Genomic DNA, 144,179 nt, shown 5'->3' with positions numbered 1-144,179 from the left:
TGTAAAAATAAATAAATAAATATGATGTCATGACATATGATGGACAAACAATACATGACAAATTAGCACACATACAATACCTAGATTACTTAACTAAGTATCCTTAACCTTAGCTAACTTTAACAAATTTGAACTCTAGATTGCCCACTATTTCCCAAGAGAATGCCAAAGTCTAATTTTGACATTTCTTTTGCTTTTCTTAATTTGTGACAATTCAAATTAAGCATATTCCTCAAATTTTGGCACAATTTTCTCCTTCAAGGAGTAATCATCGAGATCAAGTTCTAAATTTTTGCCCTTACTCCTTAAGAACATACCAAAATCCCAACTTGGTAGTGCTTTATGATTTTCCCAATTGTGCCGATTTAATTTAAAATTGAACTTTCAAATTATGGCACATTTTACTCTTCCGAAGAGTAAATGAAACTCCACTTCATTTTCAAAGGTTGATAATAATCTTGAAAATGCTCTCCGAGTGTCAACTTCATCAAAGTTGGGTTAACTACCCTCCCAATTTGAGTTGACACTCTCTAACCCATCTAAGGGGTAGAGAAAATGCTCCTAGGAACCCAAAATCTATTGCCGCTCTTTGGATGCTCTAGGTACTCACTAGGGATAACTTCTCTAGATGTTAGCTAGAGCCCTAGAGCCAATCATTTGATGATTGTATTTTGGACTTATTGTATCATATTCTATATAAATAAAGGCATTTGGATTTTGGTTATTATACTTACTTGTATTGGTGCCAAATAAACTAAGTATAATAACGTCCTTGAGTAGACGGTTCTCACCTATATCAATCGGTTAGTTGAACCGATAGTGAGATGATATAGGGAACACTACTCTTAATCATTCCTAGTCGAATATTAATATTTAGGGACAATGTTAATGCAATAAGACTAGCATGTAGGTCAACTCGATGACTTGATCTCACAAGTCATGGATATAGAGATATCAAGTTGACACATGAGTATGCATTGGAGAATATATACTGAATGACCCGCCATGAGAAAGTATCATGGATCGTTATATGAGTGTCATATACTTTCTCATGTGGCTATTAGTATGACTACTAGTCCTTAAACCTGAAGTCACCATGGATCTCTACATAAGGAGTTATGTACTTTGGTTTCGTCAAACGTCACCCGTAACTGGGTGGACTATAAAGGCGATTACTGGGTATGTAACAAATTATGCAGAGGGATGTGAGTGATGTAGATGGGATCTATTCCTCCTATATGACGGGAGCGACATCGATATTCTTGATAGAGTGAGACCACGAAGTGCATGGCCATGCCCAAATGAGTCAATATAGGATATTGAGCTCATTTGATTGAGTGAGTCTACTTGGAGTTCAAGATTTAGATTGATTAGAGGATGACACGGTCTATGCCTCACATTGATCAATCTAGATGTCTAGGATAGAAGGACACTTGTCATATATTGTGAGGAGTCACAATTAGTAGTCACAAGGTGATGTTGGATCTCAACATTCTTGTAACTTGGGTAGTAATGATGTGTTGCTAGATACCGCTCATTACTTATGCTCCTAAATGAGTTTAGGGGCATTGCCAACGTTACAAGAACCTATAGGGTCATACACTAAGGGCAATTAGATGGAGATTAGGTTCATTTGATGAACCTAAATGATTAGGTTCATATGATGAACCAAATTGGATTAAGAGTAATCCAAAGTAGGTTAATTGAGTTGGACTCAAGTTGGTTCATGTGTTAAGTGAGTCTAATTTGGACTTAGACTCATTTAATTAATTTAATTCAATGAATAGAGATTCATTAAATTAAAATTGGCTTGAACCAATGGTTAGATTAGATCAACCAAGGGATAGAAGTGGTCAAGTTTGACTTGACTTAAGTAGGAAGATGAAGAGTCAAGTTTTTTACTTGACTTTGACTTGACCAATGCCACATCATCAAGGCCTCTTCATTTGGTCAAGTTTGACTTGACCAAATGCCACCTCATGGGAGTTACCAAGAGTTTTGACTCTTGATATTCCATGGGGGTTACAAGGCTTAATGTGGCCGACCACTTTTAGTGTGGATGAATGTTTTATTTTCATTCAAGGCTAATTGATTTCATCTTCTTCCTCTTGCTCACAATTCTTCTCTCCCTCTCCTCCTTCTTGCCGAGACCTTGCTTGAGTGCTAGTACACTCTAAGGTTTCTTCTCCATCTCTTGCTTGTGTGGATACACATAGAGAAGTGTCTACTTTGACACTTTCGAGATCCGGCGAACCGAGGACAAGCGGGATTGCGAGGGCACGCTTCAAAGGTAAAAGCTCTCAACACATAGATCTAGGAGTAGATCTAAAGTTTTGAAACTCGTACTTGTATTTCATTCGTTTTTTTTCCTTGCACGGATCTACAGCTTTGGGTGATTCGGGGTTTCCGCGACGCGAAAAGTGATTTTCGCGGCCCGAAAAACCCAACAGTGGTATCAGAGCCACGTGCAAGGCTTGTACGAGTTTAATTTTTTGGTTTTATGAAAACTAAACCTTCTGTGATTTTCTGTAAAATTTGGTTTTTTATGTTTTTATGGGTAATTTTTCCGTAGAAGCGAAGCACAAGTATCTCGGCACTTGTAGGCTTCGGCTACCGGGAAGTTTTTCCTTAAACGGTTTCGTTTTGCCCCAAATCCGTTTGGGACAGCGGGCTTGGGTGCCATTAGATCGCAAAAGAGCAACTCACGATGGTTAGATCGTGGGTAGGGGTACTGCCCCTAACCCCGCAAGGGGATTTGCTCCGCGATTGCACCCGAAATCGCTAAAAACGAACCTGCCGGGAAGATTTTTCCGAAACGGCAATGTCTCGACCCAAATCGTTTTGGGACAGCGAGTTTAGGCACTGTTGGATCGCAAAGGAACCCTCGCGATGGTTAGATCGCGGGTAGGGGCGCTGCCCCTGGTCCTGCAAGGGGATTCGTTCCACGATTGCGCCCGAAACCGTTAAACGGGACCGCCGGGAAATTTTACTCGTAAAAATTGTAAAAAATTAAATTTAAAATTATAGAAAATTATGAAAATATATAATTTTGAATTATATATTAATTTTGTGATAGTCATGGCCCAAAAACCTAATATGATTGGATTGTGTTGTAATTCATAATACGGCTTGCGTGCCGTTATGTGTTTGCGCGTGTTGTATGTTTTTATTTTTCCACGACCTGCGCGTCGTGCCTTTCTCATATATTCTGTTTGTAAATTAGATTTAGACTCGAATGTAACTCGAGTTTCAAATTGTAATGTACAAATTGGAGCGGTGGAGGGTCCACACGAGACGGAGTTCCGAGGCGGGCACGAGCAACACAAGGTGGTCAAAGGGAGGAGCTTGGAGAAGCTGTTGACCCTAGGTTGATCATTCGATCTTCTCATTGGCTTGAGAAGATCATAGTGGGGCCATGACTAAATCACAAATAGATTAATTAGTTAATTGCTTATGTATATGATGCATGTTTAATAAGTAATTAATTAATTAGTGCCTTACGATTAGATTAGATCTAAGTCGTGCACATGATGCTCCCTTGCGATTAGATTAGATCTAAGTCGTGCACAAGATGCATCCTTTTCGATTAGATTAGATCTCGATCGAACCAACTCTAAATGCCTAACCGTGCCGTGATACCTATCACTACCTCGATCACATGTATTGTTGAATCTGCCAAAGCAGAGCAATACATATTATCTTGGTAGGGTATGGAGGGACAATCTTGGTCTCGCCTATCAACGCATGGGTAAATACAAACTCAATTAGATTGAGTATTCCTAGTTAACTCGGTTGGATCGAGTATAACTATAGACATTCTTCCAATGGTTGGAAAGGTAGGACAAAATCACGTTTATATTAACTCTCGGGCGTATTAGCCAAAGCTAACTCGAGTTTTAATATAAATGCGGATTTTATCCTATAAACAAGAGTTGCATAGAGATGTAATTGGTAATCGTTACCTACCGATCATACTAAATCTTGGGCGTATTAGCCAAAGCTAACTCAAGGGTTAGTATGATGTGGATCTTGTTCCACATGAATTATAGAATTTAGTGGGAGCATCATTTAGTTAAAGGCCTAATTAAATGATTAAGAATATGATATTTATTTCTGCTTTTATTCTGTTGTAGATAACCATGACGTCAAATACGAACACCTTCTCCCTGCGATCTGTCCTTGAGAAGGACAAGCTCAACGGAGCAAACTTCCTGGACTGGTACAGGAATCTGAGAATAGTTCTCACTCAGCAACGTAAACTGTACATTCTGGAGCAGCCCATTCCGGAGACTCCTCCTGCCATCAAGATGACGCATTAGATGTGTCATGTCTAATGCTCGCGACCATGAACTCTGAGCTTCAGAAGCAACACGAGTTAATGGGCGCTTACGATATGGTTGAACATCTTCGTCAACTGTATCAAGGTCAAGCGAGGCATGAGAGATTTGAGATCTCAAGGGCACTGTTTCAGTGCAAGATGTCAGACGGGGCTCCAGTAGGCCCATATGTACTCAAAATGATTGGGTACATAGAGAACCTACAAAGGTTAGGGTTCCCTCTTGGCCAAGAGCTGGCCACTGACCTGATCTTGCAATCCTTGCAGGATAGCTACAGTCAATTCGTTCTAAACTACAATATGAACGAGATTGACAAGCCACTGCCCGAGCTGCTCAGCATGTTAAGAACTGCTGAGCTAAACCTTAAGAAGGCTAAGCCCAACACTGTTCTGATGATTCAGAAACATAAGGGCAAGGGCAAGCCCAAAGGCAAGAGAAAGTCCCAAGCCAAGGGCAAAGGCAAGGCACTGAAGCCTAAGCTTCCACTGCGGTCAGACCGGGCACTGGAAGAGGAACTGCAAGGTATACTTGGAGGATCTTAAGAAGAAGCGAAGTGAGACTTCCACTTCAGGTATATATGTTATAGAAGTCAATCTATCTATTTCTACATCATGAGTATTAGATACTGGATGTGCTTCTCACATTTGTACTGATGTGCAGGCGCTGAGAAATAGCAGGGCATTGACAAAGGGCGAGGTGGGCCTACGAGTAGGCAATGGAGCACGGGTTGCTGCTGTTGCTGTAGGGACTTACTTTTTATCTCTGCCCTCTGGGCTTGTACAAGAGTTAGACGATTGTTGTTATGTGCCTGCATTAACTAAGAACATTATTTCAGTTTCTTATTTGGACAAGAAAAGTTTCTCGTTTACTATAAAGAACAAATGTTGTTCCGTTTATTTAAACGATATGTTCTATTGTAGTGCACCTCTGTTAAACGGACTCTATATTCTAGACCTTGAGAGCCCTATCTATAACGTAAATACCAAGAGGTTCAAGTCAAATGACATGAACCAAACTTACCTTTGGCACTGTCGCTTAGGTCATATAAATGACAAGCGCTTATCCCAACTCCATAAGGATGGTTTGTTGGACTCATTTGATTTTGAATCATATGAGATATGCGAGTCATGCCTACGAGGCAAGATGACCAAGACTTCCTTTAGTGGGCACAGCGAGAGAGCAACTGATTTGTTAGGACTCATACATAGTGATGTATGTGGCCCTTTCAATGTTGCTGCTAGAGGCGGTTATAGGTACTTCATCACATTTACTGATGATTTCAGTAGATATGGTTATGTGTACTTGATGACACATAAGTCTGAATCCTTTGAAAAGTTCAAAGAATTCAAGAATGAAGTACAGAACCAGCTTGGCAAGAGTATTAAGATACTTCGATCAGATCGAGGTGGAGAATACCTTAGCCATGAGTTTCGTGACTACCTAGCTGAGTGTGAGATTCTATCTCAACTCACTCCTCCTGGAACACCACAGTGGAATGGTGTATTCGAAAGGAGGAATCGTACCCTATTAGATATGGCACGATCTATGATGAGTCACACTGATCTTCCGACATACCTTTGGGGCTATGCTCTAGACACGGCAGCTTTTATACTCAACCGAGTTCCATCCAAGGCCGTGATAAAGACACCATATAGGATATGGACTGGGAGAGATGCCCAGGTGTCTTTCATGAGGATTTGGGGTTGTGAGGCTTACGTTCGACGTCAAGTCTCAGACAAGTTAGGACCCAAATCCGACAAGTGCTACTTTATTGGATATCCCAAGGAAACTAAGGGATATTACTTCTACATTCCCAGTCAGCACAAGGTAGTTGTGGCAAAGACTGAGGTCTTTCTAGAAAGGGACTTTGTTTCTAGAAAGACTAGTGGGAGCGCGTTCGATCTTGAAGAAGTTCAAGATGCGAACAATAGCACTGATGCCTCGATGGAAATTGAACTGGAACCACAAAGTGTTGTGGATGATGTTGTTTCACAAGGAGTTGAAGAACAACAACCAGTTCAAGTAGACATACCTCTTCGCAGGTCTGATAGGGTACGTCGTCAGCCTAAGAGATATTTATTTCTCTTGTCTGACCATGATGACGTTATGCTCATAGAGGATGAGCCTACCACCTATCAGGAAGCTGTGATGAGACTAGATTCCGAGAAATGGCTAGAGGCCATGAGATCCGAAATGGAATCCATGTACACCAACCAAGTATGAACTTTGGTTGATCCACCTGAAGGCGTAAAACCCATTGGGTGTAAGTGGGTCTTTAAGAGAAAGACTGACATGGATGGACTTATCTATAAGGGTCGCTTGGTAGCTAAAGGTTTCAAGCATATTCATGGTATTGACTATGATGAAACCTTTTCTCCAGTAGCGATGTTTAAGTCCATTCGGATTATGCTTGCTATTGCAGCATACCATGACTATGAGATATGGCAGATGGATGTCAAAACCGCGTTTCTGAATGGAAACCTGCTCGAGGATGTGTACATGACACAACCTGAGGGTTTTGTAGATCCACAGCATACTAGCAGAGTATGCAAGCTGCATAGGTCCATTTATGGACTAAAGCAAGCTTCTCGGAGCTGGAATCTTCGATTCGATGATGCAATCAAACAGTTTGGTTTCATCAAGAACGAAGATGAACCTTGTGTCTACAAGAAGGTTGTAGGGAACATAGTTGTCTTCCTCATATTGTATGTGGATGACATACTACTCATTGGGAAGGACATCTCTATGCTTCAGTCTGTCAAGACTTGGCTAGGGAGTTGCTTCTCAATGAAGGACTTAGGTGAGGCATCCCGCATTCTAGGGATACAGATCTATAGAGATAGATCTAAGAGATTACTTGGCCTAAGTCAGAGTACATACATTGACAAGGTACTCCTTCGGTTTGCCATGCAGAACTCCAAGAAGGGATTTCTACCGATGTCACATGGCGTGAGTCTTTCGAAGACTCAAGGTCCCTCTTCTAGAGAGGAGAGAGACCACATGGATCAGATCCCTTATGCCTCATCCATAGGATCGATCATGTACGCCATGCTATGTACCCGACCTGATGTCTCGTATGCTTTGAGCATGACGAGCAGATACCAGCCAGATCCAGGTGAAAGTCACTGGATAGCGGTCAAGAATATTCTTAAGTACTTAAGAAGGACTAAAGAATATTTCTTGATATATGGAGGCAGTGATGAGCTAGCTGTAAAGGGTTACAGTGATGCTAGCTTCCAGACTGATCAGGATGACTATAGATCACAGTCGGGGTTCGTATTTTGCATTAATAGTGGTGCTATCAGCTAGAAGAGTTCGAAGCAGGATACAGTAGCTGATTCTACAACAGAAGCCGAGTACATTGCTGCATCAGAGGCAGCAAAGGAGGCAGTTTGGATCCACAAGTTCATCACTGAACTTGGGGTGGTTCCTAGCATTGCTGACCCCATTGAGCTCTATTGTGACAACAATGGAGCTATAGCACAGGCGAAGGAACCTCGCTCACACCAGCGGAACAAACACATACTATGGCGCTTCCATCTCATTCGAGAGATCATCGAGAGAGGAGATGTGAAGATTTGTAGAGTACCTACAGATGCTAACATCGCAGATCCCTTGACCAAGGCTTTGACACAGAATAAGCATGATGGTCACACTAGGTTATTTGGGCTTAGAGCCTACACTGATTGGCACTAGTGCTAGTGGAAGATTGTTAGCTAGAGCCCTAGAGCCAATCATTTGATGATTGTATTTTGGACTTATTGTATCATATTCTATATAAATAAAGGCATTTGGATTTTGGTTATTATACTTACTTGTATTGGTGCCAAATAAACTAAGTATAATAACGTCCTTGAGTAGACGGTTCTCACCTATATCAATCGGTTAGTTGAACCGATAGTGAGATGATATAGGGAACACTACTCTTAATCATTTCTAGTCGAGTATTAACATTCAGAGACAATGTTAATGCAATAAGACTAGCATGTAGGTCAACTCGATGACTTGATCTCACAAGTCATGGATATAGAGATATCAAGTTGACACATGGGTATGCATTGGAGAATATATACTGAATGACCCGCCATGAGAAAGTATCATGGATCGTTATATGAGTGTCATATACTTTCTCATGTGGCTATTAGTATGACTACTAGTCCTTAGACCTGAAGTTACCATGGATCCCTACATAAGGAGTTATGTACTTTGGTTTCGTCAAACGTCACCCGTAACTGGGTGGACTATAAAGGCGATTACTGGGTATGTAACAAATTATGCAGAGGGATGTGAGTGATGTAGATGAGATCTATCCCTCCTATATGACGGGAGCGACATCAATATTCTTGATAGAGTGAGACCACGAAGTGCATGGCCATGCCCAAATGAGTCAATATAGGATATTGAACTCATTTGATTGAGTGAGTCTACTTGGAGTTCAAGATTTAGATTGATTAGAGGATGGCACGGTCTATGCCTCACATTGATCAATCTAAATGTCTAGGATAGAAGGACACTTGTCATATATTGTGAGGAGTCACAATTAGTAGTCACAAGGTGATGTTGGATCTCAACATTCTTGTAACTTGGGTAGTAATGATGTGTTGCTAGATACCGCTCATTACTTATGCTCCTAAATGGGTTTAGGAGCATTGCCAACGTTACAAGAACCTATAGGGTCATACACTAAGGGCAATTAGATGGAGACTAGGTTCATTTGATGAACCTAAATGATTAGGTTCATATGATGAACCAAATTGGATTAAGAGTAATCCAAAGTAGGTTAATTGAGTTGGACTCAAGTTGGTTCATGTGTTAAGTGAGTCTAATTTGGACTTAGACTCATTTAATTAATTTAATTCAATGAATAGAGATTCATTAAATTAAAATTGGCTTGAACCAATGGTTAGATTAGATCAACCAAGGGATAGAAGTGGTTAAGTTTGACTTGACTTAAGTAGGAAGATGAAGAGTCAAGTTTTTTACTTGACTTTGACTTGACCAATGCCACATCATCAAGGCCTCTTCATTTGGTCAAGTTTGACTTGACCAAATGCCACCTCATGAGAGTTACCAAGAGTTGTGACTCTTGATATTCCATGGGGGTTACAAGGCTTAATGTGGCCGACCACTTTTAGTGTGGATGAATGTTTTATTTTCATTCAAGGCTAATTGATTTCATCTTCTTCCTCTTGCTCACAATTCTTCTCTCCCTCTCCTCCTTCTTGCCGAGACCTTGCTTGAGTGCTAGTACACTCTAAGGTTTCTTCTCCATCTCTTGCTTGTGTGGATACACATAGAGAAGTGTCTACTTTGACACTTTCGAGATCCGGCGAACCGAGGACAAGCGGGATTGCGAGGGCACGCTTCAAAGGTAAAAGCTCTCAACACATAGATATAGGAGTAGATCTAAAGTTTGAAACTCGTACTTGTATTTCATTCATTTTTTTTCCTTGCACGGATCTACGGCTTTGGGTGATTCGGGGTTTTCGCGACGCGAAAAGCGGTTTTCGCGGCCCGAAAAACCCAACACTAGACACATTCCTAGTGACCTTGTTTGGCTTCTTAGAAGCCTTGGTCATCTTTTTTAGGTCAACTCTAGGGATTTCTTCCCTTGTGACCTTCTTAGTGACTTTCTTAGACTTCTTAGAAGTCTTAGTCACATTTGTTGCAAAAATACTCTTAGGGATAACTTTCCTTGTATTTTTGACTTGACCACTAGGCCTAGGGTTAGTTTCATAGCTATATGGAACTCTATGGTAAGAAGGCACATCCTTTTTGATTTTAGGTTTGTATCCCAAACCTCTATTACCTTGGATGACCCTTGTTGTCCTAAACCTAGATTTTTCTCATTTTGCCCTTTTAGGATATTTTCCATCCTTTTTAGGGTCTTTTCTAATTTATCAAGTCTTGACCTCAAGACTTGATTTGCTCTCATTAAATCCTTAGTTTTTAGTTTTTCATTTAATCCTTGAGCATTTTTATTTTTAGGCTTGTAACTAAAATCTTTAGAATTTTTGTCTAAATTTTTATCTACCTTCCTAAACTTAGGTGTGGTAGTTTTAGCATGAAGAGCTATATGTTTTTCCTTAATACTATCATGCTTTCTATTTTTATGGTAAATAGCATTAAAATGATAAAAATTAGAATTATCATGCTTTTTACCATTATTTAAGGGGATATGCTCAATAAATGATACCTTTCGTTTTACCTTGGAGGCTCCCCCTTGATCCATGCTTCCTCCTTTAGCTTTGACCGCTTTCTTCCCCTTAGGACATTGGCTCCGGTAATGTCCTTTTTGATTTCAAGAGTAGCACACAATGTGCTCCTTGCTCTTCTTTATTGTGGGGGTGGTCTCCTTGGGCTTCACCTTGCCCTTTAGTGTCACTTAGCCCTTCTTCTTGGCCAATTTGGGGCACTTGCTCTTGTAGTGCCCATGTTCCCTACACTCAAAACATATAATATGATTTTTATTCTTAATTGAAACATTTATACCTTCATGTGTAGGGATGACATCTTCTCCTTTTGATCCGGATGTAGAGGCTTCTTCTTGATCTGGCAATAATGATCCACGCTCCCCCTCAATCCTAGAGGTGGAGGCTTCTTCCTCTTCATCCTCGGATGTTGAACATCTCTCAACTTCCGAATCATCATGCACATGAAATAAGGAGTAAACTTCTTTGGCTTTACCTTCGTGCTCTATTAAGGATGGACTTTCTTCTTCTTCCTCCGGTGTTGAGCACCTCTCAACCTCGGAGTCCTCTTCTTCTTCTCTTTGGTCTTGATTCAATGAATCACCCTCATTTGATTTTTCTTGGATTGGTACAGTGGAGGGTTCTTCATGAAGTTTTGCCAATTTGCTCCATAGCTCTTTGACATCTTCAAATTCTCCAATTTTCTTTGACATCTTTAAATTCTCCAATTTTCTCTAAAATATTGCTCGGCAATAGATTGACCAAAAGCCTGGTCACTTTGTCATTAGCCTCACACCTTTGGATTTGTTCTTGGCTCCACTTGCTCCTCTTGAGAATTTTGCCCTTTGAATTCTTTGGAGCTTCGAAGCCTTCCATTAGAGCAAACCATTGCTCTATCTCCATTATAAGAAAATTTTCAATTCTTGATTTTCAAGAATCGAAACTCATGGATACATATAGTTGAGGCACTCTTGTGTCGAATCCGAGTCCATCTCAGAATTCCATCTTGAAGTTGAGCCTTTTTGATGAAGTCTTCGACTTGTAGAATTGCTCCAACCTCTTCATCCTCTAGCTTTTTGCCCCTTCCGGCGATGATTCCGGTGAAGAGCGACCTCGCTCTGATACCACTTGTTGGGATCGAAAATGGAGCTAGAGGGGGGGTGAATAGTTCGGTGCGATCTCGTGCTCGTTGTTGTTTGTTTCTTCAAAGATATGCAGCGGAAAATACAAAGAAACAAACACACAATGCTAACTCTAGGATTTACTTGGTATCCACCTCAACAAGAGGTGACTAATCCAAGGATTCACACACTCACGCACCCTCCACTATGAAAACACTCCTTTACGGTAACTACCAAAGGTGGAGAAGCCTTACAACACTCTCAATACAAGAAGTAAGGAAAGGGAAAACAAAATACAAGCAAAAGCTTACAAGATATGCACTGAAAACCCTAATCCTAACTTCTTGTTGTAGCCCGCCTCTTGATCTTGGATCACCAGCAAACCTTGCTCTAAGAACCCCTCAAGAACTGGCGGTAGAGTGGAGAAGAAACTGTGGAGAGCTGCTGTGTCACTGGAGAAGAATCAAGGAAGAACTCTCGAAGACGAACGCATGCCAACAGCTAAAAACGACGCCAACGGTCGAATCCCAATCGATTGTTGGTGCAACCTTAGGTCAAGGTTGACCTGGTTGACCCGACTCGAGTTGACTTGACTCGAGTTGTATTTTGATGTTTGACTTGGGAAGATTGTCGGTGCAACCTTAGGTCAAGGTTGACCTAGTTGTGTTGCATGTTGATGTTTGACACTCGTGAGAGAGTTCTATTCTTGATATGGGACAAGAATAGATGTTTGGGAGATTATTGGTGCAACCGTAGGTCAAGGTTGACCTGGTTGACCTGATTCGGGAAAAAGTCCAAGTATGGAGACTTGGCAACGGAAAAGTCCAAGCAGGGAGCTTAGAACGGAAGATCTTGCACTTATACTAAAAGTCCAAGCGGGGAGATCTGCCGCGAAAAATAAGTCCGAAGTCTTGAACATGTCCATCAAAAGTCCGCAAGGAGCTTAGTGAAAAGTCCATAGGCTTATCATCTGAGGAGCTTGGCACGGGAAAAGTCCAAGTATGGAGACTTGGCACGGAAAAGTCCAAGTATGAAGACTTGGCACGGAGAAGTCCCAGTGAGTGAAGACAGGGAAAGTCCTAACGGGATGTTAGGCGGTTGGGAAGTCCCGTGAGTGAAGCCAAGCAAGGAAAGTGAAGCTAAGCAGGTAAAAGTCCCAGTGAGTGAAGCCGGGCAGATTGGAAATCCCGGTGAGTGAAGCCGTGAAAATCCTAGTGAGTGAAGCTAGGTGAATGAGAAAGTCCTAACGGGATGTTAGGCGGTGTGAAATCTGGTGAGTGAAGCCGGTGAAAGTCCCGTGAGTGAAGCCGGGCAAGGAAAATCCAGATGGATCAAGGGTGATCGGACATCCGGTGTTGAGAAGTCCAAGTGAGTGAAGCTTGGCATATGGAGTCGGAGAGGGCTCGGTAGCTCGTTCTCCGAACTAGGTTAGAGAGGGCACTCTAAACCGAGGAGTTGGATCGGTCTGCAGACCGATCAGAACTTCCCTCGATCGGTCCGGTGACCGATCGGGCGTGCCATCGGCACTAATCTGATCGGTCCGAGACCGATCGAGGCAACGCAACCTTGCGAGAAGAAACCGTGGATCGGTCGCCGACCGATCCATCTGATGTCCCGGCGGACCGATCGGGAAGAGATCGATGGCGAGAGGAGCGAAGACCGATCGGTCATGGACCGATCAGGTTCTTCCGATCGGTCCGCAGACGATCAGTGGCTGATCGACCACTGATCGGTCCGGGACCGATCAGTGACAAATGAAGCTTCACGCGCTTAGGCTGATCGGTCGCAGATCGATCGGTGTCCTAGCCGTTGCGATGCAACGGCTAGTCTCTTCACTTCGCGGTTATAAAGGGCCGAGGGCTTCTACAGGGCTTCTTCTTTTTCTTCCTCAAGCTTTTGCTTCTTCTTCCTGCCGAGCTTTGTTGAGCTCGTTGGGTGCTAAAGCTTCGTGTGAGCTTCTTCCCGTTCTTGGTTTTCTAGCTAGGCTTGGATCCGAGAAGCTGCTTCCTGCTGACTTCAAGAAGGCAAGCAAGTGTTGTTTACATTTCTGTTCTTGTTTTCTTGTTCCTATTTGTACTTCTATTGCTGTTGCAAAGATTGTGGTGAGGTTTCTCCACCCACAAGGAGTATCTATTAGCCGGGTTTCCGGGGACTCATCCACCGACGGATTGACCGGACTCGTCCACCTTACGGACACGCCGAGGAGTAGGAGCCCTAATCTCCGAACCTCGTTACATCCATCGAGTTTGAGGTTTGATTTCTTTCTTTGTCGCTTCTATTGTTTTATTTCCGCTGCGCTAACTCGACATTGTAGAAAGAATCGAACGAATTGGGGTCGGCTATTCACACCCCCCTCTCTAGCCGTACAAAGGATCCTAACAAGTGGTATCAGAGCGAGGTCGCTCTTCATCGGATTCACACCCGTGGGAGCACAAGCGCTAGAGATGGATCAATTCGGAGAAGACATCACCATTCCACCCTTCTACAACGACAACTTCGCATATTGGAAGGTAAGGATGATGTATTTTCTTAGGACTAATATGTTGAACTGGTTTTGTGTACAAGAAGGGTTTACTCCTCCAATGGATAAAGAAGGAGAGCCTCTAGAGAAGAACAAGTGGACAAAGGAACAAGTCCATCAATCAACGATCAACAATGAGGTAACTAAAACAATTGAATTTTCATTACCTACTAATATTTTGCGTAAGATAGGTGAATACAACAATGCCAAGGAGTTGTGGGATAACTTGGCCAAGTACCATGAGGAGAGTTCCACTTCAAGCCATGAAGAGGAGCCTAGTGAGCCAAGTAGCTCACATCATGGAGGGAGCGAATTGGGAGTTGAGGGCTACTCAACATCCAAGGAAGAAGAGGAGGAGAGTTCCTCTTGCTCAAGTTCGGAGCAAGAAGAAGAAGTTTCCACCTCCGGAAGGGTTGAAGAAGAAAGCTCATCTCCATCCACAACCCTAGGTAACTCAAACACTGTGATTTCAAGCAAATTACACATAATGTGTTTTGAGTGTAGGAAACATGGACATTACAAGAGTAAGTGTCCAAAGAGGGTAAGAAAGACTCCACCGGCGCCAAAGGTCAAGGAAGCCGGAGTCCCGAAACGCAAGGGCAAGGAGCACATCGTGTGCTTCCAATGCAAGCAAAGGGGACACTATAGGAGCCATTGTCCGAGGGGGAGGCAACCTCACAAGGGCAAGAGACCGGGCACATCGATAGGGGGAGCTAAGGCAAACCCTAAGGTAACCTCTAAGGTTCATTTTTGCAACTCTAATAAAATGCATGCTAGGAATTTTATTGCACTTGTCGATAATAACAAGCATGATAACCTTAGGAATCAATACATGTGCTTAGGTGCAAAACATGTGAGCCTAGATAAGGATAACACTAGGAAAGCCAACCCTAGAATTACCTCATCTAAGGTTAAGGAGAACCTAGGTAGGAATCCCAAATCAACTAGACACATGCCTAGGAATGCCTCAAAGAAAAATGACAAATCAAAAATTGAGGTATTAGAGAAGGAGAATCAAGTCTTGAGGTCAAGACTTGATACTTTGGAAAAGGCTCTTAAGAACTTGGAGAAGTCATCTCTAGGGTTTAAGGGTCAAAAACCAAAGCCCAAGGACAAGAAAGGTTTGGGTCACAAACCTAAGTCCCAAATGGTCAAGGCCACCTATCATAATGTTCCATTCGATTATGGAACAAAACCTAGGGCTAGGAAGACCACCACCAAGGTCACAAGGGGAGTCACCCCTAGAGTTGATCTTGATGAGACCCAAATGACCAAGGCTTTAAAGCCTAAGAGGGTCATTAGGAGGGTTGCTAGGGAAGTCATCCCTAGTGAATTTTTAGTGAACCCAATGAGCTCAAATAGGTATTGGGTTCCTAGGAGCATCTTCTCTACCCCATAAATGGGTTAGAGAGTGTCAACTCCAATAAGAAGGGTAGTTAACCCAACTTTGAGGAAATTGACACTCAAGGAGCATTTTCAAGGTTTTGAGAACTTTTGAAAATGAAATGGAATTATCATTTACTCCTTGAAGAGCTAAATGTGCCTAATGGTGGAAATATCATTTTTAATCTTAAGTGGCACAATTTGAGGAAAACCTAGAGAAATACCATAATTGGGATTTTGGTTTTCTCTTAGGGATATATGGGCAATCTAGGGTTAGATTTTAAGTTAGCTAAGGCTAAGGATACTTAGATAGGGAATTTAGGTATTTTATTTGTGCTAACTTGCCATGATTGGTTACCATATGCCATGCCATGACATCATATTTATTTTATTATCATTTGAAATGTCATGATAATGCTTAGGCTAGTTGTTATGTCATGTTTATTTAAGTTTCAAACTTTATGCCATGACATCATGACATTGGCACATGTTTTCATTTATGATACCATTTTATGCCATGTCATCATCTCTTGCATTAATAATCAATTGAATTGATTTAAGGATGAAAAATACATTTTGATATTGAGATCAAATTTGTGTTTAGAAAATGCATGAGAACTTAGCCTAAGTTGACCTTAACCCATATCTCACATCAAATTGACTTGAATGTGGTTTGATACACCTTAGATGTGTGTGAGATATTAGGATCATGAATTAGGATCAAGGTGCATAGTTCTTGTACCTAGATGAGCCTAATTCAAGAAATGGAGGATCATAGGGAAAGCTTGTGTACAAGTCATGTACATCTAGCCCTAAGATTATGGTCCTAAATTCAAATGGTTTTAAAAGCATTTTAAAATTGATTTGAAAACCTTGATGAAGCTTTCCTAGTGATAGCATTCATCATTGAACTTTGTGATACAAAGTTGAGTTAAAACTTGAACTATTTCAAAGTTTTTGAACTTTGTATCAAGATTTGAAAATGGAAACTATTTTCATAGAAAATTATTTTTCCATGGTAGTGTATGATATGAGGAATGTATCCTCAAAATTTCACAATTTTTCGAATTTTCTGGAATTTATTAGGGTTTCGAATTTCGGAGAGGAAAATCGAAATCCTGTGATTGTTCGGATCGGTCATTGGACCGATCCGAGGTCTGATCGGTCACCGGACCGATCCAGTCTGGATCGGTCCGTGACCGATCCGGAGGTCTGATAAGCGTGCAATGTGAAATTCATCGCATGTCCGAAATTTCTGAAAGTTGGTTTTAGATTTCTAAAGGTTTGAAACTCTCAAGACATTGTTGGTGCAATGGTCGAGGGGGAGTTGGCCTTAGGGAGTTTTAACTATTAGTCAAGGGAGTTGACTTTTAGGGGAGTTTTACTCCTTGAGGATTAGTGATATGGGATTATCACTAAGTGGATTGAGCTTAGTATCAAGGGAAAATAAGAGTTTCAATGAAAGGTATGGGACTTTCATTAGGAAGAAACTCTTGACCTTGATACCCTCCTTATTCTTTTGATGTGTGTCAAAAAGGGGAGAGTGTTCATTGGAGAATTATTGGAGAACCCAAGTTAGGTTATCGGTTTAACCTAAGCTAGGGAAGATTGTCAAGGAATGTTCGAGGAAGAACATTGGAATACTTTTTGATGTGTGTCAAAAAGGGGGAGAATTATTAGAGAACCCAAGTTAGGTTATCAGGTTAACCTAAGGGGAGAATGTCTAGAGAATGTTCAAGGAAAGAACATTGGACATTGGAAGATGGTTGGAAAACCTAAGTTAGGTTATCGGGTTAACCTAACTTGATTATGGTTTTGTCAAACATCAAAAAGGGGGAGATTGTTGGTGCAACCTTAGGTCAAGGTTGACCTGGTTGACCCGACTCGAGTTGACTTGACTCGAGTTGTATTTTGATGTTTGACTTGGGAAGATTGTCGGTGCAACCTTAGGTCAAGGTTGACCTAGTTGTGTTGCATGTTGATGTTTGACACTCGTGAGAGAGTTCTATTCTTGATATGGGACAAGAATAGATGTTTGGGAGATTATTGGTGCAACCGTAGGTCAAGGTTGACCTGGTTGACCTGATTCGGGAAAAAGTCCAAGTATGGAGACTTGGCAACGGAAAAGTCCAAGTATGGAGACTTGGCACTGGAAAAGTCCAAGCAGGGAGCTTGGCACGCGAAAAGTCCAAGTATGGAGACTTGGCACTGGAAAAGTCCAAGCAGGGAGCTTGGCACGGGAAAAGTCCAAGTATGGAGACTTGGCACTGGAAAAGTCCAAGCAGGGAGCTTGGCACGGGAAAAGTCCAAGTATGGAGACTTGGCACGGGAAAAGTCCAAGTATGAAGACTTGGCACGGAGAAGTCCTGGTGAGTGAAGCCAGGCAGTGGAAAGTCCTAACTGGGATGTTAGGCAGTTGGGAAGTCCTGGTGAGTGAAGCCAGGCAAGGGAAAGTCCTGGTGAGTGAAGCCAGGCAAGGGAAAGTCCTGGTGAGTGAAGCCAGGCAGATTGGAAATCCTGGTGAGTGAAGCCAGGTGAAAATCCTAGTGAGTGAAGCTAGGTGAATGAGAAAGTCCTAACTGGGATGTTAGGCAGTGTGAAATCCTGGTGAGTGAAGCCAGGTGGAAAGTCCTGGTGAGTGAAGCCGGGCAAGGGAAAATCCAGATGGATCAAGGGTGATCGGACATCTGGTGTTGAGAAGTCCAAGTGAGTGAAGCTTGGCATATGGAGTCGGAGAGGGCTCGGTAGCTCGTTCTCCGAACTAGGTTAGAGAGGGCACTCTAAACCGAGGAGTTGGATCGGTCCGTGGCCGATCCGGATATCTGTTTGCCACGATCGGCGGTGACCGATCGAATTAGATCGATGGCTCATCGACAGAATCTGATCGGCGAGACCGATCAGAGGCAACGCAACCTGCGAGAAGAAACCGTGGATCGGTCTGGCGACCGATCCATTGATGTCGGTCGGCGGACCGATCGTGAAGAGATCGATGGCGAGAGGAGAAGACCGATCGGTCATGGACCGATCGAGGTTCTGATCGGTCCGCACCGATCGGGCTTCGATCGCGACACTGATCGGCCGGGACCGATCGGTGACAAATGTAAGCTTCACGCTTAGGCCGATCGGTCGCAGATCGATGTCTAGTTGCGATGCAACGGCTAGTCTCTTCATTTCTTCTTCGCAGGTATAAAGGGGCTGAGGGCTTCTACAGGGCTTCTTCTTCTTCTTTCTGGAAGTACTCTTCCGCCTGAAGCTTTTGCTTCTTCTTCCTGCCGAGCTTTGTTGAGCTCGTTGGGTGCTAAAGCTTCGCGTGAGCTTCTTCCTGTTGCTGGTTTTCTAGCTAGGCTTGGATCCGAGAAGCTGCTGCTTCACCAGGGTTCCTGCTGACTTCAAGAAGGCAAGCAAGTGTTGTTTACATTTCTGTTCTTGTTTTCTTGTTCCTATTTGTACTCCTATTGCTGTTGCAAAGATTGTGGTGAGGTTTCTCCACCCACAAGGAGTATCTATTAGCCGGGTTTCCGGGGACTCATCCACCGACGGATTGACCGGACTCGTCCACCTTACGGACACGCCGAGGAGTAGGAGCCCTAATCTCCGAACCTCGTTACATCCATCGAGTTTGAGGTTTGATTTCTTTCTTTGTCGCTTCTATTGTTTTATTTCCGCTGCGCTAACTCGACATTGTAGAAAGAATCGAACGAATTGGGGTCGGCTATTCACACCCCCCTCTCTAGCCGTACAAAGGATCCTAACAAAAACGACGCCAACGGTCGAATCCCAATCGATTGGATTGCTCCCAATCGATTGGGGATGCTTTGGATCGATCGGTCGATCGATCCAAAGTGCCTCTGTGCTCCTGGGAATTGCCTGGATCGATTGCCCAATCGATCCAGCACGTCTCGCGTGTTTTCCAGCATTGTCGCGCACATTCCTAGCCTCTTAATCGATTGCCCAATCGATTGGAGGTTTCAATCAATCAACGGATCGATTCAGAAGCTCACTGTTCGCTCAAAAACTCTCCCAATCGATTGACCAATCGATTGGGGAAGTTTCAATCGATTAACCAATCGATTCAACCCATTTCTGCATGAATTCGCGTCACCCAATCGATTGAACCCCCCAATCGATTGGCCAATCGATTAAAAAGTAGAAAATTGAATAGAGCTTGAAATTAGCTTCGTTTCGCATCTGAGATCACCTCATTCTGATATCCGAGTCAAAAGTTATGGCCTTCGGAAGCTCACTATGTTCGAACTTCCTAGTTTCATGTCAACTCCCTATTGGACTTACGACCGCTAAGAGTTCGGTCAACTTTTGACCCATCTAGACTTTCTCCTTGTGCCAAGTGTTCGGTCAACCTTGACCCACTTGGACTTATCATCTCATGCCAAGTGTCCGGTCCTCCATGACCCACTTGGACTTCCTTCTACCAGATGTCCGGTCACCCTTGACCCATCTGGATTCCCTCGTGCCTGGCTTCACTCACTAGGTCTTTCCATTGCCCGACTTCACTCACCGAGACTTTCCCTTGCCTGGCTTCACTCACCAGGACTTTCACTTGCCTGGCTTCACTCACTAGGACTTTCCCAACTGCCCGACTTTACTCATCGGGACTTTCACCTTGCTTCACTCACTAGGACTTCTCAACTGCCCGGCTTCACTCACCGGGACTTCCCACACGGACGATTGCACCTGCAATCTCCACAACCTGTCAGTCTCCATGTATTGTCTCAATGTATTGTCAAACATCGAAACCCAAACATCAAGACTCAAGCTTGAGCCAACTCAAGCTTAGTCAACCAGGTCAACCTTGACCTAGGGAATATTGCACCAACACTAACTCCAAAAATAGGTATTATAGTACATTATTTCTACAATTTAGTTGAGGTTAACGCAAACAAAAGATTCAACAAGTTTGAACCTTTCATCTTTGTCGTACAAGCTGGTCAGATATTCTATCTTGAGTACCTAACAAAGAGAAGAAGACCTAATGAATGGTTAGCAGTGTGTCGGATAAAGCCTCGATCAACCATAGAAATGTCGAATACCATAACTGCCCAAAATAATGATGCATATCAAAATAAAGAAATCGAAATATACTCAGTTAATTCAGAAATATAATCTACATCACAATAACTTATAGATGTTAATACCACTTACGAGGAAATAGATGATGGAAAGATATCGAGTAGTGAGGAAGTGATGTACTAATGGAGTCTAGCGATGAGAACTTACAAAATATTAATTAAGTTGATTCAAAATGATATCAGGTGAGTAAAAATTATTAAGAATGTCATGGTATATTGTGATTTTATACTATAATTTTACATATATAGTCATGCAAAATGTATATACAAATGTGTATATCTTATACTGTGATTTTGTATATATAAACATACAGCCAGCACAGAGACCACGTGTTGGCCAGACTGTTTTATGAGTTGTTGGTGACTGGTAAGCAATTTAGTAATTATTTTAGTACTTTAGCTTTTTTTTTAAAAATTATCAAACATATCTAATATATGATATTTTTCATGTAGTTTTGTCCCAGATGGTCATTAGGTAGTATCGTATATATCTAAAAAGTTTAAAAAATAATTGTCCCCTGTTGGTACTGCACGGTAGCTTGTAGACCAAGATATGAAGAATTTTTATTACGGTGAATTTTTTTATAAGTATTTTGAATAGAAATATATTTGTAGTTAACATGATATTAATTGTTAAAATATATTGTTGCAGAAGAGATATGTTTGGGAGGAGGGCTAGGAGGAAATGTTCAAAAAAATTTGGAATGCCTACTACTCTAAACTGTACAGGGACATGTTGTACAAGTGGAGGCAGAGGAGCACTAGTCCCTAATGTAGTTTGACAGTCTTGGAGAGTCATTTGGGTTGCCCAGTATTGGCAGGATAATTTAGTGATTGCATGCATCAATCACAATTTAGAGCCTGCCGGGCCGAACACTAGATCCACAAAGCATATTACTGAATCCCGTTTGATTGTGGAGTATGCCTCTGACTTGGTATGTTTAAAATTAAGTTATATAAATATTTTTTACATAGGTTTTGTTATTAGTTTTAATGTATTTGTATTTTCTGTACATAGACTGCTAAATTACAGAGATTTTCCACTTGTTGGAGATATTTAACAAAACTCATAAGAAAAAAGATGAGTTACTTGTCGATTGGTGTTCCTTAGCAATTAACGTAAGAATATTAAATTTCATGAATATATTTGTAAACTTTATGTGGAGGTTACTAAAATCATTATTTTAACACAGGAAGCAATATCTACTACAGTTGCTGAGGCATCTCTGCCTAGGATAGAGGGAGAGGGGTGACAACCTCTTTCCACTGATGCAGTTAATGTCATTATTATAATGTCTTGGTGAAAGGAAGAAGACATCCCTTTACGGGTTTCACTCTTAGGCCAAATTTATGTATGAGCGAATGAGGGCTCCAAGGATCAGGGGTCGTCCTACCTCCTCCTCCTCATCTAGTGAGGTACGAGAATTGCATGAGGAAAATGAGAACTTGTAGACTTGACTATCATTATTGGAGAAGACGATGGTCGGGAGGGATGTAGAGATATAAGAGATGCGAGAGAGACAGACTCAGACTGAGACGATAGTTCGTTATATGCAAGCATTTGTAGCGACGTCTTCTCCTGATTCATAGATGTTTGGCCTGCATCGTTTGGAGTCCCAGGACACCAGGATCCCAACCATTCCCCTGTAGAGTAGATTATTTTAAGGTATACACCACTTATCTTAACTTTTAATTTCAGTCAAAAATAATTTTTTTTAAAATAATTAAATGCATTTCTCATTGTATTATACATTTTCATGATTATTTTCAGATTTAACATATTTTATCCTAGGGACGTAGGTATGCATTTTAAAAATTATTCGCTAGCTAAACTACTTATCAATTTAAGATAAGTAGTTATATCTTTTGTAATTTTATATCACATTTTCTATTTACAGCTAATCTCAATAAAACTTTATATAAGCTCCAGAGATGATTTTGTTCCTTATTTTGATTAGGATGTATTGTATTGAATTACTTTATATTAGATAAACTTTATTTTGTATTAGATTCAGACTTGTGTTTGGATGTACTTATGTATCTATTGTTCATGTTAGTTCAACTAGATTATTGTGTTGTTTGTGAAGTGTTGTGAGTTTGTTATGTTGTAATTGGTGATGTGTAGTGAGTTTGTTGTGAGTTTATTATGAAAACCATCACTTGTGATGGTTGGATTGATATAAATTTATGTGTAAACAAGAAAAATGAAAATGATATTAGTAAATTGTAGCATAAAAAGCGACAAAAAATTAAATTTATGTTGCTATTAGCAACGGTTTTTTAAAATATCCGTCGCTAATAGCAACGGAAAATTAAATTTATGTCACAATTAGTTGAACATAGATATCTCCTATGATACTACTAATCAACCATTAGTGAATGATATATTAATTATCTGTCGCTAATAGCGACAGATATATTAATTATCCATTACTAATAGCGACGAATATTTAATATCTTAACAGAGATTTCACTCTGTTTGGCTAGTAACGACGGAATTTAAAATATCTGTCGCTATAAATTGCGACGAATATTAAAATATCTATCACTATAGTGTCAACGATTGATATATACGCGATGATACGCTTTCTGTCATTATTTCATTGTAATATATTCTTAGCGACGGAATAACGATAAATATAGTCCGTCACTATTTGATACATTTGTTATTGTTGTTATGTCGACTACAGTTACATGATGAAGGGTCACTGATCTATTTGAGATTCACTATAAGAAAATGGCTTATTTGTTATTGTTGTTTTGCAGACTACATTAATATGATGAAGGGTCACTGATCGATTTGAGATTCACTATAAGAAAATGGCCGATTAGCGACTAATTAAAATTATATATATATGTCATCTCGTGGGACATGAACTGAAAATTATATGTTCAGCTATATATGAAAATATATATGTTCGATCTTTTAAATGTGATGGTGATGGTATTTTAATTTGTTGTTATGTCTCATTCTCATGACTGATCCAAGGTTGTACTACTTGCTTTGTATGCCATGCATGCTTTTATCTGCGAGCTTCAGATTTGAGAAGCACGGTCAGTACCGGCCACTAAAGAAAATTATATTCATTAAAACTTAACAATTTACCATCAAAAAAGTATTTAATTTGTTAAATAAATTTTGTTGCTGTTGGAGCAAATAATATAAAATCGTTGACACCGTAGGGCGGTTTCAGATTCTCTAAACGGCCCGTTAAAAATTGATCTTAAAATTAACTACTCATATAAATATCAACTGTGCCAACTAATGGGGCATAGATTTTATTACTAATAGAAGGCAAACTAGTTGGGTAAAATTTAAATGAACGACCCTAATTAATTATCAAAATAATTAAAAACGTATTTCTTTTTTTTTAAAAAAAAAATATATTACTAATTTTTTTTTTATGTATATGATGAACACTGGAAATCTAGATCGCTTCGCTACGGAAGAGAGACTATTTAATGATTAATTCTTAGAATCTCACTAATTTGTGTTTCTGTGCTTTATTCATTGTTATTATCACTAATTCTTTATCTTACTATTTTATTAAAAATATCCTCTCTTTATTAATTATTTTTGGTGAAGCCTAAAATGAATTTACGTTAATATCCTTTTTTTCTATTTATATTAAAAATAATTCCAAAATTTATTAGTAATTCTACATGAATCGGCTGTGGCATATTATTATAAATTTTTTTTATCATTAATTTTTTCTGATTATTTTATATAAAAAAAATATAATTCTCTTTAGTACCACATCTTAGAATTGACAACACTATGATCAAAGAAGCTTCTATAAATATTTTAGGCCGACAATATTAAAATTATATTTTTTTCTTAGTTTTTTTTTACTAAGATAAGTATAATATTAAATTAAATTAATATTTTTCATAGGGAAGCCGTAAAAGGACACTAACTCTATTAATACCTCCACTTTAGTATTTTAATGTTAAAAGACTTTAATTAATCTATTTTAGTATTTTAATGTTAAACTGTTTTAATTAATATAATTTCATTATAAATGGTCAATATGATTTCAATGTATTATATTACACACGTATGTACACGATCACTAGTATACATAAAATATAAGCCTTATTTATATTTTAAATTATAAGAAATACGGAGTGTTGCATGGCATCAACAAGATCCTTTTTATCTCTCTTTTTTTTCATCGTTATGGTCTCTTTCATGTGTCATAGCTAGAAAGTCATACTTCTGTCCCTTCGGGGCGGTGCGATGGTTAAGGTATGGGGTGTTGCCACATGAGATCTCGGGGTCGAAACTCGGCGTGACCGAGCATAACCTCCCCATGTCTTGGCTATTTGCACTAATGGCTAGTAGTCATCCGTGATTTACCTCCTCCGTGTTGGCCTAGGGACGGGTTGATGGGGGCGCTGGGACGAACAAATAACCTTTTGTCACATAGAAAGTCATACTTGTTTTCTTTATTTTAAACATACATATTCATTTTTATCATAAAAATATTAATTTCAAATAATTATATATTTATATATATATCAAGTAATTAAATAATATTATTAAATGCTAGTATAATTTATTTTATAAAAATCTTAATATGAAAATAAAGTTAAAATTATGTACCCTAAATTACGTAGGGAGAATATTTATATCACCCGAAGAACAAATGAGATAATTGATGATATACAGAGATGCATAGATATATTTATGATTTTTCTTAAAGAATCAATAAGATAGAGATAGACTGATACAACTGTATCGATAGATAGAAAAGATGAAATAAATGAATTTATACGTTATGATATAAAAAAAATAAGAAGAAGAAATAGGGGAAGAGAGGAAGCATCAATTAATATTGAGACGGTGAGAAGAAATGATGCATATAGTTAAAATTAAGTTATGCGTTTATTATGATTTGAAAATCCTAATAAGTTAAAATGATTAATTTTATTATGATTTGAAAATCCTAATAAGTTAAAATGATTAATAAATTTTAATATTATTTTCTGTATAATAAGAAAAAAAAGGATGTAACTTAATTTTGAGCTTTCATTAAATTAATTGAGAGTTAGATTATTGAAAGATCAAGATTTTTAATTAAATAGTAAAAAAAAATTAAGAGAATTTAATTTTAAATTTCATCAAATGTTAATTATTAAAAGGTCCGATTAGCTAGTAGGTATACCTAACAATTCTTAAATTGTGATGAATGATCAAGAATTAATTTTTATTAATTCTTGTATAAATTATTTATATGAATTATTAATATAACATTAAACTCTGTTGTAGTAGACTTTTCTCACCATAGCGTCGTTATCAAATTAATTACTAAAATATATGAAAAAAATTAGAAAATTGAACTGGTACAAACTTATGGAATCATATCTTTGGGTGGCAGTTCGAGAATTGCAAACTTTTAGGCGTGTTTAAAATAATCTAGTAAAGTTTTGGGTTATTTTGAAATGTTCCATAATTATAATATAGGCACTGCCACGAGGCTCGACGGCGCAACCAACGGTTCCCATCGTCGGAAGAAACCCCGAAAAAAAAAACTAGGGTTGATCGCACCTTCCCAAGAATAGCGCCGGCGGCGAGCCGATCGAAGCAGTATTCGGAGAATGGGAGGGAAGAAGGGTGCAGCTGACGGGTTGGGCCGAGCTCTGATCAAGAACCACAACCAGATGGTACGGGATTCGAAGGAGAAGGGCCGCGCCCTACACCTCCAGCAGCGGCGGGTTCTCGAATCCGTCACGGACGTCAGCGACATCGATGCTGTCCTAGAGAAAGCCGCGGAGGCCGATCGCGTATATTCCTTCGATAATCCCTCCGCAAATGTCCTAATTAATATGTGCGTCTTCCTTCTCCTGATGGTCTAATATTTATTATTTAATGAATTAGTTTTGCTTGTTTCTTCTGCAGGTACAAGAGCTTAATAAATGTCATTTTTTATTTATTTATCTGGGAGGATCAGGATCGTTCTGTCTACATTTCGCTTATCCTTCTGATAGTCTAATTTCCCTGTGACTCTTTGCTGATGATTTTTATATGGTCTGGAACAGAGACTCTAGCATGAACATGGATGAAATGATGGAAGAGGAGAGAGGAAATCTGAGGAAACAGGAGGAAGCTTTGTATGCTAGCAGTCTCCGGATTCCTCGCAGGTGCAATTACATGCTTTTTTGTTTTAACTTTGCATTTTCTCTACAGTGAAGTGTGTCTAATCCACATGTTAAATGCTTCACTGGATTCAGGCCACCTTGGAATGCTCGGATGTCTGTGGAGGAGCTTGATGCTAATGAAACAAAGGCTTTTCTAGAATGGCGGAGAAATCTCGCAAGGTAATTTTTTTCATAGGCACAGCACAATATTCTCTTGGTTGTTTCTTTCCTTTTTAGCTAAGATGCATCTCTTGACTATTGTTGGAATTTGATAGCACATTTTGCTCATATATGCTTTCCACCACATTGAATTTTGTGCTGTGTATCAGCAGAGCTTGGGTTGTTTTGTAAATTGCCACCAGTATCACAAAGTACAAACCACAGTTTCCTTTTTAGAAAGGACTGTAGTCATAAATATTTTTTCGCACTTGAAATCATACATCATAGCCTGGCTTACCAACCTAGACCACCATTCATTGTATGCCAAGATTGATAGTGGTTGGATTGGGCCAACCTTTTGCATGAAATTCTACCATCGTAGTTATTTTCTTTTGGAACCTTGTACTTTGTTTTTCTTGGTTTCAGAATCTCACATTTGCATGTTATTTTGTAGACTTGAGGAGAATGAGAAACTTTTACTCACTCCTTTTGAGAAAAATCTGGACATTTGGAGACAACTTTGGAGAGTTCTTGAAAGAAGTGACCTGGTAAGTGATTTTTCCTCTCTGAATTTAGATTTAACAACTATTTTTTTCCCCTTAGTGGCAGTACTCGATGCAACTTCTTGTTGCAATCTCTATCTATTTGAAATCTTTTGAATTTATTGAAAAGATAAATAGCTTTCTTATGCATTGCAAATTTGCAATATAATTTACATAATATCCACTCTGTTGGAATATGTCTACATTTTATTCAGGAAGTAAATGACCTTAACTACAAGAAAGTTATTGACCTTAGATGCTGAAATTGGTCTCTTTGTAGGCGAACATTTTTACAGTATAGTTCTGGCTGACTAACCATCTTATTTGTATCTAACCTTTTTCTTTGTGATACTTGCATGTGAAAGTTTGTAGCTTGTGTGTCGGTTTAAAAAGTTTGATTCATATGTCGAGTTAATCACATGAATAATGTATTGTTGTTTGAAAATAATCAACTATGTAAGATTGGTTAGGTTTTAATGTATTTCAACTCTTCAATCATGGTAAGCGTATTGGTTGATCTGTATATTTCCTGTAAAAATTCTGTTTATTCAGTTACATTATCAGCTTTGCAGAATTATTTCCAATCAGGTGTGATTATCTTTCATGAAATATCTGATGGAAACTAATACTACTGAATCCAACTTTTTAGATTGTGATGGTGGTTGATGCTCGGGATCCACTATTTTATCGATGCCCGGACCTTGAGGTTTGTTTTATTCTTTTTAGAGCAATGTTTCTTTTTTTGTTGGTAAACTTTATACGTCTGTGGCTATGTCTTGCAAAGTTCTGCACTGCAAGTATTGTTTAGTTTCTCAGTTCAGTGATCATGCCTACAGATTTTAATCTCAATATTATTGGGAAATTCATGATGTCACTTTCTGAATCTCCTGTAATATTATTTAAACACAAATGAATTGTGGAATAAACATCACATAATTGGCAGTCTCTAATCTTGGGAACCAGGACATATCTGGTTATTTGCTTAAGATTTTAGCAATTCACTGGAGGCGCAGGATGTATTTTACTAAAAGAAACTAAAGCCAGGTTGCCCATCCATTGAAAAGGATACGGTTACAATCATGCTTCCATTGATTAGTAAACATGCTTTTGAGGTCCGATGGAGCTCAAAATCATGTACATGTGCAGGAAACTAGTTCTGTCAGTACAACTTCACTCTCAACTCCCAAAGAATCCCAATGTTATGGTAACTGCCAGTCTAGTGTGTGTATGTGTTTTTCTCCTCTCCAAGGCAATGCTATGCATTGATGCAAGAGTATACAATACGTCTAGTCATGAATTAATTCCTCATCTATACGAAGAGCTGATTTCTGTTTTTTTTTTCAATTTGTTTACGCAGATTTGACTTGTATACTTTTCAATTCCAGAAAAAATTTAATTCAATGGCTAGGAATATATCAATTTAAACAAATTCCTAAACCTGATTTCAAGTGGCAGTTGGTATTGGTTGGTATGACGGAAGGCTTCTTTTTGACCATTGACATATACAATATGCATGAGCTTGGATAAATGGCATTTTAATGGGCATAATAACACAATTTAAGTGGTATTGGCTGAGATATGCTGGTCTCTCCGTTTGTTTTGACTGAAGTCGGTCAAGACGGTTGGATTTCTTCATCTTTCGATCCTGCATATAGACCATAGGGGCTAAAGAAATATCAAAAGAGAGAGGAGGAAAAGATGGGAAACACCACTCAAGCACCAATAACAACAAAAAGGAGGGGAGAGTGCAAAGTTGAAGACATCGACATGTACCAATATCTTTTAGCTGTGCCTATTTCAGTTCTAGTTGTGTTAGTCCAAGTTCAACTCCTAGTGGTTAATCGAGAATTTATAGACATGGAGAAACTAGTTCTATCACTAGATGTCTTGTGAGCATTATTTATTCTAGGCATAGAAAAATTATAAGGCTTGATCTCATTATAATGCTACAGGGATCAATTCTCTATCCTATGCATGCTACTTATTTTGCAATTAATAAGGAAAATTTGTTGAGATGCTTGTAATATATTTTTTTTTGTAATTTTTTATTTAAAATTATAATTTAATTGACTCTAATTATTAGAGGCAAAGCAACATAGAAGGGCATGATAGATGGAATCCAACAAATTATGGATTCTACTAGCATCCTTGTTATGGTGGGATATATGAAATTACATGACAGTCTACAAGTGGCTTTTATGATGACATTAAAAGGAGTAGTTGACAACCAAATGAGAGACCACACATTGCAAACAATATGTACATATAGGAATAGAGAGATTTTGTCGAGTAAATAACTTGACCTTGGATTATATTACCAAAGAGACTCATGGACCACCTTGCTGTGAATCTCATGCAGCTTCTAATATGAAATAACGGTTATGGAGTGAATTGCCATCCCCACAGCCATCATTCTTTGTCGCCATATGCATGACTTTGAATGAAATTGTGCAACGAGCTTGTGTCCCTTTTGGATAATGCATGAGTTTGCTTGATCTTCTTGTTGTCCGACCATCCTTCTGCCTTAGCAGTTTGCAAAGCTTTTCTTGCGATCATTTCAATTGGATATGACCATTAGATTTTTACAAGAAATTGTTTAATCGATCCGATTCTAGCCATTATTTTTCTTATTATTTCACTTAATTTAAGGTGATTCAGGCTTCTCGACCAATTTCTGACTGTCTCATGGAGGTAGTCTAATTCCTTGGAAAAAATTTAGTTTGGACCAGACAGATATTGGAAATGGTAGTTAGACATAACCAAGATCATATTACAATGGTAGTGGTATTTGTCTGATATCCTCAAAATTAATTATATTGCATCATAGAATAGCAAGATTATTGCCTTTTCACTTGATGGGACTGATCCAATGTTGTTACAGCCTTCAAATATATGCTTTAAACTGATTGATCTATGCACTTGTCCTGCCACTTTGTGGTTATAGTAATAGAATTTATTGCAAATGACCAGCAATATGCAAGAGAATTGGATGAGCTCAAAAAAACACTTCTACTTGTCAATAAAGCAGATCTTCTACCAATCAGTGTGAGGTGGGTTTTTCTTGGCCTTGTTATCCTTTGTACATAAGAGTATCAATCTGAAGTATATGCTCTTTGTTTTACTTGAATCCTGCAGACGTCACTGGGCAGAGTACTTTCATCAGCATGATATTCTTTTCGTATTTTGGTCTGCTAAAGCTGCTTCTGCTGCTATGGAAGGCAAACCATTTCTTGATCAATTTAAAGAAGAGATAACGCCAGAACAACCCATCCAAGAAGACTTGGATACAAAAATATATGGCAGGGAAGAGATTTTGGTTCGTTTGCAGTCTGAAGCAGAAGTTATCACAGCACGGAAGTCTAGGAATAATGATAATAGAGGTGGAAAACATTTAGAAACTAGCAATGTGAATTCAATTGCCAAGCAAGTAGTTGTGGGTTTTGTTGGTTATCCTAATGTTGGCAAAAGCTCTACAATAAATGCTTTAGTTGGACAAAAGAGGACTGGTGTAACCTCTACCCCTGGTAAGACGAAGCATTTCCAAACAATTGTCATCTCTGATGAGCTTATACTTTGTGACTGCCCTGGTCTGGTGTTTCCTTCGTTTTCCAGCTCAAGGTATGAAATGATTGCATCTGGAGTTCTGCCCATTGATCGGATGACTGAGCATAGGGAGGCAGTGCAAGTTGTGGCTGATAGAGTTCCCCGGAAAGTCATTGAGAACACATACAACATCACCTTGCCAAGGCCAAAGTCTTATGAACGACAATCAAGACCACCGTTGTCTTCTGAGTTGCTTAGGGCATATTGCTCATCTCGTGGTTATGTTAGCTCAAGTGGGCTGCCAGATGAGACTAAAGCCGCACGAATAATCTTGAAAGATTATGTGGATGGGAGGCTTTCTCATTATGAAAGGCCACCTCGAGATAAAGATGCAGAAGTGAATGAAGCAGATGACATTGTCAATTCAAATTTTTCATCAGATGATGAACCAAATGCTTGTGATCCAGATGGCAACTGTACAAATGTTGAAGCTGGTGCCCAAGAACATTCTCTGAGCAATCTTCTGGATGATCTCAAATCATTTGAGTTGGCTGGTGCATTAGCATCAAAAAATGCCCCGGTAGCAAAGAAGAAAGCCGCAACCTCTTCCCATAAGCGTCAAAAGAAGCCTCAGAGGAAAAAAGATCGCTCCTGGAGGGTGGGAAATGATGATGGAGATGGGATGCCGGTTGTTAGAGCGTTCCAAAAGTCTGCCGTTAACTGGGCAAGCATTGCGGCACCCAATAGATAATAAGCATGTTTGATTTTTCTCGATGTAGGAAAACTGCAGGACAATCGGCAGGTATAACCTATGCATCCGGATGCCTTACTAGTTGTAATCTGTATTTACTCTGGTTGAAATTTATGTTTATTTTATGTTTTGTGTTCTTCAAATGATTGCTCCTGGGGGTGAACCTTGCTTTGCAAAAGGTATACATGATTTATTTGACTTTAGCCTAGTTGTCTTGGATGTTTATAGTTAATAATGCGCTTCTCTTTAGCATTCCATAGGTTGAAAGTTTTCTCGTCTTAAAAATGCACTTATTTTTAACATTAGCTGTTCAATCATTGTTCTCATTAAAGTACATCTAGAAACCTAATTATGTTCTACAAACTAGACATTGATTGTGTTTTCATTTTGAGGGGCAAAAAAAAGACTGAGTGAGATCTTTCTTTTTTCTAGACACTCGGATGATTATGATTGGTCATTAGTAAAGAGGGAAGGAAGACCTTTCTGTGTGGGGAGTATCTAAAATGTTAATGAGTGATTATGATGGTCATTAAGAGAGTGCCAAGTTTGATGAGGCGGTGGGGAGATGGTAGTTGAGATATATCCACCACTCTTGTGCAGAACAAATAAGTAATTGCACAATTAAAAAAATGATAATAGTTAGTATCATTAATTATTTGTAGAGTGATCAATTTAGTTCTATGAAATTTTTTTATCGATCATCAGGATAAATCGGGAAGCACATACGGTGGTTAACTCAGAAGTTTAACATCTTCTGGTTACGTCCTTCATTTGGAGGAAAATTTTTTACAAATACGTCGTAATTGGGATTCGAATCGTGGGTATCTGAGTGACAATCTGAATATCCTACCATGACACCATAACCCCGGGGACATAAGTGATTGCACTAATGATAAGACAATTAGAGATTTTAATGAAATTGATTAGTAAAATATTCAAGACTCTTGTGCAGAACAAATAAGTGAGCTGAATTTTGGAGTGTTTAAATTTGTTTGATAAGGTGACTGGGTTAAATTGAGCTGAGCTTAAAATTAACCAAGCCTTTGAAATGATTGCTCAAGTTTGATTTGATTTTTTTTTTATGAGTACGAGTTTGTTTGGAAAAAAATGATTAACTAGATCAGATAACGTTGAATCTGTTAGTATCCTAAGATAGTTTTGATGTGATCAACCAAGTCAGGTTAAGTCTTGTTGATTTTTAACCTTGTATTTAAGTGTGCAGAAACTTAGGAGCACAAGAAATTGAGCAAAAGAGGCAGCTAGCGAGAAGGACGACACGAGAGAGAGAGAGACGACAGGCTCAGTACGTCCGAGTGACACGGTGCTGCGGAAAAGTACGCTGGCAGACGAGGAGGCACGCGACGCTTTCGAGGGACGAGAAGCCGAAGTGGAAGTTTGCTCAAGAAGGCCGGAAGTTGGGTTCGGGTGAGCCCTATTTTGGATGGTCGAGATCACCTAAGCGAATAGAAGACCCAGACCAAGAGGAGCGAAAACGGAGCGGAAGACCGAGACTGAAAAATCAACAAAAACATATTTTTTGGTCCAGAGTGCCCCGAGCTGGTCCAAGGCACTTGGACTTGTCTGGGGAGCCCGGAACCCTTCCGGGCGCCCGGAGCAGAAATTTATACTGAACGCGATGTGATGCGTTTCGTTACGACGGGGATAAAAGTTTACCCCCTCTCAAGTGTCTGGAACCCTTCCAGGCGTTCCAACCAGAGCTATAAATACAGCCTTGGTTCCAAAAGCTTAGATAGAACACTAGAGAATACTTGTAAATGATTTCTTTTGTCTATCTTCGTATTTTGAGTACTTCAATTGCTGTAAGAGGCTTCTCCACCCGAAGGAGACATTAATGCGCTTTCCACTTTCTTGGATTAATAACCTCCCCGATTGTAACTAAGTAATTCGTTGTGCCTCTTCCTTTTTAATCAGTCTTTTATATTTTATGCAAGTGTTAATTTTGTTAAAACTATAAAGTTCGAGAAAGGTTTTATGTTTTTTTTACAGGGCTATTCACCCCCCTTTCACCGGCCGCCAAGGGTCCTAACAGAACCTGGGGTGATTGGTCTGGCCACACGGAAGTTTTCCACCGGCGCTAAGGTAAATTGTAAAGCACTCATAGCGAGCAGTCCAGAAGTCAAGCACCCATTAGTTGCGAGTCTTATTTGTTTATTTTATTTTATTTATTTAGCATGTTGATAAATGTTTTATTAATGAATATGATTTATGAATATTGCTCACGAACGTTATTCACGAATATTATTTACAAACGTTATTTATGAATATTAACGAGCTGAACATATATACATTCAAGTTTGTTTGCTTAGTTTAATAAGTTATTCAAATTTATTTATTTAATTGATCTTATATATATTAAATGAACATAAATAAGCTTTTACCAAATTGATACCAAAGTTGTTTATAACCATTTGGTTCATTTACCATCTTAATCTTTTCTAACATATATGTATATAATTATATGGCTCAAATGGATTAGAGAAGCATATGGTGATTATTTTCCTATGGTCAATGATTTGATCATGATTAATGTATTTATTTAGTTCTGGTGCATCCATTATAGCATTTGCAATATGAGGTTTATAGTATATTATTTATGTTATAAATCTCTCAGAATAAATTCTTCTCTCACTATATAGGTGGGGTTTCTAATTTTTTTTTTTTATAAATCTGTCCTAAAATCTTGAAACTAGATTTATAAAGAAATAGCAGAGAAAGAATTATAAAAAAAGTGAGATTTTTAAAATGGGTCAGATTTATAATAGTAGGGAGAGGTTATTTTTTGACCTTTTGATATAATAATGATGTAGCGTAGCATAAACTTCGTTAAGAGGTTTATGACTGTGAGTGCCCTTATATATAAAACAATAATTTTAAAGCTCAACTTAATTATATCATTAGCGTTAAGTTAAGCTTTTGTGGATTTACAAGCGTCGAAAGGAGAGTAGCGACAACGTTCTCTCTCCTAGTGGCAACGTTCACTCTCCAGGCATACAAACGACTACTAAATCCATGTCATCCACTGCAAAAAATCATGTAAATAACGATGGAACCCCGACCGAATACAATTCAGTCAGTAATTATCGACTGATTTTAATTCAGTCGATATTTTTTCGACTGAATTTATTTCAATCAGCAATTCCCGACTAAAATGGTAATTTAGTCGGCAAATCGACCCTTTGGCTTAACGGGTTTAGGAGTTTAGGGGTTGACGGATTTGGGTTAATAGATTACCGACGAAATTTCAAATTCCGTCAGTAACTACCGACAGAATTTGAATGTCGTCGGTAACTACCAACGAAATCTTAATTCCGTCGAAAAAATGCCTTTGGGTTTATAGGTTTAGGGGTTCACGGGTTTGGGCGGAGTTATAGTTTACCGACGAAACATGAATTTCGTCGGTAAGTACTGACGGAATATGAATTTCGTCGGTAAACGCGATTAGAAATTAGGGCACGCGATCTCCCTCTCCTCTCCCCGTGAACTTTCTCGACGATCTCCTCTCCGCGTCCATCAGCAACCTCGTGTCCTCTTTCGTTCTCGGTGATCGGCAACCGACGACTCAAGTATACTCCTCTCCTCCTCCCTCGTCTCTTCTATGTCACGCGCACGCCGACCGCCGTAGGGCTTGCTCGCGGCCGGTCGACCATCGCAGGGGCCTGCTCGCGGTCGGCCGGCTGCCCCAAGTGCTTGCTTGCTACAGGCCGGTCACCGCAGGCGCCTGCTCATGGCCTACTCACGGCTGGTCGCAGGAGTGTGCTCGTAGCTGGCTAGTCGCCTTAAGGGTTTGCTCGCGGTCGGTCGGCGGCCCCAGGCGCTTGCTCGCAGTCGACTGACGACCCTATGTTCCTGCTCGCGGCTGGCCGCAGGGGGTTGCTCGCAGTTGGCCGCAGGGGGTTGCTCCAGGCATGCTCGCAGCTTGCCGCAGGGGGTTGCTCACGACTGGCCGTAAGGGGTTGCTCCTGGCTGGCCATAGGGGCCTGCTAACGTCCTATGCCAGCTATCATAGGAGTTAGCTCGTGGCCACGACCGACCACTGCAAGGGTTGCTCGCAGCCAATTGTAGGCGCTTGCTCAGTTGTAGAGTTCCTTAATTGTTTTATTGCATATTTATGACTAATATCTATTTGTTTGAACCTATTTAAACTCATGCAGAGGATCTCAAATATCTTAGACAAACAAAACTTAGATGTGATGTTCAGGTGGATTTGATAATTTGCATGGCCATTGTTCTATACATTAGATTTGTTATACTTGCATTATCTTTTGTTTATTAGAGTTAGTTTCATTATATGTATTATTATTTTATTTAATGATGCTCTAAGTAACAACATGTGTTTATTAGAAAGTCTAAGTTTATAATGATTCCCTAAGTAATACCATTATATTCTAAGTTTATAATGATACCATGATATTCTAAGTTTATCATTCATTTGCTTTAGTGTAGAGGAGATTTTCGGTAATATGATATGAAGATCGTGAGATGAAATTGAGCTCATAATGCTTTATTTAAGCTTATTTCAAGTGATACAAGTTTAATAATATTTCAAATTATATTCTTATTAGGTAACAATATATATGAACAAAGCTTGGATGTATAATCGATTAGAAAACAGATTTATCAGAGATGATTTTATTACTGAAGTTGAACATTTTGTTAACTTTGCTAAAAGTCATCCAGAATGTATGAATGGTGCCGAGTTACGGTGTCCGTGCATTCATAAAAAATATCAAAATAGAGCTTTCCGTGATGAGGATAATATAAAAATGCATATATATGTAGAAATGATTTTGTGCCAAATTACTATAATTGGTACTATCACGGAGAGCCTTATTTGTATGAACCAATTGAGCCTTCTGGTGGTTCGTCTTCTGGGACTACTGTTACCGCTCCTGAAGCATCAAATAATATTGATATTTCAATGCAATTAATGGTTCATGATGTGATGAATGCAGTTGATTATTCCAATATAGATGAAATACCAACACCTAAATATCAACAACTATATGAAATGTTAAAGGCTAGTGAAAGAGAAGTGTGGGAAGACATTCCTTCTGGTCATTCTCAACTATCAGCTACTGCAAGGTCATTGAATATGAAAGCAGAACATCATTTTTCTGAAAGATGTTACGATGACATCTGTCAATTGATGTCGAAGTTGCTCCCTGCTAATAACATAATAATAGCTTCTATGAAACAAAGAAATTGATTAGAGGTTTAGGCTTGCCTGTAGAGAAGATTGATTGTTATATAAACAACTGCATGATATTTTGAAATGAAGACAATGATATGAATGAATGTAAAATCTGTACCCACCTTTGTTTTAAGCATCGTATTCGCATACAGGGGAAAAAGAGGAAAAATATTGCTTGGAAAGTGATGTATTATTTTCCGTTAACTGCTAGACTTCAACGCTTGTATGCATCTGCAGCTACATCTTGCCACACAATGTGGCATCATGAGCATGAGCATGAGCACAAAGGAGGTATAATGTGTCATTCTTATGATTCTCCTGCATGGAAACATCTTGATACTGTGTTTCCCTCCTTTGCAACGGAACCACGTAATGTGAGATTGAGACTTTCTACAAATGGATTTCAACTATTTGGTCAGTCGAGACAATAATATTTATCATGGCCAGTTATATTAACACCATACAACTTACCGCCATGGATGTGTATGAAAGATGAATTTATGTTCCTTACCATGCTTATTCCTGGTCCAACCAATCCCAAAGATAAGATAGATGTTTTCTTGCAACCTCTAATTATCAAGCTGAATGAATTATGAAATGTAGGGTCGGTGACTTATGATGTTGCAAGTAAAACTAATTTTACATTGCATGCTACCTTATTAGGGATGATCAATGATTTTGTAGCATACTCAATATTGTCGGGATAGAGCATGGTTGATAAATTAGCACACTCACATTGTATGACAGAGTCTGATACATTTTCATTACCTTGCAGTGGGAAGGTATCTTGGTTAGATAATTACCATAAATTTTTACCAGTTGATCACCATTTTAGGCGAAATAAGAAAAATTTTCTAAAGAATGTTGTAGTCAGAAAACCTCCCCCAACAGCCTATGCTTCAGGTGAAGAAATTATTGAACAAATAGATAGTTATGAATTTCTCCTAGTATCTCAGCCTAATTCTGATGAGATAAATAAATATCTTGTTAGTATGTGCAAGTGTGGTTGGAAGAAAAGGAACATTTTCTGGGAGCTGTCTTATTGGAAGTATCTACTCATTCGACATAATATAGATGCGATGCATGTTGAGAAAATTTCTTTGATAATATCTTCAACACTGTGATGAATGTACTTAGAAGAACTAAGGACTTTGCAAAATCACGTGAGAAATTAAAAGAACTAGTCAATAGACCAGAGTTGTATCAGAATGAAACAACCAATAAGTTTCCAAAAGCTTATTATACATTAGACAAAGATGGTAAACAAGCTTTATGTAGTTGGTTAAAAGAAATCAAATTCCCAAATGGATATGCTTCGAATATGGCTCGATATGTTGATATAAACAATTTAAAGATGTTTGGAATGAAGAGTCATGACTGCTATGTGTTCATGCAAAGACTTATTCCAATAGCTTTTCATAATTTACTTCCCAATAATGTTTGACAAGTACTTACAAAGTTGAGTCTTTTTTTTAGAGATTTGACAGCGAGGTGTACTATGACGGTTGATATGCTTCGGCTAGAAACTGACATTCCTCTCATACTTTGTAAGCTGGAGTGTATATGTCCACCTAGTTTTTTTGATTTAATGGAACATTTACCAGTACATTTACCATATGAGGTACAAATAGCTGGTTCTGTGCAGTATAGATGAATGTATCCATTTGAACGATTTTTAAGAAAATTAACGAATAATGTTCGTAATAAAGCAAGAGTTGAAAGATCAATATGTAATGTTTATCTGGTTGAGGAAGCATCTTCCTTCTGCTCTTATTATTTGCTGATAATGTTAAAATCAGACATCGCAAATGTCCTAGAAATTCCTATGATACTCAGAATATTGACCCATCGATGCTTTCTATTTTTAAATATTTTGGTAAACCAATGGATATATTTGTTTCTAGATGGTTAACTCAATAAGAATATAATGCTGTAAAAACATACATACTCTTAAACTGTGATGAGGTCAAACCATATATAAAGTAAGTTAACTTCTCTAATCAAATTTTTATTTCATTGTATTTGTTTGCTTGATATCCTAATTGTCTTAAAATTACCTTCTTTCACAGCTTGTATGAACAATAATTATATCTACAAAATCCATCAATGAGTGCAAGTGAGGTTGCTGAAAAGTTAGAGACCAAATTTGCATTATGGTTTCAAATATATGTAAGTTAGAGAAATTTTCATAATTCTTCATTAAATTAAGTTCGGTCATAATTTATATCATAACTATTTTGATAGGTGAAAGACTGCAGAATATCAAATGTGCAAGATGATAGAATGTTGAATCTTACATCAGGACCCCTTCGCTAAATAATTGTCTATTCTGGTTACTATGTTAATGGTCTCAAATTCCATATGACACAACGAGATTTATAGAGATTAACTTATAATTCTGGTGTTTGCGTTAAAGGATCTATCGACACCAATAACACTAAATTTGATTACTATGGTAGATTTGAGAAAATTATAGAACTTGAATATCCTGCATTACCTATAAAAAGGTGTGTGTTGTTCAAATATTCATGGTATGATCCGACTCCAAGAACAAGTATCAGAATACATCCAAATTATAATTTAGTTGAGGTTAATGCAAACAGAAGGTTCAATAAGTTTGAACCTTTCATTTTTACAATATAAGTGGGTCAAGTTTTTTTTATCTTGAATATCCTACGAAGAGAAGAAGAGCTAGTGAATGGTTGTCTGTTTGTCGAATGAAGTCTCGTTCGACCATAGAAATGCCGAACACCATTATTGCTCAAAACCATGATGCATTTCAGAATGACGAAGTAGTGAGACATTCAATTGATCACAACTCCAATCTACATCACAATTACTTGTAGATGTTAATGCCACTGACAATGAGATAGATGATGGAGAGATATCCAGCAGTGAGGATTTTGTTGAACTAACAGATGTTGGTGCAATATTCCCCAGGTCAAGGTTGACCGTGTTGACTGAGCTTGAATTGAGTCAAGCTCGAGTCTTGATGTTGTGGTTTCGATGTTTGACAATACATGTAGTCAATACATGAAGATTACAGGTGCAATAGTTCATGTGTGAAGGAGAGTCAAGTAGGTCAAGGTTGACTGGATACTTGACGGGAAAATCCTGGTGAGTGAAGTCAGGTGAAAGTCCTAATTGGGGAGTTAGGCAGAAAGAAAGTCCTAGTGAGTGAAGCTAGGCAGAAGGAAATCCTGGTGAGTGAAGCCAGGTGAAAGCCCTAGTGAGTGAAGCTAGGCAGAAGGAAATCCTGGTGAGTAAAGCCAGGTGAAAGCCCTAGTAAGTGAAGCTAGGCAGAAGAAAATCCTGGTGAGTGAAGCCGGGTGAAAGACCTAGTGGGTGAAGCTAGGCAATTGGAAGTCCTGGTGAGTGAAGCCAGGCAGACATGAAGTCCTAGTGAGTGAAGCTAGGTAGAAGGGAAGTCCTGGTGAGTGAAGCCAGGCAAGGAAAATCCAGATGGATCAAGGATGATCGAACATCTAGTGTTGGGAAGTCCAAGTAGGTCAAAGGGATTGACTGGATACTTGGCACAAGGAAAATCCAGATGGATCAAGGATGATTGGACATCTGGTGTTGGAAAGTCCAAGTAGGTCAAAGGAATTGACTGGATACTTAGCACAAGGAAAATCCAGATGGATCAAGGATGATCAGACATCTGGTGTTGGGAAGTCCAAGTAGGTCAAAGGGATTGACCGGATACTTGGCACGAGGAAATCCAGTAGGGTCAAGGTTGACCAGACATCTGGTGGAAGTTCAAGTTGGTCAAAGGGATTGACCGGACACTTGGTAAGGGAGTCCTAGCAGGTCAAGCGTGACCAGATGCTAGGCATGATGTACCAACAGGTCATGGTTGACCGGATGTTGGTTTAGGGGATTTTGGACTTGGTTTTGGGCAAAAACCATGAGCTGGATCGATCAGGCGATCGATTAGCTCATGCCCAATCGATCAGCTGATCGATTAGGCAAGTCCCCACGACAACCTTCTCCCAATCGATCAATGGATCGATTGGGGAGAAGTGTCGCGTGAACAGAACAGCTTTGGATCGATCAGCCGATCGATCCAGAGCCCCCAATCGATTAGTGGATCGATTGGGAGGCGCGATTTCGCGCAATAAACACTGGATTGATCGGCCGATCGATCCAAGCAATTCTCGAGAGCACAGAGGCGCTCTGGATCGATCGGCCGATCGATCCAAAGCCTCCCCGATCGATTGGGAGCAATCCAATCGATCGGGATCCGACCGTTGACGTCGTATTTAGCTGCTGGCGAGTTGTTCTATCGGTAGAACTTCCACGGCTTTCATCTCTGATCCTTACAGCGACTCCAGCCACTTCTCCACAGTTCTCACGCCAGATCTTGAGGGTTCTTGGAGGTATTTCCAAGTCAAGAGGCAGATCTACAGCAAGAAGAAGAAATCTAGGGTTAGGGTTTTCTTGTGCAAACTTGTAAGCTTTTGCTTGTATTTTGTACCCTTTCCTTTTCTTCTTGTAGTGTGAACTTGTAGGGCTTCTCCGCCTGTGGTAGTTACCATAAAGGAGTGTTTTATTAGTGGAGGGTGCGTGAGTGTGTGGATCCTTGGACTAGTCACCTCTTGTGAGGTGGATACCAAGTAAATCCTCTTGTTAGCGTTGTGTATTTGGTTTCTTTGTATTTTCCGCTGCATATCTTGAAGAAACAAGCAACGAAGAGCACGACGAGCGCACCGAGCTATTCACCCCCCCCCCCTCTAGCTACATAATCGGTCCCAATAAGTGGCATCAGAGCAAGGTTGCTCTTCACCGGAATCATCGCCGGAAAGGGAAAAAGCTAGAGGGTGAAGAAGTTGAAGCAATTCTACAAGTCGAAGACTTCATCACAAGAAGCTCAACTTCAAGATGGAATTCTAAGACGGACTTGGATTCGATACCAGGGTGCCTCCATCATTTATTTCAACAAGCTTCGATCTTTGGAAATCAAAGATTGAGAATTTCTTGATGATGGAGATAGAGCAATGGTTTGCTCTCATGGAAGGTTTTGAAGCTCCAACAAACTCCAAGGGCAAGCCTCTCAAGAAAAGCAAATGGAGTCAAGAGCAAGTTCAAAGGAGCAAGGCAAATGATAAAGTGACCAAGCTGTTGGTCAATTTATTGCCAAGTAATATTTTGGCTCAAGTTGAAGAATTCAAGGATGCCAAGGAGCTATAGAGCAAGTTGGCAAAGATTCATGAGATCCCCTCCACTGTACCAATTCAAGAAGAATCCAAAGAGGGTGACTCATTGGATCAAGACCAAGAGGAAGAGGACTACGAGGTTGAGAGATGCTCAACTTCTGAAGAAGAAGGCCAAGAAGCTTCATCTTCAAAGGAATTCAATGAAAAAGGCAAAGAGGGAGCACTCACTTTGTTTCACATACAAGATAAGGATGAAGAAGCCTCCACCTCTAGGATTGAGGGGGAGCAACCTTCGGTGACATCGGATCAAGAAGAAGGAGAAGTCTCCACATCCGGGTCAAGAGAAGAAGAGGATGAAGAAGCTTCTACTTCCACAAGTCAAGCCAAATCAATGGGAGGAAAATCATTTTCGGATCAAGAGGAAGTTTCTACCTCCGGATTCAAAGGAGAAAGTGCCATCCCCACACATGAAGGTATAAACATTTCAATTAAAAATAAAAATCACATTATATATTTTGAGTATAAGGAACATGGGCATTATAAGAGCAAATGCCCCAAGTTGGCCAAGAAGAAGGGCCAAGTAGCACTAAAGGGCAAGATGAAGCCCAAGGAGATCGCTCCCGGAACAAAGAAGAGCAAGGAGCACATTGTGTGCTTCTCTTGCAATCAAAAGGGACATTATAGGAGCCAATGTCCCAAGGGGAAGAAAGCGGTCAAGGCTCATGGAGGAAGCACAACTCAAGGGGGAGCCTCCAAGGTAAAAAGAAAGGTATCATTTATTGAGCCTACTCCCTTGAATAATGGTAAAAAGCATGCTAGTTGTAATTTTTATCATTTTAATGCTATTTACCATAAGAATAGAAAGCATGAGAGCTTTAAAGAAAAACATGTGGCTCTACATGCTAAAACTACCACACTTAGGTTTAGAAAGGTAGATAAAAATCTAGATAAGGAAACTAAGAATTTTAGTTATAGGTCTAGAAATAAAAATGCTCATGGACTTAATGATAAATCAAAAACTAAGGAGTTATGGAAAGAAAACAAGTCTTGAGGTCAAGACTTGATAAAATGGAAAAGACCCTAAAAAGGATGGAAAATATCCTAAAAGGGCAAAATGAGCAAAACCTAGGTCTGGGACAACAAAAGTCATCCAATGGCCATAGAGGTTTGGGATACAAACTTAAGGCTAAGAAGAATGTAATTTCTTACCATAGGGTTCCATATAGCTATGGAACCGAGTCTAGGTCTAAGAGTCAAGTCAAAAGTACTAGGGAGGTTATCCCTAAGAGTATTTTTGCAACAAATGTGACTAAGACTTCTAAGAAGTCTAAGAAAGTCACAAAGAAGGTCACAAGCGAAGAAATCCCTAGGGTTGACCTAGAAAAGGTGACCAAGGCTTCTAAGAAGCCTAACAATGTCACTAGGAAGGTATCTAGGAAAGTTATCCCTAGTGAATACCTAGAGCATCCAAGGAGCACCAATAGGTGTTGGGTTCCTAAGAGCATTTTCTCTACCCCTTAGATGGGTTAGAGAGTGTCAACTCCGGTTAGAAGGGTAGTTAACCCAACTTTGATAAAGTTGACACTCGGAGAGCATTTTCAAGGTTATTATTAACCTTTGAAAATGATAAGGGGTATATGTTTACTTTTGGGAAGAGTAAAATGTGTCACATATTTGAGAAATTGGATGATATTCTAAGTGACACAAATAGGGAAAATCAAAAGAACTACCAAGTTGAGATTTTGGTATGTTCTTAGGAAATTAAAGGCAATTTATGCCTTAACTTAAATTTGTTACTCTTTAAAAGAGTAATTTGTGTCAACATTGAAGGAATATGCTTAATTTAAATTGGCACAAAATTAGGAAAATCAAAAGAAATGTCAAAATTGAATCTTGGCAGTTTCTTGGGAAATAGTGGGCAACTAGGGTTAAATTTTAAGTTAGCCAAGGTTTTAGGATACTTAGATAGGTAATCTAGGTATTTTATTTATGCTAAAACTTACCATGATTGTTTGCCTTTTATATGTCATGACATCATATTTATTTGCTTTGGCATTCATACCTTATTATGAAAAATATAAAAATGTCATGTCATGTCATACATACATCATATAGTCATAGGAAATTTTCTTTTGAAAATTATTTTTCTTTGATGTATGCCATAACATTATCATGCATTAGTTTATTCCTAGCAATTAAGGACTAATGACATTTATTAACAAATAACATCCTTGGTGGATGTTCATAACCTCAAAATGCCTTGGTAGATATGCATGATCCCTAGATTAGGGCAAAACCAAAAGTTTACATCTCACTAAGAACTATAAGGTGACTTGTATGTGGTTTCGTACACATTAAATACAAGTTGAGATGTTAGGATGATGAACAAAACTCAAGATGTTGAGTTAGTGCATTCTTGTGAGTTTTAAGTTCATCAAAACACATAGTTATGTGTTTTCCAATCATTGGGAAAACTAATGTACAAGTTGTTGGTGCGGTTAGCACTAACAGTCTAACTCAGGTTTTGATGAATGACAAATCTGGTTAAGTTAGGTTTGTTGTGATCTAACACTCTGACCGAGTGTGCAGACGAAGTCCAGACAGGTCGACGGGCTGACTAGATGTCTGGCATGAAGTCCAGCTAGGTCGACGAGCTGACCGGATAGCTGGCGAGAAGTCCAAGCGGGTCGATGAGCTGACCGAACGCTTGGTGAGAAGTCCAGACGGGTCGAAGGGCTGACCGGACGTCTTGCAGGTAAGTAAGGTAAGTCACTGGAGGGGAGTGACTGTGAGGACGCGTTCCCGGGAAGGGGACATTAGGCGTCAATCCGACTTAGATCCATTTCGGATATCTAAGTTGAGATGTGACTAGATTCCGGTCTCGGAAAGACGGAATCTAAGGCATACTTTTTGTCTCAAACTTATAAACTGTGTTAACACTTTGTTTTACAGGATATACACTATTTATTTGCCTCGGACTGACCTTGTCTTGCAGGAAAGCTGGTTTCTGGAGAAAGGTGGTCCGAGCGCCCTGAAGGGATCCGGGCGCCCGGGAGGCAAAACTCATCCTGATCGCCGTCACCACGTGAAGCTTGCTGGTTGGACCTGCCACGTCCCACCAGGGAGCCCGAAAGGGATCCAGGCACCCCGAGCCTCCTATATAAGGAGGGTCAAAGGCAGAGCACAAAATATAACTCAGAACTCTCAGACTGCTTGCTCTGCTGCTCTACGCTCCAGCGATGCTAACAAAGCTCCGACAACTCTCTCCTGTTATTTTAATTTCCTCCCTTGTCGGTATAGCTTTGTTTTATTTTCATTAGCACTTCTGTACTTAAATTACTGTAATCAAATATTCGAACTGCTAGTGGATTGCCCAACGAAAGCACTCGACGAGTGCGGGCCTTGGAGTAGGAGTCGACACAGACTCCGAACCAAGTAAAATCGAACTGTGTTAGCCTTGCCTTGCTTTCATACTTTGTCTTTACTTTATTTTCCGCTGTGCGCTTAACTCTTTTCGAATGAATTTTGTAACCGATATTCACCCCCCCCTCTATCGAAACATCACGATCCAACAAGTGGTATCAGAGCAGGTACCGCTCTGATTTGGTGCAACCACCAATCAGAAAAGGGGGTAAAATATTTTTTAGTTTTTTTTTTGGTTTTCATTTTTACGATTAATATCATTGCCCTTTTTGAAAGTTTTTTTTGTAGCAATTAAATCTAAATTGGTGCAACACCAATTTAGATCTTTCTACTATTTTTAATTCTTCCCGCACTACTAATCCAAGACCGAGTCTTGGGACTTTTTGTCTATTTGTTTACTTGTGTACAGGACTAAAATGTCACAGCTTGAAGGATTCAGCACAGTGCATCCTCCCCTCTTCAACGAGGATGACTTCCCGTATTGGAAGAAGAGAATGGAAGTCTATCTCAAAACGGACTTCAACTAGTGGATGAGCATCACCAGACCCTACAAAATACCAGTAGACAGTTCCGAAAATCTACTGGATCCAGAAGATTGGACGTCAGACCTAAAGAAGAAGGAGTCAACAGAAAATAAGGCAATCAACACCCTACAGTGCGGATTGACCAGAGAAGAACTAAACCGGGTCGGACCACATAAGAACGCCAAAGAACTGTGGGACAAACTGATCGAGCTGCACGAAGGAACGAGCGACGCTAAGGTAACAAAACGAGACTTATTATTAAATAAAATATTTAATATAAAAATGCAGGAAGGAGAAACTGCAAGTCATTTCACGCGAGGATCAAGGACATCCTCAATGGGCTCCACGCCATCGGCCACCAAATGGAGAACCGGGACTTGATAAGGTATGCATTAAACGCATTTCCACGTAATCGCTTGTGGGCATCTATTGTAGATGCCTATAAAATTTCTAAGAATTTATCGAAACTTAAATTAGACGAGTTGTTTTGTGAATTAGAACTACACGAACAAACTAACGTCGGGGCCGAGAAAGGAATTGCTTTGTTTGCAGGTCCCTCCAAAGAAAAGAAGAACAAGCCTGAGCCTGAAGCATATTCTGACCAGGACTCTGAAGATGAAGAGCACCTGGTGAACTTGGTAAGGAAAATGTTCACCAGGAGAAAGAGAAGCTTCAGCAAGAAAGACCTTCAGAAAATCAACTCCCCCGAATCAAGGAGTGTGACGTGCTTCGGATGCAACAAAAAGGGTCACTACAAGAACGAGTGCCCGAAACTGAAGAACGACAAACCGAAGCTGATCAAAAAGAAGGTGCTCAAAGCGACGTGGGACGACACTTCCTCGGACGAATCGGAAGCCAAAGAACCAAAGTTACCTCGCGCTGATGGCCCACGAAGAAGAATCAGAGGATGAATCGGAAGACGGGTCTGAACCCGAATCAAGCCACGAGTCCGTACTCGTTTCCGAAGGTTCTGAAGAGGTATACCAAAATCTAAACAGGAAATTTTTTTAAAATTATTTCTTGCTTAAATAATAAATCAGTGAAAATAGAAAATGAAAATAAGTCACTCCTTGAGGAAAATCAAGACCTCAAGGAACAAATCAAAAACTCAAGTCCAACTCAAGATCTAACACTTGAGGAGGAGAATCTATCACTAAAAATTGAAATTAATAATTTAAAAAAAATGTTAGAAAAATTCACAACGAGGTCCAAGAACTTAGACTTAATTTTAAACAATCAAAAAGCAAGTTACAACAAAACTGGACTTAGTTACAAATCAGGTTCAACTAAAACTTTTAAATCATTAATAACCCAACACAAACCAACACGTAAAGCTTGGGTTCCGAAAGCGTGTCTCACCATGCAAGTAGGACTTAACCAATTTTACATACCTAAAGAAAAAATATATTATATAAATTCAAATAAACCAAATCAAAAACTAAAATACAAACCTAAATCAAACAATTCAAAATCTAAAACTCACCAAAAATTAGACTATCACCAAGTTAATTATAATTATAAAAGAAACAGACATAAATCAAAGAACAAAAATTAAATTAATGGCCATTAATTCAGGGGGAGGCTCCAGAATAGCTGGCACCTCCAAAACTAACCTACCCAGCAGGGTAACCCCAACCATCCTACCCGACAGGTAATTAGGACTAGTTAAAGAGGGTTCAGGTTTAACTTGAAAAATGGTAATGGTGAAGTATTGGATGATAGTACGTTAGGGAAACTTAGTCTATGCATGTCTAGGAAGATATGGCTTCGACCTGGTGCATTTGACTAAGTGGAACTGACCGAATCTACCCTTTATGAATCCTAACTAGTTAGACCAAGGTTTTGTACTAAGTCCAGTGGATAGGACTATTTGGAAAACCTCGAAGGCATGGTTACTTTAATGATGTCCGAGTGACTCACCATAGCCCAGAAGTTTATCCAGAGAATGCCTATTTGTTGAACCCAAAGCTAAACCTGAATCTAACACAAGTTAAAAACAAACTTCAAAATTGAATCTAATTCATCTCACAAAATTATAGGATTCCCTGATTGAAAACATAGATCGGGTGAGATGACTAAGGACCTTAAAATTTAAACTTAAATTAAATTAAAACTCAATTTAAATTTAAATTAAATTAAATTTAAACTTAAATTAAATTAAAATTAAATTCAAATTAAATTTAAACTAAGTTAAAATTTTTTTAAATTAAAACTTAAATTTTTTAAACTTAATTTTTTAAAAAAAAACTTAAGAATTTATTTTAAAATTAAAACTTAAATTTTTTTTAAAACTTAAGAATTTATTTTAAAATTAAAACTTAAATTTTTCTTAAACTTCAAAATTTATTTTAAAATTAAAACTTAAATTTTTTAAAACTTAAAAATTTATTTTAAAATTAAAACTTAAATTTTTTTTAAGAATTTATTTTAAAATTAAAAATTAAATTTTTTAAACTTAAAAATTTATTTTAAAATTAAAACTTAAATTTTTTAAACTTAAAAATTTTATTTTAAAATTAAAACTTAAATTTTTTAAACTTAAGAATTTATTTTAAAATTAAAACTTAAATTTTTCTTAAACTTCAAAATTTATTTTAAAATTAAAACTTAAATTTTTTTAAACTTAAATTTTTTTAAACTTAAATTTTTTTTAAAACTTAATAATTTATTTTAAAATTAAAACTTAAATTTTTCTTAAACTTCAAAATTTATTTTAAAATTAAAACTTAAATTTTTTAAACTTAATTTTTTTTTAAACTTAAGAATTTATTTTAAAATTAAAACTTAAATTTTTTTAAAACTTAAGAATTTATTTTTAAATTAAAACTTAAAATTTTTAAACTTAAAAATTTTATTTTAAAATTAAAACTTAAAATTTTTAAACTTAAAAATTTATTTTAAAATTAAAACTTAAAATTTTTAAACTTAAAAATTTTATTTTAAAATTAAAACTTAAATTTTTTAAACTTAAAAATTTATTTTAAAATTAAAACTTAAATTTTTAAACTTAAAAATTTATTTAAAAATTAAAACTTAAATTTTTTTAAACTTAAGAATTTATTTTAAAATTAAAACTTAAATTTTTTTTTAAACTTAAGAATTTATTAAAACTTAAAATTTTTTTACTTAAGAATTTATTTTAAAATTAAAACTTAAATTTTTTTTAAACTTAAGAATTTATTTTAAAATTAAAACTTAAATTTTTCTTAAACTTCAAAATTTATTTTAAAATTAAAACTTAAATTAAAAAAAAAACAATACCGGAGTGAAAAACTAAGGGCGGGCGCCCCTGGTATATGGACCCGGGGCGCCCGGAGGGGATCCGGGCGCCTCGCCCCACTTGACACCGGCCGCCCGGAACAGGTCCGAGCGCCCGGACTCCCCTATATATAGGGGGCAGGGCACCCTCTTCCTTTACACCTCCAAGCTTTCGTTCAAGCTTTCTCCAAGCTTTACTGCGAAAGCATTCAAAATTAAAATTTTCTCTCATTCTACGGTTAATACGTGGTCGCGAATCAACCGAGGTCGTCAGTTCTAAAATTATTTTAGCGATGGCTCCTCGGTAAAATTCTTGTCTTCTATTTAAAGTTTATTATTGTTTGTTTATTTTCTTTAATTAGTATTATTTTATTATATAATTTAGGAAACATTCTAAATCTGGTGCTAGGCCCTCTACTCCCAGTGTTGATCCTAGGTTTCCCACTGATGAGCTTAGGATTAAGTTTGAGTCAACCATCTACATGGCCATTAGGACAAAATGTATAGATAAAGCATTCTTTTTACGCTCTTGTATTCCAACTATGGAAGCCATCAACCACTACAACCTTCAGAACCTTGTTGAATGTACTAGCTCAGTAAACATAAGTTTGTGTGCAGAATTTTATAACAACCTAGTAAAAGTAGATAACTTTACCTGTACTACTAGGGCAGCTGGGACTGATATCACGTTGTCCCCCACTGCAATCCGAGAGTTTTTGGAGTTACAAGAGTCTACCTGTCCCTTTCAGTGCTATCCTCCCAGGGAGCTACCCTTTGGAGATCCCTACTCGCATATCACTCTTGACACGATTTATTAGTATTTTTTCGGGGGCGAGCGAGTACCCACAGTGACCCAGTTTAGGTCAGTTACACTTCGGGTCCAAGACTACGCCCTTTACAGGGTCTTAGTCTTTTGCATTCTACCACTGAGCACTCGCGACATCGCGATGATGCGCCCATTCCATTCCTTTTTCCTCTATGCTCTGTGTCATAGGCTAGATATTGACATTAGCTTGCATATCTTTTCCACCATCATTTACTTGGCTGGATATGTGACGAGTGGACGAGTTCATATGCCCTACTGTCACATTCTGACAGCATATATGTCCTCTTTGGGCATTGATGTCACCAGAGGTGACATCCGCTATATGACCGAGTTTGACATTATAGAAGCTAGGAACTTTTCCCTAGCTAGTATTCATATAGATGATGAGGGTATCATGACCTAGCAGAGGGAGGCACAGCACCAGCCTGACCCAGACGCACAGCAGGAGGAGGCCGATGAGTTCTTTCTCGCACTCTTTCCTAACGAGGCCGCTCCTACCCCAGCACCAGCTCGAGCCCCACGTCCCGCTCCTCGCACTCTAGCCGATCTAGTATCCGGGCTAGAGAGAGCCATGTCGAGCCTCCAACAGGAGTCCTCCGAGTTTCACCGAGACATACGACGAGAGGTGCGATAGGAGATCTCTGATTTACGACGAGATGTGCGGCAGGAGATCTCCGACCTGTGACGAGACCTACGAGAGGACGACCGGGCTCGTCACACTGAGATATTGACACTGCTTCGGTCGATGGATTCCGGACCATCTCCGTCATCATCTCAGTAGTCATGATTTTTACGTAGCATTGTTATAACACTATTACAGCTTTTTGTAGTACATATTATTCTATTGATCTTCATTTTCAGATCTGATTGGTTATACTCTAATTTAATAGACTAGGATTTTCAAAATTTAAAATTGCTTTCAAATTGACTGTTTTAAATTCTAGGTTAAATTTATTTTCATTTTTTTAAAAAACCTTCCAACTTTTAGAATTTCAAAACAACTTTAGTCGTAGACTAGAAAAATCCCCTTAGAAATCATGTTCCCCCAGGACTAGTATTTGAGCATCTCACCAACACCCTAGGCTTACATTGATTGTGATTGACAAACATAGAAAGGGGTGAGATGCATATGTCAATTGTCTAGACTTAAGATGCTTATGTCAATGCATCAATATAAGTCTGGGCGTTAAATACAAAACATACATTGATCAAGCTAAGTTACTCAGTTAAGTCAACCACTAACCGATTGCAATTAACTTAACTTGACTAACCAAGTGAAAGCTGCTATCTTTTAATAGTTAGTAAGTACCTAATTGGTTAGACAACTATTTTAGATGTCAGGTTTAGGGGGAGGATTAAATCAACACTTAACACCAACATTATTTTCTCCACCTTAAACATTTTCTATATATTTTTTTATTCAAATTGGTCGTTGGTTTCAAATCTAATTTTTTTTTAAGTCTTGAAAAGAAAATTTTTTCAAACTTAGTTTTTGAAATCTTATTTTTCAAATATTCTTTTAAAACGAGCTTTTATAAAATTAAATTCTTCAATTCGATTTTATAAACTTAGTTGTTTTCAAACTTAGTTTCAATCAGTTTTGAAAAGAAAATATCTTTTAAAACTCAGTTTTGAAATTATTTTACAAATTTGAAAAATGTATCTAGCTTGAAAAAATTAGCCTTACAATTTTGATTGTCAAAACTTATGTTTGATTAATACTTTAAAACATTTTTCCTAAAATTTGAAACTTATACTTATATTTGAAAATCCTCTATAAATTTGCAAAGTCATTTTTGAAAATTAAATTATGCAAAGATAAATCTTTAATGCTTCATATTTAACAACTCTTTCAAAACTTAGCTATTTTCCAAAAGACTGTTTTATATGTTTTAGCCACCTTAAAAACTTAGTCTTAAAAATTTAATTTAATATTTTAAACAAATCGTCGAAAATTCAAAACTCCCCCAAGTTAACTTGACATCGCTTTCTACTTATTTTTTATGTATTCTATATTTTTTTTTTAATGTTAAAAATATATCCTTGTTTGATGAATGCCAAAGGGGGAGGGATAGGTGGTTAAGTTAGAAAAATAAAATTAAACTAACTTAAAACCAATGCTAGAACAAAATGCTCTTTTTTTTTTTGCATGTTTTTACTAACTTAACCAGGTTGTCATTCCATCAAAAAGGGGGAGATTGTTGGTGCGATTAGCACTAACGGTCTAACTCAGGTTTTGATGAATGACAAATCTGGTTAAGTTAGGTTTGTTGTGATCTAACACTCTGACCGAGTATGCAGACGAAGTCCAGACAGGTCGACGGGCTGACTAGATGTCTGGCACGAAGTCTAGCTAGGTCGACGGGCTGACCGGATAGCTGGTGAGAAGTCCAAGCAGGTCGACGGGCTGACCGGATGCTTGGCGAGAAGTCCAAACGGGTCAAAGGGCTGACCGGACGTCTGGCAGGTAAGTAAGGTAAGTCACTGGAGGGGAGTGACTGTGAGGACGCGTTCCCGGGAAGGGGACATTAGGCGTCGATCCGACTTAGATCCATTTCGGATATCTAAGTCGAGATCGTGACTAGATTCCGGTCTCAGAAAGACGGAATCTAAGTCATACTTTTTGTGTCAAACTTATAAACTGTGCTAACACTTTGTTTTGCAGGATATACACCATTTATTTGCCTCGGACTGACCTTGTCTTGCAGGAAAGCTGTTTTCTGGAGAAAGGTGGTCCGGGCGCCCGGAAGGGATCCGGGTGCCTGGGAGGCAAAACTCATCCTGAACGCGCGTCACCACGTGAAGCTTGCTGGTTGGATCTGCCACGTCCCACCAGGGAGCCCGGAAGGGATCCAGGCGCCCCGAGCCTCCTATATAAGGAGGGTCAAAGGCAGAGCACAAAATATAACTCAGAACTCTTAGACTGCATGCTCTGCTGCTATACGCTCCAGCGACGCTAACGAAGCTCCGACAACTCGCTCCTGTTCTTTTAATTTCCTCCCTTGTTGGTATAGCTTTGTTTTATTTTCATTAGCACTTCTGTACTTAACTTACTATAATCAAATATTTGAACTGCTAGTGGATTGTCCAACGAAAGCACTCGACGAGTGCAAGCCTTGGAGTAGGAGTCGACACAGGCTCCGAACCAAGTAAAACCGAACTGTGTTAGCCTTACCTTGCTTTCTTACTTTGTCTTTACTCTATTTTCCGCTGTGCGCTTAACTCTTTTCGAACGAATTTTGTAACCGATATTCACCCCCCCCCTCTATCGAAACATCATGATCCAACACAAGTCATGTGCATTGAGCCCAAGGAACATTGTTGGATATTGGTTTTGAAAATCATTTTAAAATGCTTTTGGAAAACCTTGGTGAAGGCTACCTTTTGATAGTAATCATCATTGAATAGTTGAGCATAAACTTGAAGAAAACACTAAAGTGTTTACAAGTTTGTGTCAATCTTTGAAAATATGAAGTATTTTCTTAGAAAACTATTTTTTCATGATACTATATGCCCTAACTAATGTCTACAACGATTTTTATGATTTTTAGAATTTTGTAGAATTTTTTGGGGAGTTTCTGAAATTGACTGAAATGGAATTTCAGCTTTTTCAGAGCTTCAATCGATCACCCGATCGATTGAAGGGTCTCAATCTATCGGGCGATCGATTGAGAGCAAGCTTCTCGCGAACAGAAGCTTCCTGGATCGATCCACCGATCGATCCATCCCTCTTGAATCGATCAGTGGATCAATTCAAGCTGGTTCAATCGATTGGGACCCAACTCCAATCGATTGGGAATACTGATTTTGGCTGGTAAAGCCTGATTTCAGCATTTTGGACCATCTTTAGTTTAGGTAACCATTCCTAACCCCTCAAAACACATTTGTATACATTTAGGGGGAGTTTTCATGATGAAAATAAGGATGGATTGGTTAAGGAAGACTAAGTAGAGGTTTAGGTTGAGGTTTGGTTTCAATATTGAACTTTTGAACCTCAAAACTTCTAAATTTGGGTTTCCTGAAGGTTTAAGGATTCCAAGTTATTGTTGGTGCAATGACAGAAGTTACGTGCATGTCTTTAGGGGGAGTTACTCTTTAAGGACATGAAAATTCAATTTTCATACACCTTGGAAGGTGGTTAACCTTCTTTCGTGAAAATGCTCAAAGTTGGGCATTTGACTTCAATGAAGAGTGGATATCTTCATTGTTCAAGTGGTATATGCTCAAGGATGAGCATTTAATGAAAATAAAGGGTATGAGACCTTTATTTGAATCGTGTTGTGAACAACGGTGAGTAACTCTTCAGGGGGAGAGTTTCTTTTTGATGTGTGCCAATAGGGGGAGAATGAAGGGTTTAAGTTAGGCCTTCATTATCTAAGAGGGAGTTTGTCCTCTTAGGGGGAGAATGTAGGGTTTAACTTACGTCTTCATTACCTAGTGGCATGAAGAAGGTTGAGGCTGTGGGATTAGCCTAACTTAAAGAAGGTATTGTCAAACATCAAAAAGGAGGAGATTGTTGGTGCAATATTCCCCAGGTCAAGGTTGACCATGTTGACTGAGCTTAAATTGAGTCAAGCTCGAGTCTTGATGTTGTGGTTTCGATGTTTGACAATACATGTAGTCAATACATGAAGATTACAGGTGCAATAGTTCATGTGTGAAGGAGAGTCAAGTAGGTCAAGGTTGACTGGATACTTGACGGGAAAATCCTGGTGAGTGAAGCCAGGTGAAAGTCCTAACTGGGGAGTTAGGCAGAAAGAAAGTCCTAGTGAGTGAAGCTAGGCAGAAGGAAATCCTGGTGAGTGAAGCCAGGTGAAAGCCCTAGTGAGTGAAGCTAGGCAGAAGAAAATCCTGGTGAGTGAAGCCGGGTGAAAGACCTAGTAAGTGAAGCTAGGTAATTGGAAGTCTTGGTGAGTGAAGCCAGGCAGACATGAAGTCCTAGTGAGTGAAGTTAGGCAGAAGGGAAGTCCTGGTGAGTGAAGCCAGACAAGGAAAATCCAGATGGATCAAGGATGATCGGACATCTGGTGTTGGGAAGTCCAAGTATGTCAAAGGGATTGATTGGATACTTGGCACAAGGAAAATCCAGATGGATCAAGGATGATCGGACATCTGGTGTTGGGAAGTCCAAGTAGGTCAAAGGGATTGACTGGATACTTGGCACAAGGAAAATCCAGATGGATCAAGGATGATCGGACATCTGGTGTTGGGAAGTCCAAGTAGGTCAAAGGGATTGACCGGATACTTGGCATAAGGAAATCCAGATGGGTCAAGGTTGACCAGACATCTGGTGGAAGTTCAAGTTGGTCAAAGGGATTGACCGGACACTTGGTAAGGGAGTCCTAACAGGTCAAGGGTGACTAGATGCTAGGCATGATGTACCAACAGGTCATGGTTGACCGGATGTTGGTTTAGGGGACTTTGGACTTGGTTTTGGGCAAAAACCATGAGCTGGATCGATCAGGCGATCAATTAGCTCATGCCCAATCGATCAGCTGATCGATTGGGCAAGTCCCCACGACAACCTTCTCCCAATCGATCAATGGATCGATTGGGGAGAAGTGTCGCGCGAACAGAACAGCTCTAGATCGATCGACCGATCGATCCAGAGCCCCCAATCGATCAGTGGATCGATTGGGAGGCCCGACTTCGTGCAATAAGCACTGGATCGATCGGCTGATCGATCCAAGCAATTCCCGAGAGTACAGAGGCACTCTGGATCGATCGGCCGATCGATCCAAAGCCTCCCCGATCGATTGGGAGCAATCCAATCGATCGGGATCCGACCGTTGGCGTCGTATTTAGCTGCTGGCGAGCTGTTCTCTCGGTAGAACTTCCACGGCTTTCATCTCTGATTCTTACAGCGACTCCAGCCACTTCTCCACAGTTCTCACGCCAGATCTTGAGGGTTCTTGGAGGCATTTCCAAGTCAAGAGGCGGATCTACAGCAAGAAGAAGAAATCTAGGGTTAGAGTTTTCTTGTACAAATTTGTAAGCTTTTGCTTGTATTTTGTTCCCTTTCCTTTTCTTCTTGTAGTGTGAACTTGTAGGGCTTCTCCGCCTATGGTAGTTACCATAAAGGAGTGTTTTATTAGTGGAGGGGTGCGTGAGTGTGTGGATCCTTGGACTAGTCACATCTTGTAAGGTGGATACCAAGTAAATCCTCTTGTTAGCGTTGTGTATTTGGTTTCATTGTATTTTCCGCTGCATATCTTGAAGAAACAAGCAGCGAAGAGCACGACGAGCGCACCGAGCTATTTATCCCCCCTCTAGCTACATAATCGGTCTCAACAACAGAGTCTAGCGACGACGACTTACAAACTGTTAATGTTGAGTAGAAATGCTTCCAGAGTCTAGTATTGATTAAATTTTAATATTATTGTTCATTAAGTAAGTTATGATTCAATCAGATTTTGTTGTTTATTTATCATATTAGTAAATTTTATTATAATGTGTTGTAATATTATTTTGTAGATATCATATATCATGGCAGAGCACCACTCCGTGGATCTATAGTCCTTAGGGTTGTTGGAGAGTCGTAAATATTTTTTTATTAGTAGTAAATCAAGTTCTTTATTTATAACATATATCTTATGTCTTAATTTTATTTATATGTAGGTTTACTCTTGATGGTCATCGAGTATCGACATATATTGCTAGGAAATTTAAAGAAAGAGTCTGCATTTATGGTACTACATGGAGACATGTAGACAATGAGACTAAGGATTTCTTATAAAGAATTTGTTGTAAGTAAATTGAATATGTATAATATATTTATCCTTTAATATATTAAAGTTTTAAATTTTAATTGCAAAAAAAATATACGTGGGAGGATGGGCACGAGGTAGAATTTGCAGCGACTTGAAATATTTATTGTGCCAAGTTATACAAATACCTATTATATTATGTGAGAAAGGATGACACAAGACCAACTTATGTATCCGATGAGATATGGGGTCATGGACGATCACTTGGTCTGCAGAAAGATGGCAGACAAAGGCTCAAAAAGCTCGAGAAAATAGGAATACAAAGTAGGTGTCCTAAGTACCGGATCTGCTCGACATACATCAAGATCTCGATTCATTGTTGAGCACGCTATGGATCTGGTGAATTTAATTTAAAGTTATATAAATCAAATTTTTATTTATGAACAAACTTGTATAATTTTGGCCAAACTTATTTATGCATGCAGGAGCGTTCTTTAGAAAGACAATCCACTTGCCTGGAGATCTTTCTCAAAACTCACCAAAAAAAGGATGACATATATGTTGATCTTCGATCCAAGAACATTGAAGTTTGAATTATTAACTTTATTATATTTAATCTTTAATAATGATTAATTAACTTTAGTAATTGTGTATAAGATATAAATTGTATATTTTTTCTACACAGGAGGAAATGACAAGTAAGGTTGCTCAGACATCTCAGCCACCAGTAGAGGGAGGGGAGTCACAGGATCTATCCACCCAACAAATAAATGAAATTTATTATGATGTTGTGGGTGGAAGGACAAAGAACTCCTCCCTCTACAACCTTGGCTCCCAAGCCAATGTGGTATTTGATTGCTTGAGGACTCCTAGGGGTCGTGCCAGCTCTTCTTCTTCTTCTTCTAAGGTGGAGTCATTAAAAAAAGAAAATCAAGAATTGAAGACTCAAATGACTATGATGGATTAGAGGTGGGCTACTTAGGAGCAGACATTGCCCCAGATGCCCCAGATGCGAGCAGTCATTGCTAGATGGGACCGATCACAGCAGCCCTAGTCACAACAACCCCAATCACAGAAGCCCCAATCAGAGGAGACTCGAGACCCATCAAACCCTGCCGATGATTAGATTTTTCTGAGGTATGTTCAACTACAACTTGATTTTTTTTATAATTTATCATACATTAATTAAGTCAAATATATTTATTCTATTTGAATATTATTAGAGGTTTATCTTAAATTGTATTATATTTTTCAGAAGTCCATATTGATACATTCATCATCACCATTATCATTGGATATCCAAAATATAATCCAGGTATTTTTTTACATGTAAAATTATTTATATATTATAATTTTTTAGTTATATATTACATTTGCATCGATTCATTCTGATCATAATCTCTTGTATTTGACTTTTATAAGATTATATTTGGATATACGTATAGGTGATGTATCATGGTAAATATTTTAGATATTTTGTATTTTCCTTTCACTTATCATTCACTTTTAGATACTTATAATTGTGAATACTTGATACTTGGATAGTTCTGTTTGTATTTTGTATTGAATTTTGGAGATTTGGGTAATTATGATTATGTTTTATATTGTATTTTGGATAGTTTTTTGTTGTGAGCTTATTGTATGTTGTGAGTATGTTATATGAATTATGATTTATGCATGAATTGTATTTGTGCTGCCATCGTTTATAATGATTTTTATTTATATGAAAATTGTATATAGGATACGTGGAAAATAAAAGGGGTTTTTTTTAAAATTTTTATTAAATTTTACCGACGGAATCACCATTCCGTTGGTAAAATATCGAACAATACAGAAGCGGTTTCGATATATTATCGACGGACTCATTTATTTCGTCGGTAAATTACCGACGGAATGAGTTATTCCGTCGGTAATTCACCGATTGAATAAAATTCAGTCGGCAACTTTTGTTACCTTCCGTTTACTCTCTACCGACGGGACAAGTGTTCGGTCGTTAAATTTTACCGACGGAATACAATGTTCTGTCAGTAATTACTGACTGAATTTCATTTCTGTCGGTAAATTGCAGTGCCTACCAAATTACTCCCTATATCACAAATTCCGTCGGTAAATTTCAATGCAGACCAAATTACTCCCGATATCACAAATTCCATCGGTATTTCGTTGGTAAACTCAAATACCGACGGAATATCGATGAAAAATTCAGTCGTTATTTGCAGCTATTTTTTTAGTGGTCGTCGGTTGATGATCAGCTCGAGTTAGAGAACGACGCAGTTGGGAGCCGATTGGGGTGCTGGCACGATGGCAATCGCCTCAATGGTGGTGCCATCGATGGAAGAAGAAGTAGAAGAAGTGAGGTTGACGCCGAGCCAATCGCGACACATGCAGTGCTGCCCCTCGGCTATGCGCGAGTATACAGAAGGGACATGGCGGGTGCAGCCACCCCAAGTGGCATTCCCACACTTGTCGTAGTTCACCTCGTAGTACATTTTCTATTCTCTGCTTGGTGATCCACCCTTCCTCCCTCCCCTTAGTTATCCGAATAAGATCTGAACATATTTTACGGATTAACGAAAGAGCCACTTGTATATATTAGTCGGGAGTCATGACTCCCCACCAATATATGTAAATGGTCCTTCCTTGATCCGAAAAAGAAGAACAGTAAATTATCATTGAGGACGTCATATTTAAGGATAGAAAATAAACAAATAATAAAGAGATCCTTATTAATATTGGGTTTTCGTTAATATTTTAATATATTTTTTATTTCAAAAACATAATTATAAAATATTTTTTTTTAATTTAAATAAAATTATTATACATAAAATACTATTATATTAAAATATTAATTTATTAATTTAATTTAAATTATTTTTATTTTTTATTTACTATAATAATTTTTAAACGAGAAATGAGGAGCAGGAAGCGTAATCAAAGAATGGAAACAACAATGAGCGAAAATGGAATGAATTTATTAATTTCTCCTTAAAATATCCAAATCATTTTGGCCGTCCCTTTCTATCTCTCTCTCATCAGCGGAGAGACCCCGCCATTTCCCCCAATGGGAATGCCCTCTCCACCGCCGGCTTTCCACCGTCGCAACCAGGGTTAGGGTTCCTCTCAGGCGGCGGCTCTCTTCTTCCTCCTCGTCTCGATCTCTAGAACTGTATCCTTTAGATCCCCTCATCCTTTTCGATGACCTCCGTCTCGGAGGATCATATTCGCTCGCGTGGGCATACCGCCGTAGCGGAGGTGGAGGAATGGGAGGGAATCGACCACTTCGATCTGCTGCCGGACTGCTTGCTCCTTGTCGTCTTCAACCTGATCGGTGACGTCAAAGACCTGGGAAGGTGCCTCGTCGTATGCCGTCGCTTTCACGCCCTTGCCCAACTCGTAGAGTCCGTAGTCGTGCGCATCGACTGCGTTATCTCCGACGACCTCTCCACTTCCAGCGCTATGAGTCCCGGCGGGGATAGGGGCCGTGGTTTGATTTCCCACCTAGCACGCATCGTCCTTGGAGGCATCGTGAAACCCTTACAAGCTCTCGGCCATATACTCGCCCCCTCTGCTTCCGTTGCCTCCGATCGAAGGGCCACGCTCTCCCCTCTTCCTTCCTCCTCCTCCCCGATATTATCGGATGTTTCCCACCATTCTCCCGCCGAGGTACTGAAGAACTTTAAGGATATTCGCTATCTCCAGATTGAGCTTCCAGCTGGGGAGCTTGGCCTCGAGGACGGTGTTCTCTTGAAGTGGAGGGCCGAGTTTGGGTCGACCCTTGACAGCTGTGTCATCCTTGGTGCTGCCTCTGTTCTCTCCTCTGCGTCTTTCTCGCCAATATCGTCGAACCCCAGCCTTGACTCTAGCTTCCAGGATGCTTGTCTGAATGATGACAGCGGCAGCATGCCGGAATCATTCTACAGCAACGGGAACTTGAAGCGTAGATTGTTTTGGACGATCAGTTCCATGATTGCTGCGTCAGCACGTCATTACCTCCTCCACTCAATCATCTGCGACCATGAGACTCTCGAGACTTTGGAGCTCACAGACGTCGATGGACAAGGGTTGCTGACGATGAGCCGGCAGCAGTTGCAGGAATGCAGGGTGAAACCACTGTCTACAGCTGGAAGCTCACAACGAACACTGGTGCCAGCCCTCAGTATGCGGCTATGGTATGCGCCTCACCTGGAGCTACATGGTGGTGTAGTGCTCAAAGGGGCAACTTTGGTGGCTGTTCGGCCAAGCCAAGAGTGGGGAAGGGAGTTTGCTTGTTACAGAGATTGTGATGGTGCCATAGGCTCGTCACACATGTGCTGGATTTCCAGTGCATTCAAAGAGCCGTACAGATCAGCAGTAGCAATGCTTGTGAAGAGGAGGAGTTACAGTCTCGAGATGAATTCCTTCTGAGTTTGGAAGGATGGTGCAAGCCACAATCATAGAAAGGTAGAATTCCTTATACTGTTCGCAGATTATGCTTAATTTGAAGATATTATATTTCTCAGTAGTGAATTTATATTATGTGATCGTAAAGATAGACTGGTGAAGTTTATGGTATTTGAATGGAGCCTCTCCTAATTATTTTTTAATGTCTGTTTCTAGTTCCCATGTTTTTTTATGCTAAAAGTTGCACATAAGTATTTTCAAAATTGTTGTTTTTGCTGGTGTTCCCATGTTTAGTTGCCATTGTTACAGTAGTGAGCATGATGGGTTTTTTTTGCGGGAATTGCCCAAAAGGCGCACGCAAAGTTGGGAATTGATCAAAAGACGCACCATACTTTGATAATTATCAAAAGGTCCACTAATTTATTTGGTCTTCTCGTCCTACCCCTCCCACCAAACCTGACTTTCTCTCTCTTTCCTTATTTGCATGCAACTTTCCTCTCTTTTAGTTCCTCTCGCTTCTTTTTTCTCCAATAAAACTTTTCTTTTTTTCCTCCTTTATGTGTCCCATGGAAGTTTAATCCTGGAGCACCTTTGGGGTGCTCGAAATAATTGGGGTGCTCGAAATAAGTAATGGAGGGTGCCTTGGAACTTTTTGCAACCTTAGAAACTCACAGGACCTGAAATGGATGATGGACCTAAGCTATTTGGATTTTTGCAAACTTGCACCCATCTAGTAGGGTTGATTGAGAGGAAGGTAGATATGATATCAAACCGTGATTTTGATCAAATAAAATTATAAGTTTGGTCTCAAAGACCAGGACCATGTTGGGCCTGATATGAGAGGATCAGGTCCAATGTGGGCTTGATTTGAGCAAATCAGACCGAATGTGGGCCTGATTTGCTCAAATAAGACCCATGTTAGTCTTGGTCTCTAGGAGATCAGACCCAAGCATTCTAGTTGAAAGTTAACATAATACTGAAACACCTTTGGGAAGCCTAAAATAATTAATGGAGGACACCTTTGGACTCTTTGCAACCTTAGAAATTTACAAGACCTGAAATGAGTGTAATCTGAGCTCTCTAGGTCGATTAATGGATTTTGACCGAAATTCACTGATTGAGCTAGGCTATTTGGATTTCTACAAACTTGTACCCATCCGATAGGGTTGAGTGAGAGAAAAGTAGATTTGGTGTCAAACATTGGTTATAATCAAGGAAAATTGTGGGACCATGGCTAACATTGGCATGATTTGCTTAAATCATATATGTTGATGCAATTTTCCTAAGTCAAGGTTGACTAGATTAACTAAACTTGAATTGGCTTAAACTTGAGTCGTAATATGTGAGTTTCGATGTTTGACAATGTATGAAGATTGTTTTGACATGTATGGAGATCGCAGGAGCAATCGTTCGTTTGGGGAGATTGGTCAAGGTTGACCAGTTTAATGTGAAGAAGAGTCAAGTAGGTCAAGGTTGATCGGATACTTGACCGGAAAGTCCTAATTGGAGGTTAGGCAAGGGAAGTTCAACGGGAAGGTTGGCAGAAGATGAAAATCCAAGTGGGTTAGTATTTGACCAGACACTTGGTGGGAAAGTTCTGGTGAGTGAAGTTAGACAGAATGAAAGTCCTAGTGAGTGAAGCTAAGCAGATGAAAATCCTGATGAGTGAAGTTAGGTGAAAACCCTAGTGAGTGAAGCTAGACAGTAAGAAAGTTCTGGTGAGTGAAGTTAGGCAATGGAAATCCAGGTGGGTCAAGGATGATCGGACATTTGGTGATTGGAAGTCCAAGTAGGTCAAAGAATTGACCGGATACTTGGCACAAGGAGAAAAGTCTAAGTGGGTCAAGGAATTGGCCGGACACTCGGTGAAGAAATCCTAGCAAGTCAAGGTTGATCGGATGCTAGGCAATGAGGAGTCCTAACAGGTCAAGGTTGACTGGATGTTGGGTTTGGGAACCCTAGACTTAAGTTAGGCAAGTTAGGGTTGGTTAATTGATTAGGTGATCGATTGAACCAGAGTCCAATCGATCAGTTGATCGATTGAGGAGATTTTCTCGCGAGCATAGAAAGGTTCCCAATCGATCAGCCGATCAATTGGACAATGCTAATCGATTGATCAATCGATTGGGGTTGGATTTCTCGCAAAGATGTGAGGAAGCCTGAATCAATCGATCAATCAATTCAGGGCTTTTTTCCAGCGAGAGCACAAAAGCGCTCTGAATCGATTGGTCGATCAATTCAAGCTTCCCCAATCGATTGGGATATGACCGTTGTGCAGATTGCGAGCTTTGGACGGCTGGGATCACTGGGATCTGATGTGGCAATCGATTGGGAGCATGCCCAATCGATTGGGAGTCTTAGATTGTGAAGTATAAAGGCGACAGTGAGATTCAAACTTGGCAGCACTTACACAAAGATCTTCTCCGCCGAGCTCAAGATTCTTCCGCTAGTTCCTGGAGCATCTTGAGGACAAGTGTTCTGCACTTCTAAGATTCAAGAGGCATCGACAAAGCTACACAAGATCGAACAAGAGAGGTTATTCATTGTATTGTTTACATTTACTTTTTGTTTCGAGTTGTATGCTTGTGTGAGTTTGTACGAGGTTTCCCCACCTCCGAATTGTTCCGAGGAGTATTTTTCTTAATGGAGAGTCCTCGTGTGTGTGGATCATTGTCTTAGTCACCTCTTCTTGAGGTGGATACCAAGTAAATCCTCTAAGTGACCCAACAAAATCCACGTTGGGCCTGATTTGCTTAGACCAAGCTCGCGTTGGGCTTGATCGTCTTAGATCAGGTCCAATGTGGTCCTGCTCCACCGGGCCGATAGTTTTCCTTGATCAAAACTAAGGTTTGACACTATATCTATCTTCCTTTCACTCAACTCTATCAGATGAATGCAAGTTTGCTGAAATCCAAATAGCCTAGGTTCATTAGTGGATTTCGGTCAAAACCACCAATCGACTTAGAAAACTCGGATTGTACCCATTTCAGGTCATGTGGGTTTCTGAGGTTGCAAGAAGTCCAAAGGTGCCGTCCATAACTTATTTCGGGCTCTCCATTGGTGCTCCAGAATTAAACTACCATGGGGCATGCAAAGGAGGGAAAAAAACAAATAGTTTAATTGGAGAAGAGAGAGAGGAAAGTTGCATGCTAATTAGAGAGAGAGTAAAAAGTCAGGTTTGACAGGAGGGATAAAAAGGGTAGACCAGATAAATTAGTGCACCCTTTGGTAATTATCAAAATATCGTGCGTCTTTTGGTCAATTCCTAATTCCTAACTCTACGTGCACCCTTTGGGCAATTTCCGTTTCTTTTTTTTGTCTCTTGATGTTGTTGCAACTTCATTAAAATACTACTGCTAGTTATTCCTGGTCAAATGAAGTATAATAATTTTCTCATATCATAGGCTACTAGTGAAGTGAAGGTGCGGGGGATTTCTCATAGCAAACTAATTATAATAATATTTCAAAAGGGAATGCTGGCCTTTTCCCTATACATTTGCGGTACTTGGTCCCTAGGTTGAAAGTGATGATGATGCTTTATGTACACATTCTGTTGAGGACCAATTAATTTAAGCTCAAAGTGGTTCTCAAACTTGCTTACCGCATCAGAATACTACTTCCAGTGATATTTTTCATATTATGGTGTACAACTCGTCGATTTATTAGGTAATACTAATTTTACTAACCCATCATTTACTTAGATTTTGGTACCATGGCAAATAATATCTGCCTTTCTACGCCATGGAATGCTGCTTGTAGTTATCGATATCAAGTGATGTTGTATGAAGAAAAATTGCTAATGGCTAATTATCCATCTTATGCCTTTTTTGACATTTTAAATAAAGTATTTAAATGTTAATGATTCACCGATTTGCACTTTAGTTTGAATTGCTTTATAATAAATTTTGTTTAGCATAAATTATTTACCATTCTTATTAACCATTCAGATTTTGAAGATCTAGAGGAGGCTAAAGCATGTTTAAAGGAAGACACTCATTAGCTAAAAATTAATCAATATGATGTGAAGTTTTACTTACACGGTCCATCAATGGTGACCAGCCCATGCAATTATGATAATCTGCTAATTCTGAGCTGTGCTGCTATCTGTTGGAAACTGAAGAAAGCATTCTCGTGCTTGCAAATTCGGTAAGGGTGATGTTTCTCCCACCCTTTTTAGCCATTCTAAAGTGGAATATGGACTTTTGATAGATTATGGTGCTCTTCCTGTCTTGTATATTGTCGCCATGATCCACTTTAGTTTCATTGCTACCAAAATTGTATCAAATCTTGTGAATTTGCCTTTTGTTGTTCATGCCAAAATCGCTTAGGCCATGATTTTCTTTAATCTTGCTGTATTTCTTATGTTATTTCTTTGTTGACGAACGTGTTTTTACTTGATTTTCTTCTCAAAGATTGGTTAGAAATAGCAATTTGCCGGACAAGAATTGACTTTTTTTTCATGGAATCTTATCTAAGTTTCGTCTTTGATACTATCTTGAAATGTCATCAAATGGCCACTGTACGTGTTTGTGGAATCTATTTGTTGTTTTAGATGCATTGCATTGAAATTTCCTCACGTTAGTCGCATTCTTGGCTTGACTTTTGCCTTGTTGCAGTTTCTAGTTTACTAGTGTTTGTTCCCAATATGCCCAGATAACTAAATCTATTAGTAGTTGATATGCCCATAGATTCAGATGCATCTCATCAATATTTCCATGTACATTATTAAATTGCTACTTGGGCTTGATATGCCATTCATGCATCAATATGAATTGCTTATGATGCATAGAACAACACCAATACTAACCATGCCATCCTTTTTCATCCTCTTATTCTTTCTCCCTCCCTTTCTTCTTACAATCCTTCTACTAGGGTTGTAAATAAATCAAGCGTTCGTAAACAAGTTTAGTGTTCAGCTTGGTAAGAACTTATTTATGTTCGTTCAATATATATAAGATTAATTAAACAAGTTTGAACAGCTCGTTAAGTTAAATAAATAAGTTTGAACACATATGTGTTCATCTTGTTAACGTTCGTGAACAATGTTTGTGAACAATGTTCGTGAAAAATGTTCATGAACTATATTTATTAATAAAATTCTTTTCAATATGCTAAACAAATAATAAAATAAAATAAATAAATAAATTTAAATTATCAAGCTCAATAATCAATTAAATAATTAAAGGTTTCAAATAATAAAACAAGCTTGAATTGAGAGCTTGATAATATCTAAACGAATCAAGCTCGAACCAAGCTCAAGCCATGCTCGAACCAAACTCAAGTCAAGTTTAAATTGAGAGTTTGATAACATCTAAACGAACCAAGCTCAAATCAAGTTTCAAACAAGCTCAAGCTCATAAAAAATAAATCAAGCTAAACTTGAATACTCATTTCAAAAGCTTGGTTCATTTTAAGCTCAGCTCGGTTTGGTTATCTTATTAAACAAGTTTGAACACCCCAAAGTTCGGCTCGGTTCGGCTTGTTTATAGCCCTACCTTCTACTGCCTAATCTTCCTCTTCATCTGATTTATTTGTTCATAAAATCCGTCACTCTGGTGGCCTTCCCCACGATTGCTTCATACCATTAGGAGGAAATAAATTAAGAAATTGAAATTAGTCATCACAAGGAATTCCTTAGTCTTTGTCGGGATTCGCTTCTGCAAACCTGTTATGTGATAACCAACTTAATATGCCTTGGGCCTGATTTATTTAATCATATGATAAAGATGATTCACTCATCCCAGCACTCCTGCCAACCTGATTTTTCTGTTCATGCACTATATAACACATGCAATTTAGAAAAGCTTCCTCATCTGTCATGAAGGAGTTCCTCCATGTTCCACACAAGACCTAGTCACTTGATACTCCCTTAGATATATTAAGCCTTCTAAGCTTGCTCCACATGAAATCTACCTCTTATCAAGCTGTCTTAGAGTTCATCTCGTTAGGAATTTTTGGTTGCTTGGATGCTCCAAGCCAACCTTCTCTGATCACCTCTGAGTCCACCTTGGCTTGGTTAGACCATTAATCCATCGAATGAATTCAAATATGGAGGGGTGAATTCGATCTATTTGACGCGTTTATCACTTGGGGGAGCTCCATTCCCTCTGGGAGAGGCTCCGCTAGAACCCGACGTCATAGAAGTTGGCCCATATCACCTTCTCCAGCTCCAACATCGCCTCTGCAGGCGATCTCTCCAGGAACGCCTCCTCCAGATGGTCTCTCGCAGGGACGAGCTCTTGTTGCGCGATCGCTGGCGCCTTCTTCCGAGAGCTCAACATGGGGTGGAAGCCGGGAGCTTGTACAAGATACATATTCTAAAGATATTCATATGGGTGACAACATTTACTCTAAATTTAATTTAGGTATATGCATCACTCGACATCAATAAATAAAAAAAACCATTTTAATTATTATCGGATGAATATTTTAAAAGTTGAGCTTTGTTTTTTTATTAATTACTCTATCTGAGCAGTAATTAGAATAAATTTCCTTATGGCGACAATTCCACAGGATGAACAGGCGGCACCCTCGCTAGCAACGACAGTCGCTCTTTCGTATTGTCGTCCTCACTTTCCCCTGTCTCGTTCTCTTCCAACGACCTAATCCTTGTCTCCGGTGTAAGGTAGGTGTGCAACGTCCCGACAATGCAAACGCCACCCAACATGATCAGAGCGTACATCATCTCGATGCCCTGCTTCCACCCACCTTCTTCCGCGCTTGGTTTCCACCCATAATACTAGGGGGTCCACGGTCCACCGTCGACAGGGGGGTGATCGCCAACGCCGCCCCTTGGTGGATCCACCCCTGCATCGAATCAGCAATGATTCCATGTTCCTACTCCCATAACCCACTTTGTTAGGAATTTCTAATGCCTTTATGTTCCAAGTCATCATTCATCAATCACTTCCTAGTCCATATCATTATGAACCTCTCAACCATCGAGCATAACCTATATAGTCCCCTTGGGACGGTCTAATGGCTAATGCATGAGGTGTTACCATCATGAGGTTTGGGGTTCGAATTTGGGCAAAATCGAGGTAAATATCTCCCTTATGTGATAGTTATTATTTCAAAGACTAATAGCCGTCCGTGATTTACCTCCTCCATGTTGGCTCTGGAACGGATTGACGGGGGCACTGGGGACGAACGTATTCGCCTTTTGTTGTTGCCACCATAACCTATCTAACTTGATTGTCTTAAGTCATCCATTACAACAATTTTGATGATGTTAATACACTAAATGAAACATTAGTATGAAAGGTAAACTTAAATCTTTTATTAAACACATCAAAACAACTTACTCAAACTCAATCAATTGAGAGCATCATTGCATCAACAACATAAAGAGGTAGGGGACGAGTTGTTAGGTTTGTCAAGGTCATGGTAGTGCCACCGATAAGGGATAATGTTGGGCCATGATTAAGGTTTAATGTAATCAGCATTCTTATGTGAACATTAATTAGGATCTTAACTCACAATATTGATTTCCAGATAACTAAGTCGTCAAATCTAAACTAATCACTAGAGTAGAGGTTAATTAAGATCTAATCCTAATTATTCTTAACTAACTAATTAACTAATTTTAGAAAAATAAGAATTTCTCAACCTTTTATAAATTGATATTTAATTAATAGCAAATATCTGTTATTATTATTTTTTTAACACCTCTAAATTATTTATGCCTACTGTACAAAAAATTAACGATACATATTTATTTATAGAAAAATGGAAATAAAGAACGACACGGATTTAGAAAGTTTGTCGGGCTCCAGCTCAGAACCCACGTTAAGTTATGACCGCGCCAGAGATGAGTCTGTACCCGTCCCGAGTGGACCCGAGCGGCTGGCTTCCCATGCTTCCTCTCCGGTCTCCCTAGCTCTCAGTCTCACTGCCGATCCCTAGCTTTCGTATTGGCATTTGCCGCCTTCTCAGAGTCGATCTCACTTCTCGAGGGGGAGCTTCCAGAGCTGGAGCCGTGGAGCTGAAGGTTTAGAGCTCGGATCCTGCTCCATCGAGCAGGTATCGTTGGAAGACCGACCACTTGTTTTTCTTTTGTTTTTTTTCTTCTCTTATTCGGTTTTATGAGGGTTTTGTTTGAATGCGGAGTTCGTCTGGTAGATGTCGTTTCCGGAGCTGAAGGAGCGGCACGCGGCCGCGACGGCGACGGTTAACTCTTTGCGGGAGCGGCTCAAGCAGAGGCGGCAGCAGCTGCTTGACACGGACGGTGCTGAGCTTACTTTTTCTTTCTGGATTTGACCTTTTTCGTGCGCGTCTTTTGACTTGGATCTTTTCGTGCGGTTTTGGTTCGAGTAGTGGCAAATTATACCAGGACCCAGGGGAGGACGGCGGTCAACTTTAGCTCAACGGATCTGGTTTGCTGCAGGACACTTCAGGGACATACTGGCAAGGTAGTCCAACTTTCCCTCGGATTTTATCGCCCATATAGATTTCCTGTTGACTATTGTTAACTTTCGTTAGTTGACAAGGACTTCATAAAGGACACTTGTATGTTGTCAAATTCGTTTTGCGTCGTTCCCAATTTTAAAGAAATTGGATACACATTCCTTGGGCATAAAAAATGGCAAATCGGTTTTTATCTCCCTATTATTATTATTATTATTATTTAATTATAACCATCTTACTGATCTGAGAACAATTTGGACTTACCTTCAGGCGAGAAAGCGTTAGCATACACACTTTTTCTTGAAGTTGAAAGGGCATTGCTTCATTGTACAAAGATAAGAGGTGTATTTGCACGAAAAAAAATCAGAAGACTCTTTAAAACTGGTAGAATTTTATTATTTAGTATCAAACAGGTGCATGATCAATGGTCTAAGCTTCCTAAGTCTGGAGCATAGGCCTTCACATGTATGGTAGTTGCTCAAAAGCTACATGCAGCTATGACTCCTCAAGGCTTTACTAGCCAACTTGTTAGCATGCTTATCATTATTACTAGAATAGTACCCAACTGAGACACCCCAGTTCCTTCTCATAAGCTTCCTCATGGCAGCCAGGCCCTCACTGCAGATCGATTCATTCATGCCACAACCATCATTGCTATTAGTTTCAACCTTTAACTTCTTGCAACCAAGGTTCCTTGCCTTCATCATCCAAGGTAATGCTTTTAAAATTACTCACTGATCAATGTTATCAAGATGGGTGACATGTGTACTTAAATTAGAATTTGATACATGTCCTTATAAGGGCTCAATTGATACTTTGAGACATTACTGAGTCAAATCCACGTCACTAGTAGCTTATCCGCCTTACAATTTCCTATTGGACATGCACTCACTCCAGGGCCTATAAAATAGGAGCCAAAGCCATTAAAGGGGTGGGCCTCAAACTAATGCAGGAAGAATGACTATAGTAACTAATTAAATAGGGCGTCAAAATATTAACCACTTCAAACATCTTTGACCCCATTTCGATCTGCTCATTGACATTGACTTCACTAGTGCTTCACTACCTCCTTTGAACTCACTGGAATCAAACACAACCACAATCATTTAATCCACCTCAAAGGAGTCACTAGTGCTCACTTGAACCTATATTACCCAACAGCACCCACCTTGGTTGAGCTTGAATCTGTTTAGGTGAATCAAACACAACTCTGATCCCAGTTCAATTGAACCCTCTAACACCTTAGCTGCTTTAAATGAATTTGTATGGTTTCACTTATCCAAAAAAGGTATATGTCCAAGGGATTGTTTCCACTGCTTCAGATTAGTGGTTGGCACTACAGCTGGGTTTGAGATGCTGAACTTCTTGGAGGAGGACTCCTATACATCATTTGAATGTCTAATGGTGCTTATAAAGTTATACCTTTTAGTTTGAAAAATGCAGATTCTACCTTTTGTTAGCATGCTATTCGATAGGTTGATTGCGAAGATTATATGATACGCAACATGATGGTTAAGGGTAAGTTGAGAGGGGGTCATGTGAAAAAATTGAGGGAGATCTTTGAAGTGTTTAGGGATTCTAGGACGAGGTTAATAATCCTTGAAGCACACCTTTTGGTTTGGGTCAAATAAATTTCTAGGTTTTATGGATCATAAAATGGGATTGATGTAAATTCCATAAAGCTGAGACATGAAGTCACTAGTTAAAGGATGGAAGTGTAAATGGTAAATGAGCATGTGGCATCATTGAGTTGGTCTCTACTGAAATAGGTGCAAGATGTGCTACTTTATTTAATGTTCTAGAGGCCAAAGAGTTTTGAGTTGGAAAGGAAGGGAAAAACAAGGGGGGGGGGGGGGGGGAGGGATGGGGGGAGTAGCAGGTAACCTTTGGCAGATTGAAGAAGTATTTGGGAGTTTGTCTTAGCTAGCCTGACTACGATCCGGATTTGTGGAATCAATTAATTTTGTGATTGTTAGAATATAATTATGCTTCACATAGAATTTTGCTGAAGGACAAAGAATGGAAGGTATATCTAATACAATACAATAGTCATGCTATGAGAGATGTTGAATTGAGGTGAAATTATTGATTTAAGCTTTGGTTTTAACGGCAAGAAAGCATAAGCCTTCCTTTCAAAATGTATTAAGGTAACTAAACAACAACAACCAAGTCTTATCCCATTAGGTGGGGTCGGCTATTAAGGTAACTAAATTTTAAATAGAAATTATATTTTATATGATTTTTAGTTAACTTCATCTTAATTGTTGCTACATCATTAATACCACCCCCTTAAATCTTTATTCTTATAATTGAAAATGATAAGGGAGGTGCTCTATATGCTAGAATATATTGAGCTTTAAGGAGATGAAGTCTCTAGTATGTTAATAGACCAGTTGTGGTTTGCGACTTCTGAGTACATATTGTCAGATGAATCCCACTTGTTATATAAACCCCTAGCTTTTCCCTCTCGCACTGCTTCCAATTTCTCAATATTTTGCAACTTCTGTTATGGTTTTTGTTTTCTGAGAAATTTTTAGGTCTATTCACTGGATTGGACCTCTGAAAGGAATCGGATAGTCAGTGCCTCTCAAGATGGGAGGCTAATTGTATGGAATGCTTTGACAAGTCAGAAAACTCATGCCATTAAGCTTCCTTGTGCATGGGTCATGACATGTGCCTTCGCTCCAAATGGACATTCTATCTCATGTGGTGGTCTTGACAGTGCATGTTCCATTTTCAATCTTAATTCTCAAGTCGACCGTGATGGGAATATACCAGTTTCACGGGTTCTCATGGGACATAAAGGCTATGTGTCTTCATGTCAATATGTTCCTGATCGAGAAAGTCATTTGGTTACCAGCTCAGGAGATCAGACATGCGTATTATGGGATGTTACCACTGGACAAAGGATTTCTATATTTGGTGGAGAATTTCCTTCAGGTCATACATCTGATGTATTGAGGTATTGCATGTTGAGTTTTGTGTTTTCCTTTTTAATTTAATTCAAAGTATTTTTCTTGTTTTTAGTTGTTATGGTAATGCATATGTGAATGCATTTAGTCTCACATTGTTAAGCTAAAAAGGTTGGAAGACCTTATATATGGAGCCCTTCCATCCTTGCTTAGCAAAGTTAAAGGGACCTACACGCATGCGCGGGCCGAGCCCAAATCAGGTGGTTTCATGGGGTTCGAGTCGGAAATCCATAAACCGGGCGCGACGCACGCGATCATCGCTCGCAGGGGGGGTGCAAATCCCCAGCTCGTGGGCCTCACGCTTGCAGGCGGCCTGGTTTGTCGAGGCGCGTGAGGAAGCGACGCACTTCCAAACCGGTGCACGCTTTGGTTCGCTGGCGAAGCAGTGCTTCAGGGTGAATAAATACACTACCTCTATTCGTGGTTTATACACTCTCAAGCAATCTGCTTTCTCTCCTTCCCTCTCTGTGTATGCGTGCACTGTCTGTAGGACCATTGCGGCCGGCTAGAAGGGGGGGGGGGGGGGTTGAATAGCCTTGTAAAACTAAAACAAAAGTACCCTTCTTGAACTTTCAACAGAACACTTGCATCAAATAAAAGCAACAAATAAAATCAGAAAATAAAAAGTATAAGACTCATAGAGAGTTGACTTGGTTACAACCGGGAAGGTTGTTAATCAAAGGAAGATGTCGTACTATTATCTCCCTTTGGCGGAGAAGCCTTTTTACAGCAGTGTTGGCACAGAAAGACAGAAGCTTATCTAAACAGTGGAAGCGCACAAGTGTTGTTTACAATTTCTGAATTAATGAAAAGCTTATGGACCAAGGCTATATTTATAGCCTTGGTCGGGGTGCCTGGAAAGGGTTCCAGGCGCCCTGGGGGGATAAAACTTTATCCCCAACGTTCAGATCGCATTTGACGCGATCTGGTCAACAAAACAGGTCCGGGTGCCCGGAAGGGTTCCGGGCGCCCCGGAGCCAAAAGTCAACAGCGGTTGACTTTTTCGTCCGGGACCTCTGCTCCGGTTCGGTTCGGCTCGGTCTGGGTCTTCTACTCCGGATCCGTTCGCTTGGGTGATCTCTGTCATCCGGAAAAGGGCTCATCTGAACCCAACTTCCGGTCTTCTCGAGCAGGCTTCCCTCCGGCTTCTCGTCCCTCGGAATCGCCGCGTGTTTCCTTCTCGTACGCCGGCGTACTCATCCGCAGTCTTCGTTCCTCGGACGCACCGCGTGTCGTCCTTCTCGCTAGTTGCGTCTCTTGTTCCCCGAGCAATCTTCCGCTCCGGCTTTCGTCCCTCGAAACCACCGTATGCTTCTTTCTCGTCCGCCGGTGTACTCTTCCGCAACACCTCTTTCCTCGGACTGCCGTCCTTCTCGCTAGCTGCGTCTTCCGCTCGACTACCTGTGCTCCTAAGCTCCTGCACACTTAGACACAAGGTTAGAAACACACAGGACCTAACTTAATTTGTTGATCACACCAAAACAACCTTGGGGTTTCAACACTGTCTTCTTCTTTTCCGAGAGTTTTTCCTTGTCCTGAGGCTTGGTTTCCGCGATCTGAGGTTGAGTCCGAGTGCGACGTTCGTCTTGGAGTGCACCTACGAACGTCGCGAGTGGTTGTCGGATCTTGGGAGAATTTTGCCGGAGAGCCTCTGCACCGTGGGCGGCAATAAATTCTCTAAAGATAGTCGGCACACCGACGCTTCAACCGGAAGATACCAATTTCTAAATCTTACTCTTTTATTTACCTGTTTATTGCATGCTTACTATTTTGGTGCAATTTATTACTGTGTCAGTACTCTCCTATAAACTACAATTTTAGAGAATTTATTGTAAGCATCAATACACATGATGAATGATAGGGTAACGGGGTCTGATGAGGCTAGCGCCAGACCCGAGAGATTTTTCGGGCAAAATTTCAGACGTTGGCAACAACGGATGAAATTTTGGCTAACTACGCTAGGGCTATTTTCCGTTATAGAAACAGATCCTCCTTCACCTGATGAAGAGGAACCTGCCTATAGTGCTGCCTTACAGAGGTTTAAGCAAAGGAATTACCTCTGCCATGGGAGGATCCTGTCTGCCCTCTCAGACGCACTATTTGATGTATACTGCTTGACGGCTTCGGCTAAAGAGCTGTGGAAATCTTTGGATAAAAAATACAACTCCGAAGATTCTGGTTTAGAAAAGTATACTGTGACAAAATTCTTAAACTTCAAAATGGTTGAAGGCAAATCTGTGGTTGAGCAGACACATGAATTCCAAGTTCAAATTCATGGTCTTGCTGAAGGAGATATGCCATTACCCGAAAAATTTCAGATCTTGTCTATCATCGAAAAATTGCCTCCGAGTTGGGAAGATTTTGGCATGACTCTTAAATATAGGAGAGGTAAAATCTCTCTGGAAGATTTGATGATTGCCTTAAATATCGAAGAAGAACATCGAAAGCAACATAAAGATGATGATAAAAGAATGCCTATGGATTTTATTCCAAAGGCAAACGTAGTAGTCTCATCTGATAAGAAAAAATTCAAAAATCAGAAAATGAAGAACAAGATGAAACCCAAACCAAAGGTTTAAAAGAAAAATGGAACCAAGCTGTACTGGGCATGTGGACAAGTTGGACATTTTGCCAAATTCTGCCCTAAGCAAAAGGACAAAAAGAAAAACCAGAGCAATATGTCCAACACCAAGGCACAAGCAAATGTTGTGACTGCTAGTGACGCCACCAGCGATAGGTTTGTTACCTTCAAACCCGAACTAAACTTGATCTATCAACTCAATGAATGGTTAGTTGATACAGGTGCTAATGTGCACTGTTGTGCTGATCGCTCTGCTTTCCTTACTTATCAGGTAATTGAAGGCACTTCCGTGACCATGGGGAACCATTCTGCAGCCAGGGTGTTTGGGATAGGACAAGTTGACTTGAGGTTCACTTCTGGAAAAGTCCTGTCACTGCATGAGGTGCATCATGTTCCAGCGGTTCGTCGGAATTTGATTAGCGGGTGAAAGTTAGTCCTGCGCTAGTTATGAGCTGAACTTTAAATGTAATAAAGTTGTAATATTACATTTAGGAATATTTATTGGAAAAGGTTACCTTAATGAAGGTTTATTTAAACTCAATGTAGAAAATGCTACTTTAAATAAATCTACTAATATTGATTGTTCATATAACATTGAGTCTTATGATATATGGTATGACAGATTAAGACATGTCAATTTTAATACCGTAAAAAGGATGATGAATCTAGACATGATTCCTAAGCAGGCTATAAATGATAAAAAAAAATGTGAAGTTTGTGTGCAATATAAACAACCCCGTAAACCCTTCAAATCAGTTGATAGAAAATTTGATATTTTAGAATTAATTCATACTGACTGTTGTGAGTTTAACGGTGTAATAACGAGAGACCATAAAAGGTATTTTATTACCTTCATTGATGATCACTCTCGTTATTGTTATGTTTATTTGCTGAAAACTAAGGATGAAGCTTTAGATAAATTTATGATTTTTAAATCTGAAGCTGAGAATCAAACAAATAAAACTATTAAGAGGTTAAGGTCTGATAGGGGTGGAGAGTTTACCTCGAACCTGTTTCAAAATTTTTGTCAAGATGCAGGTATAATTCACGAGGTAACTGCTCCATATAGTCCTCAATCCAACGGTATAGCAGAACGAAAAAATCGAACCCTTGAAGATATAATTAATTCCATGTTAGGCAGTTCTGGGTTACCCAACTTCACGTGGGGGGAAGCTCTATACACTGTATGTCATGTGTTAAATAGAGTCCCCATGAGGTCTAGGGATAAAAGCCCATATGAGTTTTGGAAAGGCCGGAGGATAAGTTTGAAATACCTTAAAGTGTGGGGGTACCTTGCAAAGGTACTAGTACTTGAACACAGAAGGAAAAAACTTGGTCCAAAGATCGTAGATGGTATCTTCTTGGGTTATGCTCAAAATAGTATTGCATATATGTTTCTGATTATTAAATCTGAAATTTATGGAATAAATGCAAATACTATTATAGAACTTCGTGATGCTACATTTTTTGAAGATATATTTCCTATGAAGACGAGAACACCTCAGTCTATATCTGGTATTCCTACTAGAGATAAGCCTGCTGCCGTAGAGGTATCATTATCCGTGGTAGGTACACCTTCCTCTAGTCACTCTAGACTAGATGAATCTAGTGAGTGTACAGAACTGAGAAGGAGCAAGAGGCAACGCGTGTCTACGAATTTAGGCCAGGATTTTATCACTTATAATATAGAAGGTGACTCTATGACATATAGAGATGCTATGGCTTCTCCTGAAGCTAAGCACTGGAAAGAGGCCATTAAAAGTGAAATAGACTCTATTATCTCTAATGCCACTTGGGAGTTGGTAGATCTACCTCCTGGGTGTACCACTATAGGATGTAAATGAGTGTTTAAGAGAAAACTAAAACCTGATGGGTCAGTAGATAAATTCAAAGTCCGCCTAGTTGCTAAGGGATTCAAACAGAAAGAAGAGATTGACTATTTTGACACTTATTCTCCTGTTACCAGAATTACTACAATCCGAGTGTTAATAGCATTGACATCCATATATCATCTTGAGGTCCATTAAATGGATGTCAAAACGGCATTCCTTAATGGAGATCTTGAAAAAAAGATATATATGGATCAGCCTGAGGGACATGTAGTTTCTGGAAATGAGAATAAAGTCTGTAGATTAGTCAAATCTCTTTATGGTTTGAAGCAAGCCCCAAAACAGTGGCACGAAAAATTTGATAGAACTATGCTATCGTTTGGTTTTGAAATGAATGACTCTGATAAATGTGTGTATGCTAAAATGAAAGGTGATAATTGTATTATCTTATGTTTATATGTAGATGATATTCTACTTTTTTGTTCTAACCTTTCTATTATTAATGAGACTAAGGCCCTCTTAAGTGGTAAGTTTGATATGAAGGATATGGGTTGTGCTGACATGATTTTAGGGCTGAAGTTGACTCGTTCAACTGATGGAATAATAATTTCTCAGTCACTCTATGTTGAGAGAGTATTAGAGAAATATGACTATAGCCAAGTTAAATCTGTCGTCACACCCTATGATCCTTCAAAAACTCTCCACAAGAATAAGAGTGGTGTGACAGTGTCTCAATTAAGATACTCACAAATAATAGGTAGTCTAATGTATTTAGCAAATTGTTCTAGACCTGATATTTCTTTTGCTATAACGAAATTGAGCAGGTTTATCAGCTGTCCGGACAGAACGCATTGGGATGCATTAGACAGAGTACTCAGATACCTAAAAGGCACTATATCCTTGGGCTTGTGGTATGGGAGATTCTCTGCAGTCCTGGAGGGATATAGTGATGCTAGTTGGATAGCTGACACTGCTGAGTGTAAAGGCGTTACTGGTTATGTCTTTACACTTGGAGGCGGTGCAGTTGCTTGGAGGTCTGTTAAACAGACGATTATAACCTGTTCTACATCTGAGGCAGAATTGTGTGCTTTGGATACCACAGTAACTGAAGTTGATTGACTTAAGGGCCTTCTTTTTGAAATTCCCTTGATGATGAAGCCAATACCTTCTATTTCAGTACACTGTGATAATCAAACAACAATAGCTCAGATTAGAAGCTCCAAGTATAACCAAAAACAGAAGAGACATGTACGAATAAGATTAAAGTCTATTCGTGAGCTAGTGTCTCTTGGAGTGGTGTCATTGGACTTTGTAAGTTCAAAGGACAATATTGCTTATCCACTCACTAAAGGACTTGATTATGAGAAAATTAAGAGATCCAGTAAGGGAATAGGACTGAGGCCTATCCTGGTTTCACTTATAGCGGCAACCCAACCTATCTGATTGGAGATCCCAAGAAGTAGGTTCAATGTGGTATAAACAAGTTATAAGGGTGAACCGTAAGTATCAAATTGATTGAGATGTAATCTCATAGTCTCTTCCCTGGATAGATGCTTGACTGCTAGTAAGGATGAGCTTAGGAGCTCTTAATGAGTTCAAAGTCTTAATGACAGGATGCTCGCAGTACATCCTTGGAGAACTCACCTATGTAAGTGTAACTGTGTGGCCGCAGTGTGGGGGGTCTAGGCAACTCTCCTTAGCACTTATGAAACAAGATTCGGTGGCATGGCCGTAATGCACCAACCCAGAAGGATTCAACCGTCGCCCGTGATGAGTTGTTACCAATTGATTTTCACATATAAAAGGTTTAAGTTCAAGATTGAGTTCACTTCAAACCTATGTGAATAAGATTGGTGTACTTAGGTGAAAATTCAAACCGGAAGGTATTTTCACTAAAAGCTCATTATAGCCAAGCCTCAGGACAAGTCTCTGTTTTCGACCAAAATAATTTGAATTAGTGGGGGATTGTTGAGTTTTGTGTTTTCCTTTTTAATTTAATTCAAAGTATTTTTCTTGTTTTTAGTTGTTATGGTAATGCATATGTGAATGCATTTAGTCCCACATTGCTAAGCTAAAAAGGTTGGAAGACCTTATATATGGAGTCCTTCCATCCTTGCTTAGCAAAGTTAAGGGGACCTACACGCATGCGCGGGCCGAGCCCAAATCAGGTGGTTTCAGGGGGTTCGAGCCGGAAATCCATAAACCGGGCGCGACGCACGCGATCATCGCGCGCAGGGGGGGTGCAAATCCCCAGCTCGTGGGCCTCACGCTTGCAGGCGGCCTGGTTTGTTTTTGCTAGTCCTTGGTTTGGTTTGTACCGACGCACCTGGCGAGGCGGGTGAGGAAGCGACGCACTTCGAACCGGCGCACGCTTTGGTTCGCTGGCGAAGCAGTGCTTCAGGGTGAATAAATACACTACCTCTATTCGTGGTTCATACACTCTCAAGCAGTCTGCTTTCTCTCCTTCCCTCTCTGTGTATGCGTGCACTGTCGTTCGTCTTGGAGTGCACCTACGGACGACGCGAGTGGTTGTCGGATCTTGGGAGAATTTTACCGGAGAGCCTCTGCACCGTGGGCGACAATAAATTCTCTAAAGACAGTCGGCACGCCGACGCTTCAACCGGAAGATACCAATTTCTAAATCTTACTCTTTTATTTACTTGTTTATTGCATGCTTACTATTTTGGTGCAATTTATTACTGTGTCAGTACTCTCCTATAAACTACATTGCAGTGATGTCTTTTTGAGCCAAACTTGATGTCTAGTGGAAAAAATTCTGGATGTTTTGCTCTTTATGATTATAGGGATGTAGATTGAATAGGCTCCTTGTTGAGATGTATTTTGAGTAGCTAATTTATCATTTCAGAGTACTGTAACCATAATTTTGTCTCTCTTTCATTTCTCATTCTGATTCTTATTATATCACAGAAAATTTTTACAGATCCTGATGATTTTAGTATAAGAAAATTGTCAGATACTTGTCAAAATAATGTTCTTAACACTGAGCTTCTACATTTAAAATTTGGCAAATAGAATTTGGAATTTGTGTTACTACTCATTGCATTGCTATTGTGTGTTTCATTTTTTGTCATTAGTTCTGACAGAAATCCCAATATCAAATTGCTTGGAGTAGTTATACTATTCCCATGGAAATAACTGGTTAGACTTTATGAGATTTGGCATAAGGAGTACTCTAGCTCTCTATTTTTTTCTTTTTACTTTTTTTGTGCTGTTATTGTTAGAGATAGAGAAGATGGATTCAGATTTCAGATTATGTAAAGATTTAACGAGAAAGATAACTTATAGAAGCTTTCATAACTGGTCTGTCACGGGCGGAGTTATTCCCCTTTATTACCCGTTGAAATAATTATTACCTATTTAAATGTTTAGGAAATATTATTAACAACTATAAGTCAACTTACTTATCTGCTAACTATTAATATTATAGTCCAATTACTTGGTTTGAGGAAGAGAATTGAAAGATTCACAAAATTACTCATGGAACTCTATCATTTATGCATATCCTTTTGTCACTTTCCCTTGTGCCCCTAATATATACTATCCAAGTAATCAAACCTTTAGTTTAACTTCCATGATTTAGATTAATCACCAAAAGAATCTGTTGATGCATTTTAACCTTCTAAGTATTTAGATATGAAAAATTGAATGCCCAATTCTATTTGCCTCATTTATATCTCAGTTTGGAAACATTTAAATTAAATTTCTTTTGAGGCTACAAGGTGGCCATGACTCTCATTGTGCAAGTGATTTGCCATATGGATAATAGGCTTTGTAACTTCTGTTGTATCAGATAGTTTTGTTTAATAGTCATGAAAAACTATTCCAAATTTTCATGTTTCTATAAATTGCCTACAACAGAGTATGAGTGAGACAATCTGTTTTATAAAAGCAAGAGAAAAAAAAGATACCATTTGACAAGTGACATTTCAGCTTGTTTCCGTGTATTTCTTATGCAAATGCCTAGGAGGTCAAGCTTCCATGTCCTAATGCAGCAAGTTTAGGCTTCTAAAATATTCTATTCAGCTTTTATCAAATGTGAAGCATGGTAATTGGTTCCTCAAGGTACTAAAGTATGAATGGTCTAATCACAGTGATTGGCATTTTCTCAGTGGTCTTGTTGGTAAAGGCAATGCTAATTATGTTATCTTTAGGTTCTATAAAAAAGAGTAGGCTAATGCCTGACTTCCTTGTTTTCAAAATGTAAAGTAGATTCAGCTATCTGCATCTTTAACTGAAGGCTCAAGGCCATTCTCTCAAAGTTGAAGACATTTCTTGCATGCAATCTTACTATTAAGAAAAAAAGATTATAACTTTCTTAGTTATAATGTCTCATCCAAAAACAATTTTCCCTCCCCCAGTGTATCTGTCAGCAGCTCAAATTCAAATATGTTCGTCTCTGGTTCTTGTGATGCAACTGCTCGATTATGGGATGCTAGAATTGCTAGTCGAGCAATTCGAACTTATAATGGTCACCAAGGTGATGTTAACACTGTCAAATTCTTCCCTGATGGTCAGAGATTTGGTTCTGGATCAGATGATGGCAAGTGCAGGCTATTTGACATGAGAACTGGGCACCTGCTTCAAGTATATGCCCAACAACATAACAATAATGAACCAGATTTTCCCTTTGTCACATCCATAGCATTCTCTATATCTGGAAGACTGCTTTTCGCTGGGTACTCAAATGGTGACTGCTATGTGTGGGATACCCTCTTAGCTGAGGTACGTGTTTCTAGTGCAATTGTACAAGGATCATAAGTTTTACATTTCTTAGCTCACTCTAGAAGTAAATTTTATTTAAATTGTGGAGGATCTAAAATAGTTGCTGTTATGTTTGTGTGATTTGAATCATAGTATATTGATTAAGAATTTTATTATCTTGGAGACTTTAGTTAGGGGTGCATGAATTCGATTACATGTTACATGAATTTAAGAACTATTGATTGATGTCTATAACATTGTTTTGTAAAATAATTGAGGGCAACACCTGCCAACGAGACCTTCTATTGAATGTCACTGTTAACTGGGAATGATCATCAAACAGTATGCAGCAACCTTAGGCATAGATTGGGCAAATTGCATGCCTGTTTTCTACATGCAATGGACTTATCCATGAAAATCAATAATAATGTTAATGTTGCAAAAGCATATTGTAGTACCATCAAGAACCATATCAATGTCTTTTCAGGTAGTTGTTAATCTTGGTAAGCTACAGAGTTCCCATGAAGGTCGCATAAGCTGCTTGGGTTTGTCAGATGATGGGAGTGCTCTATGTACAGGAAGTTGGGACAAGAACCTAAAGGTAAATATTCCCACTTTATTTCTAGTGAATTGTCTGCAAATGCATTTCCACTTGCAACCATTTGAATGCACCTGGAAGAATTTTGATAACCTATCCATCTTCCTGACTTCTTCAACCAAATCCTCTGTGATTACATTTTTAACCGTTACTATCTAAATCTTATTGAGAATTCAGCCAGTCACTAGCAATAACCATGCATACGAACCGTGTAAATTTTTGACAATTGCCTTTTGAGGATTTTCACTATCGGCAGAGTGCAAATATGACATTCTCAACTAAAGGCCGAGTAGCTAGTCGTTGATCGATTTTTTTTGGAGGAAAAGGATTGATTGGCTTAACTTTTCTGGCAGATTTGGGCTTTTGGAGGATTGAGGAAAGTGATCTGACGCTGCTTAATTCGGACTCAAATATTGGAGATTACATTAAGGGTCAAGCCACACTCAATTTTCATGCATTTTTCCAGCTGACAAATGCTAGCTCTAGAAATTTGTACTGCTAGTTCTTTCGATAGCTTCCTATGGGGCACTAGTTTTCTATTAGTATATATTTTTTTAAATTTCCTTGTAAGGAACTTATTAATTAATCCGTTTAATTTTCTGAATTGGAATTTGGAGGTTGTTTTCCATGGCAAACGAAAGTTCCCTACTGAATCAGCTTTAAATAAATAAAATAGAGAACCACAACTGTATCAGAAATTGTGTAAACTTCAGTGTAGTAGTTGGTTCTTATATCGGTTCTGATATGAGACGGTCGTGATAACCTCAAGTCTTTTAACATTTTTCACAAACTAATACCATAATCCTCTATGGGTGTACATACAATCTGATTGCTCTAGGGCACCCTCTCGAGTAATTCAGACATCACAGTAGCTATTACAAATCAGTTGTTGCTGTAGTTCAAATGCTTGTTTCACAGTGTCAGTAGGCTCTTGTTCTTACAGTGCCATGCTCTCATTTCTTCTGCTCTTTATATACTTACCAAATACAAGAACTAATACAATAGTTTATTCAGCTTATCATTCATCATCGAGAGCAGTCTGGTACAAACAAATATACACTTTCCTTTACACTGATACTAGTAAATCAAGCCGACATGGAGCCTTTGATTAAGGACTACAATCCAAAAATATATAAAGCAGCAAATTAAATGATGCTTTAATTAACTAAAGAGCTTAAATCATCATGGTCCAAAGCTCATGAATTGCCCATCCATACTGAAGAGACCACCACCACCAGTCTGAGGACGGTAGCCATCCATCACGTATAGTTTCGTGTCCTCAGATGGTTTCCAATGCCTCTTTCTTTGGTTGATGAACCAGTTATTGATTTGCTTCTGGTCCAGGCGGGCGGACTCCGCCAGTGCCACCTTCTCCATTTCCTGCATTTCATGCCATGAATCTATTAGGGCGAGAGCTAGTTATCGAATTCATGGATCGAATAGAACTGGAGGAGATACTGATGGATATGGCCATTTGTAGTGCAGCTCCCACCAGTTGAGGAGCTTCTGCCGGGCATCCTTCGGTAGCCTGCCTTTCTTCTTTTTCTTGGAAAGTTCTTGCCTGAGGCCACTCAAGTAGCTACCATACTTTTTCAACAGGTGCTGCTTCAGCTCTTTGTCTTCGGCAGGACGATCTGCATCTCGACGTTCGGCCTCTCCCCTGCTGTCACCGTCCTGGTCCTTGTCGGAGGAACCAGCCCCTGCACATTTTTCAGCTTCTTTCATTTACTAACACATACAATGCTCCAACTAACATAGCTCGAACATCGTAGCCAAACAATGTAAAAATATGATCGATTTCTCTTGTTCATTTAGAAGAGTAAACGAGATGATCAATCTAAACATTAATACAATTGCAGCAACTTTGAGCATATAGCTTGAACATCAGCCAAACAACTTAACTCTCCTACCATCCATTTGCATTCGAGAACATGGATACAAAATGATCCTACAATGTGTCATATTTACAGACACAAATATAGAATTTTGCCTCTAAATATAACTCTTAGGGAACTTAATGAAAGATATATAATTCTTACTGATATGGCGGATGATATGGAGCCTTCGAATTAGGTCAAAGTCAAGAAGATCGGTTGATGTGGCAGTTAAAATCAATGAGGCGTCAACACTCAGAATCAATACATACAATCATCTCTACCGAGAGCTTGTCCGACCGAACTCTTTGCCGGTCGGGCTTCGAGCCCCGAGCCCCGAGCCCCTCAGCATCGATGAAACTCTGAGTCTAATTAGTACCTTACAGAGTAGAGTCCTCTTCATCACTTAGGCTACTATGATTGACTATTCCGGCCGAGTCATCCAGCCAAACGGACCTATGAGTACTTGGTCTAATCGAATTTAGTGGCTAAATTAAAAGGCCAAATGGAGGAGGAATCCTCGACAACCTCCCCAAGTCCGACCCCATGGCTTTGGCAAGCAATAGTTGGTCTGGCTTTGCGAAGGACTCAATCGACTTGTCTGGTAAGCATATTATGGGTTCCTCAATCCAATGATCTCATATTTATTATTAGTATTTTGTGCCATGGAGGACAAAGAATTTTCTGTATGTAAAATGTACACCAAAAGCTTCCAGTCTACCAAACACATGGATTGTACGCCCATTTTTGAAAAAGTGCTAGAGCATTTTTATGGTATGTCCTTTTTTGGAAGCATTTTGATATTCATGCATAGACAAACAGTAATACTATAAAATGGATCTCCATTTATAGACGCAGGTATATGATGCTCTGCAATTCTACACACTCATGGCCGCTGTTCATTTTCCTATTCATCTACTCGACTCAATTACTGACTTAAGTGTCAGAGTGTCTAAACCGGGGATCCCTTCCCTGGCCCAATCACTAATGCTTATTTTGACACAGAATCATTCGGAGTCACTTTTTGTAGAGTCAGAGTCTTCGCATGATCAATATAAAAATTATTTTCCTAGCCAACTATCTTCTTCGCTTTCGGAAAAGATCACTTACAATATAATATGAAAGTTAAGTTTTAGTTATTTAACAAATTCATATATATATATATATATATATATATATATATATAGAGTGGATCTAACACCATATATATCCATATCATAGGTCAATGTTGTATTCTAATACAATAAGAATATAACACAAATTATTGAATGAATAATTTTCATCAAGTATATTCCCTCATATATAATCTTCTTTCTTCTACTACTTAAATTGTTTTATTTTGTTTTTTATTTGTTTGTTTTTTTTTTTGCATAGCAAGAAAAACCAAAACATGATATGATTGAAAACATGGTTGATGCCTAAAGATCGACCCCCCTATATATATTACTTTTCATCAAGTATATTCCCTCATATATAATCTTCTTTCTTCTACTACTTAAATTGTTTTGTTTTGTTTTTTATTTGTTTGTTGTTTTTTTTTCATAGCAAGAAAAACCAAAACATGATATGATTGAAAACATGGCTGATGCCTATATACCCATATATATTTATTTTTATTTCAGAAGTGAGGCAAGCATATACCAAATAAAATGTTTCTGTGGTATATTATCTTAGCCCATGATTCTGACTTAAATTATGATATCACAGTTTTCTTATGTGCAAAGCAATTTAATAAAAGATTCTAAAATAACAATTGAAAATATTTTATTTTAATTAATTAAGTTTTGAATTACTATTATGGACCATGAGAGTTTATTTGTTCTCTCTTGATTGAGAGTGAGATTGAGAGTGAGCAAGTGACGATCGGGTGAAGTGTCGGGTAGGTGAGGTTGAACAAATTATTCTAAAGCTCCTATTAAAAAAATAGCTTTTTACCAAAAGGAGTGGTCACTCTTATTTATCCAAACAAGTACCCTAGTTTCAAAATTACAAAAAAAAAAAGTATAAAAATAGTGTTATTCTCTTCCTATCCTTCCCGCCAATCTCCTAAATCTCCTCTCTCTAGATGTCATTTTTCAATGCATCCGAGCCACATTTGTTTTGCTTTAAATTTAAAATTAATAAAATAGCTCGGATGCATGCTAGACTCATTCCCCTTTCTTACCTTGTGGAAATTCATGGTCATCATCCCCCACCGAAACCTAGGCTTCGTGTGTCCCGGCGTCTAGAGTTCTCAACGGAATCCACACAGTGTGTCCCTCTAAGGCGACGTCAAAACTTTCCGACGAAATCCACACATATAAGGCAACAGACGTTAAGGGTCTCCGACGAAATCAACATAGAGGTCTCTCTATTCAAGTATTTAGAGATTTGTTTGTCGTAAATACTCTCATTTCAGAATGAAGCAAAAAGTGTTGGTCCCTTTGGAAGTCGGTAAGAGGGGGAGGGGTGAATTGTCCTGAAAAAATAAATTACACCTTTCTTGATTTTTCAACTTAATAATAAAACTTGTAACTTTAAATAAAAGAGACTAATTAAAAATAAACTTAGACACAAATGGTTTACTTGGTTTGCAATCAGAGGATTGCTAATCCAAGGAAAGGATGGCGCACTATCTGATGATCTCCTCTGGGCGGAGTAGCCTCTTACAGCGTTGACAGCACAAAAAGAAAGAACAGAATTGAAAGCACTGGATTACAAGTTGATTGAGAAGACTGTGCAGATCAGTGCTATATTTATAGCACTGTTCGGGGCGCCCTGAAGGGTTCGGGCGCCCTGGGGGGATAAAATTTTATCCCCCAACGTTCAGATTAAGTCAAAACTCGATCTTGTCAAAATCTTTGGTCCGGGTGCCTCGGTACGTTCCGAGTGCCCCGGAGGGGTCCGGGCTCCCCGGTCAGCTCTGGGCGCCCCGGACCTAAAAGTCAACTCTGGTTGACTTTTTTCGTCCAGTAGCTCTGCTTCGATTCAGCTCGTCTCGGTCCGGGTCTTCAACTCTGGCTCTGCTAGCTTGGGTGATCTCGGCCATTCGGAATATGGCTCACCCGAACCCAAGTTCCGGCCTTCTCCTCGAGCAACCTTCCTTCTCGGTTTCTTGTCCCTCGAACGTAGCGTACGGTCTTCTCGTCCACCGGTGTACTCTTCCGCGGTCACCTCGTCCCTCGGACGCACCGAACCCGTCAGCTCTCTCCCCGTGTCGTCCTTCTCGTTAGCCGCGTCTTCCGCTCGACTTCCTGTGTTCCTAAGCTCCTGCACACTTAGACACAAGGGTTAGACAAAACATGACCTAACTTAACTTGTTTGATCACATCAAAATACCTTGGGGTTCCAACAATCTCCTCCTTTTTGATGTGAGCAACCCAAGTTAAGCTAGGGTAAACAAATGCAATAAAAATAATTGATTTTGCAAATAAGTCCAAAAAAGATTTTCAGTTTATTTTATACCACCCCCTAGACTTAACATACTTCTCCCCCTTTGATCACATAAAAAATTAGGGTTCTTTTTAACAAGTCTAAGGTAAATTCTAACTTAAAAAAAATTTAAGTGTTAAAAATTTAAGTTAGAAAATTTCTAAGAAATATTTTTCAAAGTCTTTGAAAACATAATTTTTAAGTTTCAAAATAAAATTCAATTTAAGTTAAAATATTTCAAAAAAAAATTCTAAGCAAAAATTTAAAAATAATTTTTATGCAATGGAATAAGTAACTTTCAAAGTTTCTAAGTTAAAAACATAGAAAAAGAAATTTTTAATTTCCAAAAATAATTTTCTATTTTTTTTAATTTGCAACAGAAACATTTTCTAAGTTATACAAAATTTTCAAAATAAATGTTTATAAACTTTTAAGCATTATTTAATTCTAACTTTAATACTTTTTCCAGAAAGTTAATTCAACATTTGATTTCAATATTTTGGCTTCCAGGTAGTGGCGAGGCACTAGACCTTCTTGGTTATTGGAGCAACAACCAATTCCTTAGACAAAGCCTCATAAAGAAACTATCTTTTTAACTTTCTCGCTGAAAATGCTAAGTTTAATTTTTAAATTCAAGTTAAACATATTTTCGGAACCCCATAGAGGTTCCTACCTACAGGGTTAATCAAGTATTTCTTAGGTACATTGACTTTTGATATTTTTTTAATTTGACTTTGGTGAAACCTATAGTACCAGTTTAGTCCTCTATAATTTTTAAAACCAAAAATATTTGAACTGTTAGACTTTCTCAATCTTTCTATTTCTTCTTTTAATTTTTCATTTTCAGGTTTCAATTTATCAAAATCCTCTATTAGACATGATTTTGAGAAAATTCTTTTTGTTTCTAAAATTTTATTTTTTAATTTGGTATTTTTATTTTCTAATTTATACATAGATTTTGCCATAGCCTTAATACCAAAGTAAAGCTGATCAGGAGGTAAGAGGCATATCTCACTTACCATATCAGACTTGAAGCCTGATTCTCCCCTTGCTTCGCTGCATTCATCTGGCGTCCCTCCCTCTTCATCGATGCTGGGTTCTAATGTACTTTGCCCTTCATAGCTTGCCATCAGTGCTATCCCGACATATTCTTGAATCTCAGACTCAGATGATGAACCATCATCCCAAGTTGCTTTTAGATTCTTGTGCTTCTTGGGTATCTTGACTTTGTCCTTCTTTAGTTCTGGGCAGTCTTCTTTTAAGTGTCATTCCCTTTGACACTGGTAGCAACACATCCTTCTTCTATTTCTTGGATTCTTTTTGTTCTGCATTTCTTTAAATTTATTAGATCTAAAAACTTTTTAAAATTTCTTACCATATATGCTTCCTGATCCTCTTCTGAATCTGACTTGGGTTCATCCTTCTTGGTTGCATTTAGTGAGATCATCTGGCTTGATTCCTTTGTTGTCCCTACACACCTGGTTTCATGTAATTCAAGAGTAGAGAACAATTCTTCTAAAGTACTTACCTCCAGGTCTTTTGAAATATAGTAGGCATCGACGATTGATGTCCATTCTGGAGTTCTGGGAAACACATTGAGTGCGTAGCGTATGGTGTCCCGGTTTGTTACCGTTTCACCGAGATTCTTGAGACCAGTAATCAATTCCTTTACCTTCGCGTGTAGATCGGCTACCTTCTCACCTTTTTCCAGACGGATGTTCGTCAGTCTGTTCCGAAGGATATCTCTTCTTGCTAGCTTGGCTTCGGATGTTCCTTCATGGAGTTCCAGGAACTTCTCCCAGAGTTCTTTGACCGACGAGTAGCTTCCGATGCGGTTGACTTTTTGAGGAGACAACACACTCAGCAGGTGATATTCCGCACGATTATTCGCTACAGAATCACTCTGCTCCTTCTTTGTCCATTGGCTCTCTTCTTTTTCTTCTCCATTCTGATTCGTCAGAGCTACAAAACCATACTTTATTATTAACCGAATTTCGAAATCAGTTTTCAGGAATACCTCCATACGACGCTTCCAGTGTGCGAAGTCCCCCTCGAATTTTGGTGGAACAATGCTTGGTCCGACCATCTCGTTGCTTCGATCGACGGTTAGTCCTCCTGAAGCACCTTGCTATGATACCACTTGTTGGTCCCTTTAGAGGCCGGCAAGAGGGGAGGGGTGAATTGCCCTGAAAAAATAAATTACACCTTTCTCGATTTTTCAACTTAATAATAAAACTTTTAACTTTAAATAAAAGAGACTAATTAAAAATAAACTCAGACACAGAGGGTTTACTTGGTTTGTAATCAGATGATTGCTAATCCAAGGAAAGGATGGCGCACTATCTGATGATCTCCTCTGGGCGGAGTAGCCTCTTATAGCTTTGACAACACAAAAAGAAAGAACAGAATTGAAATCACTGGATTACAAGTTGATTGAGAAGACTGTCCAGATCAGTGCTATATTTATAGCACTGTTCGGGGTGCCCTGAAGGGTCCGGGCACCCTAGGGGGGGGGGGATAAAATTTTATCCCCCAACGTTCAGATCGAGTCAAAACTTGATATGGTCAAAATCTTCGGTCCGGGCGCTCCGGTATGTTCTGGGCACCTTGGACAGCTCCAAGCGCCTCAGACCCAAAAGTCAACTCTGGTTGACTTTTTTCGTCCGGTAGCTCTACTTTGGTTCAGCTCGTCTCGGTCCGAGTCTTCAACTCCGGCTCCGCTAGCTTGGGTGATCTCGGCCATCCGGAATAGGGCTCACCCGAACCCAAGTTCTGACCTTCTCCTCGAGCAGCCTTCCTTCCCGGTTTCTCATCCCTCAAACGTCTCTTCCGCAGTCACCTCGTCCCTCGGACGCACCGAGCCCGTCGACTCTCTTCCCGTGTCATCCTTCTCGTTAGCCGCGTCTTCCGCTCGATTTTTTGTGTTCCTAAGCTCCTGCACAGTTAAACACAAGGGTTAGACAAAACATGACCTAACTTAATTTGTTTGATCATATCAAAACATCTTGGGGTTCCAGCAAAAAGCTGCAGCAACAAAGGTAAGTATCATGAACTTGTAGGATCGAAAAGAATTTATATATCTCCACAATTGCATGATATTGTCCACTTTGGGCCTAAGCCCTCATGGTTTTGCTCTTGGACTCTCCCCAAAAGGCCTCATGTCAATAGAGATATCTTTCTCTTATAAACCCATGATCTTTTCCATGTGTTTCCAATATGGGACTATGTTTGCAACCTTGCAACCCCAACAATCCCCCCCTCAAACAAAGGACCATAGGCTTCCCACATCTGATCCTTGACCCATCAGGTCTTCCTGCCCCTCGGTCCACCCGACCTACTAGGACTTCCTTGCCTAACCGCAATTAGGACTTCCTGCCTGGTGTCTGGTCCTCTTGATCCGAACATAGGAGCCCCCACTTTCTTTGTTCGAGGTCAATATTGTACCCACATGGTTCAATCAGACCATAGCTCTTGTGCACAGTCGGCGGTTAAATCTTCTGACAGTTAGGGCTCTGATACCAATTGTAGGATCGAAAAGAATTTAGATATCTCCATAATTGCATGATATTGTCCACTTTGGGCCTAAGCCCTCATGGTTTTGCTCTTGGGCTCTCCCCAAAAGGCCTCATGTCAATAGAGATATATTTCTCTTATAAACCCATGATCTTTTCCATGTGTTTCCAATATGGGACTATGTTTGCAACCTTGCAACCCCAACAATCCCCCCCTCAAACAAAGGACCATAGGCTTCCCACGTCTGATCCTTGACCCACCAGGTCTTCCTACCCCTCGGTCCACCAGGTCTTCCTACCCCTCGGTCCACCCGACCTACTAGGACTTCCTTGCCTAGCCGCAACTAGGACTTCCTGCCTGGTGTCTGGTCCTCTTGATCCGAACATAGGAGCCCCCACTTTCTTTGTTCGAGGTCAATATTGTACCCACATGGTTCAATCAGACCATAGCTCTTGTGCACAGTCGGCGGTTAAATCTTCTGACAGTTAGGGCTCTGATACCAATTGTAGGATCGAAAAGAATTTAGATATCTCCACAATTGCATGATATTGTCCACTTTGGGCCTAAGCCCTCATGGTTTTGCTCTTGGGCTCTCCCCAAAAGGCTTCATGTCAATAGAGATATCTTTCTCTTATAAACCCATGATCTTTTCCATGTGTTTCCAATATGGGACTATGTTTGCAACCTTGCAACCCCAACAGTACTTGTTCACCTTAGAAACCCATGGGATATATTTAGAAACCATAGGATATGTGATCATCACGTTGGAACTGATATGGTAAAATATCAGGCCCAATGTGGGCCTGATATAATTCCATATCAGGCCTAACGGATCATTTCAGGCTCACGTTGGACCTGATATTTTACCATATGATACCCACGTTGGGCCTGATATGGGATTATATCAGGCCCTCCAGAATAATGTGCATCTCGATTTGGAAAACATTCCATCAGTTTTAATTTTGTTGTTAATAAATTAAATTTGTAATAATTGTAGGCTATAGTTGATTTTGGCTAAAAACTATATTAGAATAGTGTGTTAGGTCACTTTAACAATTTTTTTTTGAATTCACAATCAAAGGAAGGCATCATGGATCTGCTATTTTACATGATCGATACATAGCGATGATCAAACAATCCCCCCTTTGTGTTTTCTTGGACATACAAAAAAATCCAGCATATCCGTGGTATATTGGTCAATATATTTCAAAATTAGGATTTAACATCTCAAACCTTTAGATTCTCAGGTACAACTCCTAGTTTTTAATCTTAAGCACCAAATAGTTTTAGAAATTTAATGTTTTATTTTTTTAATTTTGGTATGAAAAAAATATCATACAATATAACTATTAATTTGAAATTTTTAGGTGTACCTATTACATTTACACGAAGAGACGTATCTTTATTGCTTGGTATTATAGACTGAGGTGCTTCAGTTCCTATGAATTCAAATTAAGCATCGGGTGACCTCTTTCTTACTCACTTCTCAAATAACTGTTGGACCCCGTGATTATTTTGGTGTGATCAACCAAGTTAAGTTAGATTCTATCTTAGTTTGATCTTTGTGTCTAAGTGTGCAGGAGCTTAGGAGCACAGGAAGTCGAGCGGAAGACGCAGCTAGTGAAAAGGATGGCACGGGAAGGGAGTTGACGGGCTCGGTGCATCTGAGGGACGAGGTGCTACGGAAGAGTACACCAGTGGACAAGAAGAACATACACGACGTTTGAGGGACGAGAAGCCGGAGCGGAAGCCTGCTCGAGGAGAAAGCCGAAAATTGGGTTCGGGTGAGCCCTATTTTGGTTGACCGTAATCACCTAGGCGATCGGAGAAGTAGAAGAGCGTATGGAGACTATACTTGCTGCTAGAGGCACCTTCAAAAGACATTGAAGGTGCCTCCGAGGCGCCCTAACGCCTCTGTAAGCTTCAGGCGGGAGGCGCCTTCCATGGGCATGGAAGGCACCCTCCATGAGCATGGAAAGCGCCTTCGACCAGAAAGTTAGCCGTTGGTAGTGGATAAATCTTTATCCACCGCGCCTCACTGGAGGCACACTTCAACCTCTTTGGAGGCCCCTTCAAGTCACGGATAGGATTTTCCAGGGGATATAAAAAGACTTCTGGACCTAGGAAATGAATAACAACTTCTGTAATCACTTTCTTAGTTATTTCTGAGCTTTCAGTGTGTGTAAAAATCTTCTCCACCTTCAGAGAAGAAGATTCTTAGTGAGCTTTTCAATCGCTTTAGATTAACGACCAACTAGGTTGTAACCAAGTAAATAGTGAACTTTTACTTATTTTTTAAGTTTTTAATTCTATTTTTAATTGCGTTTATAGTCTAAGTCCAAGGATCGGGAAGGGGTTTTATTTTTCTATTTCAGGCAATTCACCCCCCTCTTACCAGCCCCGCTGCGCCAACAATAACAACCCATAACTAGATCAATAATTGATGAGTTGATGAAATTTTATTCCAATAGAGTCGAAGCACATGCTGATGTTTTATTTTTTGCACATTTTACATTATATTTATTTATTTATTTATTTGTGTCTTATTTTCTTCTAGTATGTATAAACTTCCTTTAGGTCTTATAGATATAGTAGATAATTTTGAGAATCTTGGTAGATTCAACTGGGTTGAAGTCATCCATCAATTTATGGCTCCACAATTAGGTATGATTGGGGATTTATTTTTATCAACTCAGACATATGACCCCAAGACCATCACACTCCCTTACCTAAAGGGATTTGCTGCATTTTTGCCCGTGAGTATAATTTTTATGTTAAATTTGATAATATTTTATGTATATTTATGATTATGTAACACTTATTATGATGAATCATGCATGGTTTTTGGAGCATGTTTCAATCCAAAAATTATACAATATTGAAAGAGCATGAATAAACAAGTGTAGCAATATTCCTTCACATATTAGTAAGGTGAGGACCTTGTTAGACCGAGTATCACCTGAAGAGGTAAATATTGAAGATCGTCACCTATTCAAAGTAAATATACAATTTATTACATTTTTTTTTATAATTGTATAGATTATGATTGAATTAATCCCTACCCAATTTGAAAAAATATTGGTTGAGAACCTTGATTTGGTTGATGATATTCCACGTCTAATGGAGACATCACAATTAGATGGCACTGAAGTTGGATGACAAGGTAATAAGGAATGTCGTAAATGCATCGTTCAAGCAAACCAAATCAAGGACCTAACATTGGAGAACATGCATCTGAATGAAAGGGTGAAAAGATTAATCGAAATAATAGAAAATAAAGGCATGCAAGGTCAATTAAGTGAGCATGTAGTCGATCCACAAGACCTAGTTACTTTTGGAACTGGGAGTAGGAGAGTATGTGGCCGTAGTCAGTATGATTATAGGGATACTCCAATTGATAGTCCATTGTGGCAAAAAATTTTACCTAAGAGGAAGTAGTGCAAAATATAAATATACAAGCCTATTGAGAACATTATAGCAGTAGAAGAGACTGAAAAAATATTAAAAGAAGGTGAAGCTAAAGATGTTATGGACAAGAGGAAAGGAAAACTTGATGGGGATGATATGGAAGAAGAAACAAAGATTATCTCAATGTCAGAAGACAATTCCGAGGAAGAGGCGGAAAAGGATGCACTTAGGCTTGCACAACTAAATAAAATGAGAAAACAAGCCATTGTCGTAAGTGTATATATACATATTAATTAATTTTAGATGTTAGATTTAAATTATTAATTAAATGTGTTTAATGTTTCTAGTCATAGTACGTGAAGAAGCAATTTAAAACTTTGAAGAAGAAAAAACAAGACAAAGATGTGGCCTACTTGTTAAAAATATTAGAAAACCTAAAGTATAGTAATGTGAATTCTGAAATACATAGTTTACTTAATTCAGTGAAAAGTTATGAAAATTATCTAGTTCCTTCCTTAGTAATTGATTTACTTTGCAGGTGTACAACTTATTTTATTTGGGAGGAATCACCCCTTGGTTTAACTGTGGCTTTCTTTTTATCTGGTGTGAATGGAGTGGTGTTTACAAAAGGGGAGTTAATTGACACCTATTGTAAAATTTTGTTTAGGGGGGAATCCTCGTCTGATAGACCATATAACAAGTCTATATATCATTTCACCTTCTTCACTGTAAGGAATTTAAATAATTTGATAATATATAATATTATAATATATTTTATTGTTTTGTTAGGTAAATATGCCTTTGCATTTTTGTAGTTGCAAAAAATTCTACAATAAAGTTTAGCATGCAACATTAAGTGATAAAGACAGATATTGAAGATGAAGGGGTTAGATATAATTTTATACCTTTGTCCACTAATAGTGCACACTTTCACTTGTTGTTGGTGGACACTAAAGTAATGACTTTCAATCATTATAATTCTCTTGCAAGTATCTCTAAATCGAAATATGAGTTTGAATCAGCAGTGAGCATCCAATATTCATGTATATGTTAGTATTGCAGTATAAATTAAAAATTATAGTTGATGTTCATTTGATAAATTGTTTGTTCATTCTTATAGGCGTTGGAGATAAAACAATATACTCATGAGCAACTTGCTACTATTCATCCATATTTAGAAAGTCACTATTCATTGAACAAATGAGTTTCTCTCACAATAGAAAATCCCACAACAAGAAGCTAGGTAAGTAAATGAGAAACAATTGAATATAACAATTGTATATTAAATATAAAAGATTAAATTGTTGATGTTATTTACAACGTTGATTGTGGCTTCTTTATGATGCAATACATTTGATGTCTGCTATATGATTTAGCAATGAATTTCAATCAAGGAGACATGAAAAAAATTTAGAATTGATGTACTAGCATCAATCTTGAGGGACAGGTTCTGCATAAAATTAGATTAATTATCCAGTGCTGCAAGAAAAATTGTTGGGTAGGGAATGTAAAACTACAATTTTGTAAAGTGGTGTTACTTTGATAATCTTTATATGTATTGTATGTAGTACATCCAGTGTTGTAATGTAAATCTACATTTTTGTATAGTGTTGTTACTTGGATCATCTTTGTATGTATTACATCCATTGTTGTATGAAAAAAAGTTAGGTAGGGAATATAAAACTACAATTGTCTAGATATTTCAAAGTGGGTGCTTGTAAATTGGGTTTCATTTGTAAGTTATGACTAAATTATGATAAGTTTCAGCTAGAACATGTTAGGCCCACGTTGGACTTGATATAGGATCATATCAGGCCCAACGGTGGGCCTGATATAGAAAAATATTAGGCTCTTTTTAATCTTGATGTGAGAATTATATATTTAAATTATTTCCTGAATAACAAATAGGGTTGTAAATTTAGTTTCAACTCTAAGTTACGACATAAAAAATAGGATTTTGTTGTGCTTGTAAATTAAAACTCGAAAGTGTGTGTTGTTCATTAAATTCTAGCAGTTGCATTGTTCCGTGTCAAATGGCACGATACAAGAACTTCATTGATAGTGGTTAGAACCTAGGTTTGACACCATATCTATCTTCACCTCATTATGTCCTTCCCATTGATTGATATTTTGGTGAAATCTGACTACACTAGGTCCATCAATGAATTTTGGTCAAAATCCACTGATGAACCTAGAGAGGTCGGATTGTACCCAAATCAATTCATGTGACTTTCTGATGCATCAAGGACTCCAGCGGTGTCATCTATTGTTGATTTAGATCTCTCTAGAGCTGATATAATCTTACAATAAATTTCAACCAAAATGTGGGGCTTGATATTTTTGTGGACCTGATGTGAGATAATATCAGGCTCAAGCTGGGCCTGATATGGGAAAATATTAGGCCCACGTTGAGCCTGATATGGGATTATATCAGGCCCAATGGACGGTCTGATATGAAAAAAATATCACGCCTTTTTTAATCCTGATGTGAGAATTATATAGTTAAATTATTTCTTGAATAACAAATAGGGTTGTAATCATGCCCTTTTTGTTGTGCTTGTAAATTAAAACTTAAAAGTATGCGCTGTTCATTGAATTGTAGCAACTACACTGTTCTATGCCAAATGACACTACACAAGAACTTCATTGACAGTGGTTAAAACCTAGGTTTGACACTATATCTACCTTCTCCTCACTCAACCCTTCCCATTGATTGATATTTTGGTGAAATCTAACTACCCTATGTCCATCAGTGGATTTTGGTCAAAATCCACTGATGGACCTAGAGAGGTCAGATTGTACCCAAATTAATTCCTGTGGCTTTCTGATGCATCAAAGACTCCAATGGTGTCGTCTATTGTTGATTTAGATCTCTCTGGAGCCAATCTAATCTTATAATAAATTTCAGCCAGAACGTGAGCATGATATGGGAAAATAGTAGGCCCATCGGTGGACCTGATGTGAGATAATATCAAGCCCAAGATGGGCCTAATATGGGAAAATACCAGGTCCTTTTAATTTTGATGTGAGAATTGTATAGTTGAATTATTTCCTAAATAACAAATAGGGTTGTAAATTGAGTTTCAACTCTAAGTTACGACAAAAAAAAATAGGGTTTTGCTATTCTTGTAAATTAAAACTTGAAAGTGTGTGTTGTTCATTGAATTCCAGCAACTACACTGTTCTGTGCTAAATGACACAACATAAGAACTTCATTGACAGTGGTTAGAACCTAGGTTTGATACCATATCTACCTTCTCCTCACTCAATCCTTCCCATTGATTGATGTTTTGGTGAAATCTAACTATCCTAGGTCCATCGGTTGATTTTAGTCAAAATCCACTAATGAACCTAGAGATGTCAGATTATACCCAAATTAATTTATATGGATTTTTGATGCATCAAGGACTCCAGCAATGCCGTTTATTGTTGATTTAGATTTCTCAGAAGTCGATCTAATCTTACGATAAATTTCAGCCATAACATGGGCTTGATATAGGAAAATATCAGGCCCACGGGTGGGCCTGATGTGAGATAATATCAATCCCATGTTGGGCCTGATATGAAAAATATTATGCCCACGGTGGGCCTGATATGAAAAATATGATATCATAATTTGATATAAATATTTTTTTTTATCATAATAAATCATATCACAAGTTTTTTTTTATCATAACAACATCATATCATAATTTTTTTTACATATATATATTGAAGTATGCATATAGACAACAATCACACTTGCTTGATCCAGTTTTTGTCTGTCATAATTTTATGTCCAACTCTAAATCTATAAGATTTAATTTGAGTTTGTTTAAATACATTTGATCTCTTAAACATCAAACTCTCCGCATAGCGCATTACAAAAAAGGCACAATCTAATCTGCAAGATAAATTTTTTAAGTAGGTAAGAATCATTTGCATTCAAAAAATCTATAGGATTTGGTTTGTGTTGGGCCATTTACTTGAATTGTTTTAAACTCTCTTGACGAAATAGGTCATAGACCTTGATGCCACATATCAAAGTATAAATTATCTATACCCTTAAAAAACTCCACCTACATGTAACTGATATTAGTATTCAATACATATCAAAAGCTTAATGTATTAAATATATATAACTTAATAATTATAGTTGTTTCAAATATAGTAGTGTAATGATCTGTATGTCCGAGAGAGTTATAATGAATGAATATACCTTCTTCCATGTCGATGACCATTAGATGCCAATGATCATCTTGTTATTGAGCGGATATAAGATATATTTAATGGATTCATATTCATCATTTTGACAAGATTTTTGCAAGATTTTTTCTTTTATTATCTCAAACATTTTCTATGTAAACAAGATCCATTTCATTTAAAGACTAAATTTAAGAAATAATAAATAAGATGATTTACGGAGGTCAAATACTTACAGCAAAGACAACTCCACAAAAGATAGATGGCAAATATGATTTTCCATAGGTTTTGCAATCATGTGCGATACTTGAAAAATATGCATTGATGCAATCACCATGTGTCCACTGAATCCAATCAAAGATTGTAAATAAATCTTCCATATCTAGTAAAAAATTGAGTTGGACTAGACTGAAGCATCGTAACCCTTCATAAACAACAAAAATATAGTAATAATTTTCCACTATTAATATTATTAAAATCCATAAATCATTAATGTTTTACATAATGATGCAACTACGCTACCAACTAACATACTTTAATTGACTAATCTTCAATAATACATCTGCTATAAATAGGCTTTTATTCTTCTTAAAAGTTGTCTTCACTTGCTGACAAAATTCATAGACAAAAATGTCATTGAGGATTAAAAGATGAGTATGCTTTTCTCACCCTCTTTATTCATCCTTATTCTTTCTAAATATATCTTGAAACCCTACCTTCAATATTTGATTTTTGAATTCCTAAAGATGAATACATTTGATTTGTTGAGTTGATGAAATGGTGGAACTTACAGTTGATGTGACAATAGCTACTGAATCTACATGTTGAATAATCTCTTTACCTTTCCCTTTATCTTTAGATATAACTTTTCTATCAGTTCTTTTTTCCTTTAGGCCCTTGTTCAAATGTTGTTGGTAAGGGCCTCACACCCTTACTGGCTAGTCTCTTTACTCTTGTATGTGTTGGTGGTATGACCTCTTTATTTGTGGTAGGGGTTGCTTGTGCGTCTTCAGATTCCTTCATCTGTAGCTTAGTTTCGAGCTCTTTGATTTTACTTTCGGCATCAACAATTAACATATCTTTTGTTGATAAGAGATTATCCTTTTTATTTATGACCGTGGCCATCTCCCTTTTAACATCCTTTAAAATTTGAGCAGCAGTAATTAATTGTTGCCTTAAATTTTCAATATGTTCTGCCTTTTCCTTGCACTCACTGCAATTGAAACTCTCTAGGCAATGTAGTATACCTTCTTGACCGTGATGTGAAGAACCTTGGCCTAATAGATTAGGTCCTTGAGTTGGAGGAGACCAGTCTAATGCCAAAATTAGTTCTGACTCTACCATAATTAAATCTACAATAATTTTCTCACCACTCACATGGTCTATCATCTTTTTGACTTTGTCAACGTAATAGTTAGGCCAATTCCACCGAATGATTCTAGGAAATAGTTCAAGATGCTTTGGATTAATGACATAGATGTGCTCACTCACCCATACCTATAATGTGATTATAATGATTAAAAATAATTCAGACCAAATATTGTGAGTCAAATATAATCTAACTTACTGCCAATATAGTTGGAAATCCCTTGAGCAAGGGGGCCTTGGGGGTTAAATCAGCAACTTGTGGTTTTGGCCTCAATGTAACCTCTAAACCAATGACCTCCAATTGAGGAGTCATGAAACTGTAGTTAAATCTGGCTACGTTGTCAAAATCATCTAGACAGTCAATCAAAGATAACACAGGTAATCTAGCAAAGTTGTTAGTACCACCAAACAAAACAATTGTAAAAAAAAATACAGAATATAAAGCTGATAATACAGCTTATCATTTGATCTTGACTTCATTATTTGTTCCTCCAAATGCTTGGCAGAACAATCAGACTCTTCGAAAACCTCCATGTATAGTCAACTGGATGCCTCATTTAAATCAAGTGGAACTGTGTCTCCATTGTCGGGTAGGCCTAGAATCAATGCAACATCAACCTTTGTGAATTGTAGTTTTTTTCCATGGAAGATGAAGCTGTGTTCCTTCGAATCCCAATTATCAAATATATTCTAGACCACAACTCTTACATAAGGACAATTAGTGAGGTCGAGGACCCACAAGAAGGGTGTGCTTCGAATCAACTGTTATTGTTGTGCTATCAGTTGAACAAAAGAAATAAATTTTGTGAAATGAAAATGGCTACTTTTCTAGTTTATTTTTTTTACTATGCCCTCTATTTACATAACTAGGATAACTAGGTCGAGCAGCACCTCCACTTGAGGACTCTATTTTTGAAGTCATCTTGAACTGAGCAAGCATAAACCAGCAGTCATAATCAAAATGAATTCGGACGCCCTAAACACTAATGATAACCCCACGCAAAATAAAAACTAAATAAGCAATGGAGCTACGTACATTCAAGAAAGAAGATGATGGCAGTCCTAAGCCACAGGAGGTTCGTGAAATGTCAAGTTTTCACCTTGATTGTAATTTAGTTGACCTAATTTTGAGAAAGAAGATGTGTCGAAGAAGATGTGTTCTGTAAATCCTGTCATATTAGCCTATATCGAGACCAACGTGGGCTTGATATGAGAAAATATCAAGCACGACTTCACCTTATTTGATCTCATACCTTATTGTGCCATATGGTCCAATATCAGGCCCAATATAGGCTTGATATTAGACCATATCTGGGCCAACGTGGGCTTGTTATTTTTTCATATTAGGCCCACGTTCTGACTGAATTTTATTATAAGATTAGATCAGCTCAGAAGAGATCTAAATCAACAATAGACGACACCGTTGGAGTCCTTGATGCATCAAAAAGCTACAAGAATTAATTTGGGTGTAATATGAACTCTCTAGATCCATCAATAAATTTTGACCAAAATCCACTTATGAACCTAGGGTAGTCAGATTTTACTAAAATATCAATCAATGGGAAGGATTGAGTGAGGAAAAGGTAAATATGGTATCAAACCTAGGTTCTAACCACTGTTAATGAAGTTCTTGTGTCATACCATTTGACACGAAATAGTGCAGTTGCTGAATTTCAATGAACATGATACACTTTCGAGTTTTAATTTACAAGCACAATAAAATCCTATTTTTAAGTCATAACTTAGAGTTGAAACTCAATTTACAACCCTATTTATTATTAAGGAAATAATTCAACTATACAATTCTCACATTAGGATTATAAAGGGCCTGATATGTTTTCATATCAGGCCCAGCTTAGGCATGATATTATCTCACATCAAGCCCACTGGTGGGTTTGCTATTTTTTCATATCAGACCCACGTTCTGGTTGAAATTTATTGTAGATCTAAATCAACAATAGATGGCACCGTTGGAGTCCTTGATGCATCAGAAAGCCACAGGAATTGATTTGGGTGTAATATGACTTCTCTAGGTCCATCAGTGGATTTTGACCAAAACCTATTGATGGACCTAGGGTAGTCATATTCCACCGAAATATCAATCAATGGGAAGGGTTAAGTGAGGAGAAGGTGAATATGGTGTCAAACCTAGGTTCTAACTATTGTTAATGAAGTTCTTATGTCATACTATTTGACACAGAATAGTGCAGTTACTAGAATTCAATGAAAAACACACACTTTCGAGTTTTAATTAAATGCACAACAAAATCTTATTTTTTAAGTCATAACTTATAGTTGAAACTCAATTTACAACCCTATTTGTTATTCAAGAAATAATTTAACTATATAATTCTCACATTAGGATTAAAAAGGGCCTTATATTTTCCCATATCAGGCGCAGTGTTGGGCTTGATATGATCCCATATCAAGCCCAACGTGGTTCTGATTCATTATAGCTGAAACTTATCGTAATTTAGTCATAACTTATAGATGAAATCTAATTTACAAGAACTAACTTTGAAATATCTAGACAATTGACACTTCTCATATCAGAGATATAAAATTTACAAAACTGAACACAACTGTTTATCTTTAAATTCATGCAAACATATACTAATAAAAAACATATATATGAATGCACTACATACAAAATTTTCCAGGATGTACTATATACAAAAGATATGGATTTATTCTGTCTTCATACAAAATATATAAATCAAGCATAATATTCCTGCTTACAAAATATTTCTACATACATATACCAGTAAGTCAATTAGCAGGGGTTGGCGGTATTCTACAAGTCATTCAATTATGGTGAAGTTGTTTACAGTGGATGCATTTAATTTTTACTTTCCCGTTATGTTTGGACTCGATCCATGCCTTCTTTCGCCTATCGAGCTGTACAAGGCTATGGGGACATAGAACTATAAAGTTGTTTACACCACAAGGCTAAAATTCCTTACTTTGATAAGGATAAATACGATCCATGTAAGTGACCTTCTAATTTTGTGAATGAAAATAATGCTGACAATAAGAGAGTGTATTTATGTTTCGATAAATGATTACAGCAATAACATGTGAGCAAGGCAATCCAGAATTTTGAAACTCTCTGTAGTTTTAATATTTTCTTTCCAAATCAACAATGTATGAAGCATCCCAGGTCTCTACTTCCATTTCAGATTGAGAGTAGGGGTGGACTTTATATGATCTAGCTTTATCTCTCCTTGAATCCATTTCTATAGTAGCATTAGGTGTCAAAGCACCCTCCCATTTCAAGCCTTCCTCCCTCCGATTATAGAACCATTGAGCTATTTTTCTTCTGGTATTATCAATTAATATGTTTATGGGAAGTTTATGTGTATACTTGAACAAAGCATTTAAACTCTCTACATAATTAGTGGTTCACATTGTGTACCTTCTCACACTAAAGTGTACATTAGCCCATCTTTTAGGGTCAATGTTCTGAAATCACTTATGGATATTTGGATATTTTTCAAGTATGGACTGCATTATAAGATCATACTGGAGTATTGTGTTTGCTTGCGCTGTTGCCCAAAACAAGCCTAAAGATAACCTACTGCCAGTATTTGTTAGCATGTTGCAAGACATGTGGTAGTGACAAAAAGCATGATGGGTGGTTGGGTAGACTTTCCTAACTGCTGATATAATGCCACGATGTCAATCTGATACTATGCTCATTAACTGTGCATCGACAGTTAAGAATATCTTTGTATGATTCAAAAACCACTCCCATGTCAACCCACATTCAACTTCAGTGATTCCAAAGATAACTGGGAGGATATTCCCATTACCATCGATCGTTGTAGCCATCAACAACACACTCGGATACATTCCTCTTAGATGTGTGGCATCAATTCCTATCAATTTGCGTAGAGACGACCTGAATACTCTTCAACATGCGCCAAAAGCCCAAAAACATCGTTGAACTGATTGTTACCATTCCTGACTCTCAACTCACACAGATATAGCGAAAGATCTCTATATGCTTGATTATAATCTCCAACCACCTTTTTTTATCTCTTTCTCCCGAGCTATGTATGCTTTTTTTATATGATATGGTCACGCCAAACCTAGCTTTTATATAAGATATAATCATACTTGGTTTACACTGTTCGTTAGAAACAACTTGCTCTTCAATAAAAGATGCTACAAATGAGGAAGAGCAGACTTGATGATCAACACTTTCCCTTACAATGCTACATTGATGTTCCTTTACATATTTGTAATAGTAAACTCCAAATCACCCCGTCCAACCACTCTCCATGTACATAATTGCTTAAAGCAAATTGCTTTCACTTTATTTATCCAGGTTTTAACTAGGTTATATCTTATATTTTTATTCATGGCATGTTTCACAAGTGCATTCTTGAACTCTTATCAAGAAGGAAAAATCTGTCCAACAAACAATACAGCCTCAACTCTTGCCTCTCCTATAGGCCTTTGTAGCAATTGAGAATTTAGAATATATGGATTATCAGTAATTGTGAACTCCTCCTCTAAGTCACTATACTGCTCTGGGAGAAATTTATATTGTTCAATCTGCAGATTATCAGCTAAGAACTCTTGTACATCTATATTGCATTGTAATTCCTCTGAAATCCGGATATGATGCTCTTCCTCCTCACTTCAAGTAGAATCAAAGTATTCAACAAGTGTCGTACCAGGATTTTGAATCTCATCTTCTAGGTGACTTCCTTCTTCATTTAAATCAAAGGTCAAATTACTTGTATTTCTAATTGTGTTTAATTTTCATCTTTGTTGCTTCAAGATCATTGATTTCTCTTGTTTTCTCTTTACAAGTCTCACGGATGTTATTGCATTGTTTAAGTGTCATTGGTATGATACATCAGATATGCAAGTGCATCAGTTGGGATCGATATCATGTGCCACAAGAAACTTATTGCTAGTTGCATAAAATTTTATTTATCATTTTCTTCTAAACAGATTAAATTTCCTCACGACGTCCTAAATGAGCTTTTATATGGAAGAGCTGACTACTTGTGGGCATGTTCTTTCTTAAATAAACACATCAGCAAGGGAACAATTCCCTCAACTCATATGGTAACTTTCCTTCTTGTTTTCTCTCATTATTTTCTAAATCATTCACACGTTATAGTTGTAATGTCCAAGATTGAGTCCAATCTAATTCAAAATATCAATACACTTACAAGGATGACCTATAGTATTTAAGCATGTTATGAGAGTCCTCATTTGAAGATGTGAGAATAGGACTGAAAGTTTTATCTTTCTCACTTCCAACTTTCTTTAATATTCCACCCTCAATCTCAACCTCCTCTCCTCAATCTCAACTTCGTTAGAGGTGAGGGACTGATTCTAATACCATATTTAAGTCTAAGAGACTCTAATCCAACCTGAAGTACTAAATCACGTAGGTGGATGTTATGCTAGTACAAGCATATTATGAGAACTATCGTTTGAAGATGTGAGACTAAAGGATGAAATTTATTATCTCATTTCCATATTTTGCTCTTTTTAATAGTGTTTTCTTAGATGCATAATTTTGTAGAGATCAGTAGCTAAGGACATGATTAGAAATGGAAAAAGACTAGCCAGCAAGTGCAGCTGCCCATTGATGTATGAGTGGAACGATGAGAGGTATTGGGGGGCTGCCCATGGCCTTGCTGGTATCATGCATGCTTTGATGGGTGTTAATCTCAATGAAGATGACTTGCAATATGTTAAGGGCACCCTTAACTACATGATTAACAACTGGTTCATCAGCGGGAACTACCCATCGACCGAGGGATTCAATGCAGATTGTCTTGTGCATTGGTGTCATGGTTCACCTGGTGTTGCTCTCACCCTCACCAAAGTTGCTCAAATAAGGGAATGAAGCACATGATATCGATCCCATCAGTTAAAGTGGCAGCAATCAACTATTTTTTTTACCTTATCAACCTGTAACACAGTTATTTCTATTGGAAATAAAAATTATATGATATTTATTTTATTTATTTTCATATGCCTGTAACTTAGTTATTCCTTTAGTTATAATTGTACGATATTGATAATTATGTGTGATATATATTTTTTATTTTATATGCATTTAACCGCAGCGCGCGGTGCGTGCTGCGAATGATATTAACCAAAGCATGTAGCTGCGTGCTGCAAATGCAATTTATCGCAGCGTACAGTTGCATGCTGTGAATTCACTTTTCATAGCGTGCAGCTGCACGCTGCAAATGCAATTTATCGCAGCGTGCAGCTACGTGCTATGAATGCACTTTACTGCAACGCGTTGTCGCACGCTACGAATGTGTTCTGACTTTTAACAGCATTGAGTTGTGCAGTATGCGATGCACGCTGGGGATAGCATAATTGTGCGTTGCGGAAAGTCATATTTGTTGTAGTGACACCAGTATACTCATAAGTAGATGGAATATTAGTTCTAAGTAGTTCTACTATATTAGCTCCCTGTTCCACAATAGAATTTGCATCAAGCGTATTCCATATTTCAGAGAGAATTTCTTCAGCAATATAATCATCCCTGAAAAATTAATTTCAAACTAAGTTAGTAAAGTTACAATGTAAGAATCAGTGGTGTTAAAATTCAAAAAGCAACCAACAATAGAGCATGTATAGATTTTCATAATTGATTAGTAGATTTTGACCAAAATACACTGATAGACCAAGGGTATTTGGATTTTAGCAAAATAGAAATCAATAGTAAGGGTTACGTTAAGTGAGGAGAAGATAGATATGGTGTCAAACCTTAGTTTTAACCACTTTCATTTGGCATAGAGGAGTGCAGCTGTTGGATTTCAATCAACTACTCCATGTGGACTTTAAATTTATAAGCTCAACAAAACCCAATTTTTCATGTCAGAACTTACATTTTAAACTCAATTTACAAGCCTATATGTTATTCATGTAATAATTCATTATATAGTTTTTATATCAGGATTAAAAAAGCCTTGATATGACACCATATCAGGACCAATGTGGGCCTAATACTTTCCATATCAGGATCAACGTGTACCTGATATGTTCCCATATTAGGACCAACATGGGTTTGATATGCTCCCATATCAAGCCCTATGTGGGCCTGATATGAGAGCATATCAGGCCCACGTTGGTCTTGATATGGTGTTATATCAAGCTCATGTTGAACTTGATATGTCATACCAAGCCCACATTCTGGCTGAAAATTTATCAGGAAATAATTTAACTATACAATTCTCACATCAAAATTAAAAAGGGCTTGATATTTTCCTATATCAGGCCCATCGTTGGGCCTGATATGATCCCATATCAAGCCCACCGTGGGGCTAATATTATCTCACATCAGGCCCACTATAGGCCCGATATTTTTTCATATCAGGCCCACGTCCTGAGTGAAATTTAGTGTATGATTAGATTGACTCCAGAGAGATCTAAATCAATAATAGATAGCACCGTTACAGTCCTTGATGCATTAGAAAACCACAGGAATTGATTTGGAGTGCAATCTGACCTCTCTGGGTCCATCAGTGGATTTTGACTAAAACCCACTGATGGACCTCGGGTAGTCAAATTTCACCAAAATATCAATCAATGGGAAGGATTGAGTGAGGAGAAGGTAGATATGGTGTCAAATATAGGTTCTAACCACTGTCAATGAAGTTCTTGTGTCATGTCATTTGGCATGGAATAATGCAGTTGCTGTAATTCAATGAACAACACACACTCTCAATTTACAACCCTATTTGTTATTTAAGAAATAATTCAACTATACAATTCTCACATCAAGATTAAAAAGAGCCTGATATTTTTCCATATTAGACCCACTATTGAACCTGATATGGCAAATATCAAGCCTAATGTGGGTCTGATATAAGAAAATATCAGGCTCAGGGTGGGCCTGATGTGAGATAATATCAAGCCCAACGTGGGCCTAATATTTACTATATTAGGCCCAGCTTGGGCGTAATATTATCTCAAATCAGACCCACTGTGAGCCTGATATTTTTCCATATCAGGCTCACGTTTTGGCTAAATTTTATCGTAAGATTAGATCAGCTCCGGAGAGATCTAAATCAATAATAGACGACACCGTTGGAGTCCTTGATGCATCAGAAAGCCACAGGAATTGATTTAGGTGCAATCTGACTTCTCTAGGTTCATCAGTGGGTTTTGACCGAAATCCATTGATGGACCTAGGTTTTTGGATATCAACAAAATTATAATTAATAGGAAATTTTGAGTGAGGTGAAGGTAGATATGATGTCAGACCTTCCTTTTGATTAAAGAATATCATCCTAGTCTTTCTTGATATTACAGACCAATTTATAGCAAATACTATACATACATAATGGAATCGTATCTCTCTTCTTCTACCAAATGTAGTCTTGCTTGAAATTTATCCTTCCACACCGATTTTCTTCAAAGTCGTAATCCTTCGGCGTAACACTCTTTAATGCCTCTTTAATGCCTTATGACAAAACCCAAGCTCTCTACTTATTCTATTGCAATGTCGTATAAATGCAGGAAGAGATATGGCAAAGAAGGAAGAGGTTCATATTGCAGTTGTTAATATAAGAACATGAAGAGGAAAGAGAGAGATAAGGTGAGACCTATGATCAGGTGATGTGCATCCGAACTATACAAATAACTTTTGATTTATAAATTTTAAATTGTGGCTCGTATGAATTGAAAAACGACATTTGGAGAAAGGGGATTTAGGAGGTTGGTGGGAGCGGTAGAAAGGGAATAATACTATTTTTGATGTTCTTTTTGGTAGTTTTAAAATTAGGGTGCTTGTTTTGGTAAATAAGGAAATGTGGCCACTTATTTTAGTAAAAAGCTGAAAAAAAAAATTGGGTTATGCTGAGGCTTAGAGATTCGAGTGGTATTTAAGCAAGGAATGGAGATGACTCTTCATTCAACTTATGACTCTTCATTCAACCTTCAACGGATGAAAAAACTGACTATAATGATAGAATTTATGTAAATTAACCCTACTCAGCCAAATATCAACCATTTCGACAATTTTCAAGTTGAATCTTTACTTTATACATGTTTTTGCTTCTTTCTTGATCTTTGATAGACAATATTCTATTTCTTGAAAACAATATATATTAGTTATTGCCGATATCAATCCAATTAACCCTGCAATTTATTTCAATGTCAAATATTTTCCACAATTTATAAATATTCCATTGTTTGGTATATATATTCTACCTAAATGTTTTACAAAAGCAACATTTACTTAATTATTTGACATTAAATTTATCAAAAAAAAATTCATAAAGCATCCTTTAATGTTCATTATTTATTTAGAAAACTATATGTGCTTGCCTATGAATTTATTTTGTGCCAAAAGACATAGGTCAATTTGAAGCATGATGATCACATGATTTAGTTTCTACTAAAAGAGAATTCTGGTACACGAAACTGGTACCAACATAGATCATGGTGAAGAGATTGGACCATCTATTGTATATAGTTTACCTTATATTACAAAAGGTTATTTATATGACCTCAACTTATGATCAATTCATACGACAATAATTTTATCATTATGCAAATATCATATGATAAGATGATAAAAAAAAGGTCCCATAAAAGATGGGTCAAAGCAGGAAAGGACAGCTGATGTGGAAGTCAAAGTTAAGACAGTCGAAACACAAGTCCCTCGGTCGGGTGTAGTGGGCCGAATAGGTTACATGGCAGGTCAGATATGACTGTTCGGACGACCGTCCGCGGAGAGCCTATGACTGTGGTAAGAGACAAGACATAAAAAGAATTTCTTATCTACAGACAGAGGTATATGTTACTTTATTGTTAAAAACACTCACTGCTACAACTTTCTACTATTCCCCATTGAGTACTGATTTGAGCGTCGGAGGGCCAACGACGAGAACCCCTTTCCGACCAAATACTAACACCTCTTGTATTACAGGACCACGTAAAATCTTCACCCCATAAATCTCGAGCCATATTTTTAAATTGTTATCTTCTCCACTTTCAGATAAAATTACAATCATTTAGTTTCTATTGTCCTTCACATAATTTGAGACTTATTCTTTTTTAAAAAATATTAATTCATTTGACATTGAATCGAGAAGAATGGATGCTTAACATTTTTTCTAAAATTCTAAAATAGAAAATTACAACAACTTCGAGTCCAACTCTACCTTTTGGGGTAGTGATAACTATGGATTTAGTTATATGGAGAAATTATACATGAAATCGGAGTTCTACGATATCGTAAAACAAACAAATTTTTTTACCCTAAAGCCTGTAAAACAAACTAATTCTTTTACCCTAAATTCTAAACCTATGCGGACTTAACGGACTTAATGGTTGGATGAGCAAGTAGCAGATTGGCCGATCGGGAAGACAGGTCTAGCGGGCAATTAGACCGAGCAAGAGACTGGTCGGACGATCGGATGAATAGAAAGACAGATCGAGCAAGTGGTCGGTCAGGCGAAGCAGACAAATAGGTCGAGCGAGCTAGTGCCGACAGGGCAAAGATACCGAGCGGATGAACACCAGTGTTTCACTCGACCATTTTACTTCTGTATTAATCTTACTTTAATTTGGCCGTTTTGCTTCTACATTAATCTTACTCTGACATTCAGCACATGCAAGCCATGGCCGCACACAAGTCAACATGCTTCAATATAATTCGGACCCTGGATTTGCACCCCCTATGCATCCATGCATTAGAGAGAGTCTTTCCCCATGTATTTATTCACATCACCAATACATGTGAATCAATATAAACCAACCAACATATCATAAAACTTATAATATAGGACCAAAATCTCATTCGCAATAAAATTTCTTTTCTCTTCCACATCTCTCTATTTACATCACTTATATCCAACCAGAGTTTCCACAGTCAACGGATATCTTCATGCACTCATTCATCTTCAACCAACAACCACTGAATTCAGAAAACTATATATCCTACCAATTATGTGAGTGCACATTTTGCAGCATATGTATAAACTCATCAGTTACATGCAATTAACTTTCCGACATGGTTCTTTGTTCATGGCCCTACTGACAAACTGTACAACATGATTTCATGTGGGTGCAACTGTTCTCAGTCAAACAAGGAATGATAAGAATAGCATCCTATGTAATATATATATATATATCCTATGTAATATATATATATATATATATATATATATATATATATATATATATATATATATATATATATATATATATATATTATCTTGTGAATATGTGTATGTATAAAGATAGATAAATAGATCAAAAACATGACAATAACATCATATCTGTGATTATTACGGAGGTGGAGAAGTTGCCCTTTGGGAACCCTAAGCCTGCTTATTGCACCCCATACACAGCTTAGTAAATAGTAAGCTGTATTATTCCTCCTCTTCCAGTATCATGATTAAACAAAATTAAGCCTAATGAATTGATTAATGAGGATGGATTAATATATTAATCAATTAATTAGATGGTCGAAGAAGATCTTGCAGGCCTTTTCTATAGCCTCATGAATAATTGTGCCTGTCCTTGATCCTACAGTTCAACCCTAAAGACAGAAATAAATTATGGGTAGTAATTTAAGCGTACCGGAGAGGAGAAGCTCATTGGTGAGCATATTAAGCTGTGACTCGATCTTGTTGAGGAAGTCCTTGGCCTCTTGCAATGGTCTGGTTAGTTCTTCCTGGTATTTGATGAGCACATCGCAGTACAGATCCTGGTGTATATATGTAATTAATTGGATTGATCGATCAGCTTTAATTTAAGGATTTTAATTTGCATATATATAATATACCATGAACTGATCAAGCTCTGGGTCGGGGGGAGCTTGGCTGCGGCCGGCGGTGGGATCCGAAGCAAGCCGATGAGCCATGGCCGAGAGCCTCGCCGCCACCTCCGGCGGCGCTCCCACCTTGCATGGAACAGCGATGATGATGATGATAATTAGCTAGTAGGCGATCGAGTGATGATTTGGAGAGAATTGAATGGGTGCATGGTAATTAATTGAAGTCTATACACCTTTTGGCAGTCCATGAAGGCCGCGAGGAGATCGGAGTACTTGGGGTGCGACATGATCTTGGCCTTGATCTCCTCCGGAGAGGCAGAGGTGTAGGGGTGGTAGTAGTTGTAGCTAGGCACCGGCGCCGGCGTGCTACTGCCTTCACCTTCACCTATGCCACATAAATATTCTTCCATTGATAATTATAGAAAGAAAGAAAGATTGAAAAAAAGAGAGTAGCTAATGGATTATAAATAGGAAGAAATGGGGAAGGATTTGAAGAGGAAGTAACAGAGGAAGAAAGTAAGGCATTTAAGAGGGCAATTCCTTCTTTTTTTCCCTTGTCAAATCAAGGTAGCAGCGCGATGTGATGTGTGTGTGGTTTTCACCACCTGCCGATTCAGCAAACTGGAAGCTAGAGATTGAGATTATCAAGGGGAATTAGGAAAGTTGAATTTCATCGTGAACTCGATCGATCGCCAGTTCCATCCGAACTTAATTGTGTCGAAGAACAAAAGAAAAGAAAACCTAGATGCAAACGGTTTTGTTTTGTTTTGTTTTTTCTAATTAATTTATGTATCAAATAAATTTAAAATATACAAACTTGTGAAAATTTTAACCAATTAAATTACAAGTTTTGGAAGGTTTACATGGACTTGTATCTTAGAAATGAAGATCGAAGAGAAGTGGTAGGTGGAAACTTGGGCCCCTAAATATGATAAATGATTTTTCAAAGCGTTATTGTGACGCTAGAGTATTGGAATGCAAAAGTCAGATTTATGTTAAAGTGATTGATACGGAGAGTATTCAAAGCATCCGTGTGTATCAAATGGGTTAGTAGTCATGTTGAAATAGAGGTCAAAGTCAAGATTTGATAATAAGATCATCTCCGCTTGGATGTACCTAAAACAAAAGGAACTACCATTCGGTTGGGTTAACCCAAGACGAGTCGTTCCATCATTTCGTTCAACTGCTCCAAGACAAGAGGCTCCTCTTGGCTCTACCGATTTGGAACTCCTCTTAGCTCTGTCGATCTGATGCTCCTCTCGGCCGTGCTGATTCGACTGATCTCCTCGGCCTTGCCGATCCGAAGCTCCTCTCGACCCTACTGATTTGACGCTCCTCTCGGCCCTGCCGATCCGACGCTCGTCTCGGCTTCGCTCGTCCTCGCCGACTAGACACTCCATTTCCACTCGGCCTTGTTGACTGGACACTCTGCTCATTCCCGCTCAGTTCCATCCATCTAACACTCCTCGACTTAACAGGTCACTCTCTTTGACCCAACTATCTTAATATCATACGGGTTGGCATAGCATGTGGGACAACACGTGGTTGTCAGAGCACGTGGAGCGATATGGTTGACATGACATGACCCTACACGATCTTCTACATACAATACAGAATATAAATGATATGTCCCCATATCCAAAGACGGGACACTTTCTTTACTTGGATATGGTATTCTATTAATAAAGAGTGAAGTACTATATATTCACCGTGATATAAAAGTAGTCCGCTCCTACAAGTAAAGGTACGGATACACGCACACATACACTTAAAACCCCCACATTTCTCTATCTATTGTTCTTCTTCTTCATCTCCCTCATTTAAGATTTACTTGAGTATCGGAGTGGCCGAGCACCCATGACTTCCACTCTAACTCTCTTTCTCTTAAGCTTCGCAGACACTCCTAGTGATTTGGCTCTTGACGTTCGACGACTCCCTAAGTATAGAAGATAATTGTCTGATGGGTTATTCACAACGATCTCAGATAGAACAGTGATTTATCTTCCATAGTCTCTTTAGACATGACGGGTAGGGATGTAAATGAACCAAACGGTTCGCGAACCATTCGGAGCTCGATTCGGTAAAAAGTTTGTTCGAGTTCGTTCGTTTAGCTTATTGAGCCGAGCTCGAGCTTGATTTCGAGCTTGACAGTTTTATCGAGCTGAGCTCGAGCTTAAGGATATTCAGCTTGTGAGCTTACGAACATGTTTGTTTATAAGCTCGCGAGCTCGGGCTCGAGCTCGGCTCGTTTAAAGGGCTCAAGAACATGTTCGTTTATAGACTCGTGAACTCGGGTTCGAGCTCGAGCTCGGCTCGTTTAAAGAGCTTGGGAATATGTTCATTTATAATCTCATGAACTTGGGCTTGAGCTCGACTCGATTAAAGGGCTCGTGAATATGTTCAATCACTACAAGAAAAACCCTCATAGACATCGGTGGAACAACAACGATTTTAAGCAAAAACCGATGTCTTTGAGTATCTTACACCGATTTTTCCATAAACCAGTGTCTATAAGGGCTGATTTTTGCTCATAGACATCGGTTTTTAAGCCGATGTCTATGAGCGCCTTTTTTTTCGTTAATAGACACCGATGTTAACAACGGTTTTTAAAACCCGGTGTCTATGATAAAATAAAATAATATAATTTTCCCACCAATACTTAACCGAAATTTACAACACTTCACTCTTCCCTCTAAAGCTAAACTTATATTGCGCCGTCCACCCATACTTAGCCCTAAACCTATATCGTTGCTACGGCACCACCACTTTCCTCCGGCCATCTCTCTCAGCCCCTCATCTCCCTCTTCTCCTTCTAGCGTACCTGCCTCTCCCGATCAGGATCAAAACCACCTGCTTCGGTCCTAAGCAAAATCGCAGCATAAATGACCCCCTTCGAAGAGCACACCAGCCTTCTCGTCGGTGACTCTGCACGATCCCACTGCACATGTGGAAAGGGTTCTTGGGGTTCTTCACAATCACGATCATCCCGGGCAGGAAAAGGGGAAGCTCGGGGAGCTTCGGCTTCGCCCGCGCCAGCAACACCGCGATGCTCTCCTCGCCGCCTGCCCTTGCCTTTGCCTCGGAAGGAGAGGGGTTCCGCTGGATGAAGTCTTTAAGGCCCTTTTCGCCGCCTGGGAAGCCTCCGGTGAGGCCGAAGAGCTCCTTTTCGAAAGTGCCTTCGTCCACGCCGACGGCAGAAGGCGGGGCAGGAGCAGGTGGGGAGGCGAGAGGAGGCGAAGGCGGCTGTTCCATGGTGGTCTGCTGGAGCTTGTGGCGGATGCCTCGCTCGCCGTTGCAGAGGACGCGACCACTAGTAAGATTAACACAAATGCATGAACATGATGTTGCTGTTTTCAGTACTCGTAAGATTAACACTAGATAAGTGAACGAGGGTTATTATTTTTTTTTTATTTCCTCGGGCACGGCACCGCGGCTCGTCTCCTCCCTCGCCGCAAACCCTAGCTCGCCCCAGAGGGTCAAATCTCCCCTAATTGTTATTGAATCATCTGATTTATCTCATCTCGATGTATGCTGATCAGATATCATCGGGGAGCAAGAGATCTATCAAAGAGCGTCTGCACGGCGATCTCGGGGGAGATTTCAGCCGTTCGAACGTAGTTTCGGCTAAAAGGTACACTTTAAGTCTTTAACTTTCTTACGAATAACGCGCAGGTAGTCCTTTCTGTTTTTTTTCCTTTTGTTTGTGAAATATATAATCCGTAGATTGTTGCTGTGTCTATCGTCTACGAATCTGAAATTTTCGACCTTTCTCTTAAGGCTAGCTCAAATGGAATTGGGACTAAAGTTCTCAAAGTTAATATTTATTTTTGAAACTACTAGATACATTCAGTATATGCCCTAAAATTTGGTATGTCATAATTTAAATATTGTTTTGATTGAGTTGAATTGTTATGCTGCCATATAAGTTGTATGGCATTTTTTTTTTCCTTTGGCATGGTCTGGCAACATCACGTACTCCCAACTTATTGATAAACTAATGAAGAAATGGATGATATGTGAATTTCCAAGTCTTATTTGGAGATACATACTTGGTGACCAAGTAAATACTCACAATTAGATATTGGTATGACCAGTAGTATGAAGCATCACTTTTCTGGCTAGATTGGTTTGACCGAATTCTTTCCACGATGGCATTAGAAATTTAAGATATGCAGTTATGAGGTCAACTCAGCTTTCCTAAGCTTTTCTGAGGTTAGCTAAAGTTGCAGTACTAACAAAGCCTTGCATCTTTACTAGTGGGAAAGAAATTGCTCCACTAAGTCCTTATTGTGTGTCTGACAAGCAATTCAGATTGTTTTGACACATTTCAGAGATCTACATAAGCAATAATATTTTGTTGCAAGACATAATACCTCAAATAATGAACGATTGGTAATAGAAACACTAGTAATATTAACACAAATGCATGAACATGATGTTGCTGTTTTCATGATTGTAATACTGAGCCATCTGTAATCTTTTTTACAGAAGCAACTAGCATTTACAATTGGCCAAGTTATTTTCTCATCAGAATTTGTTAATTTCTAAATTTTATGTGTTACACGATTCTCACTTATTTAATCTATGGAATGTTGACGGTGCCACATACTGTGTTAGGTAGCGCAAACACTATAATTGCACTTGCTGGCAACAAAGCTGACCTGTTGGAATCTAGACAGGTTTCTGCTGAGGCAAGTTTATTCCATCATCACTGCTATTTCATATCATATTGTAACACATTTTGCTAATAATATGTTTTGAGGCCTTGTTCTTTGAGACGGGCTACTGCCATCTTATCTAAAGCTGAACCTGTAGCAGTAAAGGAAATATGCTTCTGATTAGGAGGAAAGAAGTTAACCTAAAATCATATATTTGATAGTTTGTATTTTGCAACTTTAAGCTTATCTCCAGATTAATTGGTTTTTCTGTTGCTGTATATACTAAATAAATCAAGCTTGAGAGTCAAGAGTGGCCAGCAGGATTATATCAAATGATTATTCTGCTTAGATTCACTAGTTCTGTTGTTTAACCTGAAAAACCTCAAGATAGTCAAATCACCTAGGTGCTAATTCAGACCATGAATTTGTCTCATATTCATTCAATTGCCTTCTGATCAACATAGATCGTTATTGGTCCTTTATCATCTCTTTATTTGGTCATTTATTGTTTCCAACTGTTTGAAAAAAAAAACACTCGCCTCTTGCTCATCTCTGGGCTTATAAGTTGATCTATTGAATTCTCAAGTGGCTTATGCAAAGAGGCTTCCCTATTTTATACTCGTCTGTTCCGTGATAGGCCTATATTTTTGCTACTTGTTTGTGACTAAACCAAGTTCATTTCCACCTACTCTAATTGAGGAAGTGGTCGTTATAAATACATGGTAGACTAGTCAAAGTTGTAACTTTACTTTTTAGCCAAGAAAATGGGCATCCCATGATTGCCAAATTGACTGTTTAATATATTTTTAGTTTCGTCTGAATTTATCTTGAGTGGTGAAAATTCACAACCGGCAGGAGGTTGCTATGGTGTTCATTAAATCCTAGTTTTCCTTGGCTAATAGACATTGATGTTGAGTCTGTGAAGAACGCAGTGGGAATTTTTGAAGGCTCTAAAGTACTGATTAATTTTTGAACGCAGTGTCCAATCATTGTTATGTAAACCCTCATAGACATCGGTTTTCAATCATTGCCCGATGTCTTGAGGAAGAAAATGATTCTTGATTCTGGTAAAGTCTGAATGCTAAATATGTTATGTAGGGTGCAAGGGTTATTGCAGATATGCTGAAAGAAAATCAAACTTTACGTGTACTGGAACTTAACAATAATATGATTGAATATTCTGTATGACCTTATTCTTGGGCAATCTTTCATGTTTTTTTATGAAATTCCTAGATCTTTTACACTTTGTTTCTGGTGTCCTTACTCCTTACACCTTATTTCGATGTGAAATTTTATAGGGTTTTGCAAGTCTTGCTGGAGCACTAGTTGAGAATAAGGCAATTCGATCTATACATCTCAAGCTAATAAGACTTACACACACTTAGATTTTCTATCCATGCAGTTCTTTCTTGCAGATTTAATTTCTTCATCAGATCTGTTGGCTTTCCAGTATTTATTGATTGTACTACTTATCAGCAATTATGTAAAACTATATTTCTTCTTGTTTAGGAAAAATAACACTTCTAGATATTGGCAACAATGAGATTGGTCCCAAAGGCGCCTTTAGCATCACTGAGTTTGTTAAGAAAACTAAGTCCTTGCTACGGCTGAATCTTTACATGAATGACATTGGCGATGCGGTGTGGTTATTGACTATTGTTGCTTTATGCTCTGTTGCTTCACTTCTGAAACATAAATTATCATCTAAGGTGCATATATATATATCTCATTGGAAATCATATAAATGAATTGATGTTACTCATCTTTATTGCTGCTGAGGAATTTATTTACTTTCCATGTACTCTTAGTGATAAAAGTGAATTTATTATTTGCAAACTAAAAGTAAATTTATTTACTTTTCATGTACTCTTAGTGGTAAACAGTTATGCCATTTGGGCCGACTACTAATGAATTGAATTTGAAAGATTAAATTATTGTTTATGTAGTTAGATTAAAAGTTTTGGTTTGGATTATATTAAGTTCCCAGGAATGATAGATCTATCACTATATGATGTGGTTGAGATAAATGATGAATATTTTTCTTTTTAAGCATTCCAATTAGTCATCTTGTTACCTGGTGCTCTTACTACTTTTTCAACTATGATTTTTAGTCTTGGTTTACTAATATATTATTTATGTGTTTTTACAGTTTACAAATCTCAAGTACTCCAGAGTTGAAATTGATAAAGTGCGGTTCGAGTGGGCTGAATGCATGCTAGATTACATTTGAAGTGCGGTTCTACCTTGATGTGTTATTAAAAGAATGTTCTACCTTGATTTTGATATCTATTAGCTAACTTTTGATGTAAAAAAGAATGTTTGGGTATTTTATGATACTATTGTAAGAAGATTATTTATATAATTTGTGAATATTTGTGTATTTTATGGATATTGTTGAATGAAGAATATTTGTATAATTTGTGAATATTTGTGTTTTTTTTTATTATTGTCGGTTTTTCATTGTTTCGGAAATCAAATTTGTGCTGTTAAAAAATATACATATTACATCGGTTTTCCACCACTGTAAAACCGGTGTTATTAACTAATATTACATCGGTCATTTACCGCTGCCAAAACTGGTGTTATTAACATACAATATTACATCGGTTTTACACCGTTGATGAAACGGTGTCGTTAAGTGATACTACACCGGTTAATAACCGATTCGAAGACCGGTGTCATTAAGTGATACTACACCGGTTTTAACCCGATGTCTAAAATGGCAGACTTTTAACATCGGCTTCATAGACATCGGTCGAAAATGAAATAGACACCGGTGGAAAACCGATGTCTATGAGGGTTTTTGTTATAGTGAATGGTGTGTTGAGTTTGGAAGTTTAATGTAGTAGTTGTTGGATATTTTTCCTCTAAGGAAAATATGGGTATATTGATTTTCGGTATTGAGATCCAACAATTGGGCCCAGTTAGTCATCTTGATGATGAGTCAATGACTCTAACCGGTGGAGCTCGGTATGGCGATATGGACCTTGTCCCATTTATACTTTCGACATCTCGTTTCGATTATCGAAATACCCCTTCCGGTAAGAGGCATACCTTTCTTGGTATCGTCACTACCGACCTAATCTCGTCAGTCGTTGAGTTATCCCTTCGGATATCGACACAACACCTTTGGGTAAATTTATCCCTAAGGATAAGAGTATTAAGGTCGAGGTGAAGGCTAGACATTCTTTCCTTAAGATGATATTGTCCCGCCCAGGTGCTTACAATTTATTGGCAATCATCTCCCAAGACAATGACTTGCGTCTCGAAATAAGAGCACTCCAAATTTCGAGCCCTGTCGAACTTTCAAAGCCTTGAAACTCTTTAGAGAGGAGAGAGAGAATAGAACTCAAGAGGAGAATTTACAACTTGAGAATTGAGTTCGAATTGAGTGGAAGGAATGATATTTGTTTTATAGGGATGAAGGGTTACTCTCAAGAGGTGAAAGGTTTCTTCTAAAAGGTGAAAGGATATGGGATGTGTTTTTTTCCTTAAACCTTTTCACTTAAACCTTTTTATTATGATTAATTTAATTGATTAATATGATTAATTATTTACTTAATCTATTGTAAATATTAATTAATCAATTAATTAATATCACAATGATTAATCTTTTAATCAATCAGTAAATTAATAACTGAAATTAATTATAATTTCATACCCTTCAATAGTTCCACATACTCGAGTTAGCGTTCATCCATGAATCCAACTCGTATGCTAATTAAATTTCCATCCGATCATACCGGAGCAACCCTTTATTAAACATTAATTTCTCATTCACTCGAGAAATTGGTTTACGACGGTCTACTCGTGAAATAGCTGTCTTATCCATAATGGTCACCAAACCAATTTTCCATCAATCTCCCACATGAATAGAAATTATGGATAAGTTTCAAATCTCAAACAAGAGTTTCATCGAAAGACTATTACATCAGGAAAGGTAGCTTGTGGCTATGAACCTTTCATAGTGGAATACAATCGGATTTACTTGACTGCCCAATGAACTATGTCTTGAATTATTTAGCCGTTGGTGTAAACCAAGACAATCATATCCACTTAATAGCCCCTAGGCTTTTACTAGTTCTCTATCGTGTCCGTTTTGGCCATGGAAAAAGCTTGAGATTCATAAGTGTTTCATTGAAGCGGTCCATCTTCACACTTATATAAGTGACATCCTATTAAGAGTATCCTGCAATACCCTATTATACCCTTTATGGTATAATATAGGAATCATTAAGAACTTTTGTTCATCCTTTACTCATTTCACAGGTTGCACCTTTTGTCTCCAGGAATGAGTTAGAGTAATTACTCCTAGGTGCCTTAAATCTTGTAGCTTAGTAGTCCCTCTTGAAACATGATCTTGGGATCTCAAGTCAACATGGTTGGGTTACTGCTACTCGATTTAAATGTTGAGTTTTAAACTGATTCCCCTAGACATGAAGTATAATTGATCTCTTGGTAGGCATAGCGGATCCGCATAATTCTCCATATTTAATGGAGATTTTACCACTAGATATATATTGCTTTAATGGTATTAAGTCATTTCAAAATTTACCATTTTACACTAGTTCCCTTCTCATAATTTCTTAGATACCATAATGTATCATATATATTGGTACAGTGGTTAACCCTCACATTAGAAGGTTCGTGACCTTTTACTGTCTTATAGAGATTTTTCATTTCTATTTCACTAAGGCTTGTGGTTTACTGAGAGGATAATTTCCCCCAAAATTTTCAGGATAAACCCAAAATTTATCAACATATCTTTTACCATCTCCTCAATGTTTAAGCCACCATTGCTGAATTGAGGTGAATGTGATATAGTCAATTATTGGAATGTTGTTCTTCCTTGAGAAACATTCCTTGAGCAATATCTTGCATTCTCTCCCTCAATCACCATGGATGATCTTGCTTAGTTGATTTTTCCAACCACATTTCTAGTGTTTATAAAACACTTCAAGGGCCTCAATCATACTTAAAAGCAAGTCTCCATAATTCCAATCTTTTGATTTCGCCGAGTTAAAACTACGGTTGTCTAATTAGAATGATGATCATGATTACACTTGTTGTCAAAAAAGTGCTCAATCTAGTATGCATCATTTAGTCTTCCAATTTCACTGAGCTAGAGCTATGATCGTCTACTTAGAGTGTTGACCAGGATTGACTCAAGAGGTATACATCCCTTGGTCTTCCAATCTTATCGAGCCAAACTTGTGGTCATCTGATTGGAGTGCTGACCAAGATTGTATTTACTCTTTGAGAGACACTTGACTCAAGAAGTATACATCACTTGATCTTCCAATCTTATCGAGCCAAAGCTGCGGTCGTCTGATTGGAGTGCTGACCAGGATTGTATTACTTTTCGAGAGATACTCGACTCAAGAAGTATACTTCCCTTAGTCTTCCAATCTTATCGAGCCAAAGTTGTGGTCGTCTGATTAGAGTGCTGACTAATATTGTATTACTCTTCGAGAGACACTTGACTCAAGAAGTATACATCTCTTGGTCTTCCAATCTTATCGAGCCAAAGCTGTGGTCATCTGATTGGAGTGCTGACTAAGATTGTATTACTTTTCGAGAGATACTCGACTCAAAAAGTATACGTACCTTGGTCTTCCAATCTTATCGAACCAAAGTTGTGGTCATCTAATTGGAGTGCTGACCAAGATTGTATTACTCTTCATGAGATACTCAACTCAAGAAGTATACATCTCTTGGTCTTCCAATCTTATCGAGCCATAGTTGTAGTCATTTGATTGGAGTGTTGACTATGATTATATTTATTCTTCGTGAGACACTTGACTTAATTCTTAGTCACTTGCAACACATGTAATGCAATCCTTCTAACTCATCTATTTTGACCTCAACTTTGGTCTTATTGAGTTAGACTCAAGTCTAGCTTTTTTCTAAGTGGGCTTGATCTTCTATCTGAAGACTCATTAACCCTCTTTTTGGATAGTTTAAACTCACTATCCTCAACTTTTTGACTCTAGTCAAATGACCCCGACAAAGCCTTGACCATCACTATTGTATTATGCCCATGGTATAATTTTATTGTCTATCCTTTTACGGCATGGTTCTCACATAGGAAAATTCTATTCTTCCTTATGAGTAATTCTCCCATCGCTTGAGGTTCACTTTTAGATGTGCTAGGACATCTTTTGATAGTAACCTTAAAAGATACATTTTCTTCAAGTAATACAGTATCTTTTACTATCATTGCTTGAAGACAATTACGGGTAATTTCTCCAATTTTTTCTCCGATAGGAGTGGGAACCACGGTCGCCATAATCGCCAATATCGTCTTAAGATTGTTGGATGTTTTGCTCTAAGGAAAATATGGGTATATTGATCTTTGGTATTGAGATCCAACATTTGGGCCCGGTTAGTCATCTCGACGATGAGTCAATGACTCTAACCGATCAGACCCCTCTAGCTCCATCAATAGGTTTTGATCGAAACCCATTGATTGACCTAGAGACCTTAGATTCCTGAAATCCTTGTATTGATAGGAAGGGGTGAGTATGTAGAATCTATTTATGCCCTTTAAACCTAGTTCTGAGTCTCCAACCTGAATTTATGGTCGTGTGTCAAGTGGCACACATCCATGGCACTATTTTTCCAAAACCAGCTAAAGAGTGGTGTTGTTCTTGGAAAACCAACTCTGCCATAGCGCTATGCTTATAAAATCAGCACCATTATGTTAACAAAGCTTCAACTCTTTTGGGCCATCATTGGGAATATAGCTAAATAGTTATTGAGGGCATATTATGACTAGTGTGAGTCATATGAATCCATCAAACTTGGAATGAGTCTGATCCGACTCCTCTAGCTCTACCAATGGATTTTGACCAAAACCCATTAATTGACCTAGAGGCCTTGGATTTCTGAAATCCTAGTATTGATAGAAAGGGAAGAGCATGTAGAATCTATTTATTCCCTCCAAACTTGGTTTTGAGACTCCAACTTGAATTTATGGTCGCGTACCAAGTGGCATGTGACCATGGCACTATTTTTCCAAAATTAACTACAATATGACATTGTTATTGGAAAACGAGCTCCGTTGTGATGCTATACTTGTAAAATTAGCACCGCTATGTTAACAAAGCTTCGACCCATTTGGACAATTATTGGGAAGATAGCTAAATAGTAATTGAGGGCATATTCTAACTTGTGTGGGCCATATAAATTGTTAGAACCATTGGCCGGCTAGAAGGGGGGTTGAATAGCCTTTGCACAAATTAAAACAAACGAACCTTTCTCGAACTTAAAAGAACACTTGCATAAACAAAATAAGAAATGAACTGAAAGACAGAGGCATAGAGTTTTTACTTGGTTACAACTGGGAAGGTTGTTAATCCAAAGAAATGAATCGCATTACTTTCTCCTTCAGGCGGAGAAGCCTCTTTACAACAATTTATGCACAAAAAGGAAGAAGCTAAACAAAGAGGAAAGCGTGTACAAGTGTTGCTCAGTAAATGCTTGTTGTTGTTTAGCTTCTGGACCAAGCTTGTATTTATAACCTTGGTCGGGGCACCTGGAAGGGTTCCAGGCGCTTGGAGTGGGATAGAATTCTTGTTGGTTGCTACACCTGGATTCCGTTCTATTTCCCCTATACAAAAATTTGTACAAGCACAGAACTTAACCTAGCTACCCATGTGCTCTACTGAAGTTAAACTTGGATTGCAAACGATGCTTAACATTATTAATCCAAGTTGCTCTTTAGAAGTTAAATTTGGATTGGAAATGATACTTAACATTTTTACTCCAAGTTTAACCGATGTGATCTTCCTAAGTTAAACCATATTACTGAAGTTGATTAAATATCTATTTCAAATATTGACTTCTAGGTTAAACATGGCGAGGCACTAAGCCTTTTTGGTTATGGGATCATCCACCACTTCCTAGACAAAGTCTTTTAAAGAAATTGGATATTTAACTTCTTACAATAACCCTAGGTTTAACTACAGAGACCACAATAAAAACACAAGATCGAAACGTAAAATCAAAATATAAAATCGATAGCACGAAATCGAAACATAAAATTGATAGCCTCTTGTGTTGGTGTTTCAGAATCCATGCAAAGAAAACTAACTAATTAATTCGAAGCGGAAACCATTAATTAGTTATACCTTTCTTTGTAGCTAAAGACCTCTTGATCTTCTGTTGTATTCCTCTCCTCCTCTTGGACATCGTGTGGGTGACGATCTACCAAGATGAATTCCACCCAAACCTTCTTTGTCTCCAAGACTCTCGAGCCACCAAGGGATGCCAAAATAGGAAACTCCTTCTCTTCTTCTTCCCCTCCAAGCAACCGCCCACCTAGGTACTTCTTGTCTTCTCCTTCTTCTTCTTCAAGCTCCGGCCTTAGAAGGAAGAAAAGGAGGAAGAAGGGAATATAGATGCCTCTGGCCTTAAGGCAAGAGAGAAGGAGAGGGTCAGCCACAAGCAATGAGAAGAGGAGAATTATAATATGTGTTACACCACAAGGCATCACCTTCTCTTCTGTTATAATCCTTGCTCATGGCAAAAAAGGGAAGTTTTAAACATAATTAAAACTTCCTTATATGTGGCCTCTCATTCAAAAAAGGAAATTTTAACAATTATTAAAATATCTCTTTTCTAAATTTCCTATTATACATGGCAATAAAGGAAAGTTTTAAAATTAATCGCTCTCTTTTAAAACATGTAGACAACTACAAAAAAAGGAAAGATTAATTAAAACTTCTCTTTTTAAATCATGGTTACAAAAAAGGAAAGTTTTATCAAAAATTAAAATCTCTCTTTTAAACATTATAGATAACTACAAATAAGAAAAGATTTTAACAAAATTAAAATCTCTCTTTAATCTTTTGTAGATAGCTATAAAAGGAAAGATTTTAAAATTTCAAAACTCACTTTTAAAATCATGAGGATAGCTATAAATGAAAATTTTAAAATTAAAATTTCTCTTTTAAATCCCTTCATGAATGGCTAGAAAAGGAAAGTTTTAAACAAAATTAAAATCTTTCTTTTAACCATTGTAGATAACTAAAAAAAAGAAAGATTTTAACAAAAATAAAATCTCTCTTTTAACCATTGTAAAATAAAATATCTCTTTTAACCATTGTAGATAACTATAAATAAGGAAAGATTTTAACAAAATTTTGTTTTTAATCAAAACTTCCTTTTCCTTTTACTTTAGTCGGCCCCATGCTTGGTCACCAAGCATGGCTTGGCTGACCCCTACTTGGGCTCCATGAAGGGCTTGACCGGCCACATCTTGGACACCAAGATGTGCTTGGCCGACCATAACATGGACTAGAAGATGGGCTTAAGGTGGATACGAGGCTTATATACAGAGTCTACAACAGGGATCGAGATGAGAAATTGGTTTTGGTCTCCCGATGAGCTTGAGCTTCCTGTGTTCGCCCCGAACACCCAACTTAAGTTCATCAATAATAACTCATACCACTAAAGAGTTATTATTGAACTACCGCACCAATCCCAAATTACATTATGGGCTTCTTCTTATTATGAGTGTATTAATCTCCCTGTGTTTAAGATATCGAATGCCCATTCCTAACCCCTCAAAATACATTTGTATATGTAAAAAGGGTGTTTTCATGTTGAAAACAAGGATGGATTGGTTGAGAAAGACTAAATTGAAGTTTAGGTTGAGGTTTGGTTTCAATATTGAATTTTTAAACCTCAAACTTCTAAATTTGGGTTTTCTAAAGGTTTAGGGATTCCAAGTCATTGTTGGTGCAATGATAGAAGTTTACGACCATGTCTTTGGGGGGAGTTACTCTTTAAGGACATGAAAATTATTTTTTATATACCTTGGAAGGTGATTAACCTTCTTTAGTAAAAATGCTCAAGGTTGAGAATTTGTTTATAATAGAGAGTGAATATCTTCATTGTTTAAGTTAAAAATGCTCAAGGATGGGCATTTGTCTACATTGGGGAAGAATGTAGGGTTAAAGAAAAATGAAAGGTTTGGGACTTTCATTATCGGGTTGATCACAACGAGTGAAGTTGTGAACAACGTTGAGTAACTCTTCAGGAGGAGAGTTTGTTTTGATGTGTGCCAATAGGGGGAGAAATGAAGGGTTTAAGTTAGGACTTCATTATCTAAGAGGGAGTTTGCCCTCTTAGGAGGAGAATGAAGGGTTTAACTTATGCCTTCATTATCTAGTGGCATGAAGGAGGTTTAGGCTATGAGATTAGCCTAACTTAAAGAAGGTATTGTCAAACATCAAAAAGGGGGAAATTGTTGGTGCAATATTCCCCAGGTCAAGGTTGACCTAGTTTGACTGAGCTTGAATTGGGTCAAGCTCGAGTCTTAATCTTTATGTTTTGATGGTTTGACAATACATGTTGACAATACATGTAAACAACACATGGAGATTGCAGGTGCAATTGTTCATGTGTGGAGATTGTGATGGAGAGTCAAGTAGGTCAAGGTTGACCGAATACTTGACTGGAAAATCCTGGTGAGTGAAGCTAGGTGAAAGTCCTAACTTGGAGGTTAGGCAAAGGAAGTCCTGGTTGTTAGGATCTCTTCGTACGGCTAGAGAGGGGGGGTGTGAATAGCCGCCCCAAATCGCTCGTTTCTTCCTACAATTCGTTAGCGCAGCGGAAAAATAAACTAGAAACGAAAGGAAGAATATCAAACCTTAACACAACGATGTACGAGGTTCGGAGATGATGCTCCTACTCCTCGGCGTGTCCGTAAGGTGGACGAACCCAATCAATCCGTCGGTGGATGAGTCCCCGGAAAACCGGCTAATAAAAACTCCTTCTGGGTGGAGAAACCTCGCCACACTTGTTTGCAACAGCAAACAGGAGTACAAGTACAAAGAATAAGCAAGAAATACAATAAGAATACACAAGCACTCTACCAATCTTGCTTTCTCGTCGACTGGAGTCCGGATGAAGCAACAGCTTCAAAAACCCTAACAGCAGCAGCTATTCCAGTCGGGGAAGCTCACGCGAAGCTTTCGGGAGAAACTCAACAGAGCTCTTATCGCAGCCCACAAATCTTCAGCAGAAGAGAAGAAAGAAGAAAGAAGAAGTTGAACCAAAGCCTTGATCTCCTTTTATAACCTACGAACCTGCACAGCGAAGATAGAAGCCAGCGGAGAAGACGGAGCGACCCGTTGTGACTCAACGGTCGAATCGTGGACCGATCGAGCTCCACCGATCGGTCCAGAACCTTCCGATCGGCGGGGACCGATCAGCCACGTCCGATCGGTCCCTAGACCGATCGATCGCCCACGTAGTGCCCAACTTTACATTGTTTCTGATCGATCCGTGGACCGATCGGCCACAATGGATCGGTCCACGCGATCCCACCTCTCATTGCGTCTCGATCGGTCGTGGAGACCGATCGAGCTTCATCTGGATCGGTCCCCAGGCCGATCCTTCCTGCGCTTTGCCTTCTGTTTGTTATCTGATCGGTCACCAGATCGATCAGATACACAAACGTATCGCTGGATCGGTCTGCAGACCGATCCATAGCTTGGTTTTTGCCCAAACCAAGTCCCAAACCTTCAAACCAATATCCGGTCAACCTTGACCTATTGGTACATCATGCTTAGCATCCGGTCACTCCCTTGACCTGCTAAGACTCCCCACCAAGTGTCCGGTCAATCCCTTTGACCCACTTGGACTTTCCTCTTCGTGCCAAGTATCCGGTCACTCCTATGACCTACTTGGACTTCCCATCACCAGATGTCTGATCACCCTTGATCCATCTGGATTTTCCCTGGCCCGACTTCACTCACCAGGACTTTCACCTAGCTTCACTCACTAGGGTTTTCACACTGCCTAACATCCCAGCTAGGACTTTCTCACTGCCTGACTTCACTCACCAGGACTTTCCAACTGCCTAACATCCCAGTTAGGACTTTCCCACTGCCTGGCTTCACTCACCAGGACTTTCCAACTGCCTAACATCCCAGTTAGGACTTTCCCACTGCCTGGCTTCACTCACCAGGACTTTCCACACTGCCTAACATCCCAGTTAGGACTTTTCCGTGCCAAGTCTCCATACTTGGACTTTTCCAGTGCCAAGTCTCCATACTTGGACTTTTCCCGTGCCAAGTCTCCATACTTGGACTTTTCGCGTGCCAAGCTCCCTGCTTGGACTTTTCCCGTGCCAAGTCTCCATACTTGGACTTTTCGCGTGCCAAGCTCCCTGCTTGGACTTTTCCAGTGCCAAGTCTCCATACTTGGACTTTTCCCGTGCCAAGTCTCCATACTTGGACTTTTCGCGTGCCAAGCTCCCTGCTTGGACTTTTCCAGTGCCAAGTCTCCATACTTGGACTTTTCTAGTGCCAAGTCTCCATACTTGGACTTTTTCCCGAATCAGGTCAATCAGGTCAACCTTGACCTACGGTTGCCCCAATAATCTCCCAAACATCTATTCTTGTCCCATATCAAGAATACAACTCTTCCACGAGTGTCAAACATCAACATGCAACTCAACTAGGTCAACCTTGACCTAAGGTTGCACCGACAATCTTCCTAAGTCAAACATCAAAATACAACTCGAGTCAGGTCAACTCGAGTCAGGTTAACCAGGTCAACCTTGACCTAAGGTTGCACCAACAATCTCCCCCTTTTTGATGTTTGACAAAACTCATAATCAAGTTAGGTTAACCCGATAACCTAACTTAGGTTTTCCACTCATCTTCCAATGTCCAATGTTCTTTCCTTGAACATTCTCTGGACATTCTCCCCTTAGGTTAACCCGATAACCTAACTTGGGTTCTCCAATAATTCTCCCCCTTTTTGACACACATCAAAAAGAATTCCAATGTTTTCCTTGAACATTCCTTGACATTCTTCCCCTAGCTTAGGTTAACCCGATAACCTAACTTGGGTTCTCCAATAATTCTCCAATGAACACTCTCCCCTTTTTGACACACATCAAAAAGAAAAAAAAAGAGGATATCTAGGTCAAGAGTTTCTTCCTAATGAAAGTCCCATACCTTTCATTGAAACTCTTAATTTCCCCCTAGATACTAAACTCAACAATCAACTTAGTGATAATCTCATATCACTAATCCTCAAAAGTCTTAAGGAGTAAAAACTCCCCCTAAAAGTCAACTCCCCCTTGACAATTAGGTAAAACTCCCCCTAAAGGTTAACTCCCCCTTGACCATTGCACCAACAATGTCTTTGTGAGTTCCAAACCTTTAGAAATCCAAAAAAAACACCATTTCCATAACTGAAATTTCAGACAACAGCTGAACAATCAGAAATTCGGCACGCCCTGATCGGTCCCCAAACCGATCAGCCCTTCACCAGATCGCACTCGTGCTACTGGAATTCACTGGATCGGTCTGCAGACCGATCCACAATACTCTGGATCGGTCCGCAGACCGATCAGATCTTCCCTGGATCGGTCCCCGGACCGATCCAGCCACTGAAATCAGAACTTCTGATTTTCTCCCCGGGAGAAGTTCAGAAACTCACAGAAAATTACAGAAAATTCGAAAAATTATGAAATTTTGAGGATACATTCCTCATAACATATACTATCATGGAAAAATAGTTTTCTATGAAAATAACTTCCATTTTTCAATCTTGATACAAAGTTCAAAAACTTTGAAATCGTTCAAGTTTAACTCAACTTTGTATCACAATGTTCAATGATGAATGCTATCACTAGGAAAGCTTCATCAAGGTTTTTCAAATCAATTTTAAAATACTTTTAAAACCATTTGAATTTAGGACCATAATCTTAGGGCTAGATGTACATGACTTGTACACAAGCTTTCCCTATGATCCTTAATTTCTTGAATTAGGGTCATCTAGGTACAAGGACAATGCACCTTGATCCTAACTCATGATCCTAATATCTCACACACATCTAAGGTGTATCAAACCACATTCAAGTCAATTTGATGTGAGATATGGGTTAAGGTCAACTTAGGCTAAGTTCTCATGCATTTTCTAAACACCAATTTGATCTCAATATCAAATTATATGTTTGTCCTTAAATCAATTTCATTGATTATAATGCAAGAGATGATGACATGGCATATAATGATATCATAAGTAAAAATATATGCCAATGTCATGATGTCATGGCATAAAGTTTGAAAACTTAAATAAAGCATAACATATAAACTAGCCTAAGCATTATCATGACATTTCAAATGATAATAAACTAAATATGATGTCATGGCATGGCATATGACAACCAATCATGGCAAGTTAGCACAAATAAAATACCTAAATTCCCTATCTAAGTATCCTTAGCCTTAGCTAACTTAAAATCTAACCCTAGATTGCCCATATATCCCTAAGAGAAAACCAAAATCCCAATTATGGTATTTCCCTAGGTTTTCTTAAATTGTGCCAAATAAGATTAAAATCGATATTTTTCAAATATGGCACAATTTACTCTTCAAGGAGTAAATAATAATTCTTTTTCATTTTCAAAGGTTATCAAAATCTTGAAAATGCTCCTTGAGTGTCAATTTCCTCAAAGTTGGGTTAACTACCCTTCTAATTGGAGTTGACACTCTCTAACCCATCTATGGGATAGAGAAGATGCTCCTAGGAACCCAATATCTATGTGAGCTCATTGGGTTCACTAAATATTCACTAGGGATGACTTCCCTAGCAACCCTCCTAATGACCCTCTTAGGCTTTGAAGCCTTGGTCATTTGGGACTCATCAAGATCAACTCTAGGGGTGACTCCCCTTGTGACCTTGGTGGTGGTCTTCCTAGCCCTAGGTTTTATTCCATAATCGAATGGAACACTATGATAAGTGGGCTTGACCACTTGGGACTTAGGTTTGTGACCCAAACCTTTCTTGTCCTTGGACTTGGGTTTTTGACTCTTAAACCCTAGAGATGACTTCTCCATGTTTTTAAGAGCCTTTTCTAAATTATCAAGTCTTGACCTCAAGACTTGATTTTCCCTCTCTAATACCTCAAGTGTTAATTTGTCATTTTCTCTTGAGATATTCCTAGGCATGTGTCTAGTCTTCTTGGGATTTCTACCTAGGTTTTCCTTAACTTTAGAAGCGTTAATCCTAGGGTTGGTATTTCTAGTGTTATCCTTACCTAGGCTAACATGTTTAGCTCCTAAGCACATGTATTGGTTCCTAAAGTTAACATGCTTATCATTATTAACAATTGCAACAAAACTACTAGCATGAGTTTTATTAGAATTGCAATAATGAACCTTAGAGATTACCTTAGGGTTTGCCTTAGCCCCCCCTATTGATGTGCTTGGTTTCTTGTCCTTGTGAGGTTGCCTCCCCCTCGGACATTGGCTCCTATAGTGTCCCCTTCGCTTGCATTGGAAGCACACCACGTGCTCCTTGCCTTTGCGTATCGGGCCTCCGGCTTCCTTGACCTTAGGCGCCGGTGGAGTCTTCCTAACTCTCTTTGGACATTTGCTCTTGTAATGTCCATACTCCCTACACTCAAAGCATAATATATGTAATTTGCTCGAAATTAAAGTGTTTGAGTTACCTAGGTTTGTGGATGGAGATGAGCTTTCTTCTTCATCCCTTCCGGAGGTAGATGCCTCTTCTTGCTCCGATCTTGAACAAGAGCTCTCCTCCTCTTCTTCCTTGGATGTTGAGTAGCCCTCAACTTCCAATTCGCTTCCTCCATGATGTGAGCTACTTGGCTCACTAGGCTCCTTTTCATGGAATTTTGCCAAATTGTTCCATAATTCCTTGGCGTTGTTGTACTTATCTATCTTGCACAAAACATTATTAGGCAAAGCAAATTCAATAATTTTTGTTACCTCGTCATTGATTTCGGATTGTCGGATTTGCTCTTTCGTCCACTCCTTCTTCTTGATAGGTTTTCCTTCCTCATCCATCGGAGGGGAAAACCCTTCTTGTACACAAAACCAATGTAACATATTAGTTCTAAGAAAATACATCATCCTTACCTTCCAATATGTGAAGTTGTCGTGAGACTCGTAGAAGGGTTGAATCGTGACATCTTCTCCATAGAGATCCATCTCTAGCCCGTGCTCCCCCGGGTGTTGATCCGTCGAAGAGCGGCCTCGCTCTGATACCACTTGTTAGGATCTCTTCGTACGGCTAGAGAGGGGGGGTGTGAATAGCCGCCCCAAATCGCTCGTTTCTTCCTACAATTCGTTAGCGCAGCGGAAAAATAAACTAGAAACGAAAGAAAGAATATCAAACCTTAACACAGCGATGTACGAGGTTCGGAGATGATGCTCCTACTCCTCGGCGTGTCCGTAAGGTGGACAAACCCAATCAATCCGTCGGTGGATGAGTCCCCGGAAAACCGGCTAATAAAAACTCCTTCTGGGTGGAGAAACCTCGCCACACTTGTTTGCAACAGCAAACAGGAGTACAAGTACAAAGAATAAGCAAGAAATACAATAAGAATACACAAGCACTCTACCAATCTTGCTTTCTCGTCGACTGGAATCCGGATGAAGCAGCAGCTTCAAAAACCCTAATAGCAGCAGCTGTTCCAGTCGGGGAAGCTCACGCGAAGCTTTCGGGAGGAACTCAACAGAGCTCTTATCGCAGCCCACAAATCTTCAGTAGAAGAGAAGAAAGAAGAAAGAAGAAGTTGCACCAAAGCCTTTATCTCCTTTTATAACCTGCGAACCTGCACAGCGAAGATAGAAGCCAACGGAGAAGACGGAGCGACCCGTTGTGACTCAACGGTCGAATCGTGAACCGATCAGGCTCCACCCTGATCGGTCCAGAACCCTTCTGATCGGTCTGGGGGACCGATCGGGCCTGTCCGATCGGTCCCTGGGCCGATCGATCGCCCACGTAGTGCCCAACTTTTTGCGTTTCTGATCGATGCGTGGACCGATCGAGCCACAATGGATCGGTCCACGGACCGATCCCACCTCTCTGCGTCTCGATAGGTCGTGGAGACCGATCGGGCTTCATCTTGATCGGTCCCCGCACCGATCGATAGCTCAAGCTGCGCTTTGCCTTACATTTGTTATCGATCGGTCACGGATCGATCGATACACAACGATCGGATCGATGCGGACAGATCGATCCATAGCTAATTTTGCCCAAACCAAGTCCCAAACCTTCCAATATCCGGTCAACCTTGACCTATTGGTACATCTTGCTTAGCATCCGGTCACTCCCTTGACCTGCTAAGACTCCCCACCAAGTGTCCGGTCAATCCCTTTGACCCACTTGGACTTTCCTCTTCGTGCCAAGTATCCGGTCACTCCTATGACCTACTTGGACTTCCCATCACCGGATGTCGATCACCCTTGATCCATCTGGATTTTCCTGGCCCGACTTCACTCACGGGACTTTCACCTAGCTTCACTCACTAGGGTTTTCACATGCCTAACATCCCAGCTAGGACTTTCTCCTTGCTGCTTCACTCAGGACTTCCAACCGCCTAACATCCAGTTAGGACTTTCCCACCGCCTCGCTTCACTCACGGGACTTTCCAACCGCCTAACATCCCAGTTAGGACTTTCCCATGGCTGGCTTCACTCGGGACTTTCCACACTGCCTAACATCCAGTTAGGACTTTTAGTGCCAAGTCTCCATACTTGGACTTTTCCGATGCAAGTCTCCATACTTGGACTTTTCCGTGCCAAGTCTCCATACTTGGACTTTTCGCGTGCCAAGCTCCTGCTTGGACTTTTCCGTGCAAGTCTCCATACTTGGACTTTTCGCGTGCCAAGCTCCCTGCTTGGACTTTTCCGTGCCAAGTCCCCCTACTTGGACTTTTCCCGTGCCCAGTCTCCATACTTGGACTTTTCCCGTGCCAAGCTCCCTGCTTGGACTTTTCGATGCAAGTCTCCATACTTGGACTTTTCTAGTGCCAAGCTCCCTGCTTGGACTTTTCCGTTGCCAAGTCTCCATACTTGGACTTTTTCCCGAATCAGGTCAATCAGGTCAACCTTGACCTACGGTTGCCCCAATAATCTCCCAAACATCTATTCTTGTCCCATATCAAGAATACAACTCTTCCACGAGTGTCAAACATCAACATGCAACTCAACTAGGTCAACCTTGACCTAAGGTTGCACCGACAATCTTCCTAAGTCAAACATCAAAATACAACTCGAGTCAGGTCAACTCGAGTCAGGTCAACCAGGTCAACCTTGACCTAAGGTTGCACCAACACTGGTGAGTGAAGCCAGGCAGAAGAAAATCTTGGTGAGTGAAGGTAGGTGAAAATCCTAGTGAGTGAAGCTAGGTGAAAGACCTGGTGAGTGAAGTCAGACAGAAGGAAATACCTAGTGAGTGAAGCTAGGCAATGAGGAAATCCTAGTGAGTGAAGCTAGGTGAAAGTCCTGGTGAGTGAAGCCAGGCAGAGGAAAATCCTGGTGAGTGAAGCCAGGTGAAAATCCTAATGAGTGAAGCTAGGTGAAAGACCTGGTGAGTGAAGCCAGGCAGAAGAGAAGTCCTACTGAATGAAGCTATACAGAAGGGAAGTCCTGGTGAGTGAAACCAGACACGGGGAAATCCAGATGGGTCAAGGTTGACCAGACATCTGGTGAAAGTCCACGTAGGTCAAAGGGATTGACCGGATACTTGGCACGAGGAAGAAAAGTCTAAGTAGGTCAAAGGGATTGACCGGATACTTAGCAAGAGGAAAAGTCCAAGTAGGTCAAAGGGATTGACCGGATACTTGGCAAGAAGAAAAAGTCTAAGTGGGTCAAAGGGATTGACCAGACACTTGGTGAGAGAGTCCTAGATGGTCAAGGGTGACCGGATGCTAGGTTTTATGTAGCAACAAGTCATGGTTGACTGGATGTTGGTTTAGAGGGCTTTAGACTTGGTTTTGGGCAAAAACCAAGATCTGGATCGATCAGCCGATCGATTGGATCATGCCCAATCGATCGGCCGATCGATCGAGCGAGTCCCCGCGACAAGCATTATCCCAATCGATCAGTGGATCGATTGGGGAGAAGTGTCGCGTGAACAGAACCCCTCTGGATCGATCGGGCGATCGATCCAGAGGTCCCAATCGATCAGTGGATCGATTAGGAGCTGTTGTTTGTGCGCGATAAGCCCTGGATCGATCAGCCGATCGATCCAGGCTACTCCAGGTAGCACAGAGGCGCTCTAGATCGATCAGTCGATCGATCCAAAGCCTCCCCGATCGATTGGGAGCGTTCCAATCGATCGGGATCCGACCGTTGGCATCGTATTTAGCTGCAAGCGTTCGATTCCTTCGGCAGAGAACTCGCAGAACTTCACGATATAGCTCCGATCTTCACAGGCGACTCCACAGCTTCTCCACAGAGCTCTCCACGCCAGATCTTGAAGATTCTTGGAAGTTTTGTCCAAGTCAAGAGGCGAAGAAGAGAAGTTAGGGTTAGGGCTTTTATTGCACTTCTTGTAAGCTTGTGCTTGTTCTTTACGGCCCTTTTCTTTCTTCTTGTATTGAGAGTCTTGTAGGGCTTCTTCGCCTTCGGTAGTTACCGTAAAGGAGTGTTTTATTAGTGGCGGATGCGTGCGTGTGTGGATCCTTGGATTAGTCACCTCTTGTGAGGTGGATACCAAGTAAATCCTTAAGTGTTAGCGTTGTATGTTTTTGTTTCTTGTATTTCCGCTGCACACCATCAAAGAAACAAGCAACGAAGAACACGAAGCGCGCCACAAGCTATTCACCCCCCCCCCCTCTAGCTACATATTTGGTCCCAACAAGATAAACATCTCCCACTGTAATAGTAGCCACTTCGTAGTATTGTCCATGTAGACTGTAATCTCCTCTTCATGTAGTCATCGAGTTTCCTGGAACCCCTGCAATGAATTGCAGATATGATCAGTGACTCCCGTATCTACACACCTTGTACCAGTCGATAACACCACTAAACATGTTTTAACTACTAGAGAATAAAATATACCTTTATTGTTCTCCTTTCTAAGAGGACAGTCCACCTTCCAATGTCCAGACTACTTGCATGTGAATGACTTGCCCTTCGGCTTCTTCACACCTGCTTTCGGTCTAGTCCCTAGAGATCGATTCACTTTCTTTGCTTGTTTCTTCTTCTTCATGCCTTTCGGTTTAGGAGAAACGTTCTCAGCAATGTGAATTTGAGAACTTTGACGAAATAGCCCTTGTGCTGCTTAAAGTTCCGTCAGAAGTTTCGCCAATGAATAAACCCTTTTGTTCATGTTATATTTCAGACGGAACTGCTCAAAACTTTTAGGCAGTGTCTGGAGAATGATATCGACTTGGGTTTCCCCATCAATTTCAGCTCCAAGAATTTCTATCTCATTTAAATGAGCCATCATCTTGAGGATATGATCCCTCACGAGTGTCCCCTCAGTCATGGTGGTCATCATCAAGTTTCTCATAGCCTCCTACCTAGCAGCCCGATTCTGGTATCCGAAGAGTTCCTTGAGATTGGGCATCATGTCATAAGCAGTAGTCATGGCCTGATGCTGATGTTGTAGCACATTTGACATAAAAGCTAAAATGTAACACCGCGCCATCTATCTGCCCTGACCCATTTCTTATGACACTCAATCTCCTCTTCACTAGAATACTATTAGGAAAGCTTGGACAGATCTCAAAAAGTACGAACTTATAGCCTTCAGCAGTTAAGACAATGTCCAAGTTTCGTTTCCAATCAATGTAATTGGGAACAGTAACTTTGTTCTCTTTCAATATAACAATAAGGGGATTGAAGGTCATCCTAAGAATCACAAAACATTTGGTCAAGACTTTAGAATTTAAAATAATATTGATTCCTCAAACAATATCATTTAATTCACCAACACCTCAAATACCGTGAATTTTGTATGACACGATAGTGTGGACGTATACAAATTCAAACATTTGTAAGAGGAGGATTTTACCCATTAATTATCTTGTCAACCTAAATTTATGATAAATAAAATTACCTCAAACACCGTGAATTTTGTATACCACGATAGTGTGTGATGTATTCCCAAGGGTTGAAGATAGGAGAGATCAGTTATCACTTCCGGAAGGTCCAATTACAAGACTGCGGGCAAAGCGTTTCAAGGAAGCACTAAATGGGCTAATCAAAAAACATTGGGAGGACTATGAGTAAGGAGAGACCAAGATAATCCCAACTGTTAGTCGTGGCCTAATCCACGTAATCGGACATAACCATCCATGACTGACCATGCTTAACGGAAGAACGCTAATAAGCATGGGAACTCGTTCATGCATGAAGACTTAAGTATTTTAGATTATTTAATGAAGCATGCGACTTGGGACTCTAATTATGCATGCATTTATTTTGTTTGGGTTCCTAGATTGCTTGCATGATACATGCAACATTGGGACTCTAATTGTGAATGCACTTATCTTGTACTTTTCCTTATTCACTCCCATTATATAAGGGAGGGACATCTTAGGATGAAGCAACTTAGTTTTTTGGTGAGATTGTGTGCTCTCTTAGTTCCTGAAAGGACTTTCTGAACTTATCGAGTTTACTCTCGTGGCGTTCAACCTATCGAAACTTATCACCCCGGGTGTGGCATTTTTTTCCTTCGCAGGCTTAGTTCATGCCAGTTCTAGGTTACGGGTCAAGACTCACACTCTTGTCATTTAGTTCTTGGGGTTCTATCCACCTTTGTCTCGGGTTCCATCACATTTATTGGTGGGGTTCGTATCAGTGTGGTCATATACAAATTCAAACATTTGTAAGAGGGGGGTTTACCCATTAATTTTATTATCTTTTCAACCTAACTTTATGACAAATTAATAGTTGGTTTTTCTTCGGCCACACAAATAATAGCGGTGACTCCGATAGGGAGGATACTATTAAATGCGCCTAAGTGTATACCATTACTTGATACTAAGTCCATTAAATAGGATTATGCCCCTTCAGATGGAGAAGAACACACGCTCCTAAATAATTTCCTATAATCATCCATTAAGGAAGTTTGATCTAGTGATCCACAAATAAACTCATCCGATGTGGAGGAAGACACTCAGAGCCAATACGTAAGTTTGTATGCATCACTTACAAACTAGTAATGGAGACCGTGGAATTTAATTAAATTCCTCTCTCACTAAGTTATTTAGAATGAGGAATTTTAACATGTACACAAGCACACACAACATAAAAGGCAATAAATAAGAAAAATAATTTTTCAACTATTGTGACCTTATCCAATGTTATCCTCTGTATGCCACCAACCCTAGCCGCCACTAGAGGGTTTACGTCGTCGCGTCCATCATGCTTCCTTTTCCGCTGCGCCTCCGGTGCTCAATTAGTACCACGTCTCGCATGTATATGATCCACGACAAAAAATAAAATTTTACATTTATTGATCCTATATTTCACAAAGGAATGATGTAATCTAGATCGAACAGAATGTAAAATCCTAAAACTAATACAGCTCCTGCTGTATTTAATAATTACAATCATGCACACATATAAAATGCCCTCGACATGTCCGAGGCTCCAATCACACACAATCACAATAAGCCATAATAGTTGAAGCCTGCAACCATAGAGTTAATCTATTTGCACATCCTACTATTATCATGCCTAAACTTATGTATAAAAAGTGTATAATTAACTAAAAACCAAACACACAGAGGCAAAAACCTAGCTTTAATACCAATTGTTGGTTGCTACACCTGGATTCCGTTTTGTTTCACCTGTACAAAAATTTGCACAAGCACAGAACTTAACCTAGCTACCCATATGCTCTATTGAAGTTAAACTTGGATTGCAAACGATGCTTAACATTATTAATCCAAGTTGCTCTTCAGAAGTTAAACTTGGATTGGAAACGATACTTAACATTTTTACTCTAAGTTTAACCGATGTGATCTTCTTAAGTTAAACCATATTACTGAAACTGATTAAATATCTATTTCAAAGATTGGCTTCTAGGTTAAACATGGCGAGGCACTAGGCCTTCTTGGTTATGGGATCATCCACCACTTCCTAGACAAAGTCTTTCAAAGAAATTGGATATTTAACTTCTTACAGTAACCCTAGGTTTAACTACAGAGACCATAATAGAAACACAAGATCGAAACGCAAAAATCGAAATACAAAATCGATTGCACGAAATCGAAACATAAAATCGCTAGCCTCTTGTGTTAGTGTTTCTGAATCCATGCAAAGAAAACTAACTAATTAATTTGAAGCGGAAACCATTAATTAGTTATATCTTTCTTTGTAGCTAAAGACCTCTTGATCTTCTGTTGTATTCCTCTCCTCCTCTTGGACGTCGTGTGGGCGACGATCTACCAAGATGAATTCCACCCGAACCTTCTTTGTCTCCAAGACTCTCGAGCCACTAAGGGATGCCAAAATAGGAAACTCCTTCTCTTCTTCTTCCCCTCCAAGCAACAAGCCACCTAGGTACTTCTTGTCTTCTCCTTCTTCTTCTTCAAGCTCCGGCCTTAGAAGGAAGAAAAGGACGAAGAAGGGAATATAGATGCCGCCGACCTTAAGGGAAGAGAGAAGGAGAGGGCTGACCACAAGCAAGGAGAAGAGGAGAATTATAATATGTGTTACACCACAAGGCATCACCTTCTCTTCTTTTATAATTCTTGCTCATGGCAAAAAAGGAAAGTTTTAAATATAATTAAAACTTCCTTATTTGTGGCCTCCCATTAAAAAAGAAAATTTTAACAATAATTAAAATATCTCTTTTCTAAATTTCCTATTGTACATGGCAATAAAGGAAAGTTTTAAAATTAATCTCTCTTTTTTAAAACATGTAGGCAACTACAAAAAAAAGGAAAGATTAATTAAAAATTCTCTTTTTAAATCATGGTTATAAAAAAGGAAAGTTTTATCAAAAATTAAAATATCTCTTTTAAACATTATAGATAACTACAAATAAGGAAATATTTTAACAAAATTAAAATCTCTCTTTAATCTTTTGTAGATAGCTATAAAATGAAAGATTTTAAAATTTCAAAACTCTCTTTTAAAATCATGAGGATAGCTATAAATGGAATTTTTAAAATTAAAATTTCTCTTTTAAATCTCTTCATGAATGGCTACAAAAAGAAAGTTTTAAACAAAATTAAAATCTTTCTTTTAACCATTGTAGATAACTACAAAAAAGGAAAGATTTTAACAAAAATAAAATCTCTCTTTTAACCATTGTAGATAACTACAAATAAGGAAAGATTTTAATAAAATTTTGTTTTTAATCAAAACTTCCTTTTCCTTTTACTTTGGCCGGCCCCATGCTTGGTCACCAAGCATGGCTTGGTCGACCCCTACTTGGGCTCCATGAAGGGCTTGGCCGGTCACGTCTTGGACACCAAGATGTGCTTGGTCGGCCACAATATGGACTAGAAGATGGGCTTAAGGTGGATATGAGGCTTATATACAAAGGCTACAATAGGGACCGAGAGGAGAAATTGATTTTACTCTCTCGATGAGCTTGAGCTTCCTGTGTTCGCCCCGAACACCCAACTCAAGTTATCAATAATAACTCATATCACTAAAGAGTTATTATTGAACAACCGCACCAATCCCAAATTACATTATGGGCTTCTTCTTATTATGAGTGCATTAATCTCCCTGTGTTTAAGATATCGAATGCCCACTAATTAAATGAGTTACTGACAACTCACTTAATTAATATCTAGCTCCAAGAGTAGTACCACTCAACTTCATTATCATGTCGGACTAAGTCTACCTGCAGGGTTTACATGATAATCCTTATGAGCTCCTCGAGGGGACATCATCAACCTAGATTACTAGGACACAGATTCCTTCTATAATCAACAACACACCATACAAATAATATTATTTCCCAACTTATCGGGTCTATTGATTTATCGAACTAAATCTCACCCATTGATAAATCAAAGAAATAAATACTAAGTATACATGCCTGTTATTATATCGGGATTAAGAGTAAGCACATCCATAATAACAGAGGTTTTGTTCTTTTATGTAGTCAGTATAAAAAGAAACAACCTCAAATGGTCCTGCTCAATATACACATAGTGTACTAGTGTAATTTTATAGTTAAGATAAACTAATACCAAATTGAACTACAACCACTTCAATGGTTTGTCCCATTCCATTTTGGTCGTGAGCTACTATTTATAATTTATAAGAAACTGATAACATGATCTTCTGTGTGACACCACACACCATGTTATTTACAATATAAAGTAAATGGACAACTACATTTAACATAAATGCAGATATTTGACCAATGTGATTCTTATGTTCATACAAAAAGTTAGGCTTTTAGTATACATTTCATCAATTCTATCCCCGATGTGTCACTCAAAGTCCACGTCGAATATGATAATATTTGAGCTCCGGGTGCCCGAAAGGGTTCCGAGCGCCCGGAATGGATCCAGGGGCCCGGACCCACAAAGTCAACTTGGTTAACGTTTTTGGTCCAGGCCTTCTTCTTTGGTTCTGCTTGCCTTGGTCCGGGTCTTCCGCTCCGGCTACACTCATTTGTGTGATTTCGACCATCCGGAATAGGGCTCACCCGAACCCAACTTTCGGCCTTCTCGAGCAACCTTCTGCTCCAGCTTCTCATCCCTCAGAAACACCGTGCACCTCCTTCTCGTCTGCCCACGTACTCTTCCACAACACCTCGTCCCTCAGATGCACCGAGCCCGTCGGCTCTTTCCCGTGCCGTCCTTCTCGCTAACCGCGTCTTTTGCTCGACTTCCTGTGCTCCTAAGCTCCTGCACACTTAGACACAAGGTTAAACACGACAGGATCTAACTTAACTTGTTTGATCACATCAAAACAACCTTGGGATACTAACATGAATTTATCGAACTTGGAATAGTTCTGATTCAACCCCTCTAGCTCTATCAATGGGGTTTGAATGAAACCCATTGATTAGCCTAGAGGCTTTGGATTTTTGAAAACCTGGTATTGATAGAAAGTGATGAGTGTGTAGAATCTATTTATGTACTCCAAACCTGGTTTTGAGACACCAACATGAATTTATGGTTGTGTGCCAAGTGGCACGCAACCATAGCGTTGTTTTTCCAAAACCAGCTAAAGAGTGGCGTTGTTCTTGGAAAACCAGCTTTGTCATGCCCTATACTTGTAAAACCATCACTACTGTGTTAACAAATCTTCAACATATTTGGATGAGCTTTGGGAAGATAGTTAAATAGTAATTGAGGGTATATTTTGACTTATGTGAGCCATATGAACCCATATAATTTAGAATGGATCTGACCTGACCCTTTTAGGGTCATCAATGGATTTTGATCGAACCCCATTGATTGACCTAGAGACATTGGATTTCTAAAATCCTGGTATTTATAGGAAGACGAGAGTGTGCATAATCTATTTATGCCCTCCAAACGTGGTTCTAAAACACCACACTAAATTTATGGTCGCATGCCAAATGGTACGCGACCATGGCATAGTTTTTTCAAAACTGGCTAAAGAGTGGCACCGTTCTTGGAAAACCAGCTCTGTCGTGATGCTGTACTTATAAAATCAGTACCAATATGTTTACAAACCTTCAATCCATTTGGACCAGCATTACGAAGATATCTAAGTAGTAATTGAGAGCATATTTTGACTTGTGTGAGCCCTATTAACCCATATAATTTGGAATGGTTCTGATCTAACCCCTCTAGGGCCATCAATGGGTTTTGATTGAAATCCATTGATTGACCTAGAGGCATTGGATTTATGAAATCCCAGTATTTATAGGAAAGGGAGAGTGTGTATAATCTATTTATGTCCTCCAAACCTAGTTCTGAGATACCACATTGAATTTATAACCGCATGCCAAGTGGCACATGACCATGGCGCTATTTTTTCAAAACCAACTAAAGAGTAGTGGTGCTGTTCTTGGAAAACCAACTCTGCTGTGGCGCTGTACTTGTAAAACCAGCACCACTATATTAACAAAGCTTCAATCTGTTTCGACCATCATTGGCAAGATAGATAAATAGTAATTGAGGGCATATTATGACTTCTGTGAGATGTATGAATCCATCAAACTTGGAAAGGGTCCAATCTGACCCCTCTAACTCCATCAATGGATTTTGACTGAAATCCATTGATTGACCTAGAAGCCTTGGATTTCTGAAATCCTGGTATTGATAGGAAGGGGTGAGTGTGTAGAATCTATTTATGCCCTCCAAACCTGGTTTTGAGGTAGCACACTAAATTTATGGTCATGCGCCAAGTGGCACGTGACCATGACACTATTTTTCCAAAATCAGCTAAAGAGTGGCAATGTTCTTGGAAAACCAACTTCGTCGTGGTGCTGTACTTGTAAAACCAGCACTACTATGTTAACAAGGCTTCAACCCATTTGGATCATCATTGGGAAGATAGCTAATTAGTAATTAAGAGCATATTCTTACTTGTGTGAGCCGTATGAATCCATCGAACTTGGAATGGGTCTGATCTGACCCATCTAACTCCATTAATGGTTTTTGACCAAAACTCATTGATTAACCTAGAGACCTTGGATTTATAAAATCCTAATATTGATAAGAAGGGGAGTGTGTAGAATCTATTTATGCTCTCCAAACCAAGTTCTGAGTCTCCAACATAAATTACCATTGCACTTTTTTCCAAAACTAGCTAAAGAGTGGTGTTGTTCTTGGAAAACCTACTCCCTTGTGGTGTTGTACTTGTAAAACCAACACCACTATGTTAACAAAGCTTCAACCCATTTGTACCAATATTGGAAAGATAGCTAAAGAGTA

At 38.8% G+C, this 144,179-nt stretch overlaps 4 protein-coding genes and 1 pseudogene across 7 annotated transcripts; 3 read left to right on the top strand and 2 right to left on the bottom strand.

Moving 5' to 3' along the window:
- Positions 1-26,107: 26,107 nt before the first annotated feature.
- On the top strand, positions 26,108-31,919 carry LOC122015273 (GTPase LSG1-1-like). The gene is made up of 7 exons (XM_042572071.1): positions 26,108-26,471; positions 26,683-26,784; positions 26,875-26,961; positions 27,395-27,488; positions 28,132-28,188; positions 30,453-30,532; positions 30,618-31,919. Exons 1-7 carry the CDS (start codon positions 26,242-26,244, stop codon positions 31,774-31,776), a joined length of 1,809 nt encoding a protein of 602 aa, XP_042428005.1. The 5' UTR covers positions 26,108-26,241; the 3' UTR covers positions 31,777-31,919.
- A 27,976-nt stretch (positions 31,920-59,895) lies between these two features.
- On the top strand, positions 59,896-65,607 carry LOC122016608 (F-box protein At4g18380-like). Its single transcript, XM_042573965.1, has 2 exons — positions 59,896-61,322; positions 65,210-65,607. Exon 1 carries the CDS (start codon positions 60,078-60,080, stop codon positions 61,284-61,286), a length of 1,209 nt encoding a protein of 402 aa, XP_042429899.1. The 5' UTR covers positions 59,896-60,077; the 3' UTR covers positions 61,287-61,322; positions 65,210-65,607.
- A 3,447-nt stretch (positions 65,608-69,054) lies between these two features.
- LOC122016114 (guanine nucleotide-binding protein subunit beta-like) lies at positions 69,055-83,005 on the top strand. The gene is made up of 7 exons (XM_042573308.1): positions 69,055-69,284; positions 69,384-69,489; positions 69,579-69,673; positions 72,206-72,630; positions 81,430-81,793; positions 82,260-82,373; positions 82,724-83,005. Exons 2-7 carry the CDS (start codon positions 69,384-69,386, stop codon positions 82,757-82,759), a joined length of 1,140 nt encoding a protein of 379 aa, XP_042429242.1. The 5' UTR covers positions 69,055-69,284; the 3' UTR covers positions 82,760-83,005.
- A 359-nt stretch (positions 83,006-83,364) lies between these two features.
- On the bottom strand, positions 83,365-112,635 carry LOC122015607 (homeotic protein knotted-1-like). 4 transcript variants are annotated; one of them, XM_042572594.1, is made up of 5 exons: positions 112,136-112,635; positions 111,912-112,064; positions 111,707-111,833; positions 83,863-84,070; positions 83,365-83,750 (listed from the first exon to the last, which is right to left on the bottom strand). In XM_042572594.1, exons 1-5 carry the CDS (start codon positions 112,310-112,312, stop codon positions 83,630-83,632), a joined length of 786 nt encoding a protein of 261 aa, XP_042428528.1. In that variant the 5' UTR covers positions 112,313-112,635; the 3' UTR covers positions 83,365-83,629. The 4 variants fall into 4 exon arrangements, with proteins under 4 accessions (XP_042428528.1, XP_042428526.1, XP_042428529.1 ...); XM_042572592.1 differs by having other exon boundaries at positions 83,829-84,070; positions 112,136-112,631; XM_042572595.1 differs by having other exon boundaries at positions 111,912-112,028; positions 112,136-112,630.
- Positions 112,636-114,763: 2,128 nt separating this feature from the next.
- Positions 114,764-117,022, bottom strand: LOC122013893 (annotated as a pseudogene).
- Positions 117,023-144,179: the final 27,157 nt, after the last annotated feature.

Source organism: Zingiber officinale, chromosome 8B (genome assembly GCF_018446385.1).
Source record: "Zingiber officinale cultivar Zhangliang chromosome 8B, Zo_v1.1, whole genome shotgun sequence".
NCBI classification, from domain to species: domain Eukaryota; kingdom Viridiplantae; phylum Streptophyta; class Magnoliopsida; order Zingiberales; family Zingiberaceae; genus Zingiber; species Zingiber officinale.
Note: the sequence above shows the minus strand (reverse complement) of the source record. Positions and strands in the feature narration are given on the sequence as shown.

Bases quoted from the DNA above. Each gene is read 5' to 3' on its own strand.
- LOC122015607 (XM_042572592.1), bottom strand. From the start codon at position 112,312: ATGGAAGAATATTTATGTGGCATAGGTGAAGGTGAAGGCAGTAGCACG. The intron at 112,065-112,135 runs GTGTATAGACTT...ATCGCCTACTAG, and splicing joins CCTTCATGGACTGCCAAAAG to CTAATTATCATCATCATCAT. The intron at 111,834-111,911 runs GTATATTATATA...TATATACACCAG, and splicing joins CAGAGCTTGATCAGTTCATG to GATCTGTACTGCGATGTGCT.
- LOC122016114 (XM_042573308.1), top strand. From the start codon at position 69,384: ATGTCGTTTCCGGAGCTGAAGGAGCGGCACGCGGCCGCGACGGCGACG. The intron at 69,674-72,205 runs GTAGTCCAACTT...AGAAATTTTTAG, and splicing joins TTCAGGGACATACTGGCAAG to GTCTATTCACTGGATTGGAC. The intron at 72,631-81,429 runs GTATTGCATGTT...TCCCTCCCCCAG, and splicing joins CATACATCTGATGTATTGAG to TGTATCTGTCAGCAGCTCAA.
- LOC122016608 (XM_042573965.1), top strand. From the start codon at position 60,078: ATGACCTCCGTCTCGGAGGATCATATTCGCTCGCGTGGGCATACCGCC.
- LOC122015273 (XM_042572071.1), top strand. From the start codon at position 26,242: ATGGGAGGGAAGAAGGGTGCAGCTGACGGGTTGGGCCGAGCTCTGATC. The intron at 26,962-27,394 runs GTAATTTTTTTC...GTTATTTTGTAG, and splicing joins TGGCGGAGAAATCTCGCAAG to ACTTGAGGAGAATGAGAAAC. The intron at 30,533-30,617 runs GTGGGTTTTTCT...TGAATCCTGCAG, and splicing joins CTTCTACCAATCAGTGTGAG to ACGTCACTGGGCAGAGTACT.